Source organism: Anthonomus grandis, chromosome 16 (assembly GCF_022605725.1).
Source record: "Anthonomus grandis grandis chromosome 16, icAntGran1.3, whole genome shotgun sequence".
In the NCBI taxonomy this organism is placed as follows: Eukaryota; Metazoa; Arthropoda; class Insecta; order Coleoptera; family Curculionidae; genus Anthonomus; species Anthonomus grandis.
The window spans coordinates 5,058,193-5,202,371 of record NC_065561.1 but is presented as its reverse complement, the minus strand read 5'-3'; the positions used below and the strand labels follow the sequence as shown (position 1 = coordinate 5,202,371).

The 144,179-nt window shown below is 27.8% G+C and overlaps 1 protein-coding gene across 1 annotated transcript; it reads left to right on the top strand.

The window, feature by feature from the left end:
- Positions 1-37,125: 37,125 nt before the first annotated feature.
- On the top strand, positions 37,126-136,125 carry LOC126745950 (uncharacterized). Its single transcript, XM_050454012.1, has 10 exons — positions 37,126-37,397; positions 80,018-80,068; positions 88,627-88,677; positions 116,049-116,099; positions 119,098-119,148; positions 120,947-120,997; positions 125,188-125,238; positions 128,237-128,287; positions 130,086-130,136; positions 136,063-136,125. The coding sequence occupies exons 1-10, from the start codon at positions 37,383-37,385 to the stop codon at positions 136,123-136,125; spliced, it is 486 nt and encodes a 161-aa protein (XP_050309969.1). The 5' UTR covers positions 37,126-37,382.
- Positions 136,126-144,179: the final 8,054 nt, after the last annotated feature.

Here is a 144,179-nt window from a genome sequence, read left to right as displayed (position 1 = left end):
TGAAGAGCGACAAACACCACGTCTTGTCAATTCAAGCGCCATCTGCTATAACTTCATACCTCCTTGTTTAAAATGACAGTTTCATCAAAAAGGTTTTTTGCAGCTATTTCACTTTTGTCTTTCTCTCTGTTGGCTCTTCTATGCCTAGAACATCCAACCTCCAAAGCTCTGTTATTAAAGAGTTGTTGAGTATTAAAGTTGATTAAGTATTGTCATGCTATGAGCTTTTGAAGTGGTAATGCTGCCTTCCAATGTTCACCCAAGGTAGCTTTCATAAGCAACAAGCCCACACACATCTGCTCCTAATAACATCTCAATAGGGCCTTGAATATTTAAATCTGAAACGTTTAACCCTAACGACATAAATTCTTGCATCTATGAACCGGAAAAACTGGTGATACTTCATTACAAATATTCGATTGATCTAAAACCTCAAAAGTGTGATGGTAGCTCCCTTTAAAAAGTCGTGACATCATATACCTTCGAATAAATATTGCGTAATTCTTGTGATTCTTTTAGGTTTTAAATCAAGATTTGCGACAGTAGATTTTAAAATGTAGCTTCTATGATTACCTGAGTTGACCACTGCCCTTACGTCTAATTTCTACGTGACTCATTATTAGTCGTATTACTTACAAAATTTTGCGCTTCATCAAAAGTCTCGACGGGTCGGTTGAAAATAAAATACAATAATCGTGATATAATATAAAAAATAGTCACTAGAGAACATAAAATCGGTATAAAAAAATTTCTTGTTGCTTAGCAAAAAACTTGAATAATACTAAACTCTTTTTTAAATTGCACGGCCAAGATTTTATCTCGCCGCAACTGAGAGGAAAAGAAAATATCGTAAATGAATGAATCAATCAACGCCCAGAACGGTTTTTAGCGTAAGATTAAGCAGTATTCAATGAATAATAATCGTTAGGTACTGTCGCCGACGGCGGCGTTCAAAAAACTTGATTAAATATTATGTTGTCTATAAAAGTGAAAGGGTTATTATATTACTTAAATGCAACTGTATGATAGCTATTATGACTATAAAATGAGCCGTAGGATTATTTACAAATGTGCAGAAAAGGATCAGTTCATATAAATATGTAATCTTTGTAAAGAATATTAAAAAATGAGCATAAAATAATGCTTTAAGAAATATAAATATTATTATTTAATTCTAAAAGCGTTTGCATCCAAACTAGTGCTGACACAAGTGTGTCTTTAAAAATATCCCAAGAATAAATGCCACTTTAGAGATAAGGCATTATTATAAAGGGGACTAAAATTAATGTTACTGTATACTAGTGTATACTTAGAATAAAGCTAATATAAGTGTATACTCAAAAGTGTCCCTAAAGCAAATATAACAAAACTTACTCTGATTTGCATAAAAGTAGAAAGGCACTAAATAATAAACATTCTTGAAAAAATCGGGATTTTGTCCAGATCTATTTTTTTCTAGGTTATGAAGGAGTGGCAACTATCTAAACTTATGTCAGTGTATACCTAAGTGTGTTCCAAAAACTCCTATTATCATAAAACTCATGCACTTTTTGCTGAAAACTACAACACTGTCGAAGTCACAATTAAATATTTGCACCAAATACGCTATTCACTAATAAGTACGAATCGGGCTTAACGATTACGTAAGCAGCTCCAGATACGAAGGAGGTCTTTAGCAATAATTTGAAGCATTATATTTTTCTATTTGATTTAACTTTTATTATAATAAAGCAAATGCTCCATTTATTACTTAACTGAATCATAATATAGATAATTTTCAATTTTCAGTCAAATACAGTAACAATTTTTAATGATACATATAACTAAAATACATTTTTATTGCTCATCTCAAATTTATAAGTGGCGGCGTTACTATCGCAACGCAGCTTTCTTGATTTATGAGAGTCTGCTCCCCTTGCTTACATTGTCCATGGGTATTATTTGACGATACAGAGAAGAAATCTTTTACTTATCAGGATGGATTCTTATTTTTGATCTTGCCACTGACTTGGTTTTTCGTGTGTTCGCACATGTATGAAGCTTGTATGGTGAAAATCGGAAATCGGAATCGTATGTCGGCCTTCTTGAAGTAAATCGTAAATTCGTAAAATAAAGCTGAAAACTTTTATTTTTGTTCAGATCAATGTTTCAATATCTGATACTAACACCTAATCAAAATGGCTCTTTTCTTTATAATTTAACCTTTTTGATTAGTCGCTTGCTTTAGATATTACGATTAAATGATAAGATTGTCAGATTAAATGAAATTTGATTTCCCGCCTTAATTTGGCCACCCCTTTCTACCATTTTGATTGGTCCAATTAGGCACGTCAGACTGTCAAGTTAGTTACAAGAGTTTCCGTTGCTAAGCGAGAGGACGCTAGCTGATTTGTCAGAAGAATTTCTATCAGTTTGTATGAAACCACCACTTCTTTAGTACGATCTTTAGTAGCTCCTCATCTCTCACATCTCTCTCATCTCTCACAATATCGATGCGCTCGATCTCTATATAACAAATATTTCCCGGAATTTATAGAAATAGAAAAAAGTTATAATAATTAAATATTTTTTTGTTTACTAGCAGCTCTGTACTCCAAGTGTTGTTACAAGTGGAAGTATTTTTAGTATTAGAAGTTTGCTGTACCCTTAAATGTAAGTGTTGGGTAAATAAGTGTGAAGTATTATGCATTTGAAGTAGTGCTGTTTAAAAAACGGTGTATTTTAATGTAACTTTTGCCTTTCCTGGGAGTCAGCAGTCAGAATCAGTTACCTGGTTTTACATGGTGTAACATTAAGTGTTGCACTCCCTTTATGCAAATCAAAGTGCATGAGTTTTGTTCTAACGGGAGTTTTTGGGATACTTCTAGATATATACTAAGACAAGTTTAGATAGTTGCCAGTTTGTCATAACCTCTAGAAAAAATTAAATTTGGATAAGATCTCGATTTTTTCAAGAATTTTTATGATTTAGTGCCCTCCTACTTTTATGCAAATCAAAGTGTGGAGGGGTAGGGTTTTACTGAATCCGCAACATCTAAGGGGAGGGCAACACTTAATGTTACACCATGTAAAACCAGGTAACTGATTCTACTATTGACTTCAAAGGACCACAAGCATAGGTTGAATTTTATCCCAGGAAAGGCAAAAGTTACATTAAAACACACCGTTTTTTACACAGCACTACTTCAAATGCATACTTATTTACCCAACACTTACATTTAAGGGTACAGCAAACTTCTAATACGAAAATTACTTCCACTCTTAACAACACTTGGAGTACAGAGCTGTTGGTAAACAAAACAATATTTAAACTTTTTACTATTTCTATAAATTCCGGGAAATATTTCTTATACAGAGATTGAGCACATCGACAGTGTGAGAGATGAGGAGCTACTAAAGATCATAGAACACAAATATATAGAGAAGTGGTGGTTGCATAGAAACTAATAGAAATTCTTCTGATAAATCAGCTAGCGTCCTCTCGCTTGGCAACGGAAACTCTTGTAACTAAATTGACAGTTTGACGTGCCTAATTGGACCAATCAAAATGGTAGAAAGGCGTGGCCAAATTTAGGCGGGAAATCAAATTTAATTTAATCTGACTATCTTGTCCCTTAGAGGGGGGACTTTCCCTTCTAGTCATGTTATTAAACTGCCAGTACTCTATGCAGGATCTGGTCGAGCCGTCTTTCTTCTTTACCAGTACCACTGGTGAAGACCATGGACCGCCAGATGGTTCTCTGACGTACTCCTTTGTCATACTCTTAATAATCTTATCAGTCTCCTCTCTCTTGACCAGTGATAGTCCTTGAGCTGTCTGCCGGATGGGACGAGCATGTTCTGAATGGATTTTGTGCTGTATTATGTGCGTCCGCCCTTTCTTTCCCAACGTATTAAAAACACCTCAAAATCAATAGATCAAATACCTCAGACTCCTTCTTTGGTCAGACCTTAGACCGGTACACGACAACAATACCAATTCTTCTAATTCTTTTGGAATGAATTGCCGTTTGATGTTCACAGCCATAATTTGTCGAAGTATTTCTGAAACTGCAAAGCAGTGTCCTAACTCCGCGCCCTTTTTTAACAATACAGGATAGTGATTAACATTCCTTACCTTCACATGAATACTCCTTGTAGAACGCACAACGGTGTTTTCGACTGCCGTCCCTCGACCAACAGCCTCATCATGCATTGCAGGTATGAATATGACTTTCTCAGCATCCGTGGTCTTGCTATCAACGCGGCTCAATATGATCTCGCTTCGCCCTGAAAAATAACTTTCCTACAAAAGGACTCAAACACCATGTAATTCCTCTTACGATACAACTTCGTCAACGTCTTTAGTGTGAGTTCCGTAACCTAACTTTGGTTAATCGTCGGTTAGAAGCGGTATTTTTACGGTTCCTGAAAATATCGGTTTGAAATGGAACGCTCTGGTTCTTGTTGGTCCTTGGTCGTGTTTTCGTTGGTTGATATTAGGTTATAAATTCCATTTTTGTGTTATAGGTACCTATTATTATTTATAATACCAATAATGAATGGAAATGCAAATGTTGTTGGTATTTTTGAGCTCCTGCTCCTATGCAGTGATAAAAGCTCTAGTAGTAGCGATGATGAAAAAATGGGTCCTGTGGGTAAGTGTTTTGTTTTTTTAATTGGGAGTTTCTACTTTTTTAAACATATATATAAATACATAGCTCCATTATATCAAGATCAAATCCTGGATTTGAATTGCAGTCAAGTATTAAATGCAATGAATTGAATGAAACAATCAAATGATCAAATTTCATAAACAGAAAAAAACCACGAAAAATCAAACGAAAACTTTATAACATTACCCCTACAGAACACAAATATACCGGGTGGTGCGTCGCCGAGCGGAACATAGGAAATCCCATGAATATTTTAAGGAGGTCGATTATTGGCTTCCCTGTACATTTTACAGAAAAAAATGTAGTAACTTTTTTAAGAGACCAATCTAGCAAACCCTCGTGCCAAGTTTCAAAAAAATTTAATAAGCGAATCTTAAATTATTAAATTAAAAGTAATTGCAAAATTACCAAATTAAAAGTAAGACGCGTTAACATTACTTTTTTATTTAATATAACGATGAAGTTAAACCAATAAAAATTATTATTATCGATTATTAAAAAAATAATTTTATCATACTTAGAATTTAATTAAACCAATAGCAGTATCTGAAATATTTTCAATTTATTTTCCCATCAAGCTTATCTGGTCCATTTTAACCACTAAACTTATTGTTAGTAAATACGAGTCCAAAGACATTGCAATAAATAATTGTAAATGTTTAACTCAGAAGATCGAAAATAGATCCAAAAAAAGAGAGAACAGAACTCTTAATATTTTACTAAGTGTGGAAAAATAAAATAAAATACAATAACTTTTTTAAAAATAATGGAGAATTACATAAAAACATTAAATGTTTAAACAACCCCCCATTAAGAGCTAAACAATACCCTAACCGATCATAAAATTCTATTATATATAATATTTCTAACGTTACTAAGTTGATATTGGGAAATTTTATTACATTCTAACGAAATAACGTTTTGTAATTGGCTTAGATTCTCAAATTTTACAGTTTTTAAATGACCCCACAAAAAAAAGTCATTCGGTGAAAGATCAGGTCATCTGGCGGGCCAAAGTATCTGGTACCGTGGACAAATAATATTGCCGTTAAAAGCATTTTCGAAGCACTCTGTAACCATACGGGCATTATGGGCCGGGCAACCATCCATTTGGTACCAGATCATTTGATCTTCCTGAACACTTCTTCCAAGGCGGGGCCAATTTGATTTTGAAATAAGTCCAAATAGGTTTCAGCTGTTAGGTTATAGTCCATAAAAAAGGGTCCAATGATATGGTGTCCGATAATTCCCACGAATACATTTGTTTTTTGGGGATATTGTGTCCGAGTATGAACAAAGCGATGTTTATTTTCTTGGCTCCAATACCGGCAATTCGGAACATTTGGTTCATTGTTGAGGGTAAATGTACATTTATCGGTAAAACAAATATTTCTTTAAAAATTCCTATCATTATTTGCTCTTTCCATCATTTCAAATCAAAATGCCATTCTTCGCTCTTCATCTCCTTCCTGCAGCTCTTGATGTTTTTCGAATTTATACGAATAATATTTGTGTTTTTTTAAAGTGCGCAAGAGGTAAATAAACATCGTTGTATGATGTTTATTTACCTCTTGCCCAAGAACCCTCGTACTAACCATCTTATTTTCCTCCACACTCAGTAGAATATTAAGATCTCTGTTCTCTCGTTCTTAGGCTCTACTTTCGATATCCTGAGTTGCACATTTACAATTATTTATTACGGTCCGTTTGGACTCGAACTTATTGACAATACGTTTAATAGTTGAAATTGACGGAATGGGCTTGGTGGGGAAATAAACTGAAAACATTTCAGATACTGCTCTAAAACTGTTTCCCGCATAATGCCACTTAATTATGGCTATTTTTTCGTCGATTGAATAATTCATACTTGTTTTCAAATATCGAGTGTCACTGATTTATTTACACTTTTCCTCACGTCAGTGACACGTTCCCGTTTGGTTTTACCTGTTCCTAACCTGTAAAAATTTTGCAATTACATTTAATTTAATAATTCAAGATTCGCTTATTAACATTTTTTGAAACTTTGCAAAAGGGTTTGCCAGATTGGTCTCTTCAAATAGTTATCTTACATTTTTTCTATAAAATATACAGGGAAGCCAATAATTGACCCCCTTAAAATTTACATGCGTTTGCCTATGTTCCGCTCGGCGATGCACCACTCAGTATGTGCCTACTAGGCACTGTAGTTTTACGCCCACTACGCGTCACACATGGTTTAGATACGGGTACTCTGCTTTTCGCTCCCGAACACTCGTTTTCATTGTCTTTTAACACAGGGTAATGTCCTTTTACACCAATATCCTGTTTTCTTACTGAAGGAGTCACACAAAAGTAACCTTCCACCACGGATCTATTCAGGTCACATTCTAGAGGATATAACCTTTGGATCGGTCTTAACAAAGAACTTCAAAATAATCATCCATTATTCTCAAAGAGACTTAAGTATATGAACAAAGGGGAGGAGAAAGTAAACTCAAAGTCCAAGTCTCATAAATCAAGCGTCTATTTAAAGGTTACGCGTTTCGCCGCATTACGGCATTATCAGACCTAAGTAAAATTAACAAAATTAAATAATATGGAACAGAACGCTAATTAACAGAAAAGACATACCTATCTAAATACAAAAAAACTGCACACTGACCCACACTAACATAAATAAAAATAAAATAAAATAAGTTTATACCATCGTGTATAAAACGCCAAATATCACATCCAGTAAATTTTTTAAATATTATTTTATAAAGAATGAAAACAAATACAATTATGAAAGGAAAAAATACAAAAAAAAAGATTTTTCAAAAAACATAGGGATCGAACCAGAGACCATTGGATCTGAAGTCCGAAGCATATACCTTGTCGCCAAACCGGGGTAATGATGTGGCATGCGAGTAATTACGTTATATGAGACAAGATTAAAATTTTTTATTGGAGATTATTGAAAATGAGATTAGGTTCGAAATTAAAGATATCATTCACACAATTTAATATTGGGCTTCTCTTAGCTCTTGTAATCTCCAGCTTTTTAAGGAGATTTAGTTTTTTACCTTTTTCACACTCATGTAATATAGTTACAACATCCGACATCGAAAAGTTATGACCAGTCGCTAAAAGGTGATTTGCAAAGGCTGACTTTGTTTCTTTAATATCGGTGTCCTTACAATTGTTGAAAAGTCTTATATGTTCTTTCACCCTAGTGGAAATTATTCTACCAGACTGACCAACATACACAGCGGAACACTCACCACAATTCAAAGAATACACCCCAGATTTTTTAAAGTTTGCTCCATTTTATCCTTTGTGTTTATCAAGTGCTTTTTCAAAGTGTTTGCAGTTTTAAAAGCTATTGAAAGATTAAGATTATTTTTAAAGAGTTTTGCAAGTTGGATAGATATTGAACCAAAAAATGTTAAAGATCTGAATTTGTTAAGATTTAAAGAATTGGAGTGTGAATTGGAGAACTCCATGACTTTAACTGTCCTAAGGATTCTGTTTTGAACCTCTGTCTCAAATCATTTCGAAGTTCTGCATGTGCTGAACCCGTTTATAAAGGGATTTACCATCAACTTTATCGCAGTCGGGAACTCCAGCACCAATTTGCTCTCTTAAGAACATCATAGGCGTCAAAGGAGCAAGTTCTTCAGAATCGTTAGACATATGAGTGAGTGGTCGCAGGTTTATGATCGATTTGCAATCACACAGAATAGTTATCAGGTCCTCGTATGATACATAAGCTCTACCGAGAACCTTGCGTAGAATTCACTTCTATGTTCCAACCATTCTTTCCTAGAAACCACCCCACCAACTCGCAGTTGGAGGGTTAAATCGCCACGAAATTCTATCGACCCCAAAATCCTTTGCCAGTTTAGTCTATTAAATGCATTATCGGTACCGACAAAATTCGTGTCATTGTCACTGTATATAGTTTTTGGACGCTTGCGATCGGCTATAAACCGCCTGAGTGCTTGAATAAAACTAAATGTAGATAATCCCGTGTATAATTCGGTAGTTCTTTGTCGGTCATCGGCATCTAGCCACAAACGCAAAACAAAAACGCAAAAAATTTCGGTACGCTTCATTATCACTGATTTGTAGGAAAGCTTTTTGAACATCTGACACGACCCCTATTTCGTTTAACCAAAATCTCATCAAAATATTCGGAATTAACTCTATAATGTTAGGACCCTCGTCCAAGCATTGATTAAGGGAGGGATTTGCCTTGATCCTGGCTAACGCATCAAAAACAGGTCTAAGTCTTAGTAGAACTATCTTACTTAACTACTGACCGATGTGGCAAATGATGAACATTAACCATCAAAGATTTATCCTTGAACACCTCCTCAATTATATTATCAGTCAAACACTCCTAAAAAAACCTTGTCATATTCTTCCATTAAACCATCTTTTTCTAATTTATGAACAGTATTTTGCAGCATAGATGCAACAAGGCCAAAAGAATTAGGAGGGGGGATGACCCTCTAACCATGGCTATCGAACCTCATACCTTCCCTTATTATTGATGTCGACAGTCTTAAGAACATTGCTTTAGTCGCTAGGGCCTATTCTTCGTGTGACTTCCTCGCGACCGGATCTTTGATAACTTAAGTGTCCATTTCTTAAAGTTGAGGCAATGACAAATCCTTATTAAAAGGGCTATCACATTCAATTATAGAGGTACTATAAGGCTTCAATAGCGGAATCTTGCCCTTTAACGTCCAACCCATAAATGTCTGAACTGCTACTAGTCTACTAGAAAGTACATGTTTTTTCCTGTATATAATGTACCCACTACATAAGAACCTAGGAGAATATCAATGTATTCACTATCATCGTTACCCTTAGATTGATCTGATAGTTTAACACCAAGCGAACTACGTTCTTTAACCCAATCGCCATAAAACACAGGTGGAACCTTGGATCAGATGACAGACTGGCTTAAAACCTCGAAGAACAAACTAAAATCACCGTTTCTTAATTTGATGTCAAAAGACTGATGACATTGTTCGGACAAAGAACCTCCAAAAAGACCATGTATTATTTTCTCTTTGCGCTTAGATATAGGTCCCAGAAAACGAGCAGTCGATTGCAAAATATAAGATTTTTTGCGCCAGTATCAATCTAGGCCCTTACGATACAACTACCATTATTGCCTTATTAATCTTATTCTCAATGTCTGCATAAAAATATAGCTACTGGGGCTATTGACACTAACTAACTCATTAGATGATACCGAATTACTAACCGAATTATTAACAACGCTTGAAGCTTCTGGATTGTGTTGCTTGGTACTCACAGGTAAATTCGGACACATTAGAGCACATAAGCCTTATGACAAATAACACACCTTAAACGCACCCTACATTTACGCGCTTGATGACCGACTTTTAAGCAGCAGAAACTTTTTTATTATTTAAACAGATTTTCTTTCATCCAGCGATAATTCTTGGGCTTTAAAACAATCGGCGGCTTCATGTGAATTATTACAAAAAATACATTTTGTCACAATTGAATTAAAATTACCAAGATCTGCAGCAGTGGGTACCCCTTGATCTGTAGATATAAATTTATGCTTAGATAATCCCTGCCCAGATTCCCTTTAAACCAACAAACAAATGTCTTTAAACCAAACCCTTCTGATGGTAAACTAATTATTTGATCATTTTCTACTTCGGTTTGCAAAAAGGACATAAGGCTATTTAGCTTCTCTTCCATGCTTGGATGTACTGAACCCCCCAAATTAGTTTGCGAGGAGTTAAATTCTGAAATACGCGGCGAACGTTGCCAAACACGCAGTAAACTCTTAGGCAAACACGACTCTATCAGTGGAAAAAGCATGGCTGCATATTTATCTGATTTTATATCTAAAGTCTCTAAAGCACGCAACTGTGTCTCTAACCTATCATAAAAAGAAACAATATCTAATTTATTCGAGAAAATCGCATTATTCAAAATAAATTTAAAAAACTCCCGGATATATACTTCAATTTGCAAATCCTCACGGCCAAAACGAGAAGTTAAATAATCTACTATTGGTAAATAATTTTGCCCAGTTGCGGGAAAACTCTCTACTGGTTGCCTTGCCCGACTTCCTGGAACAGTAGCTTGAAGTAAGTATTGTATCTTGTCCTCAGGAACCATGTCCACGTCGGCATTGAATTATTATGAACTGCGACCAAAATCTGCAACCAGGCTCTTATGTTTCCATCAAAAACTTTAAGCTGGCTGGTTAATTTCAATTTTCGGTTCTTACCTGGCAGGCTGACTGAGTTATTACCTGGTGACGAGCCCCGGGACTGACGATCTCCATCCTCAGATTTTGTGGCATTTCATAGCAGTGTAAAAGATCCATATATCGCTTGGTATATTCTTCGATTCCTTCCATTTCCTTAAGCAAATTGTCCTCAGAGGCATCTTCTTCCAACAGTGCATCGTACACTTCACCATCAGCAATTTTAAGTGAACTATTATGTCCTTGGAGAACTTCGCAAATTTTTATTTCCCGAATATTTTTTTTGTCCTCCGTAAATAATTTCTCAAGATCGTTAGCCCTCTTTGAAAAGACAGAGCGTAAAACTTTTCTATGTTTCCTTTTGCTATCCATTTTTCTAAGATTAATAGTAAGAGGGTAAGTGACTCACACTCGTTTATCCAAAAGAACATGGCACCCCGGTGCGTTAAGTTTGTAACCCAAAGCCCGATAGACTGTTCAAAACTACACTCGTTTGCATAAAAAACTCACGGACTCAACCCAACCCAACCCATCCCGGTGTTTATCAATCAGCATCTTAGTTCAATGAAAGCACAACAAACTTATCGTAACGCGCTAGAAAAAACCGTTACAAAGCTGTTACCGTTCTGTCACGGTCACCAATAATATTTTGTCGCCTTCTTATAAGTCTTAACGTACTAACGACGCGACAGTTCGAAGAAAAGAAAAGGCCGAAAGTAATTCAACTCTTTATTTGCTTTGCCGCTTTATGGTAACAGTTTGAAGGTAATTCTCACCGAACGCTTAACAAAAAACAACAGTTGAGTTGGCAACTAATTAAAGAAAAAAACGTGAACGTCGGACAAACAGGCATAATACTAAAAAGAAGCCGCGCCTTTAAAAAACACCGCTGTTCCGTACAACCAAACTCTGTCGCGCTTACATGTCAACTAAAAACGATCAATTCCCCGGATGGTAAATCACTAAAAAAGCAGAGTTGCCATATTGGCAATAAATATTTACAAAAAATAAAAATTAGTGAATGGCTCAACAATTATCTTATCGCCTTATCATATTAAGAGCAATCATCAGAACGTGACTTTGCCCGAAATGGATTTAACGCGCTTTATCGGGAAGGTGAGCATATGACAACAACGCTCTAAAGCTCTAAAGCAAAGCAGAACGCTGTTCGTCTCGCAGCAGACGGGTCAATGTTACCAGAGATTCATCGGGAGGAACCGATTCGTGCATTTTTTAGTTTACATGCGGTTGGACTTTTTTGCGTTTACTTACAAATAAGTCGCACGCGTATTTTGGTATTTCAAGACGTTTGATTGAGAAATATAACATTTTGTTACATTTAATTGTATAATTATTACGCTTATTAAAATTTTTCGAAACTTTGCACGGGGGTTTGTCAGATTGCTCTTCAAAAAGTTATGTTACTTTTTTCTGTAATATATACAGGGAAGCCAATAATTGACCCCCTTAAAATTTACATGGGATTTCCCATGTTCCGCTCGGAGACGCACCACCCGGTATATATATATATATATATATATATATATATATACAGGGGAACGGCGAAATAATATATAACCGAAATGGCGGCCATGTCGGGCTCAAAGCAAACGCTCGGACACGTCAATTGAGATTACCAGGAGGAAACATTTTCAGAGTATAATACCACCCCCATCTGTCATTCCTTAGCCAGGGTGGCACTATCCTCAAAAATGTATTACTATCCTTTAAATTTTTTTATAAATGGAATAGTGGGTCGAGTTATAGCTTGTTTGAAAGGACTTTTGATTCCCTTTACGGCTATACCTAGTTTAAAGGACTTTACTTTAGCGGAAGTTCTCAAACTATTGACTATTTTAACATTTAATGCAGTTTTTTGGAAAATAATTGCAATTCTTGGTCAAACAATTAATTTATAACAATCATACATAAACACTAGTCCAACAAATGCTGAAAATGACCACCGTTAACCTCTATGCAATAATACAGATTTTGTTCAAATCGACGTCGCATATTTCGTAGCATATCAGGAGTTATCTGTTAGCATTCAAATGTAATCCTTTCGCGCAATTCTTCTATTGAAGCTGGTTGGGTAGCATAGATTTTACTCTTTAGGTGACCCCACAGATCAAAAATCCAGAGGAGGTCAGGCAATCGCGCGGCCCATTCAACAGAGCTCTCCGTCCAATCCAGCGACCAGGATAGTTCTCATTTAAATTATTGCGGGCAGCTATTACCTATTGAGGGGGCGCACCATCCTGCTATAACATCAACTCGTCTTCAACGTATTGATTGTTATTATCATTTTCATTCATGTTCATGATTGCCAAATCGATAGCTTCTTGTAAGATTTAATTCTTAACCACACCAAAAGTTTAATTCTTCGGGATGTTGAGTATGTGCTTCGTGATAAATGTGTGGATTGTGGTCCGACCTATAACGGCAATTATGACGGTTTACAGTGCCGTTTAAAAAGAACGAGATTTATCTGAGAAATAAACGTTAAACACATAATTGGGATTATTTAATACTCTTTCACTAGTTATTTCACATAACTCCAAGCGCCGATCCTCATCGTCTTTTTTTATTTCGTGTATCAGCTTTATTTTATAGGAGTAGAAATCATGTGTATTTAGAATCCCTTGTATACTTCCCTGATTTATCCCAGATACAGAAGCTAACTGTCGAGTGCTTAGTTCCATATTAACATGTCTCAAAACCGCAACCTCTTGTTTCTTACAGGTTTCTTAACATTCCTTTTTTTATTGGCCACCGACCCTGTTTCCCTGAATTAATTTTATGACATACTTTCTTTGTACGTTGTTCGAAATGTATTTTGATTGTTAGCAAAAAATGATTCCACTATTTCTATTCTTTCTTGTAGGGTATACACCATTTTAACTATTCCTACTTTGTTTAATACGAAAAACTAAAAATCAATGATCCGATTTCACTCTGATTAAGTCAAACCGACCTGTAAGTGACATTATTTATTGTTTATTTGTATTTTGACATTCTTATTTTTTTCCCTCCTAAATGTCGATGTAAATCTGTATTATTGCATAGCTTATAACGATGGCCATTTTTAGTATTTGTTGGACTAGTATTTATATATGATTGTTATAAATTAATAGTTAACATATAACACCCAATAACAATAACACCCAACATTTAATACAGGTTTTCCAAAAAACTGTATTAAATGTTAAAATGGTCAATAGTTTGAGAGCCACTGAAGTAAAATTCTTTAAATTAGGTGTAGCCGTAAAGAAAATCAAAAGACCTTTCAAACAAGGTATAACTCAACCCACTATTCCATTTAAAATGTTTGAGGTTAGTTCCACCCTAGCTAAGGGATGACAGATGGGGGTGGTATTATACTCTGAAAATGTTTCCTCGTGGTAATCTAAAATGTCCGAGCGTTTTCTTTTTAAAATCTTTACGAGCCCGACATGGCCGCCATTTCGTTTTCGTTTAGCCACCCTGTATATACCGCTCTCGTCAAAGAAAAATAAAAAAAATAAATAAATAATAATTTCTTTTAATGGTTTACCCTTAATATGCCTTCTTTATCAGTTCTTAGCAATCAGAATACAAAAAATAAATTATGACACACGCGTGAGCTTCATCAAAGGGGCATAAAATAAACCCCAATGTTCAATTAATCTAGAAAAAATGTGTGTCTTACTTTCAAATACAATATGCTATAACTTGAAAATTGATGTATAGAGAGAAAATAATAAACAAAATAACATGTCTCAGAGACATGTTTTTTTAAAATGATGGGATGCAAAATCACTAGATAATTATAATAATTTTGAATTCGTTACATTAGATTACACTTTTTTTTGTGTTTATGTTGTTTTTGTAGGATGTTTTGTGTACTTATAATGATGTAGGTACATGTTTTAGAACAAGCTGTATAAAATATAAGACAATATTAAACAGTTATGTAAGTAAGTATACAAAAATGAAAATTATAATATAACAAAGTGGTATGTTCTAATGAAAATAGAAAAACAAAACAAATATAATACAAAAATTGTCATTTACAGCTTAAGTTCTAGATGGGTTTCGAATTTCCATGCCTCTATTATGCCTAGGATTTATGATTTCAGGCAGTAGACATTTAACATAAAAAATCTTTAATTTATCTATAATTTTTTCTTTCCAAAATGAATCATTTATTTTTATTTATATATAAATAGTAAAAGCAATCATTCCTTTTTTGGCTTCCTACTTTTGCGTTTAGAATAATAAACTTTTGACTTTCCTTCTTTTCTTTTTCTCATTTTTTAAAAATAAACATAAAAAACTTAATAGTATAAAGAACAACGTGCACAAAATTAGAACACCTTCGCAATAAAATACTTCTAAGTGAACTCCAATCAACATTTCAATTTTACTGTTAATAATTGCTGTTGATCAGTAGCCGATACCGCCGTTTGCACAAATCGGGCTGAACAAGCGTCGCGCGTTTCTTGATTTGATTCATGCTAGCCCGGCCGTGCGTTTGTTGCCAAATGATACTAAACTGATCGGCGTAAGAAATTGTAAGAAAAATGCCTGAATTTTGTATTTCCATTCTCAAAGGTTTATTATTAATTTTTATGAAATGGTTTTTTAATATAATGTTTCTAAAATCGATGTATCTAGAGATGTATGGAAAGATTTTTTTATTTATCTTTTTGGTTTTTAAATAAAAAATCAAAATTTTAGAAATTAAAAACACTAGCACATATCAACTCTTGAAAAAATATGTACATTTCATTAGTGAAAACCGCATTAAAAAATACAATATTTTAATAATAAATAAAAAAGTTATCTAGGAAACAGGAATTTATAGGTGAATAATCTCCTTAAATATGACATTAATGTTAATAAAAATGACATTAATGTTACGACGACTGACGAATTTAGGTACTTCTAGGTTATATACATATATGTATATTTTGTCTTTATTTTTTTTTTAATTTTAATACTTTCACATATATTCACATACTTCCATAGATATTTTGCCATAAAAATTTCATTAGTTCATTGTCGCTTTTTATAGCTTCAGACTAGGGAGTTTTTGTTGCTTAAAAATTTAAAATCAAGACAGCTTAACAAACCCAACTCTCTAGAAATATCCCCTGTAAACCAGTTAGTCTTGCCGGACAATTTATTACAACAAACTCTCTACTTCACTGGCAACTACATCCTTGATTAACCTCCCTTGTTGGGTAAGCTGAACACTATAAACTCAAAAATAACTTAAAAATGTCTTTCACACTTCCACTGCCTTTTTGTTACTTTGTTTCTACGATTGATAATGGTGCAACTGAACTCCGTCAGTATACCTATGCGTTTTTTACTCTACACGGTGTTGCCACTAATACTACTACAGCTTTTCCTACATTTATCGCCCCTCTTACATACTTTCAAAAGGTACAAACAAAATAAGTGCAATTACTACATTTTGTAAAAAATTAATATAAAGTAATTTAGTTAGTATTTTATAGTATCAAACATAGATTATTAAAATTAAAACCTTATTCTTAAATAGTATGGATAACATAATCTTTAATTAATACAATTATTCTGTTTTAGATTCTAATGGTAATAGATATATTCAATTCAATGCATCGACACGTATTAAATCTGCTTCTTTCGTCTTAACTTCAACTATTCGAATAACAACATCTTTTCCTGGTCGCACGCCTACTATTCGTTCCAGCTGCCAGTACATAACGGGTGCTGATTCGTTTTTAAGCAGTACGAGAATACCAACCTTGGTGTTGGATCTTTAAGTTTCGGCTCCCCTTACTCCTGGTCTGCAACTTAGCGAAGTATTCTTTCTGCCACCTTAACCAAACAGAATTGTTTCTGCACCAATTTTAACTTTTCCGGATTTTGATAAGCCTTATATACTTCATTGTGATGCAAGTTCTTACGGACTTGGTGCTGTTCTCACTAAGGAACATAATGACAAATATGATGTAATAAGTTATCTCCCTAGAACTTTAAATAAGCATGACATGAAATACTCTGTAACAGAAAAGAAATTGCTTTGTGTAATATGGGCCATAGAAAAGTTAAGATGTTATTTGGAACTTTCTGAGTTTACTGTTGTCACAAATCATATCAGTTTGATTAGGTTAAATAACTTAAAGAACCCCCAAGGACGTTTAGATCGTTGGACATTGCGCTTAATACAATCGTTTCAACATTATTCATAAACAAGGTATTCTACATACCGTACGAGATTGTTTATCTAGATTACCTTTAGGGATAGGTTTAGACAGTTAATTCAATAAATCTAGTAAAAATTAATAATTCAGCAAGTAATAAAGATTTTAGCCATTTTGAAAATAACTGTACTTAGTATAAGAAAATGTACAGTAAAGTATCAGAAAAACTTTTAAAGTATCCTCTTTGGTGAATAAGTCCTGAGAATATTTTGTATAAATATTGAAATGACAATAATTTGTATGAACCTTTTCACAAGTGGAATATTGTTTTGCCTGACTCTGAAAGATCAAAAATTTTATATGAATGTCATAATGACCCACAAGCATAAAACTTATCATAAAATTCTTAATAAGTATTATTGGCCTAATATGAAGTCAGATATAGTTAATTATATTGAAAAATATAGTTTGTGTGGAACAAAAATCTGAGCCAAAGAAAATTGCGGATTTAATGGGATCAAAACCCAGTATCACAAGGTGTTGGCAGTATATTTCAACTGATATGATGGGTCCTTTGCCATAAAGTACAGCTGGTCATAGATTTATGCTAGTTGTTGATTATTTTAGCAAATTCACATTAATTTTTTCTTTAAGAATGGTTACAGCTAAAAAAGTTGCTAAATTACTAGAAGATAATGTATTTATGCTTTTTGGTGTTTCCGAGCTTTTAAAATGGAGGTCAGTAGTATCAGTTACCTAATAATGGAGGTCAGTATAACTCAAAAATATAACTCAAAAAACTCAAATAGTATATATCAATCAGTATAACTCAAAAGAGTTTAAAAACTTAATAAAAGATTACAACATTACTTAAATAATCCACTTTATAATCCATCTCCCAATTTTACTGAAAGATACAATAGAGTCATAAAAACAATGATCGTTCCTTAATTGACAGTAATCAGAAACATTGGGATGAATTTCTTCCAAAGTTTGTTATATATTTTTTTCTCTAAAGTGCAATAAAATGGAATGATGGTGAACCAATTAATGCCAAGTTAATCAAAAGAGAAGAAGTACTAAAAATAGTGAAAGGTTTATGGCCTTAAGAGGGTCTCCAAGAGTTGTTTGATGCCCGGAGGAACTTAATCCCTCTTACCTGAAACGCCCAGAGAAGGAATCCTTCACAATGCTGCTAGCTCAAGCCGATGTGGGTTCTAGCTTCTTTCTCAACCAAATGAACCAAAATTTCTTAGGTAGTAACTACCCAAGAATTACCCAACTAAATGTCAAAATCAGTATGGCGCCACCAAGTTTTGGATTTTATATAATCCCAAAGGACGCCCAATATTTATCAAAATTTATTTAGGCAAGTTCAAAACGAAACTTGGAAAACAAAATCAAAATCAAGTCGGTATACACTATTGTTTTCAAATTACCTATGATATTCTAACCTACTCAACTCAAGTGAAAAACAAAATAACAACAGAAAATAACAATTTATTTAAGTCTTGATTATCATAGAGAATTATGTTATGTTATTTATCGTTAAGAGGAATAATTATTTAAGTTGGTAATAAGGAACCACAAAATCACACAAAAAAAATATTAGTTTACTCTAATATTTACTAGCTAATCTGAGAAAATTTGACATCTTAGGACTAATCTGAAAATAAATAATATAACCCAAGTATATACTCGTAGTACTACGAAGCCGGCTGCGTCTTACCTCACAGGAGTCACTTGTCACATATATATGTACTCTTATCAGTAATATTCAATAATAAAATAGCATAGATTAAATAATGTCAATAAAATTTTAATTTTAAAATTTTAAATAAACTTTTGAGACAAAGTACAGTCGAACCTGGTGGGTCTTTGGATTATCAGAATAATATAAATATATCCAGCCTTTGAATGAGAAAAATAATTACATCCCCTAACCACCACAATTCGGCTTCACCCCGCTCAGATTGTAAAGTCATATATGTATGTATCTCAACTCAAAAGATAAAAGTTGTGATAATAAAAATAAAATAAAACAAGTGAATAAAAAAAATGTTATGTTGTGTCACCTAGCTCCACACACAGCAGACTACTTCAGATTCGAGATTCTCCCAGACATCCAATTTCCAGTCAAAGAAAAACTGCAGGCTTCCAAGCTTCACCTCTTCCACTTCACAATACGCCAAGCTCTGGTAGTGGTCTAGGTTAGACGTTAGCTCACAGTTGCTTAAAATCTCCTTCTAGATTAGAGCCAGTAGAGTACATAACCCCAAAACGAAAGCACCATGTGGCATGAAGAAATCAGGTCCGTACAAAAAAAATCCGTCCAAAATCCATGTTATGTAGCTTTGCTAATTAAATTGTCCCCTGCCAATGCCAATCAGAACCGCTATTTTGCCGATGTTCGAGGGCACGTGAAAAATTATTAGGTTTTAAATCGCCATGAAGGCCAGTAAATTCAACAAAACAACAAATTATAGCATTACGCCCAAAAAGTTGATTTACTATCACCACATTTAGTCAATTATATCCCTATATGGGTAAAATTCACACGAATTTCAAAAAGAACTAAAGCACTCTTCACTTCATGACGGCGGTCTGGGAAAAGGGACGACCGCAGAGGTCAAACCCGTATTTAAGCAATCACGCACAAAGTGTGTTGCCAATCGAAATATATAACAAAATAACTTAACTTTTTTTATAAGTACCATAAAACCTTTTATAAAAAATAAATAACAAAATTTGTGGCCCAAGGAAGTTGGCAATGAAAATATGTGTCACTATGACAATCAATTTCGATTTTGCCTAGACCAGCAACTTCTTGCTATCTTCCAAGAAAACTAATATTTACATTAGATAAAAAGAGACAAAAATTAGATAGGTCAGACCGAGTAAAATCAACCAGCATATCTGGTATGGTCAAGCCAAAATCAGATATTGTACTATGAACACTACAACATACACAATAATTGTACATGCCCAATTAATCATTATTCGTTATAAAATAATTAAATAAAGTATGGAATAATCAATATGGGATATAATTTAAATTCTAAAATATTTCTTTAGTCCAGAACCGGGTTTTATAAGAGTATAAATAAAATTTCATTAACAACCAGTACAATATGAAGCTGAAATGTACAAAACTAAATGTGTCCTTAAAAAAAAAGAATACTGTAATTTGAAATGGCTAGAGAACAGAACTATGGGTTACTTGGGAGGCTATTACAGAGAGGGCATTACTAGTATCAATCATTAATATTTGTGAAATATCTATTTTGAAAATATAACTGTAATCAGTGCTTTTAATAAAGACTATAAAATGCCAATTTTAACCTGTAACAGCTACCCGCTGCACCTGCACGAGATGGGCTTTAAGGCTGCAGCAATTCGACTATAAATTAATCCAATAAAAAACCTTTCTTTCAAAATAATAATAAAAATAAAAACTCAGTGGAAGAATTTGCAAATAAACCTAGTACTTCTCATGATATACAGCAAGGCTCCAAAAATCATGAACATAAATCAATTAATAAAATAAAGAAAAAGTTAATATGTTGGAATAATTTTTAAAAAAACTTGATTTTTAGAAAAATTTTTTTTTTTAAATACTAATTTATAGGTGTATAGCCAATTAAGAAAATAATTACACTACCATCCAAATTAAATTTAATTATATATTGAGTTGAGTAATAGGCAATTGAAAATAAAAGAATAAATTAAATAGGTAGCTAGTTTTCAACTTCATCATAATAAGGTTTAAGATCTTGCACATGCCAATTTCCTTTTGATTTCCCATGCATATCCTCAAGTTCATAAATGCAGTAACCCACTTTATTTTTCACTCTAAAAGGACCTTCAAAATTACCTGCCAACTTAGCAGTAAAATAGTTCCCTGCATCTGACAATGCATACAATCTTTTCCAAACTAAATCGCCAATATTGAATTCTACATTTCGACGTAGAATTATTGGTATGCTCTCTTGGTATCGTCGATTTATTCCTACCTTTTCTGATATAATTGCACCATTTACCAAACTTTAAAGAAAGGGAACTAAATTTTATTGGGATGTAAAATGTGATGAAGCTTTTCAAAAAGTTAAAAATTCCTTGATTTCAGCACCTATTTTAACTTGCCCTAGGTTCGAATATGACTTCGTTTTGCAAACAGATGCCTCAGGATATGGGGTTGGCGCTGTTTTATATCAAATTTATGATGGGCGTGAAAATGTCATTTGTTATATATCTCGTACCTTGACTCGACAGGAAAAGTTGTATTCAGCTACTGAGCGAGAACTTTTAGCAGTCCTATTTGGTATAGAAAAATTAAGATGTTATTTAGAAGGTGCTAAGTTTTCGGTTATTTGTGATCATCATAGTTTACAGTGGCTGGATAATCTTAAAAATCCTCAAGGTAGATTGGGGAGATGGGCTTTAAGGCTGCAGCAATTCGACTATAAAATAATTCATAGGAAAGGGCGCGATAATGTAGTAGCGGATGCTTTATCGAGGAATGTCCCGGTAAATTGTGATTCTGTTCAGTTCTCCAACCATGATTTTCATAAAACTAGTGATTCTTGGTATATTAAATTGAGAGATAGAATTGTTAAAAATCCATTAGATTTTCCTCTTTGGAGAGTTAGTGAGGACAAGATTTATAAATATGTGAGGTTAGATTACCCAGATTTACGTGACGCTGCTGACTATTGGAAATTAGTTATTCCTAAGGATAGGAGACACGAGGTTTTTGCAAGCTGCCACTGCTCGCCTTTAGGAGGTCATTTAGGTGTCTATAAGACTTATGCCAAGATAGGCAGATTGTATTATTGGCCAGGGATGAAGTCGACCGTGGTAAGGTTTGTGAGACATTGTGTTACTTGTCAGAAAATCAAACCTGAACAAAAGAAGCCAGCAGGCTTAATGGTTTCTAATTTGGTCCCTAAACATTGTTGGCAGGTTGTGAGTATGGATTTATTTGGTCCTTTGCCCAAGAGTAAACGTGGCAATATGTATATATTTGTGGTCACTGATGTATTTAGTAAATTTAATCGTTTCTTTGCCATTAGGAAGGCTAATTCTGCTAAAATATGCAATATTCTTGAGGAACATATTTTTCTTTTTCATGGAGTTCCAGAGGTTATTAGGTGTGACAATGGGGTACAGTTTAAGAGCAAAGAATTTCAAAATTTAGCAAAAAAATATAGATCTAAAATCATGTATAATCCCAATTATCATCCTTCTCCTAATGTTACAGAGAGAGTCAATAGAGTACTAAAATCCATGTTAACTGCTTTTGCTTCGGAAAATCATAGAATATGGGATGAAAACCTAGCAGCTTTAGCTTGTGCAATTAATACAGCAACTCATGAAGTTACAAGTAAAACGCCTTACTTTATTAATTATGGTACTGAAATGATTTTGCATGCATCAGAATTATGAAATAAACAGTTCCCTAAAGGAACAAGATTAAGGACTATAAATTATAAACCATATTGGCCACTTCCTGCTTCACAAATTTCGGAAATAAAAAACTGGCCTTTTACGTGCGCTTCTACCTGCAACACGGGAACAAGTCCTCGAAAAATGGATGCAGTACCGACTAAATAAGTTACGACCCCACCTCTCGCCTGAGCTGTCAATGTCAATCCAATCAGAGAAAACATCAATCAAGACCAACCAGAAGAGTGACGGACCGTCAACAGAAAGCATGAATAATAAAACCAGGAGAGTAATGCGTTACAGTAGTAATGTGTCATTGACAGTGTGAATTTAAAGAAATATCGATAAAAGAAGTTGACTGAAATTATTAATATATTTATTGAAATTAATGAAATATCAATGGAGCGTTAGTGAAAATAAGAGTAGAAAAATAAAACGCTACATTTACCCCCTTCCTTGAAGAAAAAAAATTAGCTATAAAATAGTTGATTTTTTTTTTTAACATCAAAAGTCTTTTAACAAAAAAGTTTAAACTATACTAGTTACCAATATCTAATAATACCAAAGAAAAATTCCCGGATAATTATTATCCCTTACTAAATAACAAACAATTCTGTTAATTATCTGTTCCACAATTTAGATATACAAATTATTTCTAAAAATGGCATCTTCTCGTATTAACTCAATTCAGGATAACTACGTGTATCACCCGTTCCTAAAGGAAGACACAATCGGTATGGACATAAATTAGGAAACTCTTAATATCGAGGAAGGACACAAGTTGGTAAGACAATAGTGATCTTGAGAATACAGAAGTACTATAAAACTAACTTAAATCAAAACTTAAGCTAAAATTATGTACACTCACGACATTTAAGTCTACCATAAAAATCAGTTACTTTAGAACTCCAACCTAGGGGAACACTCATGGAAGTTGCAATCAAAGGAACAACTTCTCTCCAAGAGATGGTGTTGTGAGTAATAAAAAAAATCTACCCTTTTTAGATGGCGTTCAAAGTGTGACACACTCACCTTGCTAAGTTTCATAATCTATCCATCAAAATCTCGGGCATCCTGCACCGTTTGAGCCACACTTCCAACGTGTGTAGCTGTTACAGGTTAAAATTGGCATTTTATACTCTTTATTAAAAGCACTGATTACAGTTATATTTTTAAAATAGATATTTCACAAATATTAATGATTGATACTGGTAATGCCCTCTCTGTAATAGCCTCCCAAGTAACCCATAGTTCTGTTCTCTAGCCATTTCAAATTACAGTATTCTTTTTTTTAAGGACACATTTAGTTTTGTACATTTCAGCTTTATATTGTACTGGTTGTTAATGAAATTTTATTTATACTCTTATAAAACCCGGTTCTGGACTAAAAAAATATTTTAGAATTTAAATTATATCCCATATTGATTATTCCATACTTTATTTAATTATTTTATAACGAATAATTATTAATTGGGCATGTACAATTATTATGTATGTTGTACTGTTCATAGTACAATATCTGATTTTGGCTTGACCATACCAGATATGCTGGTTGATTTTACTCCGACTGACCTATCTAATTTTTGTCTCTTTTTATCTAATGTAAATATTAGTTTTCTTGGAAGATAGCAAGAAGTTACTGGTCTAGGGAAAATCGAAATTGATTGTCATAGTGACACATATTTTCATTGCCAACTTCCTTGGGCCACAAATTTTGTTATTTATTTTTTATAAAAGGTTTTATGGTACTTATAAAAAAAGTTAAGTTATTTTGTTATATATTTCGATTGGCAATACACTTTGTGCATGATTGCTTAAATACGGGTTTGACCTCTGCGGTCGTCCCTTTTCCCAGACCGCCGTCATGAAGTGAAGAGTGCTTTAGTTCTTTTTGAAATTCGTGTGAATTTTACCCATATGGGGATATAATTGACTAAATGTGGTGATAGTAAATCAACTTTTTGGGCGTAATGCTATAATTTGTTGTTTTGTTGAATTTACTGGCCTTTATGGCGATTTAAAACCTAATAATTTTTCACGTGCCCTCGAACATCGGCAAAATAGCGGTTCTGATTGGCATTGGCAAGGGACAATTTAATTAGCAAAGGTACATAACATGGATTTTGGACGGATTTTTTTTGTACGGACCTGATTTCTTCATGCCACATGGTGCTTTCGTTTTGGGGTTATGTACTCTAATGGCTCTAATCTAGAAGGAGATTTTAAGCAACTGTGAGCTAACGTCTAACCTAGACCACTACCAGAGCTTGGCGTATTGTGAAGTGGAAGAGGTGAAGCTTGGAAGCCTGCAGTTTTTCTTTGACTGGGAATTGGATGTCTGGGAGAATCTCGAATCTGAAGTAGTCTGCTGTGTGTGGAGCTAGGTGACACAACATAACATTTTTTTTTATTCACTTGTTTTATTTTATTTTTATTATCACAACTTTTATCTTTTGAGTTGAGATACATACATATATGACTTTACAATCTGAGCGGGGTGAAGCCGAATTGTGGTGGTTAGGGGATGTAATTATTTTTCTCACTCAAAGGCTGGATATATTTATATTATTCTGATAATCCAAAGACCCACCAGGTTCGACTGTACTTTGTCTCAAAAAGTTGATTTACTATCACTACATTTAGTCAATTATATTCCCATATGGGTAAAATTCACACGAATTTCAAAAAGAACTAAAGCACTCTTCACTTCATGACGGCGGTCTGGGAAAAGGGACGACCGCAGAGGTCAAACCCGTATTTAAGCAATCACGCACAAAGTGTATTGCCAATCGAAATATATAACAAAATAACTTAACTTTTTGTATAAGTACCATAAAACCTTTTATAAAAAATAAATAACAAAATTTGTGGCCCAAGGAAGTTGGCAATGAAAATATGTGTCACTATGACAAGCAATTTCGATTTTCCCTAGGCCAGTAACTTCTTGCTATCTTCCAAGAAAACTAATATTTACATTAGATAAAAAGAGACAAAAATTAGATAGGTCAGTCGGAGTAAAATCAACCAGCATATCTGGTATGGTCAAGCCAAAATCAGATATTGTACTATGAACAGTACAACATACACAATAATTGTACATGCCCAATTAATAATTATTCGTTATAAAATAATTAAATAAAGTATGGAATAATCAATATGGGATATAATTTAAATTCTAAAATATTTCTTTAGTCCAGAATCGGGTTTTATAAGAGTATAAATAAAATTTCATTAACAACCAGTACAATATAAAGCTGAAATGTACAAAACTAAATGTGTCCTTAAAAAAAAGAATACTGTAATTTGAAATGGCTAGAGAACAGAACTATGGGTTACTTGGGAGGCTATTACAGAGAGGGCATTACTAGTATCAATCATTAATATGTGTAAAATATCTATTTTGAAAATATAACTGTAATCAGTGCTTTTAATAAAAAGTATAAAATGCCAATTTTAACCTGTAACAGCTACCCTCTTTTTCCCCCAAAAAAAAATTTTCTAAATTTTTTTTTTTTTAAATACTAATTTATAGGTGTATAGCCAATTAAGAAAATAATTACACTACCATCCAAATTAAATTTAATTATCTATTGAGTTAAGTAATAGGCAATTGAAAATAAAAAAAATAAATTAAATAGGTAGCTAGTTTCCAACTTCATCATAATAAGGTTTAAGATCTTGCACATGCCAATTTCCTTTTGATTTCCCATGCATATCCTCAAGTTCATAAATGCAGTAACCCACTTTATTTTTCACCCTAAAAGGACCTTCAAAATTACCTGCCAACTTAGCAGTAAAATAGGTCCCTGCATCTGACAACGCATACAATCTTTTCCAAACTAAATCACCAATATTGAATTCTACATTTCGACGTCTTAAGTTATATTGATCCCTAGATTTCTGGCCTGCTTGTTAATAAAGAGTATAAAATGCCAATTTTAACCTGTAACAAGTTATCTTGTGCCTTAAGCACATCTAAGTCAGAAGTCACTTAAAACACTCCTTACTTCATTAATGTTGAGTTTGAGATGGTAACAGATGGAAATTACTTTAAGGAAATAAGGAAAAAACAATCTATTGAAAGCAATGATTATCAAAATGTACCTCATAATATCAATGAATTAAAAGAAAGTGATAATGGGGTAAGAGAAAAATCTAAAAAACTTAAAGAAATTCATTATTTTGTAGAAAAGCAATTAAAACAGGCTTATCACAGATCAACACATAACCATAATTTAAGGCATAGACAGTACAATTAAAAGAGGGTCAATATGTATGGAAAAAAAATCTAATCTTTTAAAAGTAAAAATTATTCGGCTCAGTTAGATAAAAAGTTTTTAGGTCCTTATAAAATAGCAAAAAAAATTAGGTGTAAATACTTATGAGTTGGTGGATAGTGGTGGTAAGAGTTTGGGTAAATGGAATGTACAAGATTTAAAAGAGGATAGAACTCAATTGGAATATCAGCCCGAACACAGCAAGAAATTTAGAAAAAAGCAATAGTTATAGCACTTGCATATCATGGTTCTGGGAAAGTTTCAGTAAACTAGGCAAAGTATAATCTTAAAATGTTTTCGAAATTTTACATGAGAAGGTGGAAGGTGGTGTTAGAGTGTCAGAGGAAGGTGTTACGGTTACTTTTTCACATATATCATCATTTATTTGGTCAATATTAGCACAGTCGATTTTACTCAAGCCATGAAATAATAACATCGGCAACATGACTGTCAGATCTGTTTTCATTTCAGTTCTCATGGGACTTAATGGGGATCGTTTGAATTCCTATTTTAAATTTGAGTTTTTAAGTAAAATTTCGGAAAGAAAAGTAAATGTATTATTATTAAGAAATACTTTTTATTAAGAACTTACTTAGTCTTAGGAACATCTCCCAGCCAGTGTCGGTGTGTTATATACTATAAAAACAGTGACAAATGGTTATAAAGTTAAAGGCATTGTTTGTAAACAGAAACAGGTGAAGCCAACTGGCTTTTTAAGTGGGTCATTGTGCTATTTATGGATTTTCAAGTTTATTATACATATTACTTTTAAGATGTTTGTATTATGCTCTTATCTATCTGATTTGGGTTTTTTACGATACATCAAAAAATGTATCGTAAAAAAACTTTTGTTTTATTTATAAACCTATTTGGAGGAAATCTGGTAAGGAATACCCATAGTATTAGTAAGTACAGGTAAATCTATTAGCTTTATTTATATATAGGAATTTATTGAAGAATTTTGCCTTTTGAAACATGCCAAGTACCTGCTATGTTCCCAGCAAGAGTAGTTTGCTCAGCAGTGCCTCAAATTTTTCCAAATTTACCTGCATATTTAACAAAAACAAAGAAAAAGTCCAGACGAAAGAAATAGTGAACAACAAAAGCATAATAAACTTGCCAATGAAGCCTTTGAGTAACTTGATTTCATAACAAATTTTCAAGATCTTATGAGTAAATATTCCCAAAAATTCTAATATCTGACTTGTGGAATGTAAACGTTGTTGGGGATACAAAACTATATTTCTATACTGTAAACTTGAATAATGCTTGTATAAATATTATTAATCAAATATCAATAGATAGCGACTTACATGTTAAAATCTTTTTAAAAAACAATGAGTTGTCCCAAAATAGGTCTTTTTGTTGGATGGAAATGGATTTTACCCTTCGAATTTGATTTAAGTAGGTGATCTCAACTCGAAAATCTATTAACTAGGTATAAGTCTCCTGATTATTGTAAAGAGATTAATAAACCATACTCTTCATCTCTAGAGAAGTGTCATGACTTTATTAACCAAAATTCAGATTTCTTAAAACAGGCGTTATTAGAAAGTTCTGATTCACACAACTTAGAGGATGAAAAAGATAGTGACATTTGCAATCGAGTAAAAATTTTAATAGATCCAATAACTTTACTTATTTTAAAGCAAAAACGTTTTTACTCATTAACTATAGTAATGTATTATATATTATATCCCCTTGCGCATATCAATTGCTTAAAGATTACTTTAATCTACCCACCAAAAGGTACCTACAGTATCTTTCTTCTAGCTTTGATATGTCTGACTTAGATAAAACGATAGTAATAACACCACTAATTATTTAAACATTGTATCCACTGCTTTAGCACCGACTGAGAAAGTTGTTAATTTATTAATTGATGAAATTTATGTAACTAAAAGACTAGACTATAGGGGAAAAAGTCTTAATGGTGTTGCTTCAAATAACAATTCTTTAGCATCAATCGTCTTAGCATTTATGATTTGTTTACCTTTTGGAAATTTTTCTGAAATTGTAAAGCTTTTACCAGTAAGTCGAATTAAAGGGACAGAAATGGTTCCTATTACAAGAAATATAATCTCTTTGGTGCAAAAACATGGTTTTCAAGTTTTGAATATAATAACGGACAATCATAAGATGGTTGGTTAAATCATTTTTTAATAATTTAACTAACAATAGTAATTCTTTCTAAACCCACAAAATCCTGATAGTAAGATTTTTGCCACATTTGATTTTGTGCATATATTTAAAAATGTAATTAATAATTGGCGGAAGTTAAAAAACCTTGATAAAACATTTGTGTTTCCTTATTTTGACAATTTCTCAACTGTAAAATTTGCTAAATTGGCCCAGGTAAAAGATGTATATGACAGGGAAAAAACATGGTAATTAAAAAAAGCATTTAAACTTAATTATAAAACAGTATTTCCAATTGTTTTAGAAGTTCAAACAGTCTACCTTGCAGATAATATTTGTCATTATTCAATTATTTCAACCTTAAAAGAATTTGGCTTTAATGACTCTGCTGACTTTTTAGAAATTATCAGGTATTGGTGGGATATAGTAAATAACACTAGTATCTCAAAAGCAAATATTAAAAGAAATAAATAGTGTACACCAATTAAAGGACCAAATGATGAAGCTGTCCAATTTTTAAAAAAATTATTTCCTGGCCAGATGCATGGCAAAAACTAGAAAATAATAATGGTTGCCTTACAACTGATACTTATTCCGCCATGCGACACAGTATATCTGTTTTTATTGAAATCATCAATTACTCGTTTGAAAAATTTCCAATTTCATACATTTTGCCACAAAGTTTACTACAGAAAAATTGGAAAAAAGATATTTTTATAAGCATTAGCAAATTTTCTAATTTAAAATTTTGCTTTTACATCGTTAAAGGATAACAATTTCGTCAACCGAACAAAAATTCACTGTTGTAGTCCAATTTGTGCCACTAATTTATAACCAACTCGCACTCTAGCAACTCGCACTCACATCTAGACTGATCTGTCGCGCTATTACCACTCTGATAGGTTCGCATAATATGAATATTAATTTTAAAGTAAAGTTAAATATAGGTTAACCTAATTTGACATAGTATTTCCCGCCATCTAATAAATCACAATAAAATGTAAACAAAACACAAAGGAGACTAACGTGCTCCCCTTTTTAAATACTGTTCGTCCTGTTTAGTGTTCAATCAAATGTGTTCCCACTATGGAAAACTCCTGGGCTTAACTGACAAGTGAGTACATTCCATTCGTTCACCTTTAACTATAATGTTTTTTACGCATATAACACCCAACTCATTTTAGTTAGCACTGATGATGGCTCATATGCCGAAAGCGCTCTGCTAAGCTTTTTAAAAATAAATTGCTCTGAACGCATCTTGTTTGATTAATTTGTAGCAATCCTTCGAGCAACACAGCCACTTTCCTCTTATGATATTGACGAGTCTGCGGAAATGTGCATACCCAGCATACCCAGATACTGCACATAAAATATCACAAAAATCGATTGGTTGTTGAAACTACCTGCAGAGGGGAGGCTTGAGTGTCCCAACTAATATAAATAAAAGTATATTATTTCATATGTGTGCCATATTAAAAAAAATAATCAATCCCTCCACTGAATATAACTTTTTTCAGTTAAGTAACCAGAAAAGTATAATAATTAATTTAACTTATAAAAGCATTAAACAGCATCTATTTTTTTAAAGATTTTTTCTCAATGTATTTGTGGTACAGATTATATGACTCTCTTTATAATGCTTTGTTCTATATTTTCGAATATCTTATTAAATAATTTTGTAAGAATCAAAAACAATGAGTTTCCTGTAGAAAAGAGTTTATCAATAGATAGAAACAAAAAGAGGAAATTAGAAACATTTATAAAATAATTCTTTTAATTAATATAAATAAGTATAGGTTTAAAACTTTATTTAAAAGGTAAGTTTTTAAAAAAGTACCTAACTTATTATATGTACCTAGTAAGTTTAGTATTTATCTGTCTATATTTTTTGACATCAGAATTTATTTATGTGTTTCATTATTATATAAATTTGACATTTAGGAATATCATGTGCTAATAGTAGGCCATCAAAAAGTGATAAAAATGTTCTAGTCTTTCCCTTTATCGATACGTCAAACATCAATAACTAATCATTTTAAATATGATGTTTATTTAGCGGCCTTTAAGAAGATTATTTTCGCTTTAAAATGTGACATGAATGCATGAAGGGAAATATTGAGAGGAAAGATGACAGGATTGCTTTTGTGTTAGTGTAGGTAGGTACCTAATTGAGAAAAAAATCTCATTTTATCTGGAAGTCGTAAAGGTATAATGTTAAAAAAACCTAATTTTACTCCCTGTATAAAGCCAATTAATTTTAGTTTAAATAAAATGGTCTACTGGGGATATTCTAAAATAAATTTACTATTTAGCACTGAAAAAATAGTACCTAGTTATTCTTGTTTTTAAAGAAATTTAACCTCAAAATCAACCCAAAAAATAATATTGAATCTTCCTTTAATCTGTTTTTATTACAGTTTAAATGATACATTTATATAATTAATAACGGCGCCTATACATATTTGAAATAAATAAATCAATCACATAAATAAAATATTCTCATTTGTAAATAAAACAAAATCAAAATTGAACGTCCATCTCGGCAGAGCCGCGCCTCCAAAGCGTAAACTGATCCACCAAAACGAATCTCCCACGTGGTGCGACGTTGCCAACTGTTATTTCCCGGCTTGAATAAAGTCGATGATATTAGAATGCATTTAATTAGTCAAAATTTATAATATTATTATTATATCCAATAAAATTACAAATAGAAAACCTTCTATCCAATGTAACCATTTATTCTGCATAAATAAAGTACAAAGTGAATGCACTGTATAATACAAAAGAGTGATAACATAAAATTAATAATAAATGCCTTCTATGAATATTGAATTAATTCTTAATTTCGTACACAGGTAACTTGTCGCACTATTACCGTTTCATCTCTTCATTGTTGCATCTTCACAATTGTTCAATTCACTCAGTATTGTCTAGCAGGCAGCAGTCAGGGAATCTCTTGCCTGATGGAAAATTTCATAGCTATTTGTCCTCATCCATTCTGTGAATAATTTGGGGAATCAATTACTGAATTATGCTTTTCTTTTGTTTTCATGCCTTATTACCTTTTGTACTTACCTTATGAGTGGAAGTGTTCACTTTCTTACATGTTATGTTCGACATTCAAATTTTGGACAGCTACGTTTACAACGCGTGTACCAAATATTTAATACTTGGATCAAATGACGTCACGAGGACTATTTTTGCGGTGTAAATGGCAGCGCACTAAAATTTGATACGCGAATTTGATGCTTCCCAAACAGGATAAATTAATTTTTTTTTAGTGTAAACACCTAGGACCTATTTTGAATTATCAAAATGACAAGTTTGACGTTTTATTAGATGTTAGCTTATAAGGTTTTTATTTTTGTACTCAAAATTAAAGAAGAAGATAAAGAGGACAAGCTTAAGCCTTGAACAAAAACTATTAGTCTATTTTTATTATTTTGAATCAACAATAACACTTTTAAAGATTTGGAGGTTGTGTCCTATAATTCTTCGTCTAAACTGATAAACTCCCTTTAACTGACATTTTGATCCTAGAGATAATCCTGCACTAATTTAAACCTCAAAATCAATCCTTGTAAACAAGGCTGTACTAAATAAAAATAGTCTATCATTTCATCCATGAATCCATGAACCTAATAGATCCGCGCATTGTAAACGTAGCTATTGACATTTCGATCAGAAAATTAAAGATTTTATTTTACTAATGATGTCTCACCGATAAAGTTTTCCTATTGAATTAAGTGATGTGTATGGTGAATAATTGATTTTTTTTTCATATTTACTGAGTTTGATTAGGGTAATGATGGCTAATGTAAATAGGATTATTTTGATGGGTCGGATCTTTTGCCTATTGACAAGTATTGAAAGAGGGATTGACAGACGGTGATAGATTATCACTTCCTGAACTTTCTTTCTGGTGTGGGAAAGCGAAGTGCGAACATTAAAAAGTATCGGATTGAAGTTATCGGCTAAAATTTTGGATTAAACTTTACCATCCGCTAATGTAGAATTTACGTAGTCCAGATCTTAAAGATCTGGACTACGTACAAGCCTTTATTAAAATGGACCAACTTAGTGAAGGCCTCTCATTAGGAGTGGAGGCGTAAGGGTGAGTGATTCTAAGGTTGGCAAAAAGGGACTGTTTAGGCCTACGTGCCTAGCTCTAGCTCCCCGACCTTTACTAGTGCTACTACTTCTTGGAACATGGACCACTGAAATGGCACTAACTTATACATTTTCTGCGAGCCTTAAAACAAGGGCATTTCTTAGTGCAGCATTTTTTAAATCGTTGTCCTCCAAATTGCGAAACGTGAGAAACTACATCCCTTAAAATTATATTAAAATCTTTTGTGACACACGGAATAAAGTTAGAATATTTAACTCGATTTAATTTGTCTCTGAAAAACCATCGATTAAGACGACCATGCTCTGTACCTATCTGGTATACCATTTTGCAAATGTTTACACATTTTGTATATTTAGAATGTTTCCTAGTACCTATCTTGGGTCAAGGAGTTCTCTTTAAAATATTGGAACTTCCACAAATATATACTCCGCCACTGACAAATCCTTGAATTTTTTTCTTGTTTTTGGCAGCATTTCGTCAGCTGCACGTTTTTGGCTAATTGTACATTGGGTTCTTTGGGTATTTATTAATTTCACAAAAATTACATATATTCCTTTACTTTTATCACAGTTTTCGTTTTGCCAAATATTCTTTATTAAAAACATTTTCTCTTATGCAGTTGATATTCGTTGACCCATTCCCAAAAAAACTTGAAGAATCTTTAACCTAATTTACTTCATGCATTTTCTGTGAACTAATATCACCATCCATAGAATTTGATGCTTTTTGACATAGTCCTGATCCATTACTACCCCTTCGAAAATATTTTGATACACAGTCGTTTTCTCGCAACAATATCCTGCAAGACAACTGGTATGTCATCAATGTTAACACCTCTGATTCTGGTTGTGACTCATTTATTCAAATTAAAATTCAAATTCAAATTCAAAAACTTTTTATTTATCCCAAAATAAATTACACTTCATTTTTAAATATAACAATAATCTCGGTTGATGATAAATAAAGGACTACCCTGCGATTAATAAACCGATTCACAAGTCTGGAACTTATTTTCAGAAATGTGTAGAGCACCCCAAAACCTAAAACCTATAAAAAACTAAAACCTAAATAAAAAAAAATCACTATTTATACTTAACAATAAAGTTAATAATTTTCAGTTTATGACAATAATTTTGGTATCCGGTCAAGCACAAGAACCCCCCATAGGTCACTAGGAGAATAGCACTAATAATTCATTATTATTTATAAATTGGACTGACAGAGAACGCACAGATCTAGCCACAAATAGTCAGATAATTTCAACATTTTCTCACATTTTCAGTAAATTGTACGTTGCTCTTGCAAAAGTTTATTTTTAATGTGTTTTGAAAATGTAGATATTGCTAAAGTTTTTTTTTCAATTGGAATATTGTTCCATATTTGAGGTGCAACAAAAGCAAAGGATTTTTGGAAATTTGCAGAACGGTGTTGCGGTACAAGAAAATTGCCAGTATAGCGAGTTTGGTGATAGTGATCTCTAGATGTGAAAAGTTGATATATATATGGCGGTTGCTTGGATTTTAAAACTCTATAAATAAAATTGGTTAAATGTAGCGTACGTCGATTAGCCATAGATAATAATGAGTGTTTATTTAAGTGTGGAGTAATATGATCTCTATACAAAATATTATATGATAATCGCAAACACGCATTTTGCAACTTCTGAATAGATTTAGAAATTCTGTTAGTCAAAGAGCTGTGATAAATGATGTCACCAGAATCCAACAAAGATAAAACAAGAGAGTTACATAAATAGTATTTTGTTGTTGAGGGCAAAAATCTGTTTACTTGATATATTTTCTTCAATCTTAAATAGGCAATGCAAAGTTTCTTTTTTATATGCGTTTCGAAAGTTAATCTTGTGTCAAGGAAAACACCTAAATTCTTGACTTCTGTGACAACAGGCAACCTTTCATTATCTATCATAATATTTAAATGTTGATTAATATTTGCTATTCTGGCTTTGTTCTCTCTCAATAATATTACACATGATTTTGCAGCATTTACCTTAAGATTATGATTATTTGCAAAACTTCGAATTTTTTTTAGGTCATCATTAAGATTTTTCTGAAAATGCTGCAATAGATCTTGATTAAATGAAATGTACAGTAGGGAATCATCAGCAAACTGTTGCATTTTGGAATTTATAACCCCTTTGTTCATATCTGCAACGTATAATGAAAACAATAATGGCTGTAATATCGACCCCTGTGGGACGCCCGTTGTCACCGATATGTAATCAGATTTAATTTTGTTGGGCCCATTATAAAGAAGTGTACTCTGAACACGCCCGACTAGATAAGATTCAAAGAATTTTACAGCTTCCTGAGAAAAACCAAAATGGTGAAGCTTAGCCAACAACATCCGGTGACACAGTGTGTCAAAGGCCTTACTGAAGTCTAATAGGCAGAGGCACGTGATTTCTTTCCGATCCTGATCAAACCTAAAAAGTCATTTAAAATATGAAATACTTCAATTTCAAGTTAATTCAGAATCTTGTCAATTTTTAAGCATAAAAATTAACATAGGTAAAAAATCTGTTATTTTCACCACAATATACAAACCACCATCTGCAAACATTAATAACTTTTTAGACAGCTTTGAGGACATTTTAAGTCTTACCGTACCCTTATGTGACTATCCAATTTTTGTCGGAGACTATAACATTAATTTTCTAAACCAAACTACACCAAAAAATGATTTTATCAAATTGCTTCAAAATTATGATTTGGAGCAATATGTTGTTTCTTTTAGAAATTATAACGATATTACAGTGGGTGACTTTGAGAGGGACGCTCGAGCACTAAATTGGGATATTATTTATTATATAACTAATATTAATAATAAATTAAACATTTTTAATTCGTTTATCATGTTTTTACTTAACAAGCATGCTCCCTTGAAACAAAAAAGAATCCAGGATAGGCCATATACACCATGGATTACGAATAACATTAAGTTGCTAATGAAATTAAGAGATAAGGCCCACAAGAAATATCTACAGCATGGAACCGACGCCAAACTGCAATACTATAGGGAACTTCGAAATACGACTAAACATGCCATAGCCCGTGAGAAAATAGCTTACTTTCAATCTCTTTCTACAAAGTCTGGAAGGGATTTTTGGAAATCTGCTGAAAAGTTAAATCTGACCAAAACTAAAAATACCAATGACATTTTTCAGCTATTTCCAGATCAATCTGCAATAAATAATTATTTTGAAAATTCTAATTCAAGTACATATACTACCTTAGATGAAAAGGTTAATTTTTATAAACAAAATAGGCATCAATCATTTACCGAGGAGTTAAGGTTTGGTCTGATAGACGAAGAAGCATTAATCCAAATTTTAAATTCTATTAGCACTAATGCCACAGGCGAAGACGAGATATCAATAAGAGATATTAAATTATGCTTTCCTTATTGTAAATATGCTTTAATAAATATTATTAATACTTGTATTCTAGAAAATAGTTATCCGGACTTATGGAAAAAGTCTATTATTTTACCATTACCAAAAGTTTCAAATCCAGGAGACTTTAAAGATCTTCGACCCATAAGTATTTTGCCGGCTATATCAAAAATTTTGGAAAAGCAGATTGTTTCATTTGTCGAATCTAAAAAAATAATTCCGCCTAGCCAATCTGGATTTAGAAAAAATTTTAGCACTAGTACCTGCCTAATTAACTTGGTGAATGATGTAAGGCTTACTTAGAATATTATTTATATTAATATCGCTTTCCTCGAAGTTGTTTTTCTTAATTATGCGCTTGATAATCTGACCGAGTAGTGAGGAGCGTCGTTTTATATATCTAGCCAGATAGCAAAATAATGAATTTATAATTTTTACAGATTTTGACAATCTGGCCGCTATTTATAAAATGACAAGGCGTTTTAAAAAACGACGGATCTTTTAATCTGGCTACGACATATACAAATTTTGAATTCGATACTTAGAGATCGGCTGTCTCGATATTTTTAACATCTGAATGAAGCATTAGTTTGTTTTCTTACTGTTGACACTGTCTTTACTGACATTTGTCACTGTCAGCTGTCAAATGTGAGAAGGCGGCAAAACTCTGAAAATCCTTATTTCTTACCTTACTAGTTACTTCCATTATTTTTCTTTTACATGGTGGGCAGTGAACTGAAAGCGAGTGTTGGTGGATCCAAAAGACGTTTCTACACCTCCAGTATATTATGTATGCACATTTGGAAATTGTAAGACGGCAAGATAGAAAGTAGCGTGCATAGCACTGGTAGTTGAGACTAGAACTCTTCTTCATGAATAACAAAGGCAGCAATGGTGAATAGGGGCCCTGCAAGAAGGGAGTCATGCATTTGAGAAATGTAAGTTATAATATTTCTGATTTAATGTTTGATGCCTGCAGAAGAAATCCTGTAAGGCAGCAGTCACTTTAAAAAAATGTATATCTCTGCCTGGTTCCCAATTTGAAAATTTAAAACTGTTTTATATTTTTGAGAGTATCTTTACTTTTTCCTTATCCTATTTAAATGTCATATTATGTGTTATATTAAATAAATAATTAATATAAAATATATAATAAATAATAATTGCTGTGTTAAGATTACCTAAAAGGCTCTTCTGGCTTGCAAGGCACTTGTTTGGACTGTATGGAAAAGGGCATTCTTTTGACCAGGTTCTCATCTTGGATTTTTTTCTTTCAAGGTTATAGGCATCCCTTACTGGGAGATCAGGAATAAAGAGTGGGGGGCAATAATCAGATCAATCTGATTACTGACGTTTCAATATCTACTTGCAAGATGTCCAATATTGCTTGCTTGTTTGACACATTCTCGAATGGTCCCTTGTTTTGTTTTCTTCATTACTATCTAATATGTACAACAGCAACTGTGTTATGTCCAACATCTCACACAACCAGTTTAATAATGGATAACAATTTTCCTCTAGTAAGGACATAAAATAATTTAATTTAATTTACATATTGATAGATAAAATGAAAATATTAATATTTACGTTTATAAACTTTAGTTGTTGACATAATTGGTATTATCAAATTCTATGTGGAGCACATTACCCTCTCTCAAGCTAAAACTCAATAGTACCAAGCAGCTGCATTCAATAGTTTGTGAAACAAGTATATATCTAATAAAGGAGGATTCAATTTAATCAATCAATCAAAAAAATTTATACAGAGCTATAAGCTCTTATTTACAAATTTAAAATTTATAGTCAATAATTTCTACATAATACTTTTGTATATTTCTTCTGTGACAACTTATTTAGTAATTGACTGCCGAGTCCTTCAATTTTCAGTACATTACAATCATATTTTACAAATTATAATTTTAGTGTTGTAAGTACAGAATACTTGGAGCCACTGCATATTTACCCAACTACATATTTTAACTGCTTTACATTAGTAGATATTTATATGTACACTATACTATTACATATTTAGGATATAATTGAAAACATTCTCCTGACTTCATCATTTGAATGCTATACTGTAAACTAATTCAACAAAAATATTACAGTATTAAACCACTTATTTAAGTATATTGTACTGTGTACTATGCAATTATCATTATAATTTATTATTTATTTCATTTTTAATTAGCCATGTTCTTAAATTATTTTTGACTTTCTTGTATTGTAAAGTATTAAGGTATTCATTGCAACATCTTATAAATCTTTGGCATTTTGAGGAGTCCTGGAACAGTTGCCATAAACCCAGATGTCTGGTAGTAATTTTGTGATCCACAATACCTCAATTTAATTTTATTTTTTTATGTATATCTGGCAACTGAATATCTATAAATTTGATTCAACCGTAGTACTTAAGCCTCTTGAAATAAAATATTAGTTGAATATTAATTGTTATAATTAATTGAGGCGATATGGTATAACAATGAACTGAGAATTTGTGTGAATTGTTCTAAGAACTTGAATGCAATGGTAGTCTGTAAATGTTTCTTTTTTTATAATTTTTGTCAAAAATAGCACAGCCAAATGATGGTCTGGTATATAGTCTTCTAATGCCTTTATATAACAATCATATAGCTTGCACATTTGATCTTTTATGTACTACTAAAACTTAACATATGAAGAATTTTGACTTCAGAAATGTTAATTATATAGTAATAAATGATTGGTGAGTATTTACTGGGACAATTTATTTTGTGATTAGATATTTAGTCTGCTGTACAAATGTTTTATGAAACTCTAGATATTGTCTTTAATCAATTTTTCCTAAGAAAGCTCTTTGGAAAGCCTAACTTTCCTAAATTGTTTCCTCCATATTTAAAACATTTTATTATGGAAAGAAAACTATTCATAAAAAAGATCTACAAACAAAATTTGAGCCTGATTATTTAATATTTTGTTACTTATGTGCTAAATGTAAAACAGAAATTCAAAAATGTTACTCTCTTTCTCAATACAGAAAAATTGTTGGTAACAACCTCGACAAGGGACAATTAGTAGTACTTAGTAGTCCAAAAAAAATTTAAAATAAAAGTTCTTTGATATTGTCAAACAAAGACATTCAATATAATTTTTGAAAAATTTCAGATGATTCAAGTATAAATAAGCTTAAGACGTCAAAATAAGCTTTACTGTTTAGAAACCCAAAATGTTTATCTAGATAAAGCTATCATAAAAATATTGGATTAACCAATAAAAGAAAATGACAAAAATTAAGTTTTTTTTAAACCTTTATTCATAATAATTTTAAATTAAAATAGGGAAAAACTATAGATAGATCTTATAATTTTAAATTTTTTTTTTAATATGTACAAATATATATAACTATAATAAATATATTTCCTTACATTTTTATACAATTATTATTACATATGCACTTAATAATTATAATAAATATTAATATACTAAAAACTAAATAACATATTCTAGCTGTCAATATTTTTTTTCCAAATTTCATTAATAGTATATTGCTCACCCAATTCCAGACGATCATACAATAGATTGTTGATGCTTGATTAGACTTTATATAGACTTTATAATTATATATAGAGTTTTATTGTATTTATAAATTTTTAATTAAATCTAATGTTTTATATAACTTGCCAGAGGTAGCTATGAATTACTCTATCAAATTCCTCCTGAAAATCTAAACCCAAGCCTCCTCCAATGTTTCAATTTTTTTCATAATGTAATATAAAATCCTTTATTAATAATAGATTATTAAATATGCAATAGTAATTTGCAAATCAGTAAATGCATATAGTAATTGGCCCCACATGATTGTTCTTTTTGTAAAGATTTTATATTTGCAATTAAGAAGAGTGATAGGTCGAAATTAAAATGGAAAATAAAATTATAAGATTTCTATATTAGAGCTTCGCAATACAGTAAAATGATATTAATACATTAAATCTTAAAAAACATGACTACATTTCAGAATTAAAATTTATCCCTTAAAAACTCATCTAGGCTGAGAAGCTCGACTTGATGAGGATATTCTTAATATTCCTCCTAAACTGACTCAGGGGCAAGTTCTTTATACTATCAGGCAGTAAAGAAATGTATCACCAAACTCCCAATGCCATCCATGCACCACCTCTCCAAATTATGGAAATTAGGAATAAGATTTAGCCTATTTTTAGTATAAATATTTCATATATATAAGATAAAGATGGAAAGAACAGTCAGAATTTTCAAAGCGATGAAACCAGGTCTGCAATCACTTGTATATGTGGGTTTAACAAGAATTTCTGCTTGTCCTATGTTATATTGCAAAAACCCTCAATGAATATTTTCAACTAATATTTGAACAAAATAGGTTCATGTGTATCTAGCAATAAATAATGCATTTACAGTATTAGATAAATTATATAGACATGGTATATCAAGCAGTGAAAATTGTCAAACCTGTAATTATCCCTTGTCAAGGCTGTTACCAACAATTTTTATATAATTAGAGTGAAAGTAACATTTTTAAATTTCTTTTTTACCTTTAGTTCATAAGTTTACTAAGCCTTTAATTTTACTAGACGTATTGTATAGTAAAAAAAATGTTAAGTTTAAGTATCTAAATGTCACCACGGCACCAGCGCTTGAGGTTTATCCTTTTACATAGTCGCGGCAGCACTATGTACCCACATACATCTGCTTGTCACACGTTCTTTGTTACTATAATAAGATGTGTCTTGTTTTTGGCTTGAAATGGTAGCCATGTTGGTTTGGCCATTCATTTTTAAATTAAAATTTAATGTGCAGGTACAAAAATTAATTAAGTGTTGTCATATTATGTATTGGTTTTAATTAACGAAAAAGAGTGAACCAAAACAGGGGGTTAAATACCCCAACAAAAAAAATTCAAAAAATTTCTTAATAATAAATAAAACACTAGAAAAAATCGCGCTTATTTACAAGTTAAGGACGAGCGTATACAAGTAAAGGACTAATTTAACTCATAAATATGATACTCATGCTGTTCCCTTTTCAGATCATTATTACTTGAGTTTCCTATTGAAGAATGATCATAAAGTTAAAACAATAAAACATAGATGTGGAACCTGGACCTTTAAATATAGACTTTAATAGAAAACATAGAAAGTTATAAATTACAGTTAGCTTATATTAAGTCATCAGTTATGTTCTGGATTGGTGGTTTAATATTTTTAAAAGGAGAACTCAACGCATTGATGTAAACAATGCAACTGAAAACAGAGCTACACACAATTTTTATTATTTAGCCTTATATGAAAGTATAGAAAAATTAAATTTCAGTGAAAATGTTTATAAGGAATATGCTGATATTACTAATAGCAAAATTAAAAAATTTATGTTATTTGTTATAAACTAAATATTATAACAAATAACATTTTCTGATTTATTCTAAAAAATATTTTGAACGCAAATTTAAAAAAATCAAAAATAATAGAAAAAGACACAAAATGTTTATTAGCGCTTTAATTAACAACAAAATTTCGGATAGTAAAAATAATTATTTGATTCAAAAGATATCTAAAAAATTATTTTAAAACAAACCTGTTATATACTTAAAATATTGAGACATAAAATCAGATTTTGTATTAAGTCAAATTAAGTGATGAGAATTGAGTCGATGATGATGGTCTGGAATTGGGTCAGCAATATACTATTAATGAAATTTGGAAAAAAAATATGGACAGCCAGAATATGTTATTTAGTTTTAGTGTACGTATTAATATTTATTATAATTCATAATTGCATATATAACATAAATTGTATAAAAATGTAAGGAAATATAAATTATATTAAATACTTTGTTCGACCATGTCAAAGGAGCTTTATTATATAATTTTTTTTTCTGTACTAACAATTTTGAATTTCTATTTTACATTTAGCTCGTAAGTTTACTAAGCCTTTAATTTTACTAGACATATTGAATAGTAAAAAAAAATTCAAAAAATTTCTTAATAATAAATAATAAACAATAAATAAGACACTAGAAAAAATTATACAAAACTTAAAACTTACTGATATATACGAGTATCACTACAAAAACGATAGTTTACATTTTTTAGGTGTTAAGCTGCATCACGCTTATTTACAAGTAAAGGACGAGCGTATGAGTAACATTTTTGAATTTCTATTTTACATTTAGCTCGTAAGTTAGAAAATATTAAATAATCAGTCTCAGAATTTTGTTTATTTGTAGATCTTTTTAATGACTAGTTTTCTTTGCAATATCTAAATGTTTTAAATATGGAGAAAACCATTTAGAAAAGTTAGGCTTTTTTAAGAGCTTTCTCAGAAAAAACTGATCGAAGACGTTATCTAGAGTTCCATAACACATTTGTACAGCAGAGTCAATATTTAATCAACAAAATAAATTATCTCAGTCAATACCTCTCTATCCAAAAATCTAGTTTTTTTTTTCCTTTTAAGATTGAAGACTTTGAATCTTTAAAATAATTATTCAAAGTCATAAAACTTTTGGTCTAAGTAAAATACAGTTGGCTGTCTGTATCTTTGGTCGCCATTTTAAAAAAGAAGCTGAGAATATAGAAACTACTAAATCTGTATAAAATTCAAACTTTTTTAGATCCAACCTAAAAACAATTTTAGGTTGGATCCGAAGTTTTGTGTAAAGTAAGCTGATAGTGATACTGCCAAAGTGATACAAGTAAAGGTGTATCAATAAATATAATTGAGTTAGGTGCCAGCTGGAATTCGAACACCTTTGCTAATTTCTGCAAAATAACTCTTGTAAGTCTGATAATAATGCAAAAGCATTTTTTGAAAATAATCAATTTGTATTCTAATGTTTAGAAATATAACAATATTATTGTTATTTTGTTATTACTAAGTATTTAATATTGTCTTTATGAAATAATTCTTATACAGGGTGCCTCCGATTAAGTCGGCACTATTGCTATCTTTGTTAATATTTAAGATACAGGGTCGGTTAAATTAGCAAACTAGTAGGATTTTTTCTGTTGATTAAAATGGTGAAAACAGAAAAAAATTGAACATCGCGTTTTCGAGAAAATGTGAAAAATGTACTTTTGTTAAATGGAATTCCCTGTATATATTTACATAAATCAAAAGATAATAATTTTCTTAGTAAAAATGTTTATTTACACTAATAGCCTAAACCTAAAAATAACAAAGTTATAGCGATATTAATATTTTTGTCAAATTTAGGCAAGTTGGCCTTGAACTTTTTGAGAGCAAAACAAATAAATTATTGTTTTGAATAATAAAATGACAGTAGCCGTAGAGATTTTATTAAATAAAGAAATACTGACAGTTACATGTTAGCAAAGTTTGTGATTTTTGTAAAATCTAAATTAGTAAAATGCCTTTTACGCATATTGAAAAATGTGATCTTTTTTCTCGGCCTGTAACTGCTAACTGTCCTTGAACTTGGGAAAAATAATCATGATTCCTTTTATGAAATAGACAACCATTTTCCAGTGTATCATATTTTATTTTATTTTTATATTGGCTTCCGCTACATTCATATCTTTAATTGACATAGGGCTTTTTATCTTTTTACCAGATAATTTGTTTCTAAAATCCCATCTGGACTTCACCCAAGAAATAAATTTTTATTATTATTAAAAAGTCCAAATTTTTTTACCTCTGATTTTGAAAAAAAAATTGGATTTGTCTTAAGGTAATAGGTTCAGAATCCTTGCCATATTATTGACTTATTTCCAAAAAAAATTGTATACAAGAAAGTTTTAACAGTATTGGAACAAGAAGTGGTTTTTCGAAGCTTACAAATTCTTCCAAAGTTAGATGCTGTATTTTTATAATTTATTTCTTCTTTATTTATGCAACTTTTTTAAAAAATATGCTTCTTTTCCTTTAAATTCAATATCTCTCATTATCTATCTCTCGCAATGACTTGCTTGGATTTTGTTAATCCATAGTTCTCAGGATGAACACTGCAGTTCTCAGGGAGAACAGTGCATCAGCATTACAGCGGGTAGAATAAGATTCTCTAAAGGAATAGTTTATTTTTTTCCCACCTACAAGATAAATAATTACAGACTATTAAGTTATAATGTTCGGCCAAATTGTGGCCATATTTAAAATTAAATTTTTTAGATGAAATAAAAGCCGCTTAATCCAGATTTCAATGTCTTGAAATAAACCACATTCTTTTATTTCAGGGACGTGGTTCTTCTCATTTTTTTTTGGTACCAGAAAAATACTAAAGAGTCATGCATATCATGTTCGCCAAATACGATGGAGCGTTTTTTATATCGGTGGACAATTTATTGCATTTTTCTTCCAAAGAGCCGCTTCATGCATTCTATCAGCCACTGCTTCACTAACAGCAATTCGAATTCGATGAGTATTAATTGTCAATACCTACCTTTCGTAACGTTGGTGAAACCGCGGCATTTTTGGAATTGCTTTGTTTTCGTCCTATATAATATATGGATTGTTTTTTGTTTTCAAACGCCTATTATTATTTTTAGGACATTATACACTTAAAAAGAACCAAATAATAACTTAAAACTTACCACATAATTCCCTTAACTTTGTTAAAAAGTTTTTTGCGTTTAATTTTTTAAATAAAGTCATTTCCATAAAGCTTGTGTATTAATAATAATTTTTGATAAACACTGCTGTCACTATCACCAATTAGTTTGATATATTTTAACTTATGCGTATTAATTTTGGTTTTGAAACCTTCCACAATAATGTTACTTTTCGTGGAAGATGACCTAGCTAGCTAACCAATGTTTTAAACAATAATGTTTTGGAATTTCATTATTTTTACCCTTTGGTCTAACACAAACTGTGCAGTACTTATTTCTAATGCCAACATGTAAAATCTTTTCAGTTTTAAACCCTATTATGCATCGCTAAAAGATAATAAGAAAAAAACTAATTATTTCTTATGATTTAATTAACAATTTATAATTTTTTATAAATGTATAAACATCTATAAACCTACCACCTTAGAAAGAGCATCATAGTTTACGTTATACGACCGTTTAGTTAGACCAATCTACATCGACTCCTACCATGATGTACAAAGTATGACAAGGTATTTCCAACTCGTCAACAGTTTCTTCCCTTACAGCAATTTTGGCTTCTTTAGCTGCGTTTTCCAACGACTTCCACGCAGTCTCATAAATGATGTCTCGAAATTTCATGATATATTTTATTGTATGTATAATGGTACATGTTTTATGGGCATATTAGTTGCTGCACCGATTTCTGCTAGCTGAGCATATCCTATTCTAGACGAAACCGTTCCCAGTGTACTCGTAATGGCACAATGAATAGGAATACTTTCTGAAACAGGTCTTTTCTCCGTAGATAACTCTTGTTTCAAGCCGCAAATTTTATATTTTAACATAAAAAAAAGTAAAAAGTAAAATAACATAAAAAGCTAACTAATCAAATTCGCCATTGTTTTGCAAACTGTATAATAGAGGCAAATCAATAAAAAGGCAATCAAAAGGCTTGTGTTTATTTCGAAATATCTAGAAAAGCAAGTAAGAAACGTCAAATATGCGTTGTCCTTCTAAAACATCCTCTATTTCTGGTTTAATCTGAGAGCTAAAAAGAATTTTTATTTATATACTTAAGCAGATAATAAATAGCTAGAAAAATTATATATTTAAAAAGAAAAGGTTAGCACGGAAAAACTAACGAGGTTAGGATAGCAGAATATTCGGAAAAAAAAACTAATCAGTAGACTTCACACCTGTCTCTATAAAATCATGTGAAATATTCCTTCGAGTATCATGCTGACTACAAAAAATACAATCTAAACATATTAGACTAACTACTTTTTTTATTTACTGTTAAGTTTTTTAAATGAAAAATTCTTGCATATTTTTAATAAAGATTTCTATTTAAATAAGACAATTTGATCAATGTAATTAAAACTTTTCATTACTTCATGACAGAAAATTTTTTTTACTGGATTATCCCTGTATCGTGACTGGTTTCTTATAAGCCTAAGCCAATATGATACCAATAGAATGTAAGAAAATTATTTCCGGAATAATCATGTGTAAATGAAAAGAAAAAAAATCGACATAAATTACTTGTGCGATTTTGAATAAAGTATAAAAAATTTGAACTTACCTTTGCAACTCTTGATGCGAGCTCGCGAGGTTCAAGGTTCAATAAAATTTGTTTCCTCTGTTTAAATGTTCATAGAACTGTTTCGTCGAGAAATATTTTTTTCGTATTTTATTTTGTATGGTTCCGTTAGGTACACACTGAACACTGGTAATTCTGCCCCGTTTATTTCTTGACATGGATGGATTTTCTTGCATTGATTGAAAAGAGACGAGGAAGGGAGAGTTTTCCTTATTTTTATTCAACTTCTATATTATAGTCAGTGGATTTAACATTTGAACAAATAAATTTAATACTTTATTAATTTTTTAATATTTTAAGAGCTTGTTGGAGTCAAAATAAGACTTTTTCGTATTAACATGTCCTAAAATGTCCCCCTCAGAGCTACAGCTTAAAAAAATTGTTAAAACAAACTTTGTTATTTTTCAAGATAAACAAATGAAATTTGGTAAATCGATAGAATAGTTATAAGAGCATATTTTGACATATTCTATTGTTTTCCTTCAATTCAGGTTTAACAGGAAGTGACACTAACTTTCTTATTTTAAATGGGACACTTGGTATATTATTACGTATTTCGATAAAAAATAATATTCTGAAAACAATGATACTGTATTTTCTACTTTTTGTACGATATTTTAAAATTTTTAAAAATTTTAAAAAAGGGTGCCATGAATGCGTTTAAAGTTTTAATTTTTAATCAAGTACTCACGGAAAATAGTGTTTTTATTGCATTTTATGACTTAAATCTTTTACACGCCTATACTAACTGTCCATACCATTTATTTCGGCATTGACTTTATTTTTTTTAATAGCACATTATTGGAAACAACCAGTTTTGAAATGCGATTTCTTTTTCCCAATAATTTGATATGATTATTTCTTAAATCGGTTGATAAATTTGTTGACGGTGTTTGGTTGAAACGCTTATACCATATCACGAGAGGGTAACACTACTTTTTAGGAAAATAATAGTTGTAATTTGTTACTAGTTGCAATTTATTACTACATGCGGTGGTATTTTCTTAAAAATTTTCTTATTTTTTAATGTAATAAAAAAACAAAACCATTCCAAAAACTTACCAGTTTCGCCAATCCTGAGGAAAAATACGAGACAGTTTTACCACTAACCAAAACTCTTTATTCTTACTCTCGACACGTGTTTCGCTAAAGACCGTGAGAAGATCAAAACTAAACTAAACCTTTTTACAAATCTCCTTATATACTAATGATGTAACTAATAAAGCGAAAAAAGCAATGAAGCATGGCCAAACAAATCTTACACTTAACACTAACTAAACTATATAATTGACTACTCGTATAAGGAATTGGACCTTTATCCCTGTTAAGAATGTTATTTTGAATATTGCTAAACTTTCGTATGCATCTAATTTTCTATTTTTATTAACTGGTTTAAGTAATTTTAAGTTGTCTTTTCCTATAAAGTGATCAGTATTTAAAACATGTTCAGCCACACTTGACTTTTTAACCCTTCCATATTTCACATGAGCTACATGTTCTTTAAATCTGATATTAATTGATCTTCTGGATTGTTCTATGTACTTTTTATCACAATCGTTGCAATTAATCTCATAGATCCCAGACTTTCCATTGGTCTTTATTTTATCTTTTGGGTTTCTTAAGAAATTTCGTAACTTGGCCGAACTTTGATAGACCATTCTTAGACCTAAGTCTTTGAAAAAGCATCTCGTCAAGATAGGATCGTATGGTATTGTATCAAAAGTTTGCTTATTTTCTTCTTTTTGAAATGTCGTAGAGTTTTTAAATCGTCAATAACGTGATTTTAATTTAATATTTCTTAACATCAGTAAAAATAGCCTTCTATTTACTCTATAATCAGCGCCATCATTTCACCACCTACTACACCAAAACATTCGAAATGTAATAAAAACCTATTTATTCCAATCTAAATATTGCAAAATCATATTGTGTCATACATTGTTGTATTCGTAATAAAGTGCTATTTAATACAGGTACTTTCTTACGCGCCATATAAAAAAACAAAATTGATGATTTCTCCGAAAAAAAAACGTCGTACGGAAAATCTGTGAACAAATAACGTCAGAAAAAAATTAAAAGAAAATCGGCAAATCTCAGATCTTTAGACATATCTCCGAAACTACTCGCAATTTTTAAAGTTTCTAAACGGCATATTATTAGTGGAATGAGTTACTTTAAAATGCTCTTGAAAAATGATACATCACACTATGGAATAACCTTTTCACATATCAAACTATGAGGTCGATATAATATTCATTATCACCAGACATTTTAGCTCAGTATTCGCTGGAACATCAACCAAATTAATTATTTTTTTGGCACTGTTGAATAGACATTTTATTGCTGCTTAGAATGTTAGTTACTACTAAATTTAAATTTTACCTAAAATTACACACAAAAAAATAGCTCACTAGACGACGACGATGATCGGGCATTTTTTATAACCTTGTTATCCACGGTTAGGCGATTTACATCAAATTAAAAATTAGAATTAAGATCTGAAATTTTAAATATTATTTGACGCATTCGCACCACCTCAATGCCCATACCCTTCAACTGTGAGAGCCCTCTATTTCATAATTTTGCACAATCCCTTTAACAAACGCTGCAAACCTCCACATCTCAAATGCCACCTCATCGAGTATATGCTATCTTGACACCCCAATTCTCCCCCTTGTCCGTCGGTGAAAATATACTATCTCCATTCTCGCAATCGCAAAATTTCCAATGTTCAATAATTAAAGAATAAAATATTTTTTGGGAATAAATACATTATATTGCATACCTCGACTCGTAAATAGAACGCTATGTAGTATCCTTGGCGCTCGCGTTGACCACACTCTATATGTCAAGAAAAAATCAATAATCTACTGTGAACCATCCCGGGCTCGTTAACTGAAATTATTCCTTAGTCGAGTGTCGCCGTACAACAACGGTACGGCCGGTTTAATCGGTTTTAAAGTCAGTGTTTTTTTGTAATCGAATTATTTTGGGAGTGCGAGTGTTAAGTGTTTTAGAATTTAGAATGCCAAAAGTTAAGGATGCTGATAGAAGGGACAAATCTAGGCCCCTAGAAAAGAAGTTGAAGACTTTAGAATCATGTCGTGAACATGGCAAACAAGCACGCCGTGAGCGTAAGCGTTTCTTAACTCGTAAAAGGCGAGACCGTGTGCTTCGTAATGTACATCTAGGTCTAGCTCTAGTGCTTCTTCGCTAGTGCTCTATATCTAGAAGCTTATCGCCGCCGCCTATTTCTGCTAGAAAATATCGGAGAATAATTTCTTCTAGGATGAAGAATCTTCCACCTCTAGTGAAAGGGATGTTCAGGTTAGTGAACCACAGTCAGACAACAATTATCACATCAGTTCTAGAACAGACGCAGCAGCAGGTCTTGGCAGCAGCAGAATTACTCAGGGAATTACCAAAGGCGAGAACTCACAGACAGAAAGAACCGGCCATCGACATTCTACAGGAGGAATACTCGTATATAGAGCTTGAGGTTAGTAAAACCACAGTCTAACACAGTCAAGTCACTCGACCCTTTTCGACTAACCATCCGCACCTGCCGACGCCGCCCCTCTCGCCTATCGGAGTTTATCGATCCCCCGCATGCGGGGGATTTATACCGGTTCGTCGACGAAATGTGGTTATAGGGTTGACTCGGTTCAGTTTATTTTCGACGCATTACGCAAATTACGATTATTAACAAATAAGAAATATATGCATATACCTACATATAAATCAAGTGTTTTATTTTAATTATTTTCCTTTTTGCAGTTTCCCACTAATTACATGTGTTTTGATCAGCCAACTGTGATTCAACAAATTAATATTCCATTTAATAATAAATGGTAGTAAACATCCAGGTAGAAATAAACGTCTAGAAATAAACGTCCAGGTTTCTACATACCTACATAGTAGGTAAAGTGGATTTTGGGAAAATCCCCAAACAAGTAAAGGATTAAATAAAGGGTGTCTAAATTAAGTGTCTGAACCAAATGATTTCTCTTAAGTAACCAGGTCAATCAAAAAATAAAGATAATCGGTACAATCCTACGTTTTTATTATTGAGAATAATTAATAATGCTGGATTGAATAAAATAAGAGTTAAATTTACACAAACCCCCATAAGGCATTTATACAGCAAAATAAAATAAGAAGTTGACCAAAATGCAACTAATATTTTATTTTTATTTGAAAACGAAAGTACGCACGGCGTTTTGGTCAGAAAACCCATTGAAAGACAAAGAGACAAAATTTACTTGGTATGTAATTGGTCAATTTCTTGAAATATACCTGACATGTGATTGGTAATTCCTTATTTCTTATTTTATTTTATTTTGCTGTTTAAATGCATAAATGTCAAATAAGGCCTTATTTTATTCTATTTGTCTGTATAAATTCAGCTTAACTAGTCGGCAACTAAGGTATGCATTTAGGTTTACACCCTTTATATTAGGTACACCTTTATTAAGATTAAAGGGTTTTTAGGGGATTCTAGTTTTCTTAACAACATTCCTAAGGTTTTGACTCAAATTTAAGCGTTTCATTAGTGTTATAACAAGAAATAAATGCAACGAAAAAATGGCGACTGGATGCATACATAAATATATTACCTATTTCCTAGTTGTTGTTTATTTAATGTGTCACAATGAATAAGCGTCAAAATTCATCAAAATATTTTAAAATAAAAAAACCTTGATTTTACCCAATAATATTATTAAACTTAATACTTTCCTTATTGCCCCCCGTAAACGCATTTCTAATGTGAACTTTGTGGACGGACTTGTATCCTCTCATGCGAGGGGTACCGGCGTAGTTTACAAGTGATTTACGAGCGCTTATAAAAAAAGGCGGCATTTTGAGGCGATCAAAGAAGTGATTCTACTTGTTGAAATCTATATACTTTGGTAAAACCGCTGGAAGATTAAGACATTTTGAAGAATATTGGCGATATGTCAGCAATGACAGATGTATTCTGTCTTATATAATCGGTTTAAAAATACCATTTCGTAAAAAACCATATCAAAAGAAAGTTCCTAGGGAACCGATCTGGTCTATAAGGGAGAAGGCACAATTAAAAAATTGTTTATGTGATTTATTAAAAAAGGTGACGGTTCATTTAGATTCATATTAAACCTCAAATCCCTAAATAAATATATTTTAACAAAACATTTTAAGTTGGAGGATTATAAAACTGTTACCAAACTTATTAAACAAAACTGTTTTACGGCTGGCCTTGATTTAAAGCATGCATATTTTTTAATATCTATCAACAAATCATATAGAAAGTATTTAAGATTTTACTTTAATAATATTCTATATGAATTTAAGTGCCTACCATTTGGATTGAATTGTGCTCCTCGAATTTTTACAAAGATTATGAAGCCGGTCCTGTCTTATTTAAGAGACAAAGGTCTTACCTCAAACTTATATTTAGATGATTTTTTACTTCTTGGAGACACATTTGAGGAATGTCAACATAATGTGATAATAACACAGTCTGTTTTACAAAAATTAGGGTTTATTATTAACTTTAATACAAGTTGCCTCATTCCAAAACAGATTTGTACATATTAGGCTATAAATATGACTTAAAAAATTTTACAGTTTCTCTTGCAGAGGAAAAGATCTGTCGGTTAACCAAAATAATAGAAAAATGTAGTCAAAAAAAATTTGCAAGATTAGATATTTTTCGGTTTTTATGGGGTCAATTATTTCCTGTTGTCCAGTAATACAATACGGCTGGCTATATACTAAACTATTTAAACATGAAAAATTTAAAGCCTTAGCAAAATCAAAAAGATATTATAATGCAAAAATGAAAATATCTTCAGAATTATCTAAGGACTTTTGTTGGTGGCGTTCACATTTTGCTTGTAGTAGATCGCTCAAGCTACAATTTTTTGATCTGGAAATTTATTCTAATGCCTCTTGTACAGGTTAGGGTATATTTTGCAATGGTCAGATGGCTCATGGTCACTGGTTAAATAATAAAAACAAATTTCATATGAATTATTTAGAGCTAGTTGCGGCCTTTTTTGCATTAAAATATTTTGCAAAAGACCTGTCTAGATGTAGGATTTTTTATGTAGGATTGATAATAAGACTCCATAGCTTGCATAAATCGCATGGGTAATGTTCGATATAATAAAATAAATTATATTTCTAGAAACATATGGCAATGGTGCGAAGAACGTCACATTTTTATTTTTGCTTGTCCTCAGATATGTCCTCAGATATGTTGGGGCAGATGAGGAATCGGGTGTAATAAATTACAAAACCGAATTTGAATTAAATCAGAATATTTTTAACAGGTTTGTTGGCCATTTTGGGAAACCTAACACTAATTTCTTTGCAAGTATAATTAATAGGAAATGTGAAACTATTGTCTCTTGGCTCAGAGATCCAGAAAGTTACGCAGTTGATGCTTTTACCTTGAATTGGCATGAATTAAATTTCTATGCATTTCCTCCATTTTCTTTAATGCTTAAACTGCAAAAGATTTTGGACGGTAAAGCTGAAGGAATAGTAGTGGCGCCTTTCTGGACTACTCAGCCATGGTTCCCAGTTTTCACTTTCCTTTTAATTCAAAAACCAATTTTTATTAGCCCTCAGGCTAATTTACTTCTATTTGCTGACAGGACCCCTCATCCGCTTTGCAGTCAACTTACCCTGGTGGTCGGGCACTTATCAGGGAAGCGTTGCAAAGAGGCAAAGTTCCAGATGATGCCTTAGACATATGAATGGCGTCAGTTACATTATCAACTTTAAAACAATACAATAATGGGCTAGAACTCGGGCCGAAACTAAAGGGTGGAATTATTGTAAGGAACAAAAAAATGATGTTTTTTCAGTTTCTACTGAACACTTAATAACATTCTTAACAATTTGCTTTAAAAAAGGAAATTCTTATGAGACCTTAAATTCGCATAGAGCCGCAATTTCCCAAATAGTCAATCATGACCTATCCAATGATTTTACACTTTTTTTAAAGGTATTTATAATATAAACGCTTTTTTAAAGGTATTTATGGACTCCGGCCGAACCTGCCTAAATACGAAACTACTTGGGATCCCTCTATTGTGGTTAATTACTTTAAAAAGCAAATAAATGATAAAATTAATTTACAAGATTTAACACGAAAAGCCTTGGTCTTATTACTTTTAATAACTGGTCAACGTATGCAATCCATAGCAAGTATAGAGGTTTGTAATATTGTGGAAAATTCAGAGGGGTTAAACATAAAAATTCCAAAAAGATTAAAAACATCTGGCCGCAACAGATACTAGCCTTATATTTCCATCCCTTTCTTTAAAAGTAATAAGCAACTCTGTGTCGCAGGTACCTTAAAATTATATTTACAGAAAACCAGCCACTTAAGAGACTCTTAAACTAACCATCTATTTATAACCCATAAGAAACCATTTAGGAATGCGTCATCGTAGACTTTTTCCAGCGTGAGAGGGAAAGCGGTAAAAGACATTCTAGATAAAAGTGGAATTGATACAAATATTTTTTCGGGCTAAGCACCAGACATGCAGCAACTTTAGCGGCCTCCCGCAAAGCAGTTAATATAGACGTAATCGGCCGGATGGTCGGAGAAATCTTCCACCTTTGCAAATTTTTATAAAAGACATTAAATCATAACAATAAATTTTCCCAAGCGGTATTAGATTCATAACACATTAAAATCATGCTGGATTCTTGGACAGTTACATATTATAATATATAGGATTAGTTGTTAATATAATTATGTTATATGTTCTTATGTGTTTTTTGTGTTGAAGATAATACTTATGTTACTTATATAAATATATTTGCACATATATTGGTATGTGGTACTTTTCAAATGTTGAATTTATAATTCTTGAAGCTTCAGTTTTAACTGAGTATTAAAGGTTTCTTCACCAAGGCGTCCTTTTCCTTGAAGTCCCGGGCTCTTCATCGGCATCTATAATATAAATAGGGACAAATGAACTTACATATTGTTGTTTATTTATTATTCCTAGTTTAAACTACCTTGTCTAGTCTCCTTTCCTTCTTTCATTTCTTCAGTGACGAAGAAATTCAACTCCAATTCATTCCCCATTGAGATCGGCAAAGCTTCATCTTCATCTATATATAGACAAAAGAAAATGGAATTTTTAGATTGGTATTTGTTAGTAATAACTATAATCTCATACCTTGTATAATTTATTCGTCTTCTTTTATTGATTCGGTGACTAATAAATCTAACTCTAATTCGTTCGCCATTTTCACCTCATCTTCTGGGTTTGCAAGAGAGACTGGTGTATTATCGCAACTGTTTTCGCAGTTGAAGCACAAGGTACTGCAACTAAGCCCTGTTTTTTTACAGCCACAATTTCTTTGGCAATTTGTAGTGCACTTACATGAGACAAGCTTCAGTAAATCTGGAGGAGCAGGTGGTAACAAGCTAGTGACAGGTGCAAGACCATTTTTCGATTTTTTCCATCCCCACTCTTCTGGATTTTTCTCGAGACCCAACCATTGCTGGACAGATAGTACACTCCTAGTGAGTGTTGTCGCGCTGCAGCAGCAGATGGCGGCAGTGATGCAATGTTTGCCTTGAGCTTAAAAGCAGATTTCATGTAGAAAATATATCTCAAATGATTTAGCGAAGGCACAGTTTAACCACTGTATCCGTATAGTGAAACCAAAAAACATTCATCAGCATCAGCAACCATATCCTGAGTAGCATTGGAGTCTTTAAATACTTTGATACGGTCAGCAAGATACGGGTTTTTTCTCAGGGTATGAAGGAATTTCAGTTTTCCTTGATTGTACAATGCCGATGTTGTCTCACAACCACTCATTGCGTGCAAGAACAAAATCATATCAGCGATTAATGTGTCACTTAAAGCATCAGTGGGGGAGAATATAACCGTAGACACTTTGTTCTTCCCAGGTTTCAAAAAGAAAACATTCAAGTGTTCGCAGAGACCAATTAAAGTTACCAAGAGGTCTATATCCCCACCCACTATAATCACCTTCTCATTGGTTGGAGAAAGTTGCAATGCTGTGTTTACTATTAGGGTATCAGCATCTTCTTTCGTCTGTTTGCAAAAAATTCCTACCGAAGTAAATCTCGCAATGAGCATTGATATGAACCGACTTTTGTTTCTCATGTTAGCAAGAAATCTCTCTTTTGCCATCGTTGGTACCATTGTATCATCAAACAGCATGTCAGCTGAAGCCAGTTTCCTTGATCTGTTCATACGCTCTCCATTTTTTATACCACCGTCGAGGCCTCCCATCAAAAACAATTACTGCGTTTGACATATTCTACATACTTTTCACAAATAGGAAAAAATGTTTCCTTCGTGGTCCATGGTACCGTATGTAAGAGAAACCTGCCATCTATGACGTATTGAACTTGGATACTTAACTGGTTGTTTTTTAGAGGTTTGAGTGCTCTATAAAAAGTGGATTTGGTTCCTTATCGTAAACCATTGTCAAACAGTGTTAAGAAAAGGGACCTAGTTCATAGCTCAAAAATTCATCGACCTGCTTCTCTGAATGTTTAGCAATGGTCATTCTTTGGAACAGAGTTGTTGGATTGATAAGTATTACTTCGTTTTGTATCCGTATCGCACTAGTCATTATTGCCAGATGTTGCCCTCGATCGCTCCTTTTAAATTTGATAGTTCCGAAGTCATCACAAACAATTCTATCAATACCTTTACTGCCCACATTCCAAGCTTTATGGCAGGTTATCCGATCGTTAGCCACAACACCAGTGCTGATTGAATATAAATCGGGGTTTTTCAGGGAAAGGAAAATGTTGCAGCAGCCTTTCATACATCTCGGCCTGATCCTTGTTGTCTCTTGTAACTCTTGAGTCTTTCAGTGCTACGTGCTGTTCTGATAATTGAAAGGTAACCCCACTGTAATTTTCGATCTGTTCACAAACGTGTTGCACGAAGGTTATCCCCAATGTCCATCTTGCCAATACACCTTCTCCTACCCCACGACCGTGTGTGAGATCTCCATGAAGTTTCATATTCTTCGATTCGATTCGATTCATATTGCTCGATGGTCATGTCCGTCCAGGTTCTACACCAGAATTTGTCAGATCGTCGAACTGTGAAAAAACCGCCGGTAGTAAATTTTTCATATTCTGCGGCAGACATTGTTTGATTTAGATTTAGCATATCTTGTAAATACAGATGAGCGCATTTAGCATACGCAAAGTGCCCTGACGCATGAAAATATGGTAGCATATTCCAAAAAGTTTCAAGGTGTTGATCCCAGTTGCCCATTCTTTCAGACGAGATGAATAATTTTACAAGAGTAACTAGCTGTATATACTATACCCAGAGCTGAGCAGTCGGGCCACGTTGTTTCAGTTGTTGCAGTTGATGGTTTACCTTTTCCTTGAATTCGCGACATTCATCAGGATCAGATGCAAGGATCACTAATTTATCAAAGTTGTGTAAAATATCGTTTAGTTTTGTTTCGATTTCTGAAGAAAATCATCTGCATTACAATCTTATAAGTGCAACCTGGGCTGAAAAGTGAGCTCTTACAGCTCTGTAGTAAGCATGACCAGTCATAATTTTTTCTATGGAATTGAATGCGTATGGACCCGAAAAAGGACATCAATAAGTGGAATCCGCCCAATCTTAGAACGACATTATTCAATCTTGAGTCTGTCCAATTGGAAATTATGAATCGCGCCTTCAAGTAGAGGGGTTGATCGAAAGTCACTATACATATTTTCTGACCATTTGCTTTACATGTGTCTGCAGCTTCCAATAAAGCCGTAAATATTGTATCGTAATCTGTCGGAGGAGCATTTATAAAAGGAAGATAAGCAGCAAATGTTTTTTTAGAAACGAGGTCTTTGGTAGCTTGCTCCATAAATAAATTCCATCCTGGTACAGCGGAAAAGTCTTTAAACTTGCTATAAAGCCAAAGTATGTCAGATGTGCTTGGAAAAACTATTTCGGAACTAGAAAAATTATTACTGAGGTCTTGAATCTTAACTTGCTCTAACCCTTCACCACGCTCTGCAGGTTCAAAATGTTTTAAAATTACAGCCCCGAAACTACCAATAACCGTACTTTTTGGTATATTTTTCAACCTCGGAATGCTTTTATCTGCGGGTACTGCAGTTGCTGGAGCTACAGTGTAAATCCTACCCATTACGTGGAAAGTGTTATATCCATCGATTGTTTGACTATTAAAATCAGCGTTGTCCTAAACAAACTGATAACACCCGCCCTGATTTACTTTTACTTCTGGTTTCATAGCAGACGATATTTCAAAACGTACCGTTTCCGGGTACGAGCTGCAAAATCCCATAGAATGTAGTATATCAAGCAGCTTTCGGGAACCACATTTTTTATAAATAAAAGCCGCCAAGCCAACTTGTGTATTTGACAAAAACGAATTGGGCCTCACCGAAGTGATAATACTGTGTGCAAGCGCGTTGCATTTATTCATCCATTTCTGAATGTTTCCGAGTTTTCTCTTTATAATCAGAGTATCCAAAAAACATTTAAGAGTTTCAGGGACAGCGGCTTCACTATCTTCAAGAAAACAACCTGGAGGAGGGTAATCTGTTATATTGTATACCTGTGTTCTAATATCTTCACAAATAATCTTTGCTGCGGCTTCAACAACTCGAAGCCTTTCCTCTTGTTCAGACTTACATGTTTTTTGATACCACAAGTTATACAATATTTTTTTCTCCTGTGTTTTTAAAACACACAACAGCCTTTTTCTTTTTAATGCTCGCAAAGAGAATATCGTCTCCATACTTTTCTATTAGGCGAGCTTTTACCGTTTTCACTTCAGGTTGATAATTTCCTTTAATCTGTTCTATCAACTATTTCATGGAGAACTGACACTCGTCGTCACTGTTTTCAATATAATCATAAATATACTGCATTGCTTTGTCTATTTTCTTGGCATGTGGTCCACGTCTTTTCTCTTCTTGGACCTTTGGTCGACTATACAGGTTTTTATAACACTTGCTATGATATTGGGCATCTGCTACAATTAAATCACCCACTGGCTCGATGCGCTGTATTATAGACCGTCCGTAATCATCATTTCGTGCTGTTGCTGCTTTTAGAACTGTATGCCTCATACTGTCGACATGAACATGTACTGTATTGCGCTGGCTAGGCGGTTCCCTCGATTCAGCAGCGATGAATTCTGCAGTAATACGACTTCCACACAAAAAACAATGATTTTTAAAATTAAACCCGGGGGTTTATGCCCGTGTTATCAATGTAGTACTTTTTTCTTTTTTAGCACTATTAACGAAAGCAGCAATCATTCTGTCATTCCCATAAGGCTTTCTACACTTTTTATGCACATTTACAGTCATTTTCTCTCTTAAACAAACCGCCTTTCCATCACCTCTTTTTCTACTGGCCTCATTGAAAGATGTAATACCTCGACTTTTAACAGTTGCTACTAAAGTTCCATCTTCCAAGGAAGCATCACATATGATGATATACCTCGATGATGTAATACCTCGACTTTTAACAGTTGCTACTAAAGTTCCATCTTCCAAGGAAGCATCACATATAAAACACACTGACATCGTATCGTAAATATTCACGGTAAAAAAGTTCTCATTAATTTTGTACTTGCGAATACTCGCGCCGCGCCGGTCGGTATCGTACTAAACAGAAATTGCGTGTCCTCCTCTGTAGTTGGCAGGGCAGTGTTGCCAGATTGCAGTGAGTTTCATGCCAGCCGGTCTAAACCGTCGATCGGACAGCAAAACTTATAACATCAAGTTTATATTTTATACTCATTTTTTGAATTCTTTAAAAAAAATTAACATCATTCTTTGGACAAAAAACAAGTTTCCGGTGAAAAATCGTGTTGGAAAACATGAAATTCATGCATATCTGCCTGTAAAACGTAGTGAAACCAAATATCAAAACTACACCAAAACTTTCCCTTATTAGCCCTTTTTGATTACCATTTGATTAGACTATGTTGCTTCGCATGATAAAACCGAAAACGCATTTACAAATTGTGCACAAATTTTCGTCTTATTGTGGAGGCTTAAGTTTCGCAAGTGGGATATCATCATCGGAAAGCTAATTTCTAGTCGTGGAGGTGGTCGCAATATTTTCCAGTGAAATTTTACCATCTTAAACTGTCATATGTTTATACGGTGGACGTTCAGGAGTAAGAATTTCAGACTGAACTAATCCACAATTTAAGGAAATCTGCGTTCCCAAAGAAACTTGTATCTAAAACTCTGCCAGAATCATTTAGTTCTGATGGCATTTTTTATGCGTCCAACACTTCTCGCCACTTCTTTACTGGACCAAAAACCCCTACATCCAGAGGCTGTAAAAGATCTGTAGAGTTAGGCGGAAACGCCGCAAAATAAATGTGGCTCTCTTTGGCAACCCTAATGATTTCCGGTAAAAACTGAAATGCAAGATTGTCCCTAGTACCACAACTGTTTCGTTCTCGATTCTATTTATATTTAAACTGGGCAAGAGAACTTAAAACAACCACATTTTAAAAATATTCATGATGAACCATCCTGTCGCTGTGATAGTAAACTGTGCATTGTGGCCCTCCTTAGTTCCAATTTTTTATTTACATTTACTTATATTTGCATTTACATTTTTCTATTATTATTTTAAAACCTCTTATTTGTTAATTTTTTTTAATGAGTTTGGGGAAAAAAATTTGTCCTTCAATCCTAGAAATCATAATTACTTATATTTGATTTGATACACTTTTTACTTAGCGAAAATCAGCAGCGTCCAATGATTTTTATCACAAATATTAAGTCTCCCTGTAAGACGCCACTTAAATTAAATCTAATTAAGTAAAAATTAGGATTATATACATATGTTAATAATGATTAAGTTTTTTAATTTAAACTTAAACACCCTGTAGCAGAAGAATGAAGCTACTGCGAACATTTTGTTTATAAAATGACACGACGAATCACACATTGACATATCATTTAGTAACTCTATACAGGGTGTCACATGAATAATGGTAAATATTTTAATAGCAGATTTCTTTTTGAAAAAACAAGTTAAATTTTCCTAGTTCAAAACTCAAATACAAGCAAGATACGACCATAGATTTAGCATGTATTGTTCGTTTTTATAACAAAATTTGGAATAGAGTTTTGTTTTTATAAGGCAAATCATAAAATTAATCTTTTCTTATTATGCCATAGAGAGCGCCACCAGCAACATTTTAATTTATTTTAAAATTGCATTTAGTTTTTTAGGGTTGGCATAATTTAATTTATTATTTAAAATATGTATTGTGTAAACAGTTTTGCTTAAAAAATTTATACTTTAAAAATCTCACTACAGTTAACTCTTCGATATATTCACATTTAAAGTTTTAAATTCACTCAACAAAAACGATTCATAAACTATTTAAATTGCTTTATTACACTTTGACTAAATAATACAAATATTTGCCAGTAAATGATCGATATGATCTCCATACATTTTAAAATTCTTTTACTGAAGGATAGTCGACTGACGTTTTTAAACGTCATTTTCTTAAAATCTTCGGTTTTCAAAAACTAAGCAGCAATGCGTATGAAATTAAAAACCCTTTCTAATGAGGTATTGACCCCATTTCCAGGGAAAAAAACCAAGGATGATGATGGGGATCCATTTAATGAATCAAAGATTTTGTTATGCTTTTGACATCAAAAATTGTCTCCCACCCACACAAATTTTACGTATGTTTTGATTTTGAAGAAAAGTTCTTTCCCTTCCTGTAATGCCTTGCGGGAAGTTTTCGATGCCCCACCCTGTATATTCGACACTCGAGTTTTTAATATATTGTTCTATATTTGTTACATTATTTTATACCTAACAATTTTGGACGATGTTAGTTTCATGAACGAAAAGACTTGAGAATCGACAATTTCGGGCTGAGTAAGTTTATCGTCCGGATAACACCCGGTACGATAATAAATATGTTTGTCAGAGACACCGAAGTGGACGATTCTCAGGTGCTTGTGGTTGGATGTCTCTGAATGATCCTGGAGTAATTTATCAAATAGAGGGCAACCTGACAGGAGATTAGTATAGGACCATCCTCGAAATTATTTTGCTGCCGTCCGTTGACGTCATCTATCCCAATGGGTTTAAAATAATTCACAAGTCACCAATTCATACCTCACGTGTTATTAGGGAATGGATTGGGCGACAAGAAAATATGCAACTGGACAAACGACTAGATATTTTATGCCATATCCATTTGGTTTTTTTTGTATTTTTCATATTCATTAGTATTTTTTGAATTTAAATTAAAACTAAAAAATTGAACAATTTTTTAAATAACGTATAACTTTTGCCAGTCTGCTTTTAAAATATTAAAACATTTATTAAATATTCAGTTCTTACATATTTTTTTTCTCCAAAAATTTCTTTTTACTATAAAAAGTAAGGTTATTGTTAAAAGTTGGCTTATTTTGTTAATCTAGATAAAGACAACAAATTAAATGTCAAAAACTTTCAGTATATAATTGTAGGTAGTGGTTATCAGATTCTAAAGTAATTTCATGTTGTAAAAATATAGGTGTTATTAACATAAAACAAATGTATTAAATTTAAAATAAGAAAAATAACGCTTCTAGTCAAATCCTACGCTTTAATTTCACAAGTTTAATTTTTCTATCACAAACCATACTTGAGGTGTTCAACTGATCCAATGTTTATGTATTAACTATTTCACAAAGATAAATTTTCCATTATTATTGACATTAAAAAATAATAGCATTATTTTATAAGTTGCACTATTAAATTATGAAAGCTCTGTTTAAAAACATATAGCGATATTTTTGACGAAATTCGCCTACCACAAAAATTAATTTATTCTAACAGAGATACGGCCGTTTGGTGGGGAGAAGTGAGCCGCAAAAGCAAGAAGTTACTAATTGCCTTTAAATTGTCACATCATAATATATTCATTATTCTCCCTGACGTAAAAAAGTTCAGTTTATAAAACAGTCAAATTAACTTTCGCAATTTTTAGGCATTTAAATGTTTATTTGCATAAAAATACTATAATACTATATACATAGGATTAAAATTTTTTTTTATTGCCTTCTAAAAAATAAAAGAATAGCGCACATCAACGAAACGATCATATTTTCCTCCCGTCTGAAATTATACTCCGCAGATGCAGTCATCGTTTTTCGCGTGAAAGTTCATTCAATATTTTATTTTATTAGTTATTGTTGTGATAAACCAATAAAAGGTTACTACTATATTTTGAGTTTTATTTTTTCAACCTTTATAGATTCAATACTCTATTTAGCTACTGGATTGAGGAAATAGAAGTTAGGAGACAATTGAGTAAGGTATCTTTTCAGAAGCACTTTGTAAGATGTGTTATTAATAATAGGTAATCAACACTCACTGTAAATTACTTTTTTTTTGGTTATTGTCGATGTCAAAAACTAAATTTATATTCGAAGCGGAACGGAATGAAAATTGAATACCAATAGTCAACCATTTTACATTATTCTGTACTTTTCTAGATAGTATAAAATAACTAAGAACACTAGCCTTTAAAGTGTAGAGTCTGAATTGAGTAAGACATCTGTGTAGTAACACTTTGTAGGACGTGTTGTAGTGTATTTTTTGGGATTTATTTATAACAAAATCCTTTATTTTTTTTCAATAAAACGATTAAAATAATTTGATGTTGTAATTGACCTGACCATGATAGGATACTAAAATAAATTCTCGGTTCAATTTTGATATAATCTACAATTTGTAATATTAAATAAAACAATATTAATGATACAGTGAAAGAAAACCACCGTAACGAGAACTAAATATAGATTGAAGATCTGCGAGCGAACTCTCTAACTCGATAGAAAAAAAAATTTCTTTCTATTATAGAAAAAAAGTCTAAACTCTACTCTCAACCTCAACTGGCTTCGATCAGGTTGCCATCGGCAACCTTCGGAATAGAAATATAGAAAGAGGTTGTATGGTTTTGCTATTACTTCTCGTTATCTTCGTCCCTTTTTAGTACATTGAAAAAAAGATGTATTTATCTTTGTTGTGGGGATGTTTTTGTAGCAGATTTGAAAATCAACGAATTCTCATATTCTCATATTAGACCATTAAGCCCCATTGTGCAAGGACCAACGTTTTTAAGAAGTGATAAAGGGAATAGGGTCTGCTTGAAAGTGATTCTAAATGAAACTTACTAATTAAATAAAGAGTAGTATTTTATTAGAAAATGTTAAACCATAAAAGTCCACAAAAAAATAACTTACTTAAATCACTTGGTTACAAGAGATAATTGAGTTTTATTGCGATTAAAAGATCAACGGTATATCTTTGAGTGAACTATAATTTGTTAACTACTTTTTTCAGGTTTAAAACGTTTTCAGTTTAAAATCATTAAGTTTATTAGGTTTATAGTTTTATCCACGCTTATTTACGCCCCGAAATTAGGAAATTCCCAGTGATTCCACAGAAGGGAATAAAATGGGCTTTATTACTCTTCACAAATTTTGAAAATACTATATATATATATATAATCCTTTTATCCTTAATTCAATTCAATCGTTTGTTCTTTCTCTTCTAAGGTTCTTTTCTCCATTTCTAAGGCAAAATTAATAATGTTATTATCTTAAATCTATATTTTAAGACAAATATTAAAATATAAATTTAATAGTAAATATATTTAAATAAAAAAAAAGAAAATATATTAAGCTACTATACACTAGGAAAGAGATAAGATAAAATTACTATAAAAAAACTTTTCCCTTATCGGCATCCCTTATGGATATATGATGAAAACAGAAACAATAACAAAGCTTACTTATTACTTAAAAGATCGATAATGTCGAATGACATTTCAGTAATTGATATTGTGGGCTGTGAAAAATCCCATTAGCTATAAAAATAGGCTAATGTTTGTAGATTGGATAGTATAAGAATGTCTAAAGCCGAACGATGCCGAGTGACATAGAGAAAAGATTAGCGAGTGCTAATCGCGTATAGAAAGATATTTCCTTTCTATATTTTTTCGTGCTTTATGTTTACCGAGTTAGAGAGTACCGCTGCTGATGAATAATGCTATAGAAATTTCACAACCATTTAGTTACAATGATCTGTCAGCCCCACCACTAAATTTAAGGTCCAATTCAAAAAATTCAATTCCTACATCTACTTATTGAGCTGAATATAGACTTGAGTGTGTTTTTGAGTGACATACATTTAATTAACACACATAAATTAATTCTTATTAAATTAACTTACCTGCTCTTTAATTTTCCTTAGTCGATCAAATAAATGTTTGTACATCTAAAAAAATTAAAGTTGGTTCTAAGGATATCGTATATGGCAAAAAATCGCCTTTCTGCCAGTCTAAAAGTTTCCAATCAATTCTCAGTTTTTTGATAGACCAAAACTGTTAAAATATGTCCTAGAAGTCGACATCAATTATTGTAGTCTTCTTTTTAATTTATTTTTAATCTATCTGATATGACGCAGTCAATATAGATATGGTCATAATTCTAACCTTAAGAAAGCATCGAGTTACAAACTAAGAGTCCTCGGCTATCGCTACGTCCTTGTTCGCGTCACATTATTACTTGTCAATTAACTGACAGTTCGATTTAATAAAGAAGTTATTGTTCTTGGATTACAAGCACATAATATTTGACTCTCCTATTTTTTCCTGCGCCCTCAAAAAATAATGACCACTCACAATCAAACTTCCTCTTCTTAAATATATTTTTCCCCATAGCTATTTAATAAACCACATTTCATAACTATTTCCCAAAGTATTTGATGAAGTACTTTTCAATTTACAACAATTAGCCTTTAGGGGAATAGGATCTAGCACTGATGGTAAGAAAATAGAAATAAGAAAATATTCATCGCCACATCTATCTTCTCCAATAAGATCCTTACGGCACTGATAAAGCTTTATAATTGTTAAAAGTTTTTTGACTACAAAACCGGCAATATAAGATTGAGAACAGCTCTTATATTAGGATTGATGTTTCGGATCCAATGACTTCTAAGTCCAAACAAAAAAATTTCCAAGGGATCTTAATTAAGGTTTTGCGGGCATAAAAATATAATACCTTTTTTTTGTAGTATTTTCTATAAATAAATAAATCTCTTTAATGTGTTAACCTAATTTATTTAAAGAGGGTGTACCATTTTACAACTTTTGGACATAGTCAGTGTTAAGAAAATAGGATAGCTAAACCGTTTAGCTATTGTTCCGATTTAAATTTAATTTAGTTTTTAGAGTTCTTTTAATATATACTAATATTTAAAATTTTTTAATGTATTGTGTTTAAAAAAATACTCTTATCTCACTCTATTACGGTTATCTATTATTCGAATGTATATTAAAATTGGAATTTAGGTAATACAGGATAACCCAAATGATCCTTTTTACGTTTTGGACAGAAAATACAACAATAAAACCCAATAGCATTAACCTATTTGATTCCAATTTAATTTTTGGAGTTCATTTGATATATTCTAAATGATTTTTAATTTTTTTTGTATTGTGTTTTAAAAAAATACACATATCTCACTTTATTACCGTTATCCATTATTTAAATGTAATATTACGCGGTTTAAATATAAGGACAATAATCTTTTTGTTATATAGGTTCGAAATAAGTGTCAGTTATTTATGGGAAAAGTAATGATGTGCGGCACTTAAGAAGTACGTAGCGATAGCCGAGAAATATTAGTTTGTAACTTAATACTTTGTTTAGGTTAAAAAGGTTTAGAGGATAAGGCGTATTTTTGGTAAGAAACAAAAAACAGTTCCATATGAAGTCGTGGCGGATAAAGATTAAATAAAAGTTGATTCAATTTAGACAAAAGAGTTTGTTTTTCGTTATAAATTTTAACATCAGAAGTGGAATGAACTCTACTTTAAGTAATAAGTAAGCTTTGTTATTGTTTCTGTTTTCATCATATATCCATAAGGGATGCCGATAAGGGAAGTTTTCTTGTAGATTTTTGAAGTAATTTTAGATATCAATAAGACGGTGAATTTTATGATGGATCCTCCTAATTTTATCTTATCTCTTTCCTAGTGTATAGTAGCTTAATATATTTTCTTTTTTTTTATTTAAATATATTTACTATTAAATTTATATTTTAATATTTGTCTTAAAATATAGATTTAAGATAATAACATTATTAATTTTGCCTTAGAAATGGAAGAGAAAGAACAAACGATTGAATTAAGGATAAAAGGATTATATATACAGGGTGCCTCCGATTAAGTCGGCACTATTGGTATCTTTGTTAATATTCAAGATATTCAAGACAGGGTCGGTTAAATTAGCAAACTAGTAGGATTTTTTCTTTCTAGTTGATTAAAATGGTGAAAATAGAAAAAAAATTGAACATCACGTTTTCGAGAAAATGCGAAAAATGTACTTTTGTTAAATGGAATCCCCTGTATATTTTTACATAAATCAAAAGATAATAATTTTCTTAATAAAAAAGTTTATTTACACTACTAGCCTAAACCTAAAAATAACAAAGTTATAGCGATATTAATAATTTTGTCAAATTTAGGCAAGTTGGCTTTGAAATAAATAACATCAAGTAAAACTATTAATTTACAATAAATGAGCAAAAACATCGCCATCTTGTTCAATACATTTCTGAGCACACTTAAGCACACGTCTTGTAGCTTTTAAGATTGATCTTCTATCTATTGATCCAATTATTTGCCTAATATGTGTTTGAAGTTCATGAACGGTTCTGTATTTTTTTTATACACCTCATTTTTTATGTAACCCCAAAAATAAAAATCTAGAGGGGTTAGGTCTGGTGACCTAGGTGGCCAACGAATCGGGCCACGTGTCGCAATCCATTTATCGTCAAACAGTCTATTAAGTAATATTCTTACATCATTTAGTTAATGGGGAGGTGCTCCATCCTGTTGAAAATTGATTTGTTGCCGTCTCTCCAAGTTAACATTATCCAAATAATCTTCCAGCGCTCCAAATAATATGAGATCAACATATCTCCTTCCAGTCAAAGTGCCATCATAAAACACAGGTCCTATTACTTGGCTTCCTATTAAGCCGCACCAAACGTTTATACTAAATTGATTTTGAGGATTTCTGGGATCAGTAAAGAAAAGATTTTCTTGGGACCAATAGTGTACATTTTTACGGTTAAACATACCTTTGTTTGAAAAATTAGCTTCGTCGCTTCAAATTATACGGTTTAAAATATTATCATTAGCTTCATATGCATTACGTAACCAGTTGCAAAAAGCAAGTCTTCTTTCGTTATCGCCAGGCAACAATGTTTGTACTGGTCGATACTTATATGGCACACATTTGTGTTTCTTTAAGACCCGCCAAATTGTTACTAAGCTCACACCGTAAGTTCTTGCTAAAACTCTAGTTGAGTTTTCTATACGAGCTTCAAAATATGCCAAAATAGAAATTTCAACATCCTCGCTTACTATAAATTGGTTCCTTCTTCTAGTTCTTTTAAACACGTTTTCGTTACTTCTAAATTTTCTGTAGAGAATTAAAAAGTATCTACGGTTTGGCAAGTTACGAGTCTGCAATCTCTGGCGGTACTCTTCTAGCGGCTCTACCGCTCTGTCACTATTTTTTCGACATACAAGGTAACATTCTAACATATCACATTTTTCAATATGCGTAAAAGGCATTTTACTAATTTAGATCTTACAAAAATCACAAACTTTGCTAACATGTAACTGTCAGTATTTCTTTATTTAATAAAATCTCTACGGCTACTGTCATTTTATTATTCAAACAATGATTTATTTGTTTTGCTCTCAAAAACTTCAAGGCCAACTTGCCTAAATTTGACAAAATGATTAATATCGCTATAACTTTGTTATTTTTAGGTTTAGGCTATTAGTGTAAATAAACTTTTTTATTAAGAAAATTATTATCTTTTGATTTATGTAAAAATATACAGGGGATTCCATTTAACAAAAGTACATTTTTCACATTTTCTCGAAAACGCGATGTTCAATTTTTTTTCTGTTTTCACCATTTTAATCAACAGAAAAAATCCTACTAGTTTGCTAATTTAACCGACCCTGTATCTTAAATATTAACAAAGATACCAATAGTGCCGACTTAATCGGAGGCACCCTGTATATATATATATATATATATATATAGTATTTTCAAAATTTGTGAAGAGTAATAAAACCCATTTTATTCCCTTCTGTGGAATCACTGGGAATTAGACTATTTTCGTATAAGTGATTGTTTGATAGTGCAGGTGGCAAAATTAATTGTGTAATATACAGGGTGTTTCGGTGTTAAAAAAAATCATGAGTGATGATGAAAATAATTTATACCAAAGCTTGCTGGAAAAGCACATTGAAAGGAAAGTTGAACAAGCATTAAAGAGGAAATTTGGACAGGTTGCTGAGGTTGATTTAACCGAAAGGGAGAGTGATAATGGAGAGAACTCTACGATCATTGTACGGGGTGATATTCTTCCTACCTTTGACCCAGACGATAAAAGTACTACAATTGTAGGGTGGCTTCAGAAAATCGACCAATTAAGTGAGATTCACGGCTGGACAGATTACCAGAAAACGGCGTATATGCAACAAAAGTTACGTGATGCTGCGCGTAGCTGGTTAATCGTCTTGACGACTACAGAAAAACGTTGGAAGAATGGAAAATGGCTATTATCAGGGCATTTCCCAGATGTACAGACTATGCCACAGTTTTGGAAGAGCTAGTAAATAGAAAAAAAAGGCCAAATGAGAAAATGACCCACTATTATCATGATAAGTTGTTGCTAATTCAACAATGCAGGCTGGATAAGGAAGCAGCAATATCCTGCGTTATTAAGGGTTTACCCTTAGAATTGCAGGCAAATGCCCGTGCTTTCCAATGCACTACTACAGATGAACTGTATGCTGGTTTTATAGCACCTTTAGAAAATTATCAGTCCTTCGTATGAACCTAAATCAAAAAGATTTAAGCATGAAGGTGAGACCAAAAAGCCAACAGAATGTTACATTTGTGGAAAACCGGGCCACATAGCTAAAGACTGCCGTTTTAAGAGTACAATACGTTGCTACCTATGTGGTCGATTGGGCCATAAAAAGGAAAACTGCCGCCTACGAAATTCACGCAATATTGCTACCCCTAGCACGTCACGTAAAAACGTTGGGGAAAAATCTGTCAAGTTTTTAAACAAAGACAGTGAATCAAATTTACAAGAAATCCTGTAAAATCAATGGGCATCTGGTAACCGGATATATTGATAGTGGTAGCCAGGAAAATATAATAAACTGCGATGTGGTAAACCAAATGAAATTTCCAACATTTCCATGCAAAAATATTTTAACTGCTTTTGGAGGTGGCACTTACGTAAGTGAGGCAACAACTAAATTTACCATCGAAATTGATGAGGTTAAAATAGAAACATCCGCTTTAATAACTAACCTTCCAATGGGTGATTTTGATGTTTTAATTGGACAACCCATTATTAACGCTACAGGAATTTCTTTAGTGGTCCACTCTGACGAGGCAAAATTGAGCCAAGACATTGCTGGTTTATTGGAAGAACTGACACTTGAAGCTGAAGATCTAAGGCCACTTGTGTTGCTTAAAAGAGGATAGTATTATTAGTCCACGGTCAACCCAGGTCGTTCCAGTGGATATCACGGGGGTGAAGGATGGAGAAGACGTTTTTGTAAATGGAAAATGTTTCCACTTGGGCAACTCTTTGATTTGTACACCAGGAGCTATAGTTAGGGGACCTTTGTCGATGCTGCCAGTTTCTAATATGGGTGAGGAGGCCATAACATGGAAGGCTGGAAAGTTGTTGGGCAGAGGCACCAAATGTGCTGCGAACCTGTCCGGGAAAAATAGTTGCGAGGTGAGTTTAGTACAAAATAAAATAAATATGAGTAGATTAGACCTGAACGATGTAGATATGAATAGTGAGTTAGAGAGAGAGATAAAAGAAAAGCTTTTAGTTTTGTTAAATAAATGGCAACACTTTTTTTGCAGTAAAACAGAGGAATTAGGTACGGTCAAGGGTTGTGAACTAAAAATTGAATTGAAAGATGAGTCAAAACCAGTGTGTTATCGCCCTTATAGATTAGCCCTGAAAGAGAGAGATGTAGTAAGAGAGAAAATCGATGACTTGCTTTCTGCAGGTATTATAAGAGAATCTAATTCAGGTTTGCTAGTCCTATTGTTCTAGTGAAAAAGAAAAATAATTCATATCGTTTATGTTGTGATTATAGGTCATTAAATAAAATAACTAAAAAACAAGTCTATCTTATGAAAAATATTGAAAAACAATTAAATATGTTAGGGGGGAAATATTATTTAACAAGTTTAGATTGTAATCAAGGCTTCCACCAGATAGCTGTTGCCTCGGGCTCTGTTGATAAAACGCATTTGTCACTCCAGATGGTCATTTTGAGTATATAAAAATGCTTTTTGGTTTGATAAATGCGCCAGCTGTATTTCAAAGTGCTATTGACAGAGCTCTGGGTAATTTGCGGTTTGATCAAGTTCTAGTTTACATGGATGACCTTCTAATCCCCACTAGTACTCCTGAGCAAGGTTTAGAATTATTAGAAAAAGTTTTGCAGCTATTGTCTGAGGCAGGTTTTAAATTAAATTTAAAAAAATGATCTTTTCTAAAACAAAGCATTCAATTTTTGGGTCATGAAATAGGTCCAAATGGTTTGTCTCCGGGTTTAGCTAAGATAGATGCGGTCAAAAATTTTAAACAGCCTACTAATGCTCACGAAATTCGACAATTTTTAGGCTTAGCTGGGTACTTTAGAAAATTTATTAAAAATTTTGCCATAATTGCCTTGCCACTTACGCAATTAACAAAAAAGAATGCCCCGTTTAAGTGGGAAAAAGACCAGATGTCTGCTTTCACCGAGTTAAAAGATAAATTAATATCAAGACCCATTTTAACGCCTTTTAACCAGCATCGTGAAACTGAAATTCATACCGACGCAAGCTCGAAGGGTATTGCAGGTATATTTTTTCAGATTTACGATGAAGGACTTGTGGCTTATTTTAGCCGAGTGACTTCGGTGGCTGAGCAGGTATATCATAGTTATGAATTAGAAACTTTAGCAGTAGTAGAAAGCTTGAAACGTTTTCGTAGTTATCTTATTGGTTCGCATTTTAAAATTATAACTGATTGCTCTGCAGTCCGGTATACTTTTGCAAAACGCGATTTAGTTCCAAGAATTGCTAGATGGTGGTTATTGATACAAGAGTACGATTTTGAAATTGAACACAAGCCTGGAAGTACTATGAAGCATGTAGATGCTTTAAGTAGAAATCCGCCGGTGCATATATCAAAAATTAATATTGAAGATTGGTTTTTAACAATCCAAATGCAGGATGAAACACTACAAAATATCATAAATCAAATAATTCTAATCCCGATTTTAAAAGGCAATATGTATATAAAAATAGTCGACTTTTTAAGAAAACATTAAATGGCGAAAAATTAGTTATTCCAAAATTTGCACGATTCCAAATATTGCAAAAATATCATGATTCCGTAGGTCATCTAGGCATTGTACGTTGTTTAAAATTAATAAGGGATCAATTTTGGTTTGCAAAAATGTCTCGATTTGTGAAAAAAATATGTTCAAAGTTGTTTAGATTGTAATTAGAAAAAGGGTAGTTACGGGAAAGAAGAGGGTAAATTACATCCTATTGCAAAACCTGATGTGCCTATGCACACAGTTCATATCGATCACGTTGGTCCATTTCCTAAAAGTAAATCAGGGTTAACGTATATTTTGACCATTGTTGATTTCTTTACGAAATACATGGTAGCAAAGGCTTGTCGTACTTTAGGTTCGGCGGAGTGTATTAGGAATTTACGAGAGATTTTTGGTGGCTATTTAGGGTATCCAAAACGTATTGTTTCTGACAATGGGTTGGCATTTACAGATAGTAAACAGATTAATCATAGTAAACAGATTAATCATATAGGGACAGCTACCGCGACGCCTAGGGCTAACGGTCAAGTAGAAAGGTTTCATAGGACACTTTTAGACGCAATGAGAACAATGACTAGTGATAGTGATTTACAATGGAGCGATAAGTTACCTGAAATTATTTGGGGCATTAATAATACTGTCAATGAGAGTACTAAATACAGTGCTTTTGAGCTTTTGTTCGGGTATAAAAATAATGTTCAAAGAGATTTAGAAGGGTCAATCACGGTTGATTTTTTCAGATAAAAGAAAGGACGCTAGTAAAAATTTGAAACGGGTTTCTGAGCAAATGAAAGTTTGTTTTAATAGAAAGAGAAAACCACCGAAAAAATATAAAAAGGGTGATTTAGTGTTATGGAAAGGTGGTGAGTCTTGTAGTAAGACCGGCGTCAACTCTAAGTTAAGTGGTAAATTTACAGGGCCGTATGTAATTGAAAAGATTTTTGATAACGATAGGTATAAGATTAGAAGTGTAAAGGGTATGAGAGGCTATAAAAAGTATAACACACTGGTTGTTGTTGACTCTTTACGACCGTATCGTAGTATAATAATTAATGAGAGTTCAGGTAGTGAATCCGATGAAGATGCAAGAGATAGACATGATTTGATTGATAATGTAGAATTTAGAATTTGAACTGTTGGATTGTTGTTTCTTTTCTTAACTACAGCACATTTTGAATAAAAAAATAGTCGGACAGGACGACTTAAAAGGTAACCTGTGATGAATAAAAATAGTCGAACAGGACGACTTAAAAGATAGCCTGTGTTAAATGTAATAGTCGGACAGGACGACTTAAAAGGTAACCTGTGATGAATAAAAATAGTCGGACAGGACGACTTAAAACGGAACCTGTGTTAAACAGATGATAAAAAAAAAAATCTGGCCAGAGTAATGTATGGGGTGAATGACCTGTAAATAGGGTGGAGAAAGTGACATAAGATAGAAAATGAACTAATTGTTGTGAAATGAAAATTAGTTATCAGTTTCGAAAATAGCTATGAAATGCTATGATTGATTAATAAATCGCTGTGGAGAAAATGTAAAGTATTTTCGATTAATTAAGAGGCAAAGTATTAAATTAATAAAAAAAAAATATATTTAAGAAAAGGAACAACCAAGATCCACACTAAGCCATCTTGCTGTTGTAGAATTTTGTATTTCAGGATTGTTGAGGTCATCAAGGATTGTTGGCCAGGAAGTTATGATCATTATTTTCCGAGGGCAGAAAAGAGAATTAGGATGGCCGAATATTACGCGGTTTAAATATAAGGACAATAAACTTTTTGTTATATAGGTTCGAAGTAAGTGTCAGTTATTTATGGGAAAAGTAATGATGTGCGGCACTTAAGAAGTACGTAGCGATAGCCGAGAAATATTAGTTTGTAACTTGATACTTTGTTTAGGTTAAAAAGGTTTAAGAGGATAAGGCGTATTTTTGGTAAGAAACAAAAAACAGTTCCATATGAAGTCGTGGCGGATAAAGATTAAATAAAAGTTGATTGAATTTAGACAAAAGAGTTTGTTTTTCGTTATAAATTTTAACAGTAATTTAAAATTGATATGACCCAAATGATCCTTTTTAAGTTTTGGACATAACCAGGGTTAAGAAAATACAACAATTAAGCCCTAGAGCTATTGTCCGATTTGATTCCAATTTAATTTTTAGAGTTAATTTGATATACGCTTAATCATTTTTATCTTGAAAAATAAAAAAGTTATTGCGTGTTCCCTTTTTTCTGTGTCACCCGGTATAGTGCCAACTATAAAAATTACCATTTAGGATAAATAATGAAAAACAAAAAGTCTTCTAAACATACTTTTATTTTTTGAGGAAATAATATTGGCCCATTGTATATTGAAACACAAAAATACATTGGCAATAATTAAATTAAACCTAGGTACATTTATACATTCCGCAAAATTTTTAGTTTTCGAACATTTTTATCTTTATTTGTTTTTAAGACCCTATTATTATATTTAATGGTGTAAAATATTTTCAACCTTATAAATAATTTTAAGGTAAAGGTTTTTGAAAAATGTTCACAAGGGTGTTCATAATTAATAGTTTTCATTATCTTAAATAAATTGTTAGATATTCCCTGGTTTATGCACTCAATTTTCTCAAAATTACAATTGAATATTTCCTGTAATTTAAATATATATGAAATAAACTCTTCTGGAGGAGATTGTAAGCCACCAAAATTATATATACTGGAATTATAAATAAGCCTTAAAATGAAGAAATAATCTATTTATATCCATTTCATCACACATTTTGCCGAAATTGGTGCAGGTATAAGTTAATATGAACTTCAAGTGCTCTTTTCATAATATAGCCACAAACATACCGAAATGCATTTTCTGTGGGAATATGGTCGGTCCTATAACTATAGTTTTGAAGTGTAGTTTTATTTTTTTCATTGAAAATTTCGGGTATATTGATGGATTTGACGTTCATCAATATACTATCCAAATCATTTTTACAATTCATTCTTTCCGAATGTAAGTAATTCTGACAGAACAGCTTTTTAAACGCTCTTTGGAATTGCAGTTGTGTTGGATTTAGATTATTCCCACTTTGCTGCCTTACAGCACCAAAGAAATTTTCGATACAATCTGTATTTAACCTCCTAGCTTTGAGATACTTGTAACCCAATGTTGATAATTTTTCCCATATTTTTATCGTGCTTCTGATTGTAACCATCCAGCAATTACGAAATTTCACAGAATTTGTGATATCTTTATTGTGATAACTTTATACCCCATATCACTAGCAATACCTTCTATTTTAAGTCCAATTTCCAGTAATTTAGGAATAAGCTCCCCCATAATGGTTTTTAATTTTGAGGCTTTTAATTGTGAACCTACTAAAAAATACGCCAAAGGCTGCTTCCAGGAAGAATATAATCCTCTAGCCATAATAACTAACGCATTTTTACAAATAAATGGTACTTCGGTTTGTTCACCAAGATCTGCAAATCCCACAATTTTATCTTGTGTAACGTTAAAAGCAATATTAGCCTTTAAAGATATTTCATCAATGCACAAAATGCAATGCTTGTCTTGCTCAAGCAGGGTTTTAAGTTTGATTTGAAGAGCTTTATATAAAACTGCATTATTAATACCAAGCTGGCAAGAAATATTTTCTGTAATTCTATGCAAACTTCCTTTTGTTGGTAGAGTAAGCAAACTACCTATGAATTTATATGCCTTGGGACTTAAAAAATGCAATGTTAAGACAAATTGTTTTAATTCCATAGAACATCTATGACATTTGCGTCTCTTGCCTTTTAGTGCCACATGAGTTTTAATAACACATGCCAAAGGTTTACTTAGAAATTTGTTACATAACCTGTTAAAATCTCTTACATCAGGATCTTCTTTTTGGCGTGCTTTAGCAGTTACACCAAACTTTCTCATTTTTTTAATTTGCAGTGTAAGTTTTCGCTTTCGGGGAGTGTTACTACTGAGCTGAGAAGAAGTCTGAGTAGAAGCTGACGGAGAAAGAAGGCCTGGTGGAGAATTCTCGGACGGTTTATCTATTTCGATAGATAGGAGGTTGCCGAAGGGCTCGCACACTAAATATTGTGAAGTGCTTGGGCTTGCAAATAATAAAAAAATGCTTTAACATTTAAAATGTTTACATCTTTAGTATGAATAAAATCAGAAAATAAAACTGATAGACTATAATAATATGGTAAACTAAAATAAATTTGGAAATTCTGCTCAGGTAAAATACTACCTATGTATTTGGTTTTCAAACTTTAAATAAATTATAAATAAGTGATTGTGAGGTTGGTTTTCATAGAAATGGAAACAAAGACAAAGGGTATTATTTTACTTATTTTATATGGGGTCCAGACATTTTGGTACCTAATCCTAATCCTGGTACCTGTCCCAGACAAGTTTTGTATAACCATTTTATAACAAGACCTTGTCTGGGCCTTGTTATAAAATGGTATGAAACTAATTAGAATTTTCTGAAGAATAATCCATTCTTACTGAAATCTTATTCCAACCTACTAAACTGAAAGAAGAGAGTCTTACCAGAAAAAATATCCAATAATGGGTGCTTTTCAGGCGTCTTAGTTCTGTCATAAGGAGAATTTTTTTCGGCAATACTTTGCTCGGCCAACGTTGCTGGTTTCATAATTGCAGGCTGTATTAAAATATCTAAAAAGAAGAAATATAATATATACAGAATATATTTTTATGTGCAAAATAGGGTTTCAAGCATAAAATTAATATCAGTTAGTATGTAAAAATTATAGTTAAGTTAACCCATCAAAAGCAAACCTGATAGAATTTTAATGTCCTTTTCCTTTGAGACTTTTTTTGGCGGTCCATCCTCAAGCTGTGCACCTTCACAAGTCCTTTTTCTGGGATTAGGAAATCATGTTGGTAACGCGTTAGGTAACAAACGCTTTCTTGAGGTCCCTGCACTATAAAACTTCTCATCAAAATGGTACTCACCGAGCTTATAGTTCCTGGTAAGTTGTTCTCTAGGTATCAAAAACAAGTCTGTACTATAGCAAGCTGTCAGCCATAACTTGGCACTGAAAGTCATAAAATTACACGTTTAATTCAAAAGCTAAACTTATGTATTTTTTTTAATTACTGCATAGATAAATACCTCTAATTACTGTAATTACGAAAAACAAAAAAAGAAACAACTTATTTTGAGTGGAAACAATTAAAAGAAAAGTTCAACTTACCGATCTTCTTCCAGCGGAAAAGCAAAGAAAGAAACACCACACCCTGTCTTTGAATGACCTCCACGAAAAGCACAGGTATAAGGCATATTATAAAAGTTTGTAATAAAATAAAGAGCACAATGACAACACACACAAAAAATAAACACAGAGAATAATTTAGGCAACACTTGACTAGACTGAACTAGGCGTCGAATATCACCGGACTAACCGACGGCTGGCAGGGGACCGGCAATAAGACAGGTATACCAAATAAGCTCGCACATGCGCAAGAAAAATAGGTCCCGGCTTTGTCCCTTCTCGGTGGTTTGTTTTTCTCTGAAAATAGAACATTTAATCCCTATAACATTGTCCGATTTGACTCCACTTTAATTTTTGAAGTTCATTTGATTTACTGTAAATTGCTTTTAAAATTTTTCTGATGTATGGTTCTTTAAAAAAATAGTCATATCTCACTCTATTACGGTTATCTATTATTCGAATATATTATTAAATTGGTATTTAGGGTATACAAGATGACCCATATGACCCTTTTTAAGTTTTGGACATAACCAGGGTTTAACCAAGATTTAAGCCCTATAGCATTGTCCGATTTGACTCCAATTTAATTTTTGAAGTTCATTTGATGTACTGTAAATTGCTTTTAAAATTTTTCTGATGTATTGTTCTTCAAAAAAATAGTGATATCTCCTGTATTACTAATATCTATTATTCGATTATAATTTAAATTTAGTATTTTGCATATACAAGATAGCTAAATGATCTTTTTTAAGGTTTGAACATAACCAGAATTAGGAAAATATTATAATTAATAACATTAACTCTTGTTCCGATTTAATTTTAATATAATTTTTGATATAATTTGTTTAACCCAAAATAATTTTTAAGAATATTTTGATGTATTGTGTTTTAAGAAAAATAGTCCATATCTCACTCTATTACTGTTATCTATTATTCAAATATAATTTAAAATTAGTATTTCGCATATACAAGCTAGCCAAATGATCTTTTTTATGGTTTGAACATAACCAGAATTAAGAAAATACGATAAATAATAGCGTTAGCTATTGTTCCGATTTAATTTTAATTTAATTTTTAGATATAATTTGTTTAACCTTAAATCATTTTTAAAAATATATTGAAGTATTGTGTTTTAAAAAAATACTTATATCTCACTCTATTACGGTTATCTATTATTCGAAGATAATATTAAATTGGTATTTAGGGTATACAAGATGACCCAAACGATCCTTTTTAAGTTTTGACATAACCAGGGTTAAAAAAATAGAACATTTAATCCCTATAGCATTGGCCGATTTGACTCCAATTTAATTTTTGAAGTTCATTTGATTTACTGTAAATTGCTTTTAAAATTTTTCTGATGTATTGTTCTTTAAAAAAATTGTCATATCTCACTGTATTAGTAATATCCATTATTCGATTATAATTTAAATTTAGTATTTTGCATATACAAGATAGCTAAATGATCTTTTTTAAGGTTTGAACATAACCAGATTTAAGAAAATATGATAATTAATAGCATTAACTCTTGTTCCGATTTAATTTTCATTTAATTTTTCGATATAATTTGTTTAACCCTAAATAGTTTTTAAAAATATTTTGATGTATTTTGTTATAAAAAAATACTCATATTTCACTCTATTACGGTTACCTATTGTTCGAATATAATATTAAATTGGTATTTAGGTTAAACAAGATGACCCAAATGATCCTTTTTAAGTTTTGGACATAACCAGAATAAAGAAAATCGATAACTATTAGCTATAGCTATTGTTCCGATTTGATTGTAATTTAATATTTAGATATAATTTGTTTAACCCTAAATGATTTTAAAAAATATTTTGAAATATTGTGTTTTAAATAAAAATATTCATCTTTCACTCTAATATGGTTATCTACTATTCGAATATAATTTAAAATTGGAATTTAGGTTATACAAGATGACCCAGATGATTCTTTTTTCGTTTTGGACATAACCAGGGTTAAGAAAATAGAACAATTAATTCCTATAGCATTGTCCGATTTTACTCCAATTTAATTTTTGAAGTTCATTTGATGTACTGTAAATCGCTTTTAAATTTTTTTGATGTATTGTTTAAAAAAAAAATAGTCATATCTTACTCTATTATGGTTATCTATTATTCGAATGTAATTTAAATTTGGTATTTAGGTTCTGCAAGATGACTCAAATGATTATTTTTACGTTTTGGCCATATAACCAGGGTTAAGAAAATAGAACGAATAATCCCTATAGCATTGTCCGATTTGACTCCAATTTAATTTTTGGAAGTTCATTTGATGTACTGTAAATTGCTTTTAAAATTTCTTTGATGTATTGTTCTTTAAAAAAATAGTCATATATTACTCTATTACGGTTATCTATTATTCGAATATAATTTAAAATTGGTATATAGGTTATACAATATGACCCAAATGATCATTTTTAAGTTTTGGACATAACCAGGATAAAGAAAATCGATAACTATTAGCTATTGCTATTGCTCCGATTTGATTTTAATTTAATATTTAGATATAATTTGTTTAACCCTAAATGATTTTTTAAAATATTTTGATCCATTGTGTTTTAAAAAAATAGCCATATCTCACTCTATTACGGTTACCTATTATTCGAATATAATTTAAAATTGGTTTTTAGGTTGTACAAGATGACGCAGATGATTCTTTTTACGTTTTGGATATAATCAGGGTAAGAAAATAGAATAATTAATCAAATTAATTTTTGAAGTTCATTTGATGTACTGCAAATTGCTTTTAAAATTTTTCTGTTTTGTTTTTTAAAAAATTAGTCATGTCTCACTCTATTACTAAAATCTATTATTCGAATATAATTTAGATTTAGTATTTCGCATACACAAGATAGCCAAATGATCTTTTTTACTGTTTCAACATAACCAGAATTAAGAAAATATGATAATTAATATCGTTAGCTCTTGTTCCGATTTAATTTTAATTTAATTTTTAGATATAATTTGTTTTACCCAAAATAATTTTTTTAAATATTTTGATCCATTGTGTTTTAAAAATATACTCATTTCTCACTCTATTACGGTTATCTATTATTCGAATATAATTAAAAATTATTATATCCCATATACAAGCTAGCCAAATGATCTTTTTTACTGTTTGAACATAACCAGAATTAAGAAAATATGATAATTAGTAGCGTTAACTCTTGTTCCGATTTAATTTTAATTTAATTTTTAGATATAACTTGTTTAACCCAAAATAATTTTTACAAATATTTTGATGTATTGTGTTTTAAAAAAATACTCATATCTCACTCTATTACGGTTATCTATTATTCGAATATAATATTAAATTGGTATTTAGGTTATACAAGATGACCCAAATGATCCTTTTTAAGTTTTGGACATAACCAGGGTTAAGAAAATAGAACCATTAATCCCTATAGCATTGTTCGATTTGACTCCAATTTAATTTTTGAAGTTCATTTCATGTACTGTAAATTATATTTAAAATTTTTCTAATGAATTGTTTAAAAAAAAAATAATTATATCTCACTCAATTACGGTTATCTATTATTCAAATATAATTTAAAATTAATATTTAGGTTTTTCAAGATGACCCAAATGCTCCTTTTTAAGTTTTGGACATAACCAGGGTTTAGAAAATAGAACAATTAATCCCTATAGCATTGTCCGATTTAATTCCTATCTCATTTTTGAAGTTCATTTGATGTACTGTAAATTATTTTAAAAATTTTTCTGATGTATTGTTTTTAAAAAAAAAATAATCATATTTCACTCTATTACTGCTATCTATTATTCGAATATAATTTAAATTCACTTTTCATATAGAAGATAGCCAAATGATGTTTTTTACGGTTTGAACACAACCAGAGTTAAGAAAATATAATAACTAATAGCGTTAGCGATTGTTCTGATATGATTTTAATTTAATTTGTAGATATAAATTGTTTAAACCTAAATGATTTTTAAAAATATTTTGTTGTATTGTGTTTAAAAAAAATAGTCATATCTCACTCTATTACGGTTATCTATTATTCAAATTTATTTTAGAATTAATATTTAGGTTATACAAGAGGTCTCAAATGATCCTTTTTAAGTTTTGGACATAACCAGGTTTAAAAAAAAGGAACAATTAATCTCTATAGCATTGTCCGATTTGATTCCAATTTAATTTTTGAAGTTCATTTGATGTACTGTAAATTATTTTTAAAACTTTTCTGATGTATTGTTTTTAAAAAAAAAATAATCATATTTCACTCTATTACTGTTATCTATTATTCGAATATAATTTAAATTTAGTATTTCCCATCTGTGAGATAGCCAAATGATGTTTTTTACAATTTAAACACAACCAGAGTAAAGAAAATATAATAACTAATAGCGTTAGCGATTGTTCCGATATGATTTCAATTTCATTTCTAGATATAATTTGTTTAACACTAAATGATTTTTAAAAATATTTCGATGTATTGTATTTTAAAAAAAATAGTCATATCTCACTCTACTACGGTTATCTATTTAACAAATCTATTTGAATATTAATATTTAGATCATAAAGGATGACTAAACTGATCCTTTTTAAGTTTTGGACATAACCAGGATAAAGAAAATCGATTACTATTATTTATAGCTATTGTTCCGATTGGATTTCAATTTAATTTTTAGATATAATTTGTTTATCCCTAAATAATTTTTTAAAATATTTTGACGTATTGTGTTTTAAAAAAAATAGTTATATCTCTCTCAATTACGGTTATCTATTATTCAAATTTATTTTAAAATTAATATTTAGGTTATTCAAGATGACCTATATATTCCTTTTTAAGTTTTGGATATAACCAGGATAAAGAAAATCGATTACTATTACCTATAGCTATTGTTCCGATATGATTTCATTTAAATTTTTAGATATAATTTGATTAAACCTAAATGATTTTTAAAAATATTTTGATGTATTGTTTTTTAAAAAAAATAGTCATATCTCACTCTATTACGGTTATCTATCAAATTTATTGTAAAATTAATATTTAGGTTATACAAGAGGTCTTAAATGATCCTTTTTAAGTTTTGGACATAACCAGGTTTAAGAAAATAGAACAAATAATTATCATAACATTGTCCGATTTGATTCCAATTTAATTTTTGAAGTTCATTTGATGTACTGTAAATTATATTTAAAATTTTTCTTAAAAATTGTTTTTTAAAAAAATTATTATATCTCACTCTATTACTGTTATCTATTACTTGAATATAATTTAAATTTACTATTTCGCATATACGAGATAGCCAAATGATGTATTTTGCGGTTTAAACACAACCAGAGTTAAGAAAATTTAATTACTAATAGCGTTAGCGATTGTTCCGATATGATTTCAATTTAATTTTTAGATATAATTTGTTTAACCCTAAATGATTTTTAAAAATATTTCGATGTATTGTATTTTAAAAAAATAGTCATGTCTCACTCTAATACGGTTATCTATTTAACAAATCTATTTTAAAATTAATATTTAGATTATAAAAGATGACTAAAGTCCTTTTTAAGTTTTGGACATAACCAGGATAAAGAAAATCGATTACTATTACCTATAGCTATTGTTCCGATAGGATTTTAATTTAATTTTTAGATATCATTTGTTTATCCCTAAATAATTTTTTAAAATATTTTGATGTATTGTGTTTTAAAAAAATAGTCATATCTCTCTCAATTACGGTTATCTATTATTCAAATTTATTTTAATATTAATATTTAGATTATACAAGATGGCTCAACTAATCCTTTTTAAGTTTTGGACATAACCAGGATAAAGAAAATCGATAACTATTACCTATAGCTATTGTTCCGATATGATTTCAATTAAATTTTTAGATATAATTTGATTAAACCTAAATGATTTTTTAAATTATTTTGATGTATTGTGTTTAAAAAATATAGTCATATCTCACTGAATTACGGTTATCTATTACACAAATTTATTTTAAAATTAATATTTAGTTTATTCAAAATGACTCAAATGATCGCTCTTAAGTTTTGGACATAACCAGGGTTAAGAAAATAAAATAATTAATCTTTATAGCGTTGTCCGATTTGATTCCAATCTAATTTTTGAAGTTCATTTGATGTACTGTAAATTACTTTTAAAATTTTTCTGATGTATTGTTTTTTTTTAAAAATAATTATATTTCACTTTATTTCTGTTATCTATTATTCGAATATAATTTAAATTTAGTATTTCCCATCTACGAGATAGCCAAATGAAGTTTTTTACGTTTTGAGCACAACCAGAGTTAAGAAAATATAATAACTAATAGCGTCAGCGATTGTTCCGGTTTAATTTTAATTCAATTTTTAGATATAATTTGATTAAACCTAAATGATTTTTTAAAATATTTTGATGTATTGTGTTTTAAAAAAATAGTCATATCTCACTCTATTACGGTTATCTATTATTCAAATTTATTTTAAAATTTGTATTTAAATTATACAAGATGACTCAACTGATGCTTTTTAAGTTTTGGACATAACCAGGATAAAGAAAATCGATTACTACTACCTATCGCTATTGTTCCGATATAATTTCAATTTAATTTTTAGATATAAATTGTTTAACCCTAAATAATTTTTTTAAATATTTTTAGGTATTGATTTTTAAAAAAATTATTATATCTCACTCTATTACCGTTATCTATTATTCGAATATAATTTAAATTTGCTATTTCGCATATACAAGATAGCGATTGTTCCGATACGATTTCAATTTAATTTTTAGATATAATTTGATTAACCCTAAATAATTTTTTTAATTTTTTTGATGTATTGTGTTTAAAAAAAATAGTCATATCTCACTGAATTACGGTTGTCTATTATACAAATTTATTTTAAAATTAATATTTAGGTTATACAAGATGACTTAAATGATCCTTTTTAAGTTTTGGACATCACCAGGGTTAAGAAAATAGAAAAATTAATCATTATAGCATTGTCCGATTTGATTCCAATATAATTTTTGAAGTTCATTTGATCTACTGTAAATTACTTTTAAAATTTTTTTGATGTATTGTTTTAAAAAAAAATAATCATATTTCACTCCATTTCTGTTATATACTATTTGAATATAATTTAAATTTACTATTTCGTATATACGAGATAGCCAAATGATGTTTTTTACGGTTTGAACATAACCAGAGCTAAAAAAATATAATAACTAATAGCGTTAGCCATTGTTCCGATTTAATTTTAATTTAATTTTTAGATATAATTTGATTAACCCTATATGATTTTTTAGATTATTTTGATGTATTGTGTTTAAAAAAAAAGTCATATTTCACTCAATTACGGTTATCTATTATTCAAATTTATTTCAAAATTAATATTTAGGTTATACAAGATGACTCAAATGATCCTTTTTAAGTTTTGAACATATCCAGGGTTAAGAAAATAGAATAATTAATCTTTATAGCATTGTCCGATTTGATTCCAATCTAATTCTTGAAGTTCATTTGATGTACTGTAAATTACTTTTAAAATTTTTCTGATGTATTGTTTTTTTAAAAAAAAATATTATATTTCACTTTATTTCTGTTATCTATTATTCGAATATAATTTAAATTTACTATTTTGCATGTACAAGATAGCCAAATGATGTTTTTTACGGTTTGAACACAACCAGATTTAAGAAAATTCAATTACTAATAGCGTTAGCGATTGTTCCGATACGATTTCAATTTAATTTTTAGATATAATTTGATTAACCCTAAATAATTTTTTAAATTTTTTTGATGTATTGTGTTTAAAAAAAATAGTCATATCTCACTGAATTACGGTTATCTATTATTCGCATATAATTTAAATTTGCTATTTCGCATATACAAGATAGTCAAATGATGTTTTTTACGACTTGAAAACAACCAGAGTTAAGAAAATATAATAACTAATAGCGTTAGCGATTGTTCCGATTTCATTTTAATTTAATTTTTAGATTTGATTTGATTAACCCTAAATAATTTTTTAAATTATTTTGATGAATTGTGTTTAAAAAAATAATCATATCTCACTCAATTACGGTTATCTATTATTCAAATTTATTTTAAAATTAATATTTAGGTTCTACAAGATGACTCAAATTATCCTTTTTAAGTTTTGGACATAACCAGGGTTAAGAAAATAGAATAATTAATTATTATAGCATTGTCCGATTTGATTCCAATTTAATTTTTGAAGTTCATTTGATGCAATTACTTTTAACATTTTTTTGATGTATTGTTTAAAAACAAAAAATAATAATATTTCACTCCATTACTGTTATCTATTATTCGAATATAATTTAAATTTACTATTTCGTATATACGAGATAGCCAAATGATGTTTTTTACGGTTTGAACATAACCAGAGCTAAGAAAATATAATAATTAATAGCGTTAGCCATTGTTCCGATATAATTTCAATTTAATTTTTAGATATAAATTGTTTGACCCTAAATAATCTTATAAATATTTTTAGGTATTGATTATTAAAAACATTATTATATCTCACTCTATTACCGTTATCTATTATTCGCATATAATTTAAATTTGCTCTTTCGCATATACACGATAGCCAAATGATGTTTTTTACAGTTAGAACACAACCAGAGTTAAGAAAATTTAATAACTAATAGCGTTTGCGATTGTTCCGATTTCATTTTAATTTAATTTTTAGATCTAATTTGATTAACCCTAAATAATTTTTTAAACTATTTTGATGAATTGTGCTTAAAAATAGTCATATCTCACTCAATTACGGTTATCTATTATTCAAATTTATTTTAAAATTAATATTTAGGTTCTACAAGATGACTCAAATGATCCTTTTTAACTTTTGGACATAACCAGGGTTAAGAAAATAGAATAATTAATTATTATAGCATTGTCCGATTTGATTCCAATTTAATTTTTGAAGTTCATTTGATGCAATTACTTTTAACATTTTTTTGATGTATCGTTTAAAAAAAAAAATAATAATATTTCACTCCATTACTGTTATCTATTATTCGAATATAATTTAAATTTACTATTTCGTATATACGAGATAGCCAAATGATGTTTTTTACGGTTTGAACATAACCAGAGCTAAGAAAATATAATAATTAATAGCGTTAGCCATTGTTCCGATATAATTTCAATTTAATGTTTAGATATAAATTGTTTGACCCTAAATAATCTTATAAATATTTTTAGGTATTGATTATTAAAAAAATTATTATATCTCACTCTATTACCGTTATCTATTATTCGCATATAATTTAAATTTGCTCTTTCGCATATACACGATAGCCAAATGATGTTTTTTACAGTTAGAACACAACCAGAGTTAAGAAAATATAATAACTAATAGCGTTTGCGATTGTTCCGATTTCATTTTAATTTAATTTTTAGATCTAATTTGATTAACCCTAAATAATTTTTTAAACTATTTTGATGAATTGTGTTTAAAAATAGTCATATCTCACTCAATTACGGTTATCTATTATTCAAATTTATTTTAAAATTAATATTTAGGTTATACAAGATGACTCAAATGATCCTTTTTAAGTTTTGGACATAACCAGGGTTAAGAAAATAGAATAATTAATCATTATAACATTGTCCGATTTGATTCCAATATAATTTTTGAAGTTCATTTGATGTACTGTAAATTAATTTTAAAATTTTTTTGATGTATTTTTAAAAAAAAAAATCATATTTCACTTCATTACTGTTATCTATTATTCGAATATAATTTAAATTTACTATTTCGTATATACGAGATAGCCAAATGATGTTTTTTACGGTTTGAACATAACCACAGTTAAGAAAATATAATAACTAATAGCGTTAGCCATTGTTCCGATTTAATTTTAATTTAATTTTTAGATATAATTTGATTAACCCTAAATAATTTTTAAAATATTTTTATGTATTGTGTTTAAAAAAATAGTCATATCTCACTCAATTACTGTTATCTATTATTTAAATTTATTTCAAAATTAATATTTGGGTTATACAAGATGACTCAAATGATCCTTTTTAAGTTTTGGACATAACCAGGGTTAAGAAAATAGAATAATTAATCTTTATAGCATTGTCCGATTTGATCCCAATCTAATTTTTGGAGTTCATTTGATGTACTGTAAATTACTTTTAAAATTTTTCTGATGTATTGTTTTTTTAAAAAAAATAGTTATTTTTTTACTTTATATCTGTTATCTATTATTCGAATATAATTTAAATTTACTATTTCGCATATACATGATAGCCAAATGATGTTTTTTACGGTTTGAACACAACCAGAGTTAAGAAAATTCAATTACTAATAGCGTTAGCGATTGTTCCGATATGATTTCAATTTAATTTTTAGATATAATTTGTTTAACCCTAAATGATTTTAAAAAATATTTTGAAATATTGTGTTTTAAAAAAAATTTTCATCTTTCACTCTAATATGGTTATCTACTATTCGAATATAATTTAAAATTGGAATTTAGCTTATACAAGATGACCCAGATGATTCTTTTTTCGTTTTGGACATAACCAGGGTTAAGAAAATAGAACAATTAATTCCTATAGCATTGTCCGATTTTACTCCAATTTAATTTTTGAAGTTTATTTGATGTACTGTAAATTGCTTTTAAAATTTTTTTGATGTATTGTTTAAAAAAAAAAAGTCATATCTCACTCTATTACGATTATCTATTATTCGAATGTAATTTAAATTTGGTATTTAGGTTATGCAAGATGACTCAAATGATTATTTTTACGTTTTGGCCGCATAACCAGGGTTAAGAAAATAGAACGAGTAATCCCTATAGCATTGTCCGATTTGACTCCAATTTAATTTTTGAAGTTCATTTGATGTACTGTAAATTGCTTTTAAAATTTCCTTGATGTATTGTTCTTTAAAAAAATAGTCATATCTCACTCTATTACGGTTATCTATTATTCGAATATAATTTAAAATTGGTATATAGGTTATACAATATGACCCAAATGATCATTTTTAAGTTTTGGACATAACCAGGATAAAATTTTTCTGATGTATTTCTGATATACAGAAAATCGATAACTATTAGCTTTTGCTATTGCTCCGATTTGATTTTAATTTAATATTTAGATATAATTTGTTTAACCCTAAGTGATTGTTTAAAATATTTTGAAGTATTGTGTTTTCAAAAAATAGTCATATCTCACTCTATTACGGTTACCTATTATTCGAATATAATTTAAAATTGGTTTTTAGGTTGTACAAGATGACGCAGATGATTCTTTTTACGTTTTGGATATAATCAGGGTAAGAAAATAAAATAATTAATCAAATCAATTTTTGAAGTTCATTTGATGTACTGCTAATTGCTTTTAAAATTTTTCTGATGTTTTGTTTTTTAAAAAATTAGTCATATCTCACTCTATTACTAAAATCTATTATTAGAATATAATTTAGATTTAGTATTTCGCATACACAAGATAGCCAAATGATCTTTTCTACTGTTTCAACATAACCAGGATTAAGAAAATATGATAATTAATATCGCTAACTCTTGTTCCGTTTTAATTTTAATTTAATTTTTAGATATAATTTGTTTTACCCAAAATAATTTTTTTAAATATTTTGATCCATTGTATTTTAAAAAAATAATCTTTTCTCACTCTATTACGGTTATCTATTATTCGAATATAATATTAAATTGGTATTTAGGGATACAAGATGACCCATATGATCCTTTTTAAGTTTTGGACATAACCAGGGTTAAGAAAATAGATCATTTAATTCCTATAACATTAGCCGATCTGACTCCAATTTAATTTTTGAAGTTCATTTGATGTACTGTAAATTGCTTTTAAAATTTTTGTGATGTATTGTTTTTTAAAAAAAATAGTCCATAACTCACTCTATTACTGTTATCTATTATTCGAATATAATTAAAAATTATTATATGGCATATACAAGCTAGATAAATGATCTTTTTTACTGTTTGAACATAACTAGAATTAAGAAAATATGATAATTAATAGCGTTAACTCTTGTTCCGATTTAATTTTAATTTAATTTTTAGATACTTGTTTAACCCAAAATAATTTTTACAAATATTTTGATGTATTGTGTTTAAAAAAAATAGTCATATCTCACTCTATTACGGTTATCTATTATTCAAATTTATTTTAAAATTAATATTTAGGTTATACAAGAGGTCTCAAATGATCCTTTTTAAGTTTTGGACATAACCAGGTTTAAAAAAAAGGAACAATTAATCTCTATAGCATTGTCCGATTTGACTCCAATTTAATTTTTGAAGTTCATTTCATGTACTGTAAATTATATTTAAAATTTTTCTAATGAATTGTTTTTAAAAAAAATAATTATATCTCACTCTATTACTGTTATCTATTATTTGAATATAATTTAAATTCACTTTTTCGCATATAGAAGATAGCCAAATGATGTTTTTTACGGATTGAACACAACCAGAGTTAAGAAAATATAATAACTAATACCGTTAGCGATTGTTCCGATATGATTTCAGTTTAATTTTTAGATATAATTTGTTTAACCCTAAATAATTTTTTAAAATATTTTGATGTATTGTGTTTTAAAAAAATAGTATATCTCACTCAATTACGGTAATCTATTATTCAAATATAATTTTAAATTAATATTTAGGTTATACAAGATGACGCAAATGATCTTTTTTAAGTGTTGGACATAACCAGGGTTAAGAAAATAGAAAAATTAAATATTATAGCATGGTCCGATTTGATTCCAATTTAATCTTTGCAGTTTATTTGATGAACAGTAAATTATTTTTAAAATTTTTCTTATAAATTGTTTTTTAAAAAAATAATTATATCTCACTCTAATACTGTTATCTATTATTCGAATAGAATTTAAATTTACTATTTCCCATATACAAGATAGCCAAATGATGTTTTTTACGGTTTGAACACAACCAGAGTTAAGAAAATATAATAACTAATACCGTTAGCGATTGTTCCGATATGATTTTAGTTTAATTTTTAGATATAATTTGTTTAACCCTAAATAATTTTTTAAAATATTTTGATGTATTGTGTTTTAAAAAAATAATTATATCTCACTCTATTACTAATATCTATTATTCGAATATAATTTAAATTTACTATTTCGCATATACAAGATAGTCAAATGATGTTTTTTACGGTTTGAATACAACCAGAGTTAAGACAATTTAACAACTAATAGCGTTGGCGATTGTTCCGATTTAATTTTAATTCAATTTTTAGATATAATTTGATTAACCCTAAATGATTTTTAAAAATATTTTGAGGTATTGTGTTTTAAAAAAATAATCATATCTCACTCTATTATGGTTATCTATTATTCAAATGTATTTTAAAATTAATATTTAGGTTATACAAGATGACTCAAATGATCCTTTTTAAGTTTTGGACATAACCAGGGTTAAGAAAATAGAACAATTAATCATTATTGCATCGTCCGATTTGATTCCAATTTAATTTTTGAAGTTCATTTGATGTACTGTAAATTATTTTTAAAGTTTTTCTTATGAATTGTTTTTTAAAAAAATAATTATATCTCACTCTATTACTGTTATCTATTTGTCGAATATAATTTAAATTTACTATTTCGCATATACAAGATAGCCAAATGATGTTTTTTACGGTTTGAACACAACCAGAATTAAGAAAATATAATAACTAATAGCGTTAAAGATTGTTCCGATTTAATTTTAATTTAATTTTTATAATTGTTTTTTAAAAAAAATAATCATATCTTACCCTATTACTGTTATCTATTATTCGAATAGAATTTAAATTTACTATTTCCCATATACAAGATAGCCAATTGTTGTTTTTTACGTTTTGAACACAACCAGAGTTAAGAAAATGTAATAACTAATAGCGTTGGCGATTGTTCCGATTTAATTTTAATTCAATTTTTAGATATAATTTAATTAACCCTAAATGATTTTTAAAAATATTTTGATATATTGTTTTTAAAAATAGTTTTATGTATTGTGTTTAAAAAAAATAGACATATCTCACTCAATTACGGTTATCTATTATTCAAATTTATTTTAAAATTAATATTTAGGTTAGACAAGATGACTCAAATGATCCTTTTTAAGTTTTGGACATAACCAGGGTTAAGAAAATAGAACAATTAATCACTATTGCATTGTCCGATTTGATTCCAATTTAATTTTTGAAGTTCATTTGATGTACTGTAAATTATTTAAAAAAAATTTTTTATGAATTGTTTTTTAAAAAAATAATTATATCTCACTCTATTACTGTTATTTATTATTGGAATATAATTTACATTTACTATTTCGCATATACAAGATAGCCAAATGATGTTTTTTACTATATGAACACAACCAGAATTAAGAAAATATAATAACTAATAGCGTTAAAGATTGTTCCGATTTAATTTTAATTTAATTTTTAAAATTGTTTTTTAAAAAAATAATCATATCTTACCCTATTACTGTTATCTATTATTCGAATAGAATTTAAATTTACTATTTCCCATATACAAGATAGCCAATTGTTGTTTTTTACGGTTTGAAGACAACCAGAGTTAAAAAAATGTAATAACTAATAGCGTTGGCGATTGTTCCGATTTAATTTTAATTAAATTTTTAGATATAATTTGATTAACCCTAAATGATTTTTAAAAATAGTTTTATGTATTATCTTTTAAAAAAATAGTCATATCTCACTCAATTAGGGTTATCTATTATTCAAATTTATTTTAAAAGTAATATTTAGGTTAGACAAGATGACTCAAATGATCCTTTTTAAGTTTTGGATATAACCAGGGTTAAGAAAATAGAACAAATAATCATTATAGCATTGTCCGATTTGATTCCAATTTAATCTTTAAAGTGCGATTGATGGACTGTTAATTATTTTTAAAATTTTTCTTATGAATTGTTTTTTAAAAAAAATATTATATCTCACTCTATTACTGTTATCTATTATTCGAATAGAATTTAAATTTACTATTTCCCACATACAAGATAGCCAAATAATGTTTTTTACAGTTTCAATACAACCAGAGTTAAGAAAATTTAATAACTAATAGCGTTGGCGATTGTTCCGATTTAATTTTTATTCAATTTTCAGATATAATTTGATTAACCCTAAATGATTTTTCAAAATAGTTTTATGTAATATGTTTTAAAAACATAGTCATATCTCACTCAGTTACGGTTATCTATTATTCAAATATAATTTAAAATTATTATTTACGTTATCAAGATGATTCAAATGATCCTTTTTAAGTTTTGGACATAACCAGGGTTAAGAAAATAGAACAATTAATCATTATTGCATTGTCCGATTTGATTCCAATTTAATTTTTGAAGTTCATTTGATGTACTGTAAATTATTTTTAAAATTTTTCTTATGAATTTTTTTTTAAAATAATTATATCTCACTCTATTACTGTTATTTATTATTCGAATATAATTTACATTTACTCTTTTGCATATACAAGATAGCCAAATGATGTTTTTTACGGTTTGAACACAACCAGAATTAAGAAAATTTAATAACTAATAGCGTTGGCGATTGTTCCGATTTAATTTTAATTCAATTTTTAGATATAATTTGATTAACCCTAAATGATTTTTAAAAATAGTTTTATATATTATGTTTTAAAAAACTAGTCATGTCTCACTCAATTACGGTTATCTATTATTCAAATTTATTTTAAAATTAATATTTAGGTTATACAAGATGACTCAAATGATCCTTTTTAAGTTTTGGACATAACCAGGGTTAAGAAAATAGAACAATCAATTATTATTGCATTGTCCGATTTGATTCCAATTTAATTTTTGGAGTTCATTTAATGTACTGTAAATTATTTTTAAAATTTTTCTTATGAATTGTTTTAAAAAAAAATAATTATATCTCACTCTATTACTGTTATTTATTATTGGAATATAATTTACATTTACTATTTCGCATATACAAGATAGCCAAATGATGTTTTTTACGATTTGAACACAACCAGAATTAAGAAAATATAATAACTCTTCGCGTTAACGATTGTTCCGATTTAATTTTAATTTAATTTTTAGATATAATTTGATTAACCCTAAATGATTTTTAAAAATATTTTGATATATTGTTTTTAAAAGAAATAGTCATATCTCATTCAATTAGGGTTATCTATTATTCAAATTTATTTTAAAATTAATATTTAGGTTAGACAAGATGACTCAAATGATCCTTTTTAAGTTTTGGACATAACCAGGGTTAAGAAAATAGAACAATTAATCATTATAGCATTGTCCGATTTGATTCCAATTTAATCTTTAAAGTTCAATTGATGGACTGTAAATTATTTTTAAAATTTTTCTTATGAATTGTTTTTTAAAAAAATAATTATATCTCACTCTATTACTGTTATCTATTATTCGAATAGAATTTAAATTTACTATTTCCCACATACAAGATAGCCAAATAATGTTTTTTACAGTTTGAATACAACCAGAGTTAAGAAAATTTAATAACTAATAGCGTTGGCGATTGTTCCGATTTAATTTTAATTCAATTTTTAGATATAATTTGATTAACCCTAAATGATTTTTAAAAATAGTTTTATGTATTGTGTTTAAAAAAATAGTCATATCTCACTCAATTACGGTTATCTATTATTCAAATTTATTTTAAAATTAATATTTAGGTTATACAAGATGACTCAAATGATCCTTTTTAAGTTTTGGACATAACCAGGGTTAAGAAAATAGTATAATTAATCATTATAACATTGTCCGATTTGATTCCAATATAATTTTTGAGCTCATTTGATGTACTGTAAATTACTTTTAAAATTTTTTTGATGTATTGTTTTAAAAAAAAAATCATATTTCACTCCATTACTGTTATCTATTATACGAATATAATTTAAATTTACTATTTCGTATATACGAGATAGCCAAATGATGTTTTTTACGGTTTGAACATAACCAGAGTTAAGAAAATATAATAACTAATAGCGTTAGCCATTGTTCCGATTTAATTTTAATTTAATTTTTAGATATAATTTGATTAACCCTAAATAATTTTTTAAATTATTTTGATGTATTGTGTTTAAAAAAATAGTCATATCTCACTCAATTACGGTTATCTATTATTCAAATTTATATCAAAATTAATATTTAGGTTATACAAGATGACTCAAATGATTCCTTTTAGGTTTTGGACGTAACCAGGGTTAAGAAAATAGAGCAATTAATTTCTATAGCATTGTCCGATTTGATTCCAATTTAATTTTTGAAGTTCATTTGATGTACTGTAAATTATTTTTAAAATTTTTTTGATGAATTGTTTTTAAAAAAAAATAATTAAATCTCACTCTATTACTGTTATCTATTTTTCGAACATAATTTAAATTTAGTATTTCCCATCTGCGAGATAGCCAAATGATGTTTTTTACGGTTTGAACACAACCAGAGTTAAGAAAATTCAATTACTAATAGCGTTAGCGATTGTTCCGATTTCATTTTAATTTAATTTTTAGATTTAATTTGATTAACCCTAAATAATTTTTTAAACTATTTTGATGAATTGTGTTTAAAAATAGTCATATCTCACTCAATTACGGTTATCTATTATTCAAATTTATTTCAAAATTAATATTTAGGTTATACAAGATGACTCAAATGATCCTTTTTAAGTTTTGGACATAACCAGGGTTAAGAAAATAGAATAATTAATCTTTATAGCATTGTCCGATTTGATCCCAATCTAATTTTTGAAGTTCATTTGATGTACTGTAAATTACTTTTTAAATTTTTCTCATGTACTGTTTTTTAAAAAAAATAATTATATTTCACTTTATTTCTGTTATCTATTATTCGAATATAATTTAAATTTACTATTTCGCATATACATGATAGCCAAATGATGTTTTTTACGGTTTGAACACAACCAGAATAAAGAAAATATAATAACTAATGGCGTTAGCGATTGTTCCGATATGATTTTAATTTAATTTTTAGATATAATTTGTTTAACCCTAAATAATTTTTTAAACTATTTTGATGAATTGTGTTTAAAATTAGTCATATCTCACTCAATTACGGTTATCTATTATTCAAATTTATTTCAAAATTAATATTTAGGTTATACAAGATGACTCAAATGATCCTTTTTAAGTTTTGGACATAACCAGGGTTAAGAAAATAGAATAATTAATCTTTATAGCATTGTCCGATTTAATCCCAATCTAATTTTTGAAGTTCATTTGATGTACTGTAAATTACTTTTAAAATTTTTCTGATGTATTGTTTTTTTAAAAAAATAATTATATTTCACTTTATTTCTGTTATCTATTATTCGAATATAATTTAAATTTACTATTTCGCATATACATGATAGCCAAATGATGTTTTTTACGGTTTGAACACAACCAGAGTTAAGAAAATTCAATTACTAATAGCGTTAGCGATTGTTCCGATTTCATTTTAATTTAATTTTTAGATTTAATTTGATTAACCCTAAATAATTTTTTAAACTATTTTGATGAATTGTGTTTAAAAATAGTCATGTCTCACTCAATTACGGTTATCTATTATTCAAATTTATTTTAGAATTAATATTTAGGTTATACAAGATGACTCAAATGATCCTTTTTAAGTTTTGGACATAACCAGGGTTAAGAAAATAGTATAATTAATCATTATAACATTGTCCGATTTGATTCCAATATAATTTTTGAGCTCATTTGATGTACTGTAAATTACTTTTAAAATTTTTTTGATGTATTGTTTTAAAAAAAAAATCATATTTCACACCATTACTGTTATCTATTATACGAATATAATTTAAATTTACTATTTCGTATATACGAGATAGCCAAATGATGTTTTTTACGGTTTGAACATAACCAGAGTTAAGAAAATATAATAACTAATAGCGTTAGCCATTGTTCCGATTTAATTTTAATTTAATTTTTAGATATAATTTGATTAACCCTAAATAATTTTTTAAATTATTTTGATGTATTGTGTTTAAAAAAATAGTCATATCTCACTCAATTACGGTTATCTATTATTCAAATTTATATCAAAATTAATATTTAGGTTATACAAGATGACTCAAATGATTCCTGTTAGGTTTTGGACGTAACCAGGGTTAAGAAAATAGAGCAATTAATTTCTATAGCATTGTCCGATTTGATTCCAATTTAATTTTTGAAGTTCATTTGATGTACTGTAAATTATTTTTAAAATTTTTTTGATGAATTGTTTTTAAAAAAAAAATAATTAAATCTCACTCTATTACTGTTATCTATTATTCGAACATAATTTAAATTTAGTATTTCCCATCTGCGAGATAGCCAAATGATGTTTTTTACGGTTTGAACACAACCAGAGTTAAGAAAATTCAATTACTAATAGCGTTAGCGATTGTTCCGATTTCATTTTAATTTAATTTTTAGATTTAATTTGATTAACCCTAAATAATTTTTTAAACTATTTTGATGAATTGTGTTTAAAAATAGTCATATCTCACTCAATTACGGTTATCTATTATTTAAATTTATTTCAAAATTAATATTTAGGTTATACAAGATGACTCAAATGATCCTTTTTAAGTTTTGGACATAACCAGGGTTAAGAAAATAGAATAATTAATCTTTATAGCATTGTCCGATTTGATCCCAATCTAATTTTTGAAGTTCATTTGATGTACTGTAAATTACTTTTTAAATTTTTCTCATGTACTGTTTTTTAAAAAAAATAATTATATTTCACTTTATTTCTGTTATCTATTATTCGAATATAATTTAAATTTACTATTTCGCATATACATGATAGCCAAATGATGTTTTTTACGGTTTGAACACAACCAGAATAAAGAAAATATAATAACTAATAGCGTTAGCGATTGTTCCGATATGATTTTAATTTAATTTTTAGATATAATTTGTTTAACCCTAAATAATTTTTTAAACTATTTTGATGAATTGTGTTTAAAATTAGTCATATCTCACTCAATTACGGTTATCTATTATTCAAATTTATTTCAAAATTAATATTTAGGTTATACAAGATGACTCAAATGATCCTTTTTAAGTTTTGGACATAACCAGGGTTAAGAAAATAGAATAATTAATCTTTATAGCATTGTCCGATTTGATCCCAATCTAATTTTTGAAGTTCATTTGATGTACTGTAAATTACTTTTAAAATTTTTCTGATGTATTGTTTTTTTAAAAAAATAATTATATTTCACTTTATTTCTGTTATCTATTATTCGAATATAATTTAAATTTACTATTTCGCATATACATGATAGCCAAATGATGTTTTTTACGGTTTGAACACAACCAGAGTTAAGAAAATTCAATTACTAATAGCGTTAGCGATTGTTCCGATTTCATTTTAATTTAATTTTTAGATTTAATTTGATTAACCCTAAATAATTTTTTAAACTATTTTGATGAATTGTGTTTAAAAATAGTCATATCTCACTCAATTACGGTTATCTATTATTCAAATTTATTTTAAAATTAATATTTAGGTTATACAAGATGACTCAAATGATCCTTTTTAAGTTTTGGACATAACCAGGGTTAAGAAAATAGTATAATTAATCATTATAACATTGTCCGATTTGATTCCAATATAATTTTTGAGCTCATTTGATGTACTGTAAATTACTTTTAAAATTTTTTTGATGTATTGTTTTAAAAAAAAAATCATATTTCACTCCATTACTGTTATCTATTATACGAATATAATTTAAATTTACTATTTCGTATATACGAGATAGCCAAATGATGTTTTTTACGGTTTGAACATAACCAGAGTTAAGAAAATATAATAACTAATAGCGTTAGCCATTGTTCCGATTTAATTTTAATTTAATTTTTAGATATAATTTGATTAACCCTAAATAATTTTTTAAATTATTTTGATGTATTGTGTTTAAAAAAATAGTCATATCTCACTCAATTACGGTTATCTATTATTCAAATTTATATCAAAATTAATATTTAGGTTATACAAGATGACTCAAATGATTCCTTTTAGGTTTTGGACGTAACCAGGGTTAAGAAAATAGAGCAATTAATTTCTATAGCATTGTCCGATTTGATTCCAATTTAATTTTTGAAGTTCGTTTGATGTACTGTAAATTATTTTTAAAATTTTTTTGATGAATTGTTTTTAAAAAAAAAATAATTAAATCTCACTCTATTACTGTTATCTATTATTCGATAATAATTTAAATTTAGTATTTCCCATCTGCGAGATAGCCAAATGATGTTTTTTACGGTTTGAACACAACCAGAGTTAAGAAAATTCAATTACTAATAGCGTTAGCGATTGTTCCGATTTCATTTTAATTTAATTTTTAGATTTAATTTGATTAACCCTAAATAATTTTTTAAACTATTTTGATGAATTGTGTTTAAAAATAGTCATATCTCACTCAATTACGGTTATCTATTATTCAAATTTATTTCAAAATTAATATTTAGGTTATACAAGATGACTCAAATGATCCTTTTTAAGTTTTGGACATAACCAGGGTTAAGAAAATAGAATAATTAATCTTTATAGCATTGTCCGATTTGATCCCAATCTAATTTTTGAAGTTCATTTGATGTACTGTAAATTACTTTTAAAATTTTTCTGATGTATTGTTTTTTTAAAAAATAATTATATTTCACTTTATTTCTGTTATCTATTATTCGAATATAATTTAAATTTACTATTTCGCATATACATGATAGCCAAATGATGTTTTTTACGGTTTGAACACAACCAGAATAAAGAAAATATAATAACTAATAGCGTTAGCGATTGTTCCGATATGATTTTAATTTAATTTTTAGATATAATTTGTTTAACCCTAAATAATTTTTTAAACTATTTTGATGAATTGTGTTTAAAATTAGTCATATCTCACTCAATTACGGTTATCTATTATTCAAATTTATTTCAAAATTAATATTTAGGTTATACAAGATGACTCAAATGATCCTTTTTAAGTTTTGGACATAACCAGGGTTAAGAAAATAGAATAATTAATCTTTATAGCATTGTCCGATTTGATCCCAATCTAATTTTTGAAGTTCATTTGATGTACTGTAAATTACTTTTAAAATTTTTCTGATGTATTGTTTTTTTAAAAAAATAATTATATTTCACTTTATTTCTGTTATCTATTATTCGAATATAATTTAAATTTACTATTTCGCATATACATGATAGCCAAATGATGTTTTTTACGGTTTGAACACAACCAGAGTTAAGAAAATTCAATTACTAATAGCGCTAGCGATTGTTCCGATTTCATTTTAATTTAATTTTTAGATTTAATTTGATTAACCCTAAATAATTTTTTAAACTATTTTGATGAATTGTGTTTAAAAATAGTCATATCTCACTCAATTACGGTTATCTAATATTCAAATTTATTTTAAAATTAATATTTAGGTTATACAAGATGACTCAAATGATCCTTTTTAAGTTTTGGACATAACCAGGGTTAAGAAAATAGTATAATTAATCATTATGACATTGTCCGATTTGATTCCAATATAATTTTTGAAGCTCATTTGATGTACTGTAAATTACTTTTAAAATTTTTTTGATGTATTGTTTAAAAAAAAATCATTTTTCACTCCATTACTGTTATCTATTATACGAATATAATTTAAATTTACTATTTCGTATATACGAGATAGCCAAATGATGTTTTTTACGGTTTGAACACAACCAGAGTTAAGAAAATTCAATTACTAATACCGTTAGCGATTGTTCCGATATGATTTCAATTTAATTTTTAGATATAATTTGTTTAACCCTAAATAATTTTTTAAACTATTTTGATGAATTGTGTTTAAAAATAGTCATAATTCACTCAATTACGGTTATCTATTATTCAAATTTATTTCAAAATTAATATTTAGGTTATACAAGATGACTCAAATGATCCTTTTTAAGTTTTGGACATAACCAGGGTTAAGAAAATAGAATAATTAATCTTTATAGCATTGTCCGATTTGATCCCAATCTAATTTTTGAAGTTCATTTGATGTAATGTAAATTACTTTTAAAATTTTTCTCATGTATTGTTTTTTAAAAAAAATAATTATATTTCACTTTATTTCTGTTATCTATTATTCGAATATAATTTAAATTTACTATTTCGCATATACATGATAGCCAAATGATGTTTTTTACGGTTTGAACACAACCAGAGTTAAGAAAATTCAATTACTAATAGCGTTAGCGATTGTTCCGATTTCATTTTAATTTAATTTTTAGATTTAATTTGATTAACCCTAAATAATTTTTTAAACTATTTTGATGAATTGTGTTTAAAAATAGTCATATCTCACTCAATTACGGTTATCTAATATTCAAATTTATTTTAAAATTAATATTTAGGTTATACAAGATGACTCAAATGATCCTTTTTAAGTTTTGGACATAACCAGGGTTAAGAAAATAGAATAATTAATCATTATAACATTTTCCGATTTAATTCCAATATAATTTTTGAAGTTCATTTGATGTACTGTAAATTACTTTTAAAATTTTTTGATGTATTGTTTTTAAAAAAAATAATCATATTTCACTCCATTACTGTTATCTATTATTCGAATTTAATTTAAATTTACTATTTCGCATATACATGATAGCCAAATGATGTTTTTTACGGTTTGAACACAACCAGAGTTAAGAAAATTCAATTACTAATAGCGTTAGCGATTGTTCCGATATGATTTCAATTTAATTTTTAGATATAATTTGTTTAACCCTAAATGGTTTTAAAAAATATTTTGACATATTGTGTTTAAAAAAAATATTCATCTTTCACTCTAATATGGTTATCTATTCGAATATAATTTAAAATTGGAATTTAGGTTATACAAGATGACCCAGATGATTCTTTTTTCGTTTTGGACATAACCAGGGTTAAGAAAATAGAACAATTAATTCCTATAGCATTGTCCGATTTTACTCCAATTTAATTTTTGAAGTTCATTTGATGTACTGTAAATTGCTTTTAAAATTTTTTTGATGTATTGTTAAAAAAAAAATGGTCATATCTCACTCTATTACGGTTATCTATTATTCGAATGTAATTTAAATTTGGTATTTAGGTTATGCAAGATGACTCAAATGATTATTTTTACATTTTGGCCACATAACCAGGGTTAAGAAAATAGAACGAGTAATCCCTATAGCATTGTCCGATTTGACTCCAATTTAATTTTTGAAGTTCATTTGATGTACTGTAAATTGCTTTTAAAATTTCCTTGACGTATTGTTCTTTAAAAAAATAGTCATATCTCACTCTATTACGGTTATCTATTATTCGAATATAATTTAAAATTGGTATATAGGTTATACAATATGACCCAAATGATCATTTTTAAGTTTTGGACATAACCAGGATAAAGAAAATCGATAACTATTAGCTATTGCTATTGCTCCGATTTGATTTTAATTTAATATTTAGATATAATTTGTTTAACCCTAAATGATTTTTTAAAATATTTTGAAGTATTGTGGTTTAAAAAAATAGTCATATCTTACTCTATTACGGTTACCTATTATTCGAATATAATTTAAAATTGGTTTTTAGGTTGTACAAGATGTTGCAGATGATTCTTTTTACGTTTTGGATATAATTAGGGTAAGAAACTAGAATAATTAATCATATTAATTTTTGAAGGTTATTTGATGTACTGCTAATTGCTTTAAAAATTTTTCTGATGTTTTGTTTTTTAAAAAATTAGTCATATCTCACTCTATTACTAAAATCTATTATTCGAATATAATTTAGATTTAGTATTTCGCATACACAAGATAGCCAAATGATCTTTTTTACTGTTTCAACATAACCAGAATTAAGAAAATATGATAATTAATATCGTTAACTCTTGTTCCGATTTAATTTTAATTTAATTTTTAGATATAATTTGTTTTACCCAAAATAATTTTTTTAAATATTTTGATCCATTGTGTTTTAAAAAAATACTCATATCTATTATTCGAATATAATATTAAATTGGTATTTAGGTTATACAAGATGACCCAAATGATCTTTTTAAGTTTTAGACATAACCAGGGCTAAGAAAATAGAACTATTAATCCCTATAGCATTGTCCGATTTGACTCCAATTTAATTTTTGAAGTTCATTTCATGTACTGTAAATTATATTTAACATTTTTCTAATGAATTGTTTTTAAAAAAAATAATTATATCTCACTCTATTACTGTTATCTATTATTTGAATATAATTTAAATTTACTATTTCGCATATACATGATACCCAAATGATGTTTTTTACGGTTTGAACACAACCAGAGTTAAGAAAATATAATAACTAATACCGTTAGCGAGTTTTCCGATATGATTTCAGTTTAATTTTTAGATATAATTTGTTTAACTCTAAATAATTTTTTAAAATATTTTGATGTATTGTGTTTTAAAAAAATAGTATATCTCACTCAATTACGGTTATCTATTATTCAAATATAATTTAAAATTAATATTTAGGTTATTCAAGATGACGCAAATGATCCTTTTTAAGTTTTGGACATAACCAGGCTTTAGAAAATAGAACAATTAATCCCTATAGCATTGTCCGATTTGATTCCTATCTCATTTTTAAAGTTCATTTGATGTACTATAAATTATTTTTAAAATTCTTCTGATGTATTGTTTTTTTAAAAAAAATAATCATATTTCACTCTATTACTGTTATCTATTATTCGAATATAATTTAAATTCACTTTTCATATATTGCTCCGATTTCATACATTTATTTCATACATTGTTCCGATTTCATTTTAATTTAATTTTTAGATTTAATTTGATTAACCCTAAATAATTTTTTAAACTATTTTGATGAATTGTGTTAAAAAATAGTCATATCTCACTCAATTACGGTTATCTATTAATCAAATTTATTTTAAAATTAATATTTAGGTTATACAAGATGACTCAAATGATCCTTTTTAAGTTTTGGACATAACCAGGGTTAAGAAAATAGTATAATTAATCATTATAACATTGTCCGATTTGATTCCAATATAATTTTTGAGCTCATTTGATGTACTGTAAATTACTTTTAAAATTTTTTTGATGTATTGTTTAAAAAAAAAATCATATTTTACTCCATTACTGTTATCTATTATACGAATATAATTTAAATTTACTATTTCGTATATACGAGATAGCCAAATGATGTTTTTTACGGTTTGAACATAACCAGAGTTAAGAAAATATAATAACTAATAGCGTTAGCCATTGTTCCGATTTAATTTTAATTTAATTTTTAGATATAATTTGATTAACCCTAAATAATTTTTTAAATTATTACTAAAATCTATTATTCGAATATAATTTAGATTTAGTATTTCGCATACACAAGATAGCCAAATGATCTTTTTTACTGTTTCAACATAACCAGAATTAAGAAAATATGATAATTAATATCGTTAACTCTTGTTCCGATTTAATTTTAATTTAATTTTTAGATATAATTTGTTTTACCCAAAATAATTTTTTTAAATATTTTGATCCATTGTGTTTTAAAAAAATACTCATATCTATTATTCGAATATAATATTAAATTGGTATTTAGGTTATACAAGATGACCCAAATGATCTTTTTAAGTTTTAGACATAACCAGGGCTAAGAAAATAGAACTATTAATCCCTATAGCATTGTCCGATTTGACTCCAATTTAATTTTTGAAGTTCATTTCATGTACTGTAAATTATATTTAACATTTTTCTAATGAATTGTTTTTAAAAAAAATAATTATATCTCACTCTATTACTGTTATCTATTATTTGAATATAATTTAAATTTACTATTTCGCATATACATGATACCCAAATGATGTTTTTTACGGTTTGAACACAACCAGAGTTAAGAAAATATAATAACTAATACCGTTAGCGAGTTTTCCGATATGATTTCAGTTTAATTTTTAGATATAATTTGTTTAACTCTAAATAATTTTTTAAAATATTTTGATGTATTGTGTTTTAAAAAAATAGTATATCTCACTCAATTACGGTTATCTATTATTCAAATATAATTTAAAATTAATATTTAGGTTATTCAAGATGACGCAAATGATCCTTTTTAAGTTTTGGACATAACCAGGCTTTAGAAAATAGAACAATTAATCCCTATAGCATTGTCCGATTTGATTCCTATCTCATTTTTAAAGTTCATTTGATGTACTATAAATTATTTTTAAAATTCTTCTGATGTATTGTTTTTTTAAAAAAAATAATCATATTTCACTCTATTACTGTTATCTATTATTCGAATATAATTTAAATTCACTTTTCATATATTGCTCCGATTTCATACATTTATTTCATACATTGTTCCGATTTCATTTTAATTTAATTTTTAGATTTAATTTGATTAACCCTAAATAATTTTTTAAACTATTTTGATGAATTGTGTTAAAAAATAGTCATATCTCACTCAATTACGGTTATCTATTAATCAAATTTATTTTAAAATTAATATTTAGGTTATACAAGATGACTCAAATGATCCTTTTTAAGTTTTGGACATAACCAGGGTTAAGAAAATAGTATAATTAATCATTATAACATTGTCCGATTTGATTCCAATATAATTTTTGAGCTCATTTGATGTACTGTAAATTACTTTTAAAATTTTTTTGATGTATTGTTTAAAAAAAAAATCATATTTTACTCCATTACTGTTATCTATTATACGAATATAATTTAAATTTACTATTTCGTATATACGAGATAGCCAAATGATGTTTTTTACGGTTTGAACATAACCAGAGTTAAGAAAATATAATAACTAATAGCGTTAGCCATTGTTCCGATTTAATTTTAATTTAATTTTTAGATATAATTTGATTAACCCTAAATAATTTTTTAAATTATTTTGATGTATTGTGTTTAAAAAAATAGTCATATCTCACTCAATTACGGTTATCTATTATTCAAATTTATATCAAAATTAATATTTAGGTTATACAAGATGACTCAAATGATCCCTTTTAGGTTTTGGACGTAACCAGGGTTAAGAAAATAGAGCAATTAATTTCTATAGCATTGTCCGATTTGATTCCAATTTAATTTTTGAAGTTCATTTGATGTACTGTAAATTATTTTTAAAATTTTTCTGATGAATTGTTTTTAAAAAAAAAATAATTAAATCTCACTCTATTACTGTTATCTATTATTCGAACATAATTTAAATTTAGTATTTCCCATCTGCGAGATAGCCAAATGATGTTTTTTACAATTTGAACACAACCAGAGTAAAGAAAATATAATAACTAATAGCGTTAGCGATTGTTCCGATATGATTTTAATTTAATTTTTAGATTTAATTTGATTAATCCTAAATAATTTTTTAAATTATTTTGATGTATTGTGTTTAAAAAAAATAGTCATATCTCACTCTATTACGGTTATCTATTATTCAAATTTATTTTAAAATTTATATTTAAATTTTACAAGATGACTCAACTGATGTTTTTTAAGTTTTGGACGTAACCAGGATAAAGAAAATCGATTACTACTACCTATCGCTATTGTTCCGATATAATTTCAATTTAATTTTTAGATATAAAATGTTTAACCCTTAATAATTTTTTAAAATATTTTTAGGTATTGATTTTTAAAAAAAATAATTATATCTCACTCTATTACCGTTATCAATTATTCGAATATAATTTAAATTTGCTATTTCGCATATACAAGATAGCCAAATGATGTTTTTTACGGTTTCAACACAACCAGTGTTAAGAAAATATAATAACTAATAGCGTTAGCGATTGTTCCGATTTAATTTTAATTCAATTTTTAGATATAATTTAATTAACCCTAAATGATTTTTAAAAATATTTTGTTGTATTGTGTTTTAAAAAAATAGTCATATCTCACTCAATTACGGTTATCTATTATTCAAATTTATTTTAAAATTAATATTTAGGTTATACAAGATGAATTATTATATCTCACTCTATTACCGTTATCTATTATTCGCATATAATTTAAATTTGCTATTTCGCATATACAAGATAGCCAAATGATGTTTTTTACGGTTTGAACATAACCAGAGCAAAGAAAATATACTAACTAATAGCGTTAGCCATTGTTCCATTTAATTTTTAGATATAATTTGATTAACCCTAAATAATTTTTTAGAATATTTTGATGTATTGTGTTTAAAAAAATGGTTATATCTCACTCAATTACGTTTATCTATTATTCAAATTTATTTTAAAATTAATATTTAGGTTCTACAAGATGACTCAAATGATCCTTTTTAAGTTTTGGACATAACCAGGGTTAAGAAAATACAATAATTAATCATTATAGCATTGTCCGATTTGATTCCAATTTAATTTTTGAAGTTCATTTGATGCACTGTAAATTACTTTTAAAATTTTTTCTACGTATTTATTTAAAAAAAAAAAATAATCATATTTCACTCCATTACTGTTATCTATGATTCGAATATAATTTAAATTTACTATTTCGTATATACGAGATAGCCAGATGATGTTTTTTATGGTTTAAACATAACCAGAGCTAAGAAAATATAATAACTAATAGCGTTAGCCATTGTTCAGATTTAATTTTAATTTAATTTTTAGATATAATTTGATTAACCCTAAATAATTTTTAAAATTACTTTGATGTATTGTGTTTAAAAAAATAGTCATATCTCACTCAATTACGGTTATCTATTATTCAAATTTATTTTAAAATTATTATTTAGGTTGAACAAGATGACTCAAATGATCCTTTTTAAGTTTTGGACATAACCAGGGTTAAGAAAATAGAATAATTAATCCATTATAGCATTGTCCGATTTGATTCCAATTTAATTTTTAAAGTTCATTTGATGTACTGTAAATTACTTTTAAAATTGTTCTGATGTATTGTTTTTTTAAAAAAATAATTATATTTCACTTTATTTCTGTTATCTATTATTCGAATATAATTTAAATTTACTATTTCGCATATACATGATAGCTAAATGATGTTTTTTACTGTTTGAACATAACCAGAGTTAAGAAAATTCAGTTACTAATAGCGTTAGCGATTGTTCCGATATGATTTCAATTTAATTTTTAGATATAATTTGATTAACCCTAAATAATTTTTTAAATTATTTTGATGTATTGTGTTTAAGAAAATAGTCATATCTCACTCAATTACGGTTATCTATTATTTAAATTTATTTCAAAAATAATATTTAGGTTATACAGATGACTCAAATGATCCTTTTTAATTTTTGGACATAACCAGGGTTAAGAAAATAGAATAATTAATCTTTATAGCATTGTCCGATTTGATTCCAATCTAATTTTTGAAGTTCATTTGATGTACTGTAAATTACTTTTAAAATTTTTCTGATGTATTGTTTTTTTAAAAAAATAATTATATTTCACTTTATTTCTGTTATCTATTATTCGCATATAATTTAAATTTACTATTTCGCATATACATGATAGCCAAATGATGTTTTTTTTTGTTTGAACATAACCAGAGTTAAGAAAATTCGGTTACTAATAGCGTTAGCGATTGTTCCGATATGATTTCAATTTAATTTTTAGATGTAATTTGATTAATCCTAAATATTTTTTTAAATTATTTTGATGTATTGTGTTTAAAAAAAATAGTCATATCTCACTCTATTACGGTTATCTATTATTCAAATTTATTTTAAAATTTATATTTAAATTTTACAAGATGACTCAACTGATGCTTTTTAAGTTTTGGACATAACCAGGATAAAGAAAATCGATTACTACTACCTATCGCTATTGTTCCGATATAATTTCAATTTAATTTTTAGATATAAAATGTTTAACCCTAAATAATTTTTGAAAATATTTTTAGGTATTGATTTTTAAAAAAATAATTATATCTCACTCTATTACCGTTATCAATTATTCGAATATAATTTAAATTTGCTATTTCGCATATACAAGATAGATAAGATGATGTTTTTTACGGTTTCAACACAACCAGAGTTAAGAAAATATAATAACTAATAGCGTTAGCGATTGTTCCGATTTCATTTTAATTTAATTTTTAGATATATTTTAATTAACCCTAAATGATTTTTAAAGATATTATTAGGTATTGATTTTTAAAAAAATAATTATATCTCACTCTATTACCGTTATCAATTATTCGAATATAATTTAAATTTGCTATTGCGCATATACAAGATAGCCAAATGATGTTTTTTACGGTTTGAACATAACCAGAGCAAAGAAAATATACTAACTAATAGCGTTAGCCATTGTTCCATTTAATTTTTAGATATAATTTGATTAACCCTAAATAATTTTTTAGAATATTTTGATGTATTGTGTTTAAAAAAATGGTTATATCTCACTCAATTACGCTTATCTATTATTCAAATTTATTTTAAAATTAATATTTAGGTTCTACAAGATGACTCAAATGATCCTTTTTAAGTTTTGGACATAACCAGGGTTAAGAAAATAGAATAATTAATCATTATAGCATTGTCCGATTTGATTCCAATTTAATTTTTGAAGTTCATTTGATGCACTGTAAATTACTTTTAAAATTTTTCTATGTATTTATTTAAAAAAAAATAATCATATTTCACTCCATTACTGTTATCTATGATTCGAATATAATTTAAATTTACTATTTCGTATATACGAGATAGCCAGATGATGTTTTTTATGGTTTAAACATAACCAGAGCTAAGAAAATATAATAACTAATAGCGTTAGCCATTGTTCAGATTTAATTTTAATTTAATTTTTAGATATAATTTGATTAACCCTAAATAATTTTTCAAATTACTTTGATGTATTGTGTTTAAAAAAATAGTCATATCTCACTCAATTACGGTTATCTATTATTCAAATTTATTTTAAAATTATTATTTAGGTTGAACAAGATGACTCAAATGATCCTTTTTAAGTTTTGGACATAACCAGGGTTAAGAAAATAGAATAATTAATCCATTATAGCATTGTCCGATTTGATTCCAATTTAATTTTTAAAGTTCATTTGATGTACTGTAAATTACTTTTAAAATTGTTCTGATGTATTGTTTTTTAAAAAAAATAATTATATTTCACTTTATTTCTGTTATCTATTATTCGAATATAATTTAAATTTACTATTTCGCATATACAAGATAGCCAAATGATGTTTTTTACGGTTTGAAAATAACTAGAGTTAAGAAAATACAATTACTAATAGCGTTAGCGATTATTCCGACATGATTTCAATTTAATTTTTAGATATAATTTGATTAACCCTAAATAATTTTTTAAATTATTTTGATGTATTGTGTTTAAAAAAAAATAGTCATATCTCACTGAATTACGGTTATCTATTATTCAAATTTATTTTAAAATAAATATTTAGTTTATTCAAGTTGACTCAAATGATCGCTTTTAAGTTTTGGACATAACCAAGATTAAGAAAATAGAATAATTAATCTTTATAGCATTGTCCGATTTGATTCCAATCTAATTTTTGAAGTTCATTTGATGTACTGTAAAATATTTTTAAAATTTTTCTGATGTATTGTTTTTTTTTTAAATAATTATATTTCACTCCATTTCTGTTATCTATTATTCGAATATAATTTAAATTTACTATTTCGTATATACGAGATAGCCAAATGATGTTTTTTACGATTTTAACATAACCAGAGCTAAGAAAATATTATAACTAATAGCGTTAGCCATTGTACCGATTTAATTTTAATTTAATTTTTAGATATAATTTGATTAACCCTGAATAATTTTTTTAATTATTTTGATGTATTGTGTTTAAAAAAAATAGTCATATCTCACTGAATTACGGTTATCTATTATTCAAATTTATTTCAAAATTAATATTTAGGTTATACAGATGACTCAAATGATCCTTTTTAAGTTTTGGACATAATTTAGGGTTAAGAAAATAGAATAATTAATCTTTATAGCATTGTCCGATTTGATTCCAATCTAATTTTTGAAGTTCATTTGATGTACTGTAAATTACTTTTAAAATTTTTCTGATGTATTGTTTTTTTAAAAAAATAATTATATTTCACTTTATTTCTGTTATCTATTATTCGAATATAATTTAAATTTACTATTTCGCATATACATGATAGCTAAATGATGTTTTTTACTGTTTGAACATAACCAGAGTTAAGAAAATTCAGTTACTAATAGCGTTAGCGATTGTTCCGATATGATTTCAATTTAATTTTTAGATATAATTTGATTAACCCTAAATAATTTTTTAAGTTATTTAGATGTATTGTGTTTAAGAAAATAGTCATATCTCACTCAATTACGGTTATCTATTATTCAAATTTATTTCAAAATTAATATTTAGGTTATACAGATGACTCAAATGATCCTTTTTAAGTTTTGGACATAACCAGGGTTGAGAAAATAGAATAATTAATATTTATAGCATTGTCCGATTTGATTCCAATCTAAATTTTGAAGTTCATTTGATGTACTGTAAATTACTTTTAAAATTTTTCTGATGTATTGTTTTTTTAAAAAAATAATTATATTTCACTTTATTTCTGTTATCTGTTATTCGAATATAATTTAAATTTACTATTTCGCATATACATGATAGCTAAATGATGTTTTTTACTGTTTGAACATAACCAGAGTTAAGAAAATTCGGCTACTAATAGCGTTAGCGATTGTTCCGATATGATTCCAATCTAATTTTTGAAGTTTATTTGATGTACTGTAAATTACTTTTAAAATTTTTCTGATGTATTGTTTTTTTAAAAAAATAATTATATTTCACTCTATTTCTGTTATCTATTACTCGAATATAATTTATATTTACTATTTCGTATATACGAGATAGCCAAATGATGTTTTTTACGGTTTGAACCTAACCAGAGCTAAGAAAATATAATAAATAATAGCGATAGCCATTGTTCCGATTTAATTTTAATTTAATTTTTAGATATAATTTGATTAACCCTAAATAATTTTTTAAATTATTTTGATGTATTGTGTTTAAAAAAAATAGTCATATCTCACTGAATTACCCTTATCTATTATTCAAATTTATTTTAAAATTAATATTTAGGTTATACAAGATGACTCAAATGATCCTTTTTAAGTTTTGGACATAACCAGGATAAGGAAAATTGATTACTATTACCTATCGCTATTGTTCCGATATAATTTCAATTTAATTTTTAGATATAAATTGTTTAACCCTAAATAATGTTTTAAAATATTTTTAGGTATTGATTTTTAAAAAAATTATTATATCTCACTCTATTACCGTTATCTATTATTCGCATATAATTTAAATTTGCTATTTCGCATATACAAGATAGCCAAATGATGTTTTTTACGGTTTGAACATAACCAGAGCAAAGAAAATATACTAACTAATAGCGTTAGCCATTGTTCCGATTTAATTTTTAGATATAATTTGATTAACCCTAAATAATTTTTTAGAATATTTTGATGTATTGTGTTTGAAAAAATGGTTATATCTCACTCAATTAGGCTTATCTATTATTCAAATTTATTTTAAAATTAATATTTAGGTTCTACAAGATGACTCAAATGATCCTTTTTAAGTTTTGGACATAACCAGGGTTAAGAAAATAGAATAATTAATCATTATAGCATTGTCCGATTTGATTCCAATTTAATTTTTGAAGTTCATTTGATGCACTGTAAATTACTTTTAAAATTTTTCTATGTATTTATTTAAAAAAAAAATAATCATATTTCACTCCATTACTGTTATCTATGATTCGAATATAATTTAAATTTACTATTTCGTATATACGAGATAGCCAGATGATGTTTTTTATGGTTTAAACATAACCAGAGCTAAGAAAATATAATAACTAATAGCGTTAGCCATTGTTCAGATTTAATTTTAATTTAATTTTTAGATATAATTTGATTAACCCTAAATAATTTTTCAAATTACTTTGATGTATTGTGTTTAAAAAAATAGTCATATCTCACTCAATTACGGTTATCTATTATTCAAATTTATTTTAAAATTATTATTTAGGTTGAACAAGATGACTCAAATGATCCTTTTTATTTCGCATATACATGATAGCTAAATGATGTTTTCTACTGTTTGAACATAACCAGAGTTAAGAAAATTCGGTTACTAATAGCGTTAGCGATTGTTCCGATATGATTTCAATTTAATTTTTAGATGTAATTTGATTAATCCTAAATAATTTTTTAAATTATTTTGATGTATTGTGTTTAAAAAAAATAGTCATATCTCACTCTATTACGGTTATCTATTATTCAAATTTATTTTAAAATTTATATTTAAATTTTACAAGATGACTCAACTGATGCTTTTTAAGTTTTGGACATAACCACGATAAAGAAAATCGATTACTACTACCTATCGCTATTGTTCCGATATAATTTCAATTTAATTTTTAGATATAAAATGTTTAACCCTAAATAATTTTTTAAAATATTTTTAGGTATTGATTTTTAAAAAAATAATTATATCTCACTCTATTACCGTTATCAATTATTCGAATATAATTTAAATTTGCTATTTCGCATATACAAGATAGCCAAATGATGTTTTTTACGGTTTCAACACAACCAGAGTTAAGAAAATATAATAACTAATAGCGTTAGCGATTGTTCCGATTTCATTTTATTTTAATTTTTAGATTTAATTTGATTAACCCTAAATAATTTTTTAAATTATTTTGATGAATTGTGTTTAAAAAAAATTGTCATATCTCACTGAATTACGGTTATCTATTATTCAAATTTATATTTAAATTTTACAAGATGACTCAACTGATGTTTTTTAAGTTTTGGACATAACCAGAGCAAAGAAAATATACTAACTAATAGCGTTAGCCATTGTTCCGATTTAATTTTTAGATATAATTTGATTAACCCTAAATAATTTTTTAGAATATTTTGATGTATTGTGTTTGAAAAAAATGGTTATATCTCACTCAATTAGGCTTATCTATTATTCAAATTTATTTTAAAATTAATATTTAGGTTCTACAAGATGACTCAAATGATCCTTTTTAAGTTTTGGACATAACCAGGGTTAAGAAAATAGAATAATTAATCATTATAGCATTGTCCGATTTGATTCCAATTTAATTTTTGAAGTTCATTTGATGCACTGTAAATTACTTTTAAAATTTTTCTATGTATTTATTTAAAAAAAAAATAATCATATTTCACTCCATTACTGTTATCTATGATTCGAATATAATTTAAATTTACTATTTCGTATATACGAGATAGCCAGATGATGTTTTTTATGGTTTAAACATAACCAGAGCTAAGAAAATATAATAACTAATAGCGTTAGCCATTGTTCAGATTTAATTTTAATTTAATTTTTAGATATAATTTGATTAACCCTAAATAATTTTTCAAATTACTTTGATGTATTGTGTTTAAAAAAATAGTCATATCTCACTCAATTACGGTTATCTATTATTCAAATTTATTTTAAAATTATTATTTAGGTTGAACAAGATGACTCAAATGATCCTTTTTATTTCGCATATACATGATAGCTAAATGATGTTTTCTACTGTTTGAACATAACCAGAGTTAAGAAAATTCGGTTACTAATAGCGTTAGCGATTGTTCCGATATGATTTCAATTTAATTTTTAGATGTAATTTGATTAATCCTAAATAATTTTTTAAATTATTTTGATGTATTGTGTTTAAAAAAAATAGTCATATCTCACTCTATTACGGTTATCTATTATTCAAATTTATTTTAAAATTTATATTTAAATTTTACAAGATGACTCAACTGATGCTTTTTAAGTTTTGGACATAACCACGATAAAGAAAATCGATTACTACTACCTATCGCTATTGTTCCGATATAATTTCAATTTAATTTTTAGATATAAAATGTTTAACCCTAAATAATTTTTTAAAATATTTTTAGGTATTGATTTTTAAAAAAATAATTATATCTCACTCTATTACCGTTATCAATTATTCGAATATAATTTAAATTTGCTATTTCGCATATACAAGATAGCCAAATGATGTTTTTTACGGTTTCAACACAACCAGAGTTAAGAAAATATAATAACTAATAGCGTTAGCGATTGTTCCGATTTCATTTTAATTTAATTTTTAGATTTAATTTGATTAACCCTAAATAATTTTTTAAATTATTTTGATGAATTGTGTTTAAAAAAAATTGTCATATCTCACTGAATTACGGTTATCTATTATTCAAATTTATATTTAAATTTTACAAGATGACTCAACTGATGTTTTTTAAGTTTTGGACATAACCAGGATAAAGAAAATCGATTACTACTACCTATCGCTATTGTTCCGATATAATTTCAATTTAATGTTTAGATATAAAATGTTTAACCCTTAATAATTTTTTAAAATATTTTTAGGTATTGATTTTTAAAAAAATAATTATATCTCACTCTATTACCGTTATCAATTATTCGAATATAATTTAAATTTGCTATTTCGCATATACAAGATAGCCAAATGATGTTTTTTACGGTTTCAACACAACCAGTGTTAAGAAAACATAATATCTAATAGCGTTAGCGATTGTTCCGATTTAATTTTAATTCAATTTTTAGATATAATTTAGTTAACCCTAAATGATTTTTAAAAATATTTTGTTGTATTGTGTTTTAAATAAATAGTCATATCTCACTCAATTACGGTTATCTATTATTCAAATTTATTTTAAAATTAATATTTAGGTTATACAAGATGACTCAAATGATCCTTTTTAAGTTTTGGACATAACCAGGGTTAAGAAAATAGAATAATTAATCTTTATAGCATTGTCCGATTTGATTCCAATCTAATTTTTGATGTTTATTTGATGTATTGTTTTTTTTAAAAAATAATTATATTTCACTCCATTTCTGTTATCTATTACTCGAATATAATTTAAATTTACTATTTCGTATATACGAGATAGCCAAATGATGTTTTTTACGGTTTGAACCTAACCAGAGCTAAGAAAATATAATAAATAATAGCATTTGATGTTCTGTAAATTACTTTTAAAATTTTTTTGATGTATTGTTTTTTAAAAAAATAAGTATATCTCACTCTATTACTGTTATCTGTTACTCGAATATAATTTAAACTTACTATTTCGCATATACGAGATAGCAAAATGATGTTTTTTATGGTTTGAACACAACCAGAGTACAGAAAATACAATTACTAATAGCGTTAGCTTTTGTTCCGATTCCATTTTAATTTGATATTTAGATATAATATGTTTGACTAAATGTTTTTTAAAAATATTTTGAAGTATAGTGTTATAAAAAAAATATCTCACTCTTTTACAGTTATCTATCATTCGAATGTAATTTAAATTTGGTATTTAGGTTATGCAAGATGACTCAAATGATTATTTTTACGTTTTGGACATAACCAGGGTTAAGAAAATAGAACAAGTAATCCCAATAGCATTGTCCGATTTGATTCCAATATGATTTTTGAAGTTCATTTGATGTACTGTAAATTGCTTTTAAAATTTTCTTGATGTATTTTTTTAAAAAAAATAGTCATATCTCACTCTATTACGGTTATCTATTATTCGGATATAATTTAAAATTGGTTTTTAGGTTGTACAAGATGGCGCAGATGATTCTTTTTACGTTTTGGATATAATCAGGGTAAGAAAATAGAATAATTAATAAAATTAATTTTTGAAGTTCATTTGATGTACTGCTAATTGCTTTTAACATTTTTCTGATGTTTTGTTCTTTAAAAACTTGGTCATATCTCACTCTATTACTAATATCTATTATTCGAATATATTTTAAAATTAGTATTTCGCATATACAAGCTAGCCAAATAATCTTTTTTATGGTTTGAGCATAACCAGAATTAAGAAAATACGATAATTAATAGCGTTAGCTATTGTTCCCATTTAATTTTAATTTAATTTTTAGATATAATTTGTTTAACCCTAAATAATTTTTAAAAATATATTGAAGTATTGTGTTTGAAAAAAATACTCATTTCTCACTCCATTACGGTTATCTATTATTCGAATATAATATTAAATTGGTATTTAGGGATACAAGCTGACCCATATGATACTTTTTAAGTTTTGGACATAACCAGGGTTAAAAAAATAGAACATTTAATCCCTATAGAATTAGCCGATTTGACTACAATCTAATTTTTGAAGTTCATTTGATGTACTGTAAATTACTTTTAAAATTTTTCTGATGTATTGTTTTTTTAAAAAAATAATTATATTTCACTTTATTTCTGTTATCTATTATTCGAATATAATTTAAATTTACTATTTCGCATATACATGATAGCTAAATGATGTTTTTTACTGTTTGAACATAACCAGAGTTAAGAAAATTCGGTTACTACTAGCGTTAGCGATTGTTCCGATATGATTTCAATTTAATTTTTAGATGTAATTTGATTAATCCTAAATAATTTTTTAAATTATTTGGATGTATTGTGTTTAAAAAAAATAGTCATATCTCACTCTATTACGGTTATCTATTATTCAAATTTATTTTAAAATTTCTATTTAAATTTTACAAGATGACTCAACTGATGCTTTTTAAGTTGTGGACATAACCAGGATAAAGAAAATCGATTACTACTACCTATCGCTATTGTTCCGATATAATTTCAATTTAATTTTTAGATATAAAATGTTTAACCCTAAATAATTTTTTAAAATATTTTTAGGTATTGATTTTTAAAAAAATAATTATATCTCACTCTATTACCGTTATCAATTATTCGAATATAATTTAAATTTGCTATTTCGCATATACAAGATAGCCAAATGATGTTTTTTACGGTTTCAACACAACCAGAGTTAAAAAAATATAATAACTAATAGCGTTAGCGATTGTTCCGATTTCATTTTAATTTAATTTTTAGATTTAATTTGATTAACCCTAAATAATTTTTTAAAATTATTTTGATGAATTGTGTTCAAAAAAAAATAGTCATATCTCACTGAATTACGGTTATCTATTATTCAAATTTATATTTAAATTTTACAAGATGACTCAACTGATGTTTTTTAAGTTTTGGACATAACCAGGATAAAGAAAATCGTTTACTACTACCTATCGCTATTGTTCCGATATAATTTCAATTTAATTTTTAGATATAAAATGTTTAACCCTTAATAATTTTTTAAAATATTTTTAGGTATTGATTTTTAAAAAAATAATTATATCTCACTCTATTACCGTTATCAATTATTCGAATATAATTTAAGTTTGCTATTTCGCATATACAAGATAGCCAAATGATGTTTTTTACGGTTTCAACACAACCAGTGTTAAGAAAATATAATAACTAATAGCGTTAGCGATTGTTCCGATTTAATTTTAATTCAATTTTTAAATATAAATTAATTAACCCTAAATGATTTTTAAAAATATTTTGTTGTATTGTGTTTTAAAAAAATAGTCATATCTCACTCAATTACGGTTATCTATTCAAAATTATTTTAAAATTAATATTTAGGTTATACAAGAAGACTCAAATGATCCTTTTTAAATTTTGGACATAACTAGGGTTAAGAAGTTCATTTGATGTACTGTAAATTACTTTTAAAATTTTTTTGATGTATTGTTTTTAAAAAAAATAATCATATTTCACTCCATTACTGTTTTCTATTATTCGAATATAATTTAAATTTACTATTTCGTATATACGAGATAGCCAAATGATGTTTTTTACGGTTTGAACATAACCAGAGTTAAGAAAATATAATAACTAATAGCGTTAGTCATTGTTCCGATTTAATTTTAATTTAATTTTTAGATATAATTTGATTAACCCTAAATAATTTTTCAAATTATTTTGATATGTTGTGTTTAAAAAAAATAGTCATATCTCACTGAATTACGGTTATCTATTATTCAAATTTATTTTAAAATTAATATTTAGTTTATTCAGATGACTCAAGACTCAAGTGATCGCTCTTAAGTTTTGGACATAACCAGGGTTAAGAACATAGAATAATTAATCATTATAGCATTGTCCGATTTGATTCCAATTTAATTTTTGAAGTTCATTTGATGTACTGTAAATTACTTTTAAAATTTTTTTGATGTATTGATTTTTCAAAGAATAATTATATCTCACTCTATTACCGTTATCTATTATTCGCATATAATTTAGATTTGCTATTTCGTATACACGAGATAGCCAAATGATGTTTTTTACGGTTTGAACAGAACCAGAGTTAAGAAAATGTAATAACCAATAGCGTTAGCGATTGTTCCGATATGATTTTAATTTAATTTTTAGATATAATTTGTTTAACCCTAAATAATTTTTTAAATTATTTGGATGAATTGTGTTTAAAAAAATAGTCGTATCTCACTCAATATCGGTTATCTATTATTCAAATTTATTTTAAAATTAATATTTAGGTTATACAAGATGACTCAAATGATCCTTTTTAAGTTTTGGACATAACCAGGGTTAAGAAAATAGAATAATTAATCATTATAGCATTGTCCGATTTGACTTCAATTTAATGTTTAAAGTTCATTTGATGTACTGTAAATTGCTTTTAAAATTTTTCTGATGTATTGTTCTTTAAAAAAATAGCCATATCTCACTTTATTACGGTTATCTATTATTCGAATATAATTTAAAATTGGTTTTTAGGTTGTACAAGATGGCGCAGATGATTCTTTTTACGTTTTGGATATAATCAGGGTAAGAAAATAGAATAATTAATCAAATTAATTTTTGAAGTTCATTTGATGTACTGCTAATTGCTTTTAACATTTTTCTGACGTTTTGTTCTTTAAAAAATTAGTCATATCTCACTCTATTACTAATATCTATTATTCGAATATATTTTAAAATTAGTATTTCGCATATACAAGCTAGCCAAATGATCTTTTTTATGGTTTGAACATAACCAGAATTAAGAAAATACGATAATTAATAGCGTTAGCTATTGTTCCCATTTAATTTTAATTTAATGTTTAGATATAATTTGTTTAACCCTAAATAATTTTTAAAAATATATTGAAGTATTGTTTTTGAAAAAAATACTCATTTCTCACTCCATTACGGTTATCTATTATTCGAATATAATATTAAATTGGTATTTAGAGATACAAGCTGACCCATATGATACTTTTTAAGTTTTGGACATAACCAGGGTTAAAAAACTAGAACATTTAATCCCTATAGAATTGGCCGATTTGACTCCAATTTAATTTATGAAGTTCAATTGATGTACTGTAAATTGCTTTTAAAACTTTTCTGATGTATTGTTCTTTAAAAAAATAGTCATATCTCACTCAATTACGGTTATCTATTCAAAATTATTTTAAAATTAATATTTAGGTTATACAAGAAGACTCAAATGATCCTTTTTAAATTTTGGACATAACTAGGGTTAAGAAGTTCATTTGATGTACTGTAAATTACTTTTAAAATTTTTTTGATGTATTGTTTTTAAAAAAAAATAATCATATTTCACTCCATTACTGTTTTCTATTATTCGAATATAATTTAAATTTACTATTTCGTATATACGAGATAGCCAAATGATGTTTTTTACGGTTTGAACATAACCAGAGTTAAGAAAATATAATAACTAATAGCGTTAGTCATTGTTCCGATTTAATTTTAATTTAATTTTTAGATATAATTTGATTAACCCTAAATAATTTTTCAAATTATTTTGATATATTGTGTTTAAAAAAAATAGTCATATCTCACTGAATTACGGTTATCTATTATTCAAATTTATTTTAAAATTAATATTTAGTTTATTCAGATGACTCAAGACTCAAGTGATCGCTCTTAAGTTTTGGACATAACCAGGGTTAAGAACATAGAATAATTAATCATTATAGCATTGTCCGATTTGATTCCAATTTAATTTTTGAAGTTCATTTGATGTACTGTAAATTACTTTTAAAATTTTTTTGATGTATTGATTTTTCAAAGAATAATTATATCTCACTCTATTACCGTTATCTATTATTCGCATATAATTTAGATTTGCTATTTCGTATACACGAGATAGCCAAATGATGTTTTTTACGGTTTGAACAGAACCAGAGTTAAGAAAATGTAATAACCAATAGCGTTAGCGATTGTTCCGATATGATTTTAATTTAATTTTTAGATATAATTTGTTTAACCCTAAATAATTTTTTAAATTATTTGGATGAATTGTGTTTAAAAAAATAGTCGTATCTCACTCAATATCGGTTATCTATTATTCAAATTTATTTTAAAATTAATATTTAGGTTATACAAGATGACTCAAATGATCCTTTTTAAGTTTTGGACATAACCAGGGTTAAGAAAATAGAATAATTAATCATTATAGCATTGTCCGATTTGACTTCAATTTAATGTTTAAAGTTCATTTGATGTACTGTAAATTGCTTTTAAAATTTTTCTGATGTATTGTTCTTTAAAAAAATAGCCATATCTCACTTTATTACGGTTATCTATTATTCGAATATAATTTAAAATTGGTTTTTAGGTTGTACAAGATGGCGCAGATGATTCTTTTTACGTTTTGGATATAATCAGGGTAAGAAAATAGAATAATTAATCAAATTAATTTTTGAAGTTCATTTGATGTACTGCTAATTGCTTTTAACATTTTTCTGACGTTTTGTTCTTTAAAAAATTAGTCATATCTCACTCTATTACTAATATCTATTATTCGAATATATTTTAAAATTAGTATTTCGCATATACAAGCTAGCCAAATGATCTTTTTTATGGTTTGAACATAACCAGAATTAAGAAAATACGATAATTAATAGCGTTAGCTATTGTTCCCATTTAATTTTAATTTAATGTTTAGATATAATTTGTTTAACCCTAAATAATTTTTAAAAATATATTGAAGTATTGTTTTTGAAAAAAATACTCATTTCTCACTCCATTACGGTTATCTATTATTCGAATATAATATTAAATTGGTATTTAGAGATACAAGCTGACCCATATGATACATTTTAAGTTTTGGACATAACCAGGGTTAAAAAACTAGAACATTTAATCCCTATAGAATTGGCCGATTTGACTCCAATTTAATTTATGAAGTTCAATTGATGTACTGTAAATTGCTTTTAAAACTTTTCTGATGTATTGTTCTTTAAAAAAATAGTCATATCTCACTCTATTACGGTTATCTATTATTCAAATTTATTTTAAAATAAATATTTAGTTTATTCAAGATGACTCAAATGATCGCTTTTAAGTTTTGGACATAACCAGGGTTAAGAAAATAGAATAATTAATCTTTATAGCATTGTCCGATTTGATTCCAATCTAATTTTTGAAGTTCATTTGATGTACTGTAAATTACTTTTAAAATTTTTCTGAAGTATTGTTTTTTTAAAAAAATAATTATATTTCACTTTATTTCAGTTATCTATTATTCAAATCTAATTTAAATTTATTATTTCGCATATACAAGATAGCCAAATGATGTTTTTTACGGTTTGAACACAACCAGAGTTAAGAAAATATAATAACTAATAGCGTTAGCGATTGTACCGATACGATTTCAATTTAATTTTTAGATATAATTTGTTTAACCCTAAATGATTTTTAAAAATATTTTTTATGTATTGTGTTTTAAAAAAATAGTCATACCTCACTCAATTACGGTTATCGACTATTCAAATTTATTTTAAAATTAGTATTTAGGTTATACAAGATGACTCAAATGATCCTTTTTTAATTTTGGACATAACCAGGGTTAAGAAAATAGAATAATTAATCATTATAGCATTGTCCGATTTGATTTCAATTTAATTTTTATAGTTCATTTGATGTTCTGTAAATTATTTTTAAAATTTTTCTGATGTACTGTTTTTTTTTTTTAATAATTATATTTCACTCCATTTCTGTTATCTATTATTCGAATATAATTTAAATTTACTATTTCGTATATACGAGATTGCCAAAAGATGTTTTTTACGATTTTAACATAACCAGAGCTAAGAAAATATTATAACTAATAGCGTTAGCCATTGTTCCGATTTAATTTTAATTTAATTTTTAGATATAATTTGATTAACCCTGAATAATTTTTTTAATTATTTTGATGTATTGTGTTTAAAAAAAAATAGTCATATCTCACTGAATTACGGTTATCTATTATTCAAATTTATTTCAAAATTAATATTTAGGTTATACAGATGACTCAAATGATCCTTTTTAAGTTTTGGACATAACCAGGGTTAAGAAAATAGAATAATTAATCTTTATAGCATTGTCCGATTTGATTCCAATATAATTTTTGAAGTTCATTTGATGTACTGTAAATTACTTTTAAATTTTTTTTGTAGTATTGTTTTTAAAAAAAATAATCAAATTTCACTCCATTTCTGTTATCTATTATTTGAATATAATTTAAATTTACTATTTCGCATATACATGATAGCTAAATGATGTTTTTTACTGTTTGAACATAACCAGAGTTAAGAAAATTCAGTTACTAATAGCGTTAGCGATTGTTCCGATATGATTTCAATTTAATTTTTAGATATAATTTGATTAACCCTAAATAATTTTTTAAATTATTTTGATGTATTGTGTTTAAGAAAATAGTCATATCTCACTCAATTACGGTTATCTATTATTCAAATTTATTTCAAAAATAATATTTAGGTTATACAGATGACTCAAATGATCCTTTTTAATTTTTGGACATAACCAGGGTTAAGAAAATAAAATAATTAATCATTATAGCATTGTCCGATTTGATTCCAATTTAATTTTTGAAGTTCATTTGATGCACTGTAAATTACTTTTAAAATTTTTCTATGTATTTATTTAAAAAAAAAATAATCATATTTCACTCCATTACTGTTATCTATGATTCGAATATAATTTAAATTTACTATTTCGTATATACGAGATAGCCAGATGATGTTTTTTATGGTTTAAACATAACCAGAGCTAAGAAAATATAATAACTAATAGCGTTAGCCATTGTTCAGATTTAATTTTAATTTAATTTTTAGATATAATTTGATTTTGATGTATTGTGTTTAAAAAAAATAGTCATATCTCACTGAATTACCCTTATCTATTATTCAAATTTATTTTAAAATTAATATGTAGGTTATACAAGATGACTCAAATGATCCTTTTTAAGTTTTGGACATAACCAGGATAAGGAAAATCGATTACTATTACCTATCGCTATTGTTCCGATATAATTTCAATTTAATTTTTAGATATAAATTGTTTAACCCTAAATAATGTTTTAAAATATTTTTAGGTATTGATTTTTAAAAAAATTATTATATCTCACTCTATTACCGTTATCTATTATTCGCATATAATTTAAATTTGCTATTTCGCATATACAAGATAGCCAAATGATGTTTTTTACGGTTTGAACATAACCAGAGCAAAGAAAATATACTAACTAATAGCGTTAGCCATTGTTCCGATTTAATTTTTAGATATATTTTGATTAACCCTAAATAATTTTTTAAATTATTTTGATGTATTGTGTTTAAAAAAAATAGTCATATCTCACTGAATTACGGTTATCTATTATACAAATTTATTTTAAAATTAATATTTAGGCTATATAAGATGACTCAAATGATCCTTTTTAAGTTTTGGACATAACCAGGGTTAAGAAAATAGAACAATTAATCACTATAGCATTGTCTGATTTGATTCCAATTTAATTTTTGAAGTTCATTTGATATACTGTAAATTATTTTTAAAATTTTTCTGTTGTATTGTTTTAAAAAAAAATAATCATATTTCACCCTATTACTGTTATCTATTATTCGAATATAATTTAAATTTAGTATTTCCCACCTACGAGATAGCCAAATGATGTTTTTTACGTTTTGAACACAACCAGAGTTAAGAAAATATAATAACTAATAGCGTCAGCGATTGTTCCGGTTTAATTTTAATACAATTTTTAAATATTTTGATGAATTGTATTTAAAAAAAATAGTCATATCTCACTGAATTACGGTTATCTATTATTCAAATTTATTTTAAAATTAATATTTAGGTTATACAAGATGATTCAAATGATCCTTTTTTAATTTTGGACATAACCAGGGTTAAGAAAATAGAATAATTAATCATTATAGCATTGTCCGATTTGATTTCAATTTAATTTTTAAAGTTCATTTGATGTTCTGTAAATTACTTTTAAAATTTTTTTGATGTATTGTTTTTTAAAAAAATAAGTATATCTCACTCTATTACTGTTATCTGTTACTCGAATATAATTTAAACTTACTATTTCGCATATACGAGATAGCAAAATGATGTTTTTTATGGTTTGAACACAACCAGAGTACAGAAAATACAATTACTAATAGCGTTAGCTTTTGTTCCGATTCCATTTTAATTTGATATTTAGATATAATATGTTTGACTAAATGTTTTTTAAAAATATTTTGAAGTATAGTGTTATAAAAAAAATATCTCACTCTTTTACAGTTATCTATCATTCGAATGTAATTTAAATTTGGTATTTAGGTTATGCAAGATGACTCAAATGATTATTTTTACGTTTTGGACATAACCAGGGTTAAGAAAATAGAACAAGTAATCCCAATAGCATTGTCCGATTTGATTCCAATATGATTTTTGAAGTTCATTTGATGTACTGTAAATTGCTTTTAAAATTTTCTTGATGTATTTTTTTAAAAAAAATAGTCATATCTCACTCTATTACGGTTATCTATTATTCGGATATAATTTAAAATTGGTTTTTAGGTTGTACAAGATGGCGCAGATGATTCTTTTTACGTTTTGGATATAATCAGGGTAAGAAAATAGAATAATTAATAAAATTAATTTTTGAAGTTCATTTGATGTACTGCTAATTGCTTTTAACATTTTTCTGATGTTTTGTTCTTTAAAAACTTGGTCATATCTCACTCTATTACTAATATCTATTATTCGAATATATTTTAAAATTAGTATTTCGCATATACAAGCTAGCCAAATAATCTTTTTTATGGTTTGAGCATAACCAGAATTAAGAAAATACGATAATTAATAGCGTTAGCTATTGTTCCCATTTAATTTTAATTTAATTTTTAGATATAATTTGTTTAACCCTAAATAATTTTTAAAAATATATTGAAGTATTGTGTTTGAAAAAAATACTCATTTCTCACTCCATTACGGTTATCTATTATTCGAATATAATATTAAATTGGTATTTAGGGATACAAGCTGACCCATATGATACTTTTTAAGTTTTGGACATAACCAGGGTTAAAAAAATAGAACATTTAATCCCTATAGAATTAGCCGATTTGACTACAATCTAATTTTTGAAGTTCATTTGATGTACTGTAAATTACTTTTAAAATTTTTCTGATGTATTGTTTTTTTAAAAAAATAATTATATTTCACTTTATTTCTGTTATCTATTATTCGAATATAATTTAAATTTACTATTTCGCATATACATGATAGCTAAATGATGTTTTTTACTGTTTGAACATAACCAGAGTTAAGAAAATTCGGTTACTACTAGCGTTAGCGATTGTTCCGATATGATTTCAATTTAATTTTTAGATGTAATTTGATTAATCCTAAATAATTTTTTAAATTATTTGGATGTATTGTGTTTAAAAAAAATAGTCATATCTCACTCTATTACGGTTATCTATTATTCAAATTTATTTTAAAATTTCTATTTAAATTTTACAAGATGACTCAACTGATGCTTTTTAAGTTGTGGACATAACCAGGATAAAGAAAATCGATTACTACTACCTATCGCTATTGTTCCGATATAATTTCAATTTAATTTTTAGATATAAAATGTTTAACCCTAAATAATTTTTTAAAATATTTTTAGGTATTGATTTTTAAAAAAATAATTATATCTCACTCTATTACCGTTATCAATTATTCGAATATAATTTAAATTTGCTATTTCGCATATACAAGATAGCCAAATGATGTTTTTTACGGTTTCAACACAACCAGAGTTAAAAAAATATAATAACTAATAGCGTTAGCGATTGTTCCGATTTCATTTTAATTTAATTTTTAGATTTAATTTGATTAACCCTAAATAATTTTTTAAAATTATTTTGATGAATTGTGTTCAAAAAAAAATAGTCATATCTCACTGAATTACGGTTATCTATTATTCAAATTTATATTTAAATTTTACAAGATGACTCAACTGATGTTTTTTAAGTTTTGGACATAACCAGGATAAAGAAAATCGTTTACTACTACCTATCGCTATTGTTCCGATATAATTTCAATTTAATTTTTAGATATAAAATGTTTAACCCTTAATAATTTTTTAAAATATTTTTAGGTATTGATTTTTAAAAAAATAATTATATCTCACTCTATTACCGTTATCAATTATTCGAATATAATTTAAGTTTGCTATTTCGCATATACAAGATAGCCAAATGATGTTTTTTACGGTTTCAACACAACCAGTGTTAAGAAAATATAATAACTAATAGCGTTAGCGATTGTTCCGATTTAATTTTAATTCAATTTTTAAATATAAATTAATTAACCCTAAATGATTTTTAAAAATATTTTGTTGTATTGTGTTTTAAAAAAATAGTCATATCTCACTCAATTACGGTTATCTATTCAAAATTATTTTAAAATTAATATTTAGGTTATACAAGAAGACTCAAATGATCCTTTTTAAATTTTGGACATAACTAGGGTTAAGAAGTTCATTTGATGTACTGTAAATTACTTTTAAAATTTTTTTGATGTATTGTTTTTAAAAAAAATAATCATATTTCACTCCATTACTGTTTTCTATTATTCGAATATAATTTAAATTTACTATTTCGTATATACGAGATAGCCAAATGATGTTTTTTACGGTTTGAACATAACCAGAGTTAAGAAAATATAATAACTAATAGCGTTAGTCATTGTTCCGATTTAATTTTAATTTAATTTTTAGATATAATTTGATTAACCCTAAATAATTTTTCAAATTATTTTGATATGTTGTGTTTAAAAAAAATAGTCATATCTCACTGAATTACGGTTATCTATTATTCAAATTTATTTTAAAATTAATATTTAGTTTATTCAGATGACTCAAGACTCAAGTGATCGCTCTTAAGTTTTGGACATAACCAGGGTTAAGAACATAGAATAATTAATCATTATAGCATTGTCCGATTTGATTCCAATTTAATTTTTGAAGTTCATTTGATGTACTGTAAATTACTTTTAAAATTTTTTTGATGTATTGATTTTTCAAAGAATAATTATATCTCACTCTATTACCGTTATCTATTATTCGCATATAATTTAGATTTGCTATTTCGTATACACGAGATAGCCAAATGATGTTTTTTACGGTTTGAACAGAACCAGAGTTAAGAAAATGTAATAACCAATAGCGTTAGCGATTGTTCCGATATGATTTTAATTTAATTTTTAGATATAATTTGTTTAACCCTAAATAATTTTTTAAATTATTTGGATGAATTGTGTTTAAAAAAATAGTCGTATCTCACTCAATATCGGTTATCTATTATTCAAATTTATTTTAAAATTAATATTTAGGTTATACAAGATGACTCAAATGATCCTTTTTAAGTTTTGGACATAACCAGGGTTAAGAAAATAGAATAATTAATCATTATAGCATTGTCCGATTTGACTTCAATTTAATGTTTAAAGTTCATTTGATGTACTGTAAATTGCTTTTAAAATTTTTCTGATGTATTGTTCTTTAAAAAAATAGCCATATCTCACTTTATTACGGTTATCTATTATTCGAATATAATTTAAAATTGGTTTTTAGGTTGTACAAGATGGCGCAGATGATTCTTTTTACGTTTTGGATATAATCAGGGTAAGAAAATAGAATAATTAATCAAATTAATTTTTGAAGTTCATTTGATGTACTGCTAATTGCTTTTAACATTTTTCTGACGTTTTGTTCTTTAAAAAATTAGTCATATCTCACTCTATTACTAATATCTATTATTCGAATATATTTTAAAATTAGTATTTCGCATATACAAGCTAGCCAAATGATCTTTTTTATGGTTTGAACATAACCAGAATTAAGAAAATACGATAATTAATAGCGTTAGCTATTGTTCCCATTTAATTTTAATTTAATGTTTAGATATAATTTGTTTAACCCTAAATAATTTTTAAAAATATATTGAAGTATTGTTTTTGAAAAAAATACTCATTTCTCACTCCATTACGGTTATCTATTATTCAAATATAATATTAAATTGGTATTTAGAGATACAAGCTGACCCATATGATACTTTTTAAGTTTTGGACATAACCAGGGTTAAAAAACTAGAACATTTAATCCCTATAGAATTGGCCGATTTGACTCCAATTTAATTTATGAAGTTCAATTGATGTACTGTAAATTGCTTTTAAAACTTTTCTGATGTATTGTTCTTTAAAAAAATAGTCATATCTCACTCAATTACGGTTATCTATTCAAAATTATTTTAAAATTAATATTTAGGTTATACAAGAAGACTCAAATGATCCTTTTTAAATTTTGGACATAACTAGGGTTAAGAAGTTCATTTGATGTACTGTAAATTACTTTTAAAATTTTTTTGATGTATTGTTTTTAAAAAAAAATAATCATATTTCACTCCATTACTGTTTTCTATTATTCGAATATAATTTAAATTTACTATTTCGTATATACGAGATAGCCAAATGATGTTTTTTACGGTTTGAACATAACCAGAGTTAAGAAAATATAATAACTAATAGCGTTAGTCATTGTTCCGATTTAATTTTAATTTAATTTTTAGATATAATTTGATTAACCCTAAATAATTTTTCAAATTATTTTGATATATTGTGTTTAAAAAAAATAGTCATATCTCACTGAATTACGGTTATCTATTATTCAAATTTATTTTAAAATTAATATTTAGTTTATTCAGATGACTCAAGACTCAAGTGATCGCTCTTAAGTTTTGGACATAACCAGGGTTAAGAACATAGAATAATTAATCATTATAGCATTGTCCGATTTGATTCCAATTTAATTTTTGAAGTTCATTTGATGTACTGTAAATTACTTTTAAAATTTTTTTGATGTATTGATTTTTCAAAGAATAATTATATCTCACTCTATTACCGTTATCTATTATTCGCATATAATTTAGATTTGCTATTTCGTATACACGAGATAGCCAAATGATGTTTTTTACGGTTTGAACAGAACCAGAGTTAAGAAAATGTAATAACCAATAGCGTTAGCGATTGTTCCGATATGATTTTAATTTAATTTTTAGATATAATTTGTTTAACCCTAAATAATTTTTTAAATTATTTGGATGAATTGTGTTTAAAAAAATAGTCGTATCTCACTCAATATCGGTTATCTATTATTCAAATTTATTTTAAAATTAATATTTAGGTTATACAAGATGACTCAAATGATCCTTTTTAAGTTTTGGACATAACCAGGGTTAAGAAAATAGAATAATTAATCATTATAGCATTGTCCGATTTGACTTCAATTTAATGTTTAAAGTTCATTTGATGTACTGTAAATTGCTTTTAAAATTTTTCTGATGTATTGTTCTTTAAAAAAATAGCCATATCTCACTTTATTACGGTTATCTATTATTCGAATATAATTTAAAATTGGTTTTTAGGTTGTACAAGATGGCGCAGATGATTCTTTTTACGTTTTGGATATAATCAGGGTAAGAAAATAGAATAATTAATCAAATTAATTTTTGAAGTTCATTTGATGTACTGCTAATTGCTTTTAACATTTTTCTGACGTTTTGTTCTTTAAAAAATTAGTCATATCTCACTCTATTACTAATATCTATTATTCGAATATATTTTAAAATTAGTATTTCGCATATACAAGCTAGCCAAATGATCTTTTTTATGGTTTGAACATAACCAGAATTAAGAAAATACGATAATTAATAGCGTTAGCTATTGTTCCCATTTAATTTTAATTTAATGTTTAGATATAATTTGTTTAACCCTAAATAATTTTTAAAAATATATTGAAGTATTGTTTTTGAAAAAAATACTCATTTCTCACTCCATTACGGTTATCTATTATTCGAATATAATATTAAATTGGTATTTAGAGATACAAGCTGACCCATATGATACATTTTAAGTTTTGGACATAACCAGGGTTAAAAAACTAGAACATTTAATCCCTATAGAATTGGCCGATTTGACTCCAATTTAATTTATGAAGTTCAATTGATGTACTGTAAATTGCTTTTAAAACTTTTCTGATGTATTGTGTTTAAAAAAATAGTCATATCTCACTCTATTACGGTTATCTATTATTCGAATATAATTTAAATTTACTATTTCGTATATACGAGATAGCCAAATGATGTTTTTTACGGTTTGAACATAACTAGAGTTAAGAAAATATAATAACTAATAGCGTTAGTCATTGTTCCGATTTAATTTTAATTTAATTTTTAGATATAATTTGATTAACCCTAAATAATTTTTCAAATTATTTTGATATATTGTGTTTAAAAAAAATAGTCATATTTCACTGAATTACGGTTATCTATTATTCAAATTTATTTTAAAATTAATATTTAGTTTATTCAGATGACTCAAGACTCAAGTGATCGCTCTTAACTTTTGGACATAACCAGGGTTAAGAACATAGAATAATTAATCATTATAGCATTGTCCGATTTGATTCCAATTTAATTTTTGAAGTTCATTTGATGTACTGTAAATTACTTTTAAAATTTTTTTGATGTATTGATTTTTCAAAGAATAATTATATCTCACTCTATTACCGTTATCTATTATTCGCATATAATTTAGATTTGCTATTTCGTATACACGAGATAGCCAAATGATGTTTTTTACGGTTTGAACAGAACCAGAGTTAAGAAAATGTAGTAACCAATAGCGTTAGCGATTGTTCCGATATGATTTTAATTTAATTTTTAGATATAATTTGTTTAACCCTAAATAATTTTTTAAATTATTTGGATGAATTGTGTTTAAAAAAATAGTCGTATCTCACTCAATATCGGTTATCTATTATTCAAATTTATTTTAAAATTAATATTTAGGTTATACAAGATGACTCAAATAATCCTTTTTAAGTTTTGGACATAACCAGGGTTAAGAAAATAGAATAATTAATCATTATAGCATTGTCCGATTTGACTTCAATTTAATGTTTAAAGTTCATTTGATGTACTGTAAATTGCTTTTAAAATTTTTCTGATGTATTGTTCTTTAAAAAAATAGCCATATCTCACTTTATTACGGTTATCTATTATTCGAATATAATTTAAAATTGGTTTTTAGGTTGTACAAGAAGGCGCAGATGATTCTTTTTACGTTTTGGATATAATCAGGGTAAGAAAATAGAATAATTAATCAAATTAATTTTTGAAGTTCATTTGATGTACTGCTAATTGCTTTTAACATTTTTCTGATGTTTTGTTCTTTAAAAAATTAGTCATATCTCACTCTATTACTAATATCTATTATTCGAATATATTTTAAAATTAGTATTTCGCATATACAAGCTAGCCAAATGATCTTTTTTATGGTTTGAACATAACCAGAATTAAGAAAATACGATAATTAATAGCGTTAGCTATTGTTCCCATTTAATTTTAATTTAATGTTTAGATATAATTTGTTTAACCCTAAATAATTTTTAAAAATATATTGAAGTATTGTGTTTGAAAAAAATACTAATTTCTCACTCCATTACGGTTATCTATTATTCGAATATAATATTAAATTGGTATTTAGGGATACAAGCTGACCCATATGATACTTTTTAAGTTTTGGACATAACCAGGGTTAAAAAAATAGAACATTTAATCCCTATAGAATTGGCCGATTTGACTCCAATTTAATTTATGAAGTTTAATTGATGTACTGTAAATTGCTTTTAAAACTTTTCTGATGTATTGTTCTTTAAAAAAATAGTCATATCTCACTCTATTACGGTTATCTATTATTCAAATTTATTTTAAAATAAATATTTAGTTTATTCAAGATGACTCAAATGATCGCTTTTAAGTTTTGGACATAACCAGGGTTAAGAAAATAGAATAATTAATCTTTATAGCATTGTCCGATTTGATTCCAATCTAATTTTTGAAGTTCATTTGATGTACTGTAAATTTCTTTTAAAATTTTTCTGAAGTATTGTTTTTTTAAAAAAATAATTATATTTCACTTTATTTCAGTTATCTATTATTCAAATATAATTTAAATTTATTATTTCGCATATACAAGATAGCCAAATGATGTTTTTTACGGTTTGAACACAACCAGAGTTAAGAAAATATAATAACTAATAGCGTTAGCGATTGTTCCGATTTAATTTTAATTTAATTTTTAGATATAATTTGATTAACCCTGAATAATTTTTTTAATATAATTTTTTTTAATTAATATAATTTTTTTTAATATATTTTTAATATAATTTAAATTTACTATTTCGTATATACGAGATAGCCAAATGATGTTTTTTACGGTTTGAACATAACCAGAGTTAAGAAAATATAATAACTAATAGCGTTAGTCATTGTTCCGATTTAATTTTAATTTAATTTTTAGATATAATTTGAATAATTTTTCAAATTATTTTGATATATTGTGTTTAAAAAAAATAGTCATATCTCACTGAATTACGGTTATCTATTATTCAAATTTATTTTAAAATTAATATTTAGTTTATTCAGATGACTCAAGACTCAAGTGATCGCTCTTAAGTTTTGGACATAACCAGGGTTAAGAACATAGAATAATTAATCATTATAGCATTGTCCGATTTGATTCCAATTTAATTTTTGAAGTTCATTTGATGTACTGTAAATTACTTTTAAAATTTTTTTGATGTATTGATTTTTCAAAGAATAATTATATCTCACTCTATTACCGTTATCTATTATTCGCATATAATTTAGATTTGCTATTTCGTATACACGAGATAGCCAAATGATGTTTTTTACGGTTTGAACAGAACCAGAGTTAAGAAAATGTAATAACCAATAGCGTTAGCGATTGTTCCGACATGATTTTAATTTAATTTTTAGATATAATTTGTTTAACCCTAAATAATTTTTTAAATTATTTGGATGAATTGTGTTTAAAAAAATAGTCGTATCTCACTCAATATCGGTTATCTATTATTCAAATTTATTTTAAAATTAATATTTAGGTTCTACAAGATGACTCAAATGATCCTTTTTAAGTTTTGGACATAACCAGGGTTAAGAAAATAGAATAATTAATCATTATAGCATTGTCCGATTTGATTTCAATTTAATTTTTGAAGTTCATTTGATGCACTGTAAATTACTTTTAAAATTTTTCTATGTATTTATTTAAAAAAAAAATAATCATATTTCACTCCATTACTGTTATCTATGATTCGAATATAATTTAAATTTACTATTTCGTATATACGAGATAGCCAGATGATGTTTTTTATGGTTTAAACATAACCAGAGCTAAGAAAATATAATAACTAATAGCGTTAGCCATTGTTCAGATTTAATTTTAATTTAATTTTTAGATATAATTTGATTAACCCTAAATAATTTTTCAAATTACTTTGATGTATTGTGTTTAAAAAAATAGTCATATCTCACTCAATTACGGTTATCTATTATTCAAATTTATTTTAAAATTATTATTTAGGTTGAACAAGATGACTCAAATGATCCTTTTTAAGTTTTGGACATAACCAGGGTTAAGAAAATAGAATAATTAATCCATTATAGCATTGTCCGATTTGATTCCAATTTAATTTTTAAAGTTCATTTGATGTACTGTAAATTACTTTTAAAATTGTTCTGATGTATTGTTTTTTAAAAAAAATAATTATATTTCACTTTATTTCTGTTATCTATTATTCGAATATAATTTAAATTTACTATTTCGCATATACATGATAGCTAAATGATGTTTTTTACTGTTTGAACATAACCAGAGTTAAGAAAATTCAGTTACTAATAGCGTTAGCGATTGTTCCGATATGATTTCAATTTAATTTTTAGATATAATTTGATTAACCCTAAGTAATTTTTTAAATTATTTTGATGTATTGTGAAGAAAATAGAAATAGTTTAAGAAAATAGTCATATCTCACTCAATTACGGTTATCTATTAATCAAATTTATTTCAAAAATAATATTAAGGTTATACAGATGACTCAAATGATCCTTTTTAGGTTTTAGACATAACCAGGGTTAAGAAAATAGAATAATTAATCTTTATAGCATTGTCCGATTTGATTCCAATCTAATTTTTGAAGTTCATTTGATGTACTGTAAATTACTTTTAAAATTTTTCTGATGTATTGTTTTTTTAAAAAAATAATTATATTTCACTTTATTTCTGTTATCTATTATTCGCATATAATTTAAATTTACTATTTCGCATATACATGATAGCCAAATGATGTTTTTTTTTGTTTGAACATAACCAGAGTTAAGAAAATTCGGTTACTAATAGCGTTAGCGATTGTTCCGATATGATTTCAATTTAATTTTTAGATGTAATTTGATTAATCCTAAATAATTTTTTAAATTATTTTGATGTATTGTGTTTAAAAAAATAGTCATATCTCACTCTATTACGGTTATCTATTATTCGAATATAATTTAAATTTACTATTTCGTATATACGAGATAGCCAAATGATGTTTTTTACGGTTTGAACGTAACTAGAGTTAAGAAAATATAATAACTAATAGCGTTAGTCATTGTTCCGATTTAATTTTAATTTAATTTTTAGATATAATTTGATTAACTCTAAATAATTTTTCAAATTATTTTGATATATTGTGTTTAAAAAAAATAGTCATATCTCACTGAATTATGGTTATCTATTATTCAAATTTATTTTAAAATTAATATTTAGTTTATTCAGATGACTCAAGACTCAAGTGATCGCTCTTAACTTTTGGACATAACCAGGGTTAAGAACATAGAATAATTAATCATTATAGCATTGTCCGATTTGATTCCAATTTAATTTTTGAAGTTCATTTGATGTACTGTAAATTACTTTTAAAATTTTTTTGATGTATTGATTTTTCAAAGAATAATTATATCTCACTCTATTACCGTTATCTATTATTCGCATATAATTTAGATTTGCTATTTCGTATACACGAGATAGCCAAATGATGTTTTTTACGGTTTGAACAGAACCAGAGTTAAAAAAATGTAATAACCAATAGCGTTAGCGATTGTTCCGATATGATTTTAATTTAATTTTTAGATATAATTTGTTTAACCCTAAATAATTTTTTAAATTATTTGGATGAATTGTGTTTAAAAAAATAGTCGTATCTCACTCAATATCGGTTATCTATTATTCAAATTTATTTTAAAATTAATATTTAGGTTATACAAGATGACTCAAATGATCCTTTTTAAGTTTTGGACATAACCAGGGTTAAGAAAATAGAATAATTAATCATTATAGCATTGTCCGATTTGACTTCAATTTAATGTTTAAAGTTCATTTGATGTACTGTAAATTGCTTTTAAAATTTTTCTGACGTATTGTTCTTTAAAAAAATAGCCATATCTAACTTTATTACGGTTATCTATTATTCGAATATAATTTAAAATTGGTTGTTAGGTTGTACAAGATGGCGCAGATGATTCTTTTTACGTTTTGGATATAATCAGGGTAAGAAAATAGAATAATTAATCAAATTAATTTTTGAAGTTCATTTGATGTACTGCTAATTGCTTTTAACATTTTTCTGATGTTTTGTTCTTTAAAAAATTAGTCATATCTCACTCTATTACTAATATCTATTATTCGAATATATTTTAAAATTAGTATTTCGCATATACAAGCTAGCCAAATGATCTTTTTTATGGTTTGAACAGAACCAGAATTAAGAAAATACGATAATTAATAGCGTTAGCTATTGTTCCCATTTAATTTTAATTTAATGTTTAGATATAATTTGTTTAACCCTAAATAATTTTTAAAAATATATTGAAGTATTGTGTTTGAAAAAAATACTCATTTCTCACTCCATTACGGTTATCTATTATTCGAATATAATATTAAATTGGTATTTAGGGATACAAGCTGACACATATGATACTTTTTAAGTTTTGGACATAACCAGGGTTAAAAAAATAGAACATTTAATCCCTATAGAATTGGCCGATTTGACTCCAATTTAATTTATGAAGTTCAATTGATGTACTGTAAATTGCTTTTAAAACTTTTCTGATGTATTGTTCTTTAAAAAAATAGTCATATCTCACTCTATTACGGTTATCTATTATTCAAATTTATTTTAAAATAAATATTTAGTTTATTCAAGATGACTCAAATGATCGCTTTTAAGTTTTGGACATAACCAGGGTTAAGAAAATAGAATAATTAAACTTTATAGCATTGTCCGATTTGATTCCAATCTAATTTTTGAAGTTCATTTGATGTACTGTAAATTACTTTTAAAATTTTTCTGAAGTATTGTTTTTTTAAAAAAATAATTATATTTCACTTTATTTCAGTTATCTATTATTCAAATCTAATTTAAATTTATTATTTCGCATATACAAGATAGCCAAATGATGTTTTTTACGGTTTGAACACAACCAGAGTTAAGAAAATATAATAACTAATAGCGTTAGCGATTGTACCGATACGATTTCAATTTAATTTTTAGATATAATTTGTTTAACCCTAAATGATTTTTAAAAATATTTTTTATGTATTGTGTTTTAAAAAAATAGTCATACCTCACCCAATTACGGTTATCGACTATTCAAATTTATTTTAAAATTAGTATTTAGGTTATACAAGATGACTCAAATGATCCTTTTTAAGTTTTGGACATAACCAGGGTTAAGAAAATAGAATAATTAATCATTATAGCATTGTCCGATTTGATTTCAATTTAATTTTTATAGTTCATTTGATGTTCTGTAAATTATTTTTAAAATTTTTCTGATGTACTGTTTTTTTTTAAAAATAATTATATTTCACTCCATTTCTGTTATCTATTATTCGAATATAATTTAAATTTACTATTTCGTATATACGAGATTGCCAAAAGATGTTTTTTACGATTTTAACATAATCAGAGCTAAGAAAATATTATAACTAATAGCGTTAGCCATTGTTCCGATTTAATTTTAATTTAATTTTTAGATATAATTTGATTAACCCTGAATAATTTTTTTAATTATTTTGATGTATTGTGTTAAAAAAAAATAGTCATATCTCACTGAATTACGGTTATCTATTATTCAAATTTATTTCAAAATTAATATTTAGGTTATACAGATGACTCAAATGATCCTTTTTAAGTTTTGGACATAACCAGGGTTAAGAAAATAGAATAATTAAGCTTTATAGCATTGTCCGATTTGATTCCAATATAATTTTTGAAGTTCATTTGATGTACTGTAAATTACTTTTAAAATTTTTTTGTAGTATTGTTTTTAAAAAAAATAATCAAATTTCACTCCATTTCTGTTATCTATTATTTGAATATAATTTAAATTTACTATTTCGCATATACAAGATAGCCAAATGATGTTTTTTACGGTTTCAACACAACCAGAGTTAAGAAAATATAATAACTAATAGCGTTAGCGATTGTTCCGATTTCATTTTAATTTAATTTTTAGATTTAATTTGATTAACCCTAAATAATTTTTTAAATTATTTTGATGAATTGTGTTCAAAAAAAAATAGTCATATCTCACTGAATTACGGTTATCTATTATTCAAATTTATATTTAAATTTTACAAGATGACTCAACTGATGTTTTTTAAGTTTTGGACATAACCAGGATAAAGAAAATCGATTACTACTACCTATCGCTATTGTTCCGATATAATTTCAATTTAATTTTTAGATGTAAAATGTTTAACCCTTAATAATTTTTTAAAATATTTTTAGGTATTGATTTTTAAAAAAATAATTATATCTCACTCTATTACCGTTATCAATTATTCGAATATAATTTAAATTTGCTATTTCGCATATACAAGATAGCCAAATGATGTTTTTTACGGTTTCAACACAACCAGTGTTAAGAAAATATAATAACTAATAGCGTTAGCGATTGTTCCGATTTAATTTTAATACAATTTTTAAATATTTTGATGAATTGTATTTTAAAAAAATAGTCATATCTCACTGAATTACGGTTATCTATTATTCAAATTTATTTCAAAATTAATATTTAGGTTATACAGATGACTCAAATGATCCTTTTTAAGTTTTGGACATAACCAGGGTTAAGAAAATAGAATAATTAATCTTTATAGCATTGTACGATTTAATTCCAATATAATTTTTGAAGTTCATTTGATGTACTGTAAATGACTTAAAAATTTTTTTGTAGTATTGTTTTTAAAAAAAATAATCAAATTTCACTCCATTTCTGTTATCTATTATTTGAATATAATTTAAATTTACTATTTCGTATATACGAGATAGCCAAATGATGTTTTTTACGGTTTAAACACAACCAGAATTAAGAAAATATATTAACTGATAGCGTTAAAGATTGTTCCGTTTTAATTTTAATTTAATTTTTAGATATAATTTGATTAACCCTAAATGACTTTTAAAAATATTTTGATGTATTGTGTTAAAAAAAAATAGTCATATCTCACTCAATTACGGTTATCTATTATTCAAATATAATTTAAAATTAATATTTAGGTTATCAAGATGACCCAAATGATCCTTTTTAAGTTTTGGACATAACCAGGGTTAATAAAGTAGAAAAATTAATCATTATAGCATTGTCCGATTTGATTCCAATTTAATTTTTGAAGTTCATTTAATGTACTGTAAATTATTTTTAAAATTTTTCTTATGAATTCTTTTAAAAAAAATAATTATATCTCACTCTATTACTGTTATCTATTATTCGAATAGAATTTAAATTTACTATTTCGCATATACAAGATAGCCAAATGATGTTTTTTACGGTTTGAACACAACCAGAATTAAGAAAATATAATAACTAATAGCGTTAAAGATTGTTCCGATTTACTTTTATAATAATTTTTAGATATAATTTGATTAATCCTAAATAATTTTTTAAATTATTTTGATTTATTTTGTTTAAAAAAAATAGTCATATCTCCCTGAATTACGGATATCAATTATTCAAATTTATTTTAAAATTAATATTTAGGTTATACAAGATGACTCAAATGATTTTTTTAAAGTTTTGGACATAACCAGGGTTAAGAAAATAGAACAATTAATCATTATAGCATTGTCTAATTTGATTCCAATTTTATCTTTGAAGTTCATTTGATAGACTGTAAATTGTTTTTAAATTTTTTCTTATGAATTGTTTTTTAAAAAAATAATTATATCTCACTCTATTACTAATATCTATTATTCGAATATAATTTAAATTTACTATTTCGCATATACAAGATAGTCAAATGATGTTTTTTACGGTTTGAATACAACCAGAGTTAAGAAAATTTAATAACTAATATCGTTGGCGATTGTTCCGATTTAATTTTAATTCAATTTTTAGATATAATTTGATTAACCCTAAATGATTTTTAAAAATATTTTGATATATTGTTTTTAAAAAAAATTGTCATATCTTACTCAATTACGGTTATCTATTACTCAAATTTATTTTAAAATTAATATTTAGGTTATACACGATGACTCAAATGATCCTTTTTAAGTTTTGTACATAACCAGGGTTAAGAAAATAGAACAATTAATCATTATAGCATTGTCCGATTTGATTCCAATTTAATTTTTGAAGTTTATTTGATGTACTGTAAATTATTTTTAAAATTTTTTTTATAAATTGTTTTTTAAAAAAATAATTATATCTCACTCTATTACTAATATCTATTATTCGAATATAATTTAAATTTACTATTTCCCATATACAAGATAGCCAAATGATGTTTTTTACGGTTTGAACACAACCAGAGTTAAGAAAATGTAATAACTAATAGCGTTGGCGATTGTTCCGATTTAATTTTAATTCAATTTTTAGATATAATTTGATTAACCCTAAATAATTTTTAAAAATAATTTTATGTATTATGTTTTTAAAAAAAGGTCATATCTCACTCAATTACGTTATGTATTATTCAAATTTATTTTAAAATTGATATTTAGGTTATACAAGATGACTCAAATGATCCTTTTTAAGTTTTGTACATAACCAGGGTTAAGAAAATAGAACAATTAATCATTATTGCATTGTCCGATTTGATTCCAATTTAATTTTTGAAGTTCATTTGATGTACTGTAAATTATTTTTAAAATTTTTCTTATGAATTCTTTTTAAAAAAAATAATTATATCTCACTCTATTACTGTTATCTATTATTCGAATAGAATTTAAATATACTATTTCCCATATACAAGATAGCCAAAAAATGTTTTTAACGGTTTGAACACAACCAGAGTTAAGAAAATAAAATAACTAATAGCGCTGGCGATTGTTCCGATCTAATTTTAATTCAATTTTTAGATATAATTTGATTAACCCTAAATGATTTTTAAAAATAAGTTTATGTATTATGTTTTAAAAAAATAGTAATATCTCACTCAATTACGGTTATCTATTATTCAAATTTATTTTAAAATTAATATTTAGGTTATACAAGATGACTCAAATGATCCTTTTTAAGTTTTGTACATAATCAGGGTTAAGAAAATAGAACAATTAATCATTATTGCATTGTCCGATTTGATTCCAATTTAATTTTTGAAGTTCATTTGATGTACTGTAAATTATTTTTAAAATTTTTCTTATGAATTGTTTTTTAAAAAAATAATTATATCTCACTCTATTACTGTTATCTATTATTCGATTAGAATTTAAATATACTATTTCGCATATACAAGAAAGCCAAATGATGTTTTTTAATGTTTGAACACAACCAGAATTAAGAAAATATAATAACTAATAGCGTTAAAGATTGTTCCGATTTAATTTTATAATAATTTTTAGATATAATTTGATTAATCCTAAATAATTTTTTAAATTATTTTGATTTATTTTGTTTAAAAAAAATAGTCATATCTCACTGAATTACGGATATCAATTATTCAAATTTATTTTGAAATTAATATTTAGGTTATACAAAATGACTCAAATGATTCTTTTAAAGTTTTGGACATAACCAGAGTTAAGAAAATAGAACAATTAATCATTATAGCATTGTCTGATTTGATTCCAATTTAATCTTTGAAGTTCATTTGATGGACTGTAAATTAATTTTAAAATTTTTCTTATGAATTTTTTTTTGAAAAAATAATTATATCTCACTCTATTACTGTTATCTATTATTCGAATAGAATTTAAATATACTATTTCCCATATACAAGATAGTCAAATGATGTTTTTTACGGTTTGAATACAACCAGAGTTAAGAAAATTTAATAACTAATAGCGTTGGCGATTGTTCCGATTTAATTTTAATTCAATTTTTAGATATAATTTGATTAACCCTAAATGATTTTTAAAAATATTTTGATATATTGTATTTAAAAAAAATTGTCATATCTCACTCAATTACGGTTACCTATTACTCAAATTTATTTTAAAATTAATATTTAGGTTATACAAGATGACTCAAATGATCCTTTTTAAGTTTTGGACATAACCAGGGTTAAGAAAATAAAACAATTAATCATTATTGCATTGTCCGATTTGATTCCAATTTAATTTTTGAAGTTCATTTGATGTACTGTAAATTATTTTTAAAATTTTTCTTATAAATTGTTTTTTAAAAAAATAATTATATCTCACTCTTTTACTGTTATCTATTATTCGAATAGAATTTAAATTTACTATTTCCCATATACAAGATAGCCAAATGATGTTTTTTACGGTTTGAACACAACCAGAATTAAGAAAATATAATAACTCTTCGCGTTAACGATTGTTCCGATTTAATTTTAATTTACTTTTTGGATATAATTTGATTAACCCTAAATGATTTTTAAAAATATTTTGATATATTGTGTTTAAAAAAAATTGTCATATCTCACTCAATTACGGTTATCTATTATTCAAATTTATTTTAAAATTAATATTTAGGTTATACAAGATGACTCAAATGATCCTTTGTAAGTTTTGGACATAACCAGGGTAAAGAAAATAGAACAATTAATCAATATTGCATTGTCCGATTTGATTCCAATTTAATTTTTGAAGTTCATTTGATGTACTGTAAATTATTTTTAAAATTTTTCTTATGAATTGTTTTTTAAAAAAATAATTATATCTCACTCTAATACTGTTATCTATTATTCGAATAGAATTTAAATATACTATTTCGCATATACAAGATAGCCAAATGATGTTTTTTACCGTTTGAACACAACCAGAATTAAGAAAATATAATAACTAATAGCGTTAAAGATTGTTCCGATTTAATTTTATAATAATTTTTAGATATAATTTGATTAATCCTAAATAATATTTTAAATTATTTTGATTTATTTTGTTTAAAAAAAATAGTCATATCTCACTGAATTACGGATATCTATTATTCAAATTTATTTTAAAATTAATATTTAGGTTATACAAGATGACTCAAATGATCCTTTTTAAGTTTTGGATATAAACAGGGTTAAGAAAATAGAACAATTAATCATTATAGCATTGTCCGATTTGATTCCAATTTAATCTTTGAAGTTCATTTGATGGACTGTAAATTATTTTAAAAATTTTTCTTATGAATTGTTTTTTAAAAAAATAATTATATCTCACTCTATTACTAATATCTATTATTCGAATATGATTTAAATTTACTATTTCGCATATACAAGATAGCCAATTGATGTTTTTTGCAGTTTGAACACAACCAGAATTAAGAAAATATAATAACTAATAGCGTTAAAGATTGTTCCGTTTTAATTTTAATTTAATTTTTAGATATAATTTGATTAACCCTAAATGACTTTTAAAAATATTTTGATGTATTGTGTTTAAAAAAAATAGTTATATCTCACTCAATTACGGTTATCTATTATTCAAATATAATTTAAAATTAATATTTAGGTTATCAAGATGCCCCAATTGATCCTTTTTAAGTTTTGGACATAACCAGGGTTGAGAAAGTAGAAAAATTAATCATTATAGCATTGTCCGATTTGTTTCCAATTTAATCTTTGAAGTTCATTTGATGTACTGTAAATTATTTTTAAAATTTTTCTTATGAATTGATTTTTATAAAAATAATTATATCTCAATCTATTACTGTTATTACTGTTATCTATTATTCAAATAGAATTTAAATTTACTATGTCGCATATACAAGATAGCCAAATGATGTTTTTTACGGTTTGAACACAACCAGAATTAAGAAAATATAATAACTGATAGTGTTAAAGATTGTTCCGTTTTAATTTTAATTTAATTTTTAGATATAATTTGATTAACCCTAAATAATTTTAAAAAATATTTTGAGATATTGTGTTTAAAAAAAATAGTCATATCTCACTCAATTACGGTTATCTATTATTCAAATTTATTTTAAAATTAATATTTAGGTTATACAAGATGACTCAAATGATCCTTTTTAAGTTTTGGACATAACCAGGGTTAAGAAAATAGAACAATTAATCATTATAGCATTGTGCGATTTGATTCCAATTTAATTTTTGAAGTTCATTTGATGTACTGTAAATTATTTTAAAAATTTTTCCTATGAATTGTTTTTTAAAAAATTATTATATCTCACTCTATTACTAATATCTGTTATTCG

What these genes read in the sequence shown, in the direction of transcription:
- LOC126745950 (XM_050454012.1), top strand. An exon ending in ACGTTTTGGATATAATCAGG is followed by an intron (nt 120,998 to 125,187) that starts GTAAGAAAATAG and finishes ATTGGTTTTTAG; the next exon opens with GTTGTACAAGATGGCGCAGA. An exon ending in ACGTTTTGGATATAATCAGG is followed by an intron (nt 130,137 to 136,062) that starts GTAAGAAAATAG and finishes ATTGGTTGTTAG; the next exon opens with GTTGTACAAGATGGCGCAGA.